Source organism: Arvicanthis niloticus, chromosome 7 (assembly GCF_011762505.2).
Source record: "Arvicanthis niloticus isolate mArvNil1 chromosome 7, mArvNil1.pat.X, whole genome shotgun sequence".
Taxonomy (NCBI): Eukaryota; Metazoa; Chordata; class Mammalia; order Rodentia; family Muridae; genus Arvicanthis; species Arvicanthis niloticus.
The window spans coordinates 76283185-76405103 of record NC_047664.1 but is presented as its reverse complement, the minus strand read 5'-3'; the positions used below and the strand labels follow the sequence as shown (position 1 = coordinate 76405103).

General features: G+C 44.6%; 1 protein-coding gene and 1 non-coding gene across 3 annotated transcripts; one reads left to right on the top strand and one right to left on the bottom strand.

Moving 5' to 3' along the window:
• Positions 1 to 6254: 6254 nt before the first annotated feature.
• Positions 6255 to 86585, bottom strand: Kit (KIT proto-oncogene, receptor tyrosine kinase). 2 transcript variants are annotated; one of them, XM_076938662.1, is made up of 21 exons: positions 86441 to 86585; positions 52035 to 52304; positions 49580 to 49861; positions 48194 to 48330; positions 43616 to 43790; positions 38617 to 38806; positions 36546 to 36661; positions 22115 to 22229; positions 20312 to 20505; positions 18956 to 19062; positions 18733 to 18859; positions 18369 to 18473; positions 18156 to 18266; positions 16595 to 16745; positions 14750 to 14838; positions 14077 to 14204; positions 12892 to 13014; positions 9899 to 10010; positions 9690 to 9789; positions 9164 to 9269; positions 6255 to 8105 (listed from the first exon to the last, which is right to left on the bottom strand). In XM_076938662.1, the coding sequence occupies exons 1-21, from the start codon at positions 86505 to 86507 to the stop codon at positions 7974 to 7976; spliced, it is 2937 nt and encodes a 978-aa protein (XP_076794777.1). In that variant the 5' UTR covers positions 86508 to 86585; the 3' UTR covers positions 6255 to 7973. The 2 variants fall into 2 exon arrangements, with proteins under 2 accessions (XP_076794777.1, XP_034365191.1); XM_034509300.2 differs by having other exon boundaries at positions 20324 to 20505.
• A 13963-nt stretch (positions 86586 to 100548) lies between these two features.
• LOC117713265 (U6 spliceosomal RNA) lies at positions 100549 to 100653 on the top strand. Its single transcript, XR_004607429.1, has one exon. It is a non-coding gene; the product is annotated as a U6 spliceosomal RNA (small nuclear RNA).
• Positions 100654 to 121919: the final 21266 nt, after the last annotated feature.

Sequence of the window (121919 nt, the reverse complement as noted above, 5' to 3'; positions counted from 1 at the left end):
GGTCTCTCCCCCAACCCTCTGAGAGTCCAGCACATTTATTCTCTCACGAGGCTCCAATGAACAAGACAGTTCTTTGAAACACAGGAAGAGAGGTTCCTGTAGGGCACGGGACAATCACGAGACACAGGAAGTAGAAATCCTAAGACTTCTCTATCCTGGGACCTCCCACATGTGAACATTCCAGATCAACTGCCTTCCCGCCGTCATCTTAGACGAGTTAGCAGGAGATAGCAAAGCAACCGTTCTGATTTCTTTACCACTTTTTATGCCTTTTAAGGTAAAATGAAATGGCATCATGGTCACTGACAGCTGAGAAGACAATAGAGGGCTTGCTTCTATGTTGGCTGGACAGAGGCTGCCAAAAGCCTTAGGATGAGCTAGGAGGGTAGCTTAGTGCTACAGTGCTTGCCTAGCATATGTAGGGGCCTGAGCCTAGCATGGCAAATAATGATAATAATTATTAAATAAATTAATAAATATTTTGGATTTAAGAGTAGAACACTGGAGAGTTCTTTCCAACTACATTACCACAGCTGTTGGGGTTATGGCAATACAGCAACGCCCTCAGAAACAGAATCTTTATATTTTTGAGATGAGCAGTACTTCTCTTCCAGGGTTGCTCAAGTGGGGAGAAGTGCAAAACATAATACAGATGACAGTGTACTGTAGGCACTATGTAAATGTCAGCATTGCTGATCAATAGATCTAGAAAGAGCCCAAAGACAATCTGGGAGTGAATCTGTGCAGTGAAAGCCAAAGGGGCGGCTTCATTTCAGAAAGCCGGAGCAACCGACAATTACCTGATTAAAATCACAATGCCTCCTAACTCGATCATGCAAAGTTTCGCCGCGGCAGTCATCTAAAATCCTGATCTAACCTGATCGCAGGGATTAAATGCACAACAAAGCCATCAAATATACACTTTCCACTGGCTTATTAGTTATGTCTCAATGAAAGAACTAAACACATTTTTCCAAAGGCCAGGAGCTGAAAGAGGGTTCAGGAAATAAGAATGGGAAATATGTTGTGAGCAGCATAGAACGTCAAGAAGAAAGTAAATGTGAAGAACAGAGCGGGCTCAGAGACTCGGCGCAGGATGAGAATATCTCAGATGCCACACCGTCCCAGAAGAAGAAAGGCAGGACGGGGCACAGACAAGATCAAAAGAACTGATAATTTGCCAGCACTGATTAAAAGTGAACAAGGCGCCAGGCGGTGGTGGTGCACGCCTTTAATCCCAGCACTTGGGAGGCAGAGACAGGCAGATTTCTGAGTTCGTGGCCGGCCTGGTCTACAGAGTGAGTTCCAGGACAGCCAGGGCTACACAGAGAAACCCTGTCTCAACCCCCCCCCCCAAAAAAAAAGTGAACAAGGCAAGTGCAGATAGATTCATAAAATCCATTACGTTAAAAAGGAAGCCAAGTTTGCATATATCATAATAAAATATTAAAATTCAAAGACAAAGAGAAACATTTAAATAAAGATGTAAGTAGCCTCAGACCAGACTAAGCTGACTTCCAAGCTTCTGTGTGTGTGTGTGGGGGGGGGGGGGAGGGAGTGCGGGGGGGGGGGGGTGCACACTCTTGTGCACACATGGGCAGGTGTGCATCATGTGTGAATGCATGAGTGTAGAGGCCCAAGGTTGATGTCAGTGTCTTTATATCAATTTCCACCTTGTTTTTTAATACAGTGTCTGTCATTGAACCTGGAGTTCACCAATTCAGCCATATTGGATAGCACCTGAGAGACCTTCCTGTCTCTGCCTCTCTAGTACTGAGATTACAGGCATACAGTGGCTCCTGTAGCTTTTATGCCAGTGCTGGGGATTGAACTCGGGTCTTCATGCTTGTGCTGCAAACACTTCTAACTTCAGAGTGGTCTCCTAACCTCACGAGCTGACTTCTCAACAGTAATGATGAAAACCGGAAGCGAGTGAAAGCAAACGCACGGTTATCTCCCTTCAGTTCAGCACCAACGTGAGAATGTCAAGATCTTACAGGTGAAGTCATTTAGCCTAAGAAGCTTTGCCGCCTGCGGGCCTTAGCTAAATAAAAATTAAAAAAATAATAATAAAAATTACTCCTCTGTATTTACCATAACGGAAACTCCTGTGTGCCACACCTTGAATGTTCAGTGGTTGACTGAATACCATACCCAAATCAAAATATAGAAACTCAACACCCAGACAAAGGGCTACCTGATTTAGCATACCAACTGAAGGGCACCAAGTTAAATGTGAATTTGAGATAAGCAATAAATGACTGAGAAAGATGATCTGAGATGACACTGGAATGCTGAAATAGTGTTCTTATATAAAGGGGGGGGGGAGAAAGAGAGGGGGGTAGGGATGGAGGGAGGGAGAGAGGCCAAGAATCACCAGTCCTCTGCTAGAAGATAGAAGAGAGCAGAGCAGACCCTGTCAGCTCCTGCCACACCCTGACCTGAACTTTCCTGCCTCCAGAATGCCACAGGCCTTTCCACCCTACCCTTACCACCCCTGCAAGTTCCCTCCTTCTCTGTGGAGCAGCTGATCAGGGCTCTGTAAGGGGTTCTTAGCATTCCCTCCTCCCTGCCTAAGGTGCAGTGAGGCCCCTTCTTAGGTCCTGTTCTAGCCAGCTTTGTCTTGTTTTTCCTGGGACCATTTCCTCCCAGGTAGTTCTCCTTCATTCCCAACTGATGGGATATTTAATTATTTATTTGAGAACTATTAACCATGTGTAGAGCAAGTGTTACTTCATACTACAGCCCTTGGGGGGGCGCTTTAAGTGGACCGATGCTACTTCAGGAGCATGTCTCAAGTTGCATGTAGCAACTTGTTGACTCTTTTGGGGCGTCGAGGCAGGCTGATCTCCCTCAGGCCAAAGCACGGGCTACCTGGATAAGGCTGGAATTCCCAAGGCACCATGGCTGGACCAAAGAAGGGCTGGGATGGATGTCTTTCCAGGACATGAAAGTGGGAGATGTCAGCATGGGAAAATCTTAAGTATTTGCCATGGCTAAAGATTCACATCTAGATACAGGTCATAGCTCCACAGACTGCGAAGGGAGACGTCTTCAGGAACTCAGAAGCTTTTGTGCTGGGATTTATTTTATTTTGTCAACCTGACACAAGCTAGAGTCATCTAAGAAGAGGCAACCTCAACTGAGAAAAATGTCCCCATTAGATTTGTCTGTAGCCACATCTGCAGAACACGGTTTTGGATAATGGTTGACCAGAAAGGCCCCAACCTCTAGTGGGCAGTACCACTTCCGGGCAGGTGAGCCTGGGGGGAGTGGCATATAAGAAAGCAAACTGAGCAAGCCAGGAAGAGAAAGGCACTGCACAGCATTCTTCCACGGTCTGGGATTTCATTCCTGCCTCCAGGTTCCCGACTAGACCTTTCATGATGGATAGACTTTCCTCCCTGGGTCATATTTTGGGCATGGTATTTTACCACAGCCATAGAAAACGATTCTAGAACCCATCTCCCAAGGACGGCATGCTTTGATACTAGGCAAGTACCTACCAGGGAGCGTGTGGGTATTCTGTTAATTGACTTTAAGACTAGATTAAGTGGAGAAGGGGAGAGATTAGAGCCAGAATAACTGTAATTCAAGGCAGAAGCAGTGGGAAGAGGCCCCAGAAGCATGGAATGTGGGAATTGAGAGGCAGCTTCCGACTGGGTGGTTTTTGTTGGTCTTGAGAGATGGGGGCTTAGAAAACAGGCGATACAAGGGATGAGACTGGCAGTGGAAAAGGAGAGGGGCATATTTCTAAACTAGTGAACATGGAAGAGAAGCCTGAACGACTGCCTAAAAGGTCGGAATTTTTCATAAGGATAGAAATCCCAACTGCAAAGTCACCTCATGCCAGGACAGTGGTCCTCAACCTGTGTGTCATAACCTTTCCGGGGGTCAAATGACCCTTTTACAGGGGCTACCCAAGACCATCAGAAACACACAGATATTTACAGTAGGATTCATTAACAGCTGTGAGATTACAGTTATGAAGTAGCAACAAAAATAATTTTATGGTTTGGGGTCACCACAATGTGAGGAATTGTACTGAAGGGTTGCAGCATTAGGAAGGCTGAGAACTGCTTCAGGAGGAAGGTACTACTTGGAGGTGATTGTTGAATCTCTATGACTTGAGCCATTCATCATTCTACAGCTTACTAGGCCTAACTCAGCAACACCACGCTGAATGTTGCCATTTCTGAGCTCTGTGTATGTTTAGGCATACGAGGGAGGTGGTATCAAAGATTTCCTATTAGTACATCATGGTACTTGGAGTCCTACAAAACCTACATTTCAAGAGCCAATCAGCTCAAATTCACACGGCAGTAAATGGTAAAGATGGGGCTACCATCAAGATTTGAACTCAAGTTGAGCTTGAATGAGAGCCTGGGGCAGTGGGGGAAATCATGGCGGGCTAACAGCATGAGCCCCTCAACTGCTTCCGACTCAAGATTTCAAACCAAAAAGGGCTAAAACGACAGTGGAAGCGTTCCGAAAGGCCTCTTGGTTCTGTGGTCAGTTAACATTCCTGTCTGTAACAAGGCAGTGAGTGGCCTTACTGAAACCTGGTTCTGTCTTCTGATTACTGCAGTTTGGAGACCTTCGTAGCCACAAAAGTCCCCTCCTGATTTGAAAGGACTCGTCTTCATCAAAGCTCAGATCCTAACCTTTTCCTTCTCCTTAGATACTTCAGTGGGTGTACATGCCTACACAGGGAGTCAACACTGCTGGTGTTTGGGCTTCTAACCCATTCTAGTGTGTCTGTGTAGGTTTGTGTATGCTGAGTGTGTTGGCACATGCATGTGCAGGTCAGAGGACAACCTCAGGTTACACCTTAGGCATGGTCCACTGTTTTTTTTTTTTTTTTTTTTTTTGGAGGCAACTTCTCTCACTGGCTAGGCTTTGACTACACGAGGCAAGACTGGCTGGCCAGCAAGCCCATAGCTCCTTCTCCACCACCTCAGCACTGGGATTACAGGCAAGTATCAGCTTTATAACTGATATGTGTGTTACTACATTAGGGTTTTTCCTCCTTCTTCCCTCCTTCCTTCCTGACTACATGGTATAGGGAGGTTCTTTTTCTCAGACAGTTCCAATGGTCTGGTTGGTGCCCTCTGGTGCCATGGGATGATCCAGCCACAGAACACTCCTCATATACCACAAATCTCCAAGTAAGAGCACTAAACTGTCCCAGAAGCTAGTAAGACCAGAACTATGTCATCAGAAGCCTGAGGGTGGGGCAAGAGCATTTACCTCACCTCATGTTGACGGCAGCTCACTTCAATTCCTACACCAACCAGAATATAAGCGGCTGTCTTCAGCTCCCGGTCTAACCTTGTTCCTTACTACTGAAGCTAATTTTTAGTCATTCTGTTTTGGGAGAGAACATGCTGTGTGCATCAGCTTGGACCACATGAGATTGCTGTTATTTACTGTTATTTCCCCAACAAATAGTCACCTCCCGTGAATCAACCTAATGTTAATCATAGCTATGCGGAAAACTCTCAAACTCTTTTCTACATTTCTCATCTTAAATAGAGACCCCTCTGGGTTGTGAGGATAAAATTTAAAAAAAAAAACAAAACACCAAAATAGCATGCACTAAAATTACTAATGTCTATTAAATTTTCAAGGATATAAACCCTAATGTGACAATGAGAATCCTGCATGTATTTTACACAAATTGTGCACAAAACTTTCTGATTGAGTGAATGAATGTACCTTAAAAAAAAGCAAACAGAAAAATTTATTTGATTTATATATTTACATTTTTATTAGAATTCTTCAGAACTGTCAACAGTTGGACAACATATCAGAAAAAACCCACATGGAACATGACGTGTTTAAACCTGCACAGCTTATTATTTACACATAAAGTTACTGTATATATAAAAAATATTTTCAGGGACTCACGGGGCTCAGGAATATTCAAAAGACATTATTGCTACATTTCAATATTTACAAAAAAAGCCACATAATAATTCCAAACATCAAGCAACTGAAAGAAACATCTGACATCTGATGTAAAAAAAAATTATAAAAATATAAACTTTCAAGAATATCCAAGACAAAATTCTCAATGGCGTGCCCCTGAAGTACCTGACATCCGTAACTAACAGCTACTCGCCTTACTCTAATTGAAGCCAATAGGAATACAAAGAAATGTTTCAGACAGAGCACGGTAAACGGTGACAGTCTCGTACGTGACGACACGACCTCCAAACCAGCTAACTTTGGAAAGGTGCAGGAGTGTAGCACTCCAGTGCAAACAATCACTTCCAGGTTAATGGCCACACATCTCTAAGTGTGGCCTAAAGGATAAAGGGCAGGAGGGGGTGGGGAAAACCGTGAAGGCAACATACCTGAATCCTGTAGGACAACACATGACCATGTACACACAGTGATCACGGGCAATGCGGGGGAGGGCAACCTCAAGGTAACCTCCGGGGCACAGTCTACAGGGTACACATTAAATGCTTTCCTGGAATGGCAGCATTACATAAGGTCTAAGGAATGGGTACAGTATGTTGAGTATAGATAAGAGTGTGGTTAAGTGCAGGAGGGTTCAAATAAATAGATCCTTCGGCACTCCACTCCGCCAAGCCTCTGTGGTGGCTTTGGGTAAACTCTTCTAGACATCGAGTGACATGCAGGAAAACGGAGAGAGACAGGAGCTGTGATGGAAGCTGTTTAACATCTTGGGTCCTGGAGAAGGACCCTCAGAGATTCAGGGCAAGAAGTTCCCCGACATAACTCATCCACACGCATGCACACACGCATGTACACACATACACGATTATATAGATACTGACTGGCCCGATGCCCGGGACGTGCCTATAAAAGGCTGAGTCTGTCTTTCACTTCCTGCTATGTGAGGATCCAAACCAGGACCGTACTGTTTTCTCGATCCTGTGGGAATCCTGGGTAAGATGGTGACCTTTTCAAACAGCCTCAGTTCTCCTGCCTGCAGAGCCACTCTGACATGGAAGGCTCGTTCTGCCTGGAGTATCTACAGAGCAAGTATGTCGGCTAAGAGGTCTCCCAAAGATTGTGCTTAGCATTTATACTTTTATTTAAAAAAAAAAAAAAAAAAAAAAAAAAAGACAACTAAAAAAAAAACCCATTAACTGTTAACTTCAAATTTGTATGGCTCTTAATCTATTCTTACACACAGCAGACCTAATGGCAAGGTTGTACACAGAAACTGAAGCGTGTGGGGAATCCTCCCGCTCTGAAGTATGAATGCATACAACGTATAGGTGAGTATATACAAATGCTGGCTAGGGAGGAAGCCTTGTCTCCAATTCTACTCCCTGACAGCAAACTATTTAAAAACCAGGTCAGTTGTACAAAAGCCCGTGCAGCAGCCCAGAGTAGAGCATCTTTGTTCACACTTCCAGGGCTCGTTCCTTCACAGCCTAGGTCTTCTCAGCGTGATCAGACTTCTTAAGCCCAGATGTTCTCACGTGTCCTCTGTTCTAATAATGGTCTACTTTCCGCACAAAGGGCTTGGGTTTCCCTTTCTAGTCTTGCTACATACATCTCCCCATCATTATGGAAAGGCTCCCTGGGCCAAATGGGACTACTTCTATTCTCCAAAATTAACTACTGGCCATACTTTTCAAACACACTCAAGAGGAGCACCGTGAAGAACTCTGGGCATCCCATTTCACCCCACCCTTCCTCCTCTAAAGCAGGAGTCCTCCTGTTTACAGTAAGAGCTACTTTGCTATTGGGAAAATATATACATACAGTTCGGACCTTGGAAGTGGGACGGTGGCTGATGGCAAGAAGCAAATGTCATCGGCCACTAAAGTGTGCTCATAAAGGCAGAATCACAGTGGGGGTGGGGGTGGGGGTGGGGGACCCACTACCCTGGAGTAGGATGCAAGTCAAATGAAAACCAAATAACCATCATAGAAACCAGAAGAATAGGGTTGGAGACAGCAGCAAAGCCTGTTGGACTTGGTCTCTGCTCAGGCATCTTCGTGCACGAGCAGAGGCTGCGTGGAAGAGGCGCTGCTGCCGACGGAGTTGACCCTCACAGAGTGGTCCACCACCACAGGGTTCTCTGGGTTGAGGTTGCAGTTTGCTAAGTTGGAGTAAATCTGTGGAAAAAGAGCCCAGAGTCAAATACAGCAGCTTTGTGACGAACCCAGTGAACAGGGCCGCTCATAGCTGTAGAATCCTCAAGACAGGGGCTTGGTAAGAAACAGTGGCCAAAACCAAGACTGGGCTTATACATCCGTGTCCCCCATGAACGTCATTTCATAAATGAAGTATAACACTGTTTGCAATGTTCTGATGGGGTGTGTCCGAAAGCAACTACTAGCTAGCCTGTGAAGGCGGCTTGAGGATCCCTAGAGCCAACTGCAACCCAATGGCTGCTGTAATTTGCAGCGACACCCATGACTCTTGCAGAGGTCGTTTGTCAGGAATCAAAGCACTTGGGTGGAAAATGGTGTTTCATTTGGAATGTGCTTTGATGCCCTGCAGAGCAAGCATTAACTCAAAAGGATCAGTGGTGTGCTATTAGAAACGATAGTTCCCAGCAGATGGCTCGGGGGAGGGGAAAAGCGGCTTAAATGAAGTCTGGTCCCGGTAAAGATGGCCAGTTCCTCCTCAGAAGCAAAAGAGGAAATAATGGATTTAGTTCATTCCACACTCCCACATCACTGGGAGGGATGTCCTAACTTCAAACAACCAACCCTTCTACACTGCTGCAGGTATCATAGCCGTTGCGCTGGCTGGCTGGCTGACTGTTTAAAGCTCACTTGACTGTGGTAACAAGCTATGAAAAGCCATGACTTTCATTCTAGCTCCCCCCAACCCATCCAGGGTGACTGACCCTGCCATGTGATGAGGAGACCAGACAGTCCCATGATCAACATTCCAGGACTGGGAGGAAGCACGGCCAGGCCTTATGACAACATCTACTTCTACATATCTGAAGACCAGCCCCTCTCCTGCCCCTTCCCCATCGAATATCTCTCTGGATTAGAACATGGGGGGGGGGGCGGCTTCCATTGTTTTATCTCCATCCTCAGAAGGAAGCCCAGCTTATAATTCAAGCCAGGGAGGTGGGAGAGATTGGTCCTTGTCCTCTGAAGCCTGAGATCTAGACCCTAGGATAAGGAGAGGATTCCAGGCCTGGCCTGTCACTCACATGCTTCGTGCTGTCTGAGATCTGCTTCTCAATGAGCTGAACAACCTGCTTGAATGTCGGCCTTTTCAGGGGATCAGCATCCCAGCAAGTCTTCATGACATCATACCTGCAGAAAGGGGGTGGGAAGGGGGCGGGGGGTGTTGTTTGTCACTCCCGGTGCCCGTAACCTGCTTTCTGCTGACCAGCACAACTTCAGCAACAAATCTGGGGCTCTGTGCCATCATGTGCGAAGTGACGACATACAGAGAATAACCCAGTGACATACAGAGAATAACCCAGTGACATACAGAGAATAACCCAGTGACATATAGAGAATAACCCCCCCCCCCATGTGTGTGTGAGATACTGTCAAAAGCTCCTGTGCTATCAGTGACAAGAGATTATGAAAAGAACCACAGCCATGACATTTGAGCGGGGTGGCAGAAGGAAGGAACCAAGTGACATTTCAAGCCGTGCTAGCAAAGACCGTCAACATTTCTGTCTTTCTAAAGGACATTATCGAAAGGAAAGGCTTGTGGTCCCTTACATTTCGGCAGGTGCGTGCTCTGGACTGAGCATCCGGAAGCCTTCCTTGATCATCTTGTAAAACTTGGAATCGACCGGCATCCCTGGGTAGGGGCTGCTTCCTGGGGTACAGAGAGGTGGCAAACCAATGTCAATCTGAGTGGACAGGATACCATAGAAACCCCCAGAAGTTTTGGACACTGAGGGCATCTTGGATAAGGAACATTTTACCTAAAGAGAATAGTTCCCAGAGGAAAATCCCATAGGACCAGACATCACTTTCAAATGTGTACACGCAGTTGAAAATGCTTTCCGGTGCCATCCACTTCACGGGCAGTCGTGCCTAGGAGGAAACACAGCAAATTCAACCAGTTAGTGAAGCGGTTAACAGGAAAAACTGCAGTCCTGCAGGAGCGGATCTGGCTGGAGGGCAGGGGTGAGTCCCACTTAACAAGACCCTGAGCCTCCAAGACCTCCAGCCACCTCTCCTACTTATAATTCACAATTCTAATATGTCCCTTTCAAATAGGGGTGTTGAGTCAGTATAGAACTCAATAAACTAAGAACAGAGAAGTCCACGGGTTCTAATCTTCCAATGATGGCCTTGAACAACCAAGAGACTTAGTGTGTCTTCCTTTTTTTGCTGACAATGTATATGGCCCCTCCCAACTAGAACTACATTTCCCAGCCTCCTTTGCAGAAAGCTATAGCCAAACCACTTAGTTTTAGCGGCTAAGATCTAAATTTTATGCAGTGGCATGAGAAAAGAAAAAAAACAAAAACTTAAAATACTGTGGTTTTATATACCAGGTCCTCTTTCTTGTGGCATCCTTTCACTCATCTGCCTTATACCATGATGGCTAGCTGTCAGTCCGGTCATCTTTGACCAGTATGAGGAAGGCTACATGTAGAAATGACAAAACAGAGAGGCAGAAGGATTCAGTGCTAGGTAGTGTTGTGGAATTCTCTGCCTGGTCTGCAATCCCTTCCCATTCACTCTCAGATTTCTGCCAAGTGCAACCCTCTCGACCCCTCGCACACCAACTAGAGAAGTCGCCATAAGCCAGGCTCAGAATCATCTTTTGCAAAAACCAAAAATAACTTCAAATACCAGGAGTTGTTTCATGGGACAAATGAGGTAATGGAGGAAAAAAAAATGCCTAACAATGTCCAACTCAGTAATATTTACTCAGACTAGCAGGCACTGGTGAGCTGTGGCTGTTCTGGGGGCAGAGGGAGGGGCACAGTCAGTGCTTACGTCATGAGACTTTCAGGCCCCTTCCACTCGGTCAGGCCAAGCTTACTAGGGCCATGCCTCTTACAGTCTATCAGGATTTCTGGATATTAATCTGTCACATGAAGCGAAATCAATCCTTTAAATCCGTTTATGACTGAACACTAGGAATAGAGCCCTTCTAGGGCTGAGGCTACTTTAGCGTGGGGGATGGGGTGAGGGAGAGAATGATTCACAAACTTTAAAACCCATCTACTATCTATCCCCAGATTTTATGCTGTTTTTTCAACAGGAGTGTTAAGCTAGGATCTATTAGTGCCTTGAATTCAAGGGGCCTGGGTACCTAAAAATTAACTTCTAAGTGAAATCTAGCATTTTCTAAAACTAGAAAAGGCAGTAAAAGAGGCTTGGTAACTTGTCCTCCACAGACAGACTTCACATCTGATCACAGTATTTACAGGAATTACAAAAGAAAACCTTCATTCACCGTCCCTTTGAAATCGCGACAGCTTTTATAATATGTTTCTCCCTGCAATAAAGAAGTGTGTGTGTCGTCTACCGTTACACTTGCTTTACAAAATTTGATGCAACCGTCATTCAACATAATCTGCTTTTCTTGGTTAAATATAAGTATTCCATTCGTCTGAAATGGTGTTCTGACAAGAGGCCCAATAGGCCCATAGACTTAGAGCCCAGCGTGGAAAATAATTTAGAATTCACAATTCTTTGAAAGAACTTTCAGAGAACAAAGGGACTTTACAATGACTACACTTAAAATTCCACGCAGAGCCACATCACATACATTTCCTCGTTCAAAACTTTCTCAAATAATTGGCCAGTTCAACGGCTTGACTTGTCAACTGCAGAATGAGCTACAAAGGTGCTGGGGCACCACCTCTGTCCGATGGTTTGGGTTTCAAAACACAAAGCAGAAGAATGGGCCTGGCCCTGTTCTGAGAACTCTGCCACGTAATGTAATAACTCCTCAGTACTGAGTCAGCCCCACCCCCTGTTACGGGACCAGGTCGGAACTCAGCCAGCCTGGGCCGAGGCACTGACTTCCTTATCTTGCTCCTTTATCCTGGAATACTGAGGCATTTCCCATCTTCCTCAAATATTAAGCCAGGAAGTTGATTTCATCAAATCTAGGGGAAAAAAAAAAATCTGACCTTGACAGCCTTTTCAGAACCGTATGATTGAGCCAGGATATAAAGCCAGCAATGCCCTTACAAAGCCAAGTCGTGCACAGCCTACCAACAGAGGAGCCGCGGTGATGAACGAGAAGGAATTGCATTTTCATGACAGACACAAAAACTGACCTCCAGGAATAAATATGGACTGTTCAAATGGGCTGGGGGTGGGGGGGAAATGCACCTAAGAATATATATCTAGGAGGTTATGGCTTTCCATACCCAGTGGCCCCTGCTGACTAGCTATCTCAGATATAAGTCACTAAAATATACTGGACCTTAGTTTCTCCTGCTATAAAATTTGGAAGACAATATGTTCTAAGGTACCAGGTTTGTTATGAGGTTACAAAAAAGGCTGGTGATGAAGGATAGCCCTTTGAAAAATTCACTGTGTACCACAAGCCAACCATTACTTATGAATCTACTTAATGGCCCTATATTGACTGAGCATCCAAGCATTGTATACAGCTAACTCTGACACCATCTTAGACAGTAGTCATTTCCACATAGTATTTCAACCGAAGTGGGGAGGGAGCCTACTGTGACCTTCAGGTCTGCATTTGTTAAACAAAAATCAAATTCATTGCTATTCTCAGGCTATCATGAAATTGTAAGGCTATTTTTGTTTCTTTCCCCCTAATAACACAAGTATAACTAAAAATCTCCATGAAAATTTCGCTAAAACAAATGATATCAAAAGGCAGGAGTTGGGGTAAGATGATCATAGAAAACAAATTTAGAATCAAAACTGGATACCAAAGCTCCGTGTGTAGACTCGTGAGACAGAGAAAGGCACTCACATTCCCTTTCACCACGTAATTCGAATCATTCCTGATGTCCCTGGCTAGACCAAAATCACAAATCTTGGTGATCCGCCCGTGAGTGAGGAGGATATTCCTGGCTGCCAAATCTCTGTGAATACACTGTTGGGGGAGAAAAAGAAAAATGACAACAGCCATTCATTTCAGCTCTCCAAGAGAAGACGATTTTAATACTACAGTGGTATTTACACAGGAAAAAAACAAACAAACTTTTGTTTTAAAGTATTTAGAACACCAAAAATAAAAATTATGCCGCAAATGATATTCACGTTTTGTGTTTCACAGGATTGGGACTCTAATGACTATAATTGCTTTCCAACCCAATTCTAATAAACGTCTTTCTCCCCTCCTTCCATTCATAGGAAAATAGATTATAAATAGTCAAATCCCATTTCTAAAATGAAAGTTCATTTTGTATGCATTTCTTTGAACACTCTCTCCTAAAGATGGTTCACAGACTCAACTTGAAGTCTTCTCCCAAGGACACAAGAAAGAGAGTCTTTTATTTCAGCCTGTCTTTAGTTTGGTAATTACCTGGGAATGTCACTAGAGGAGGCATTGTGACCTTGCTCTTGGCCACGCCTTCCTCCCTGGGAACAATCCCATCCCTTCCGGAATCAGTTCCACCCCTCTCTTTCCATCTCCATCCTTCCCCTAACTGCCCCTTGCTCTCTCTGACCTCTTCTTACTTCCTGAGACTCCATGAGTCACATACACAGTATGTGGGTCTCACCCGAGGGAACCTGGACATAGGCTTTTCCAGGCGTGGCAGCAGTGAGGCACACACCCCTGGCTCCCCCATTTTCTGATAAAACCATTATCCTTTTATTTTCTAGAAGGATGTAGATGCGTATCCTACATCTTAAAGCCAACGCTTTAAATGAATTCACTGCATATAAAAGAATATTCGTGGAGGCTCATTTAGACAGGGTTGCACTTTCAAGCTTATAAATTAGAACAGGAATTCCAAAGAGACAGCAGTTGGAACGTGAAGAAACGAAATTTCCTCTGCTTTTGGTTACCACATTTCAAAATGGCACTCTGAATTCTAACTAGGACTATGCAATGTTCAGGGCAAAAAAAAAAAAAAAAGAAAGAAGAAGAAGAAGAAGAAAAAAAAAGGACTCGGAGCCTCTCGTGAGACTCACTGCCACTGCCACTTACGTTCTTGGAGGCGAGGAACGCCATGCCCTTGGCCACCTGGTAGGAGAAGCTCAGCAAATCTTCCAGGTCCAAAGCCAGCTCGTCATCTTCCATGATGGCAGGAGTCACGTCTCTCTCTATATACGAGTCTATGAGGAAGGCAGCAAGCAAAAACAACCCAAAAAATACAAAACAAAAAACAAACAAACCCTTAGTGATAAGGAGAGGAGAGAAGCAGCTGCAATACCAGAAGCTGGCAGTGGGTGAGCAGTGTGAGCTCCTGAGCCAGTCACCTCCCCAGGGAGGGACAAAGGTAGACACTGAATCACAAAGCCAGTAGCTATCCGATAGTCCCCCACTGGGTTCCAGAAACCTTAGGATGATGGTGGGTCTGTCTTCAAAATCTCACAAATGTAACAGTGAGAGAGAGAGATAAAAACATGTGCTTTTGCCTGAACCATCTACTTGTGAACCTTAACTGCCAGCGGCCATTTGCTTTGCCTCAGTAGCTTCTTCCTGGGAGTACTGTAATCACTTCAGTTAGTGGGAAAGAGGCAAAGTCCCTGTCCCATGTTTCTTCAGAATCAGCACCTGACCCCTAACCCCTCTCCCTGAGATAAGAGAAAAATATGGAACAGGGTTTGATTACAACCCCTGGGTGTGGGGCTGCTTTGGCTTCTTGGCGGGTACCCACCTACTCTTGTGGATCTCCTTTTGTCTGTCTTGGTTGGCACGACATAGGAAACACCAGGTTTCATGTCCATATACTCATTTGAACTGTCACTGCAGGAGAGATGCAAGACCTGTGTCAGAACTGAAAAGATCAAACCAGCGAAGCAGGTGGTGGCATGGCACTGACGGAGCCACTAGGCTCCGGCTCCCACCCACTTCACCGTGCAGCAGACTGACTTCAGGGCAAGAAAAGTAATGCAAGCGTTGAATGAAGTTTCAAAATTGGGTTCTGTGAGTGAGATATGCGTATTTGGCATTCAATGTTAAGGTCCAATTCTCGGGGAATTAAATGTCGTTGTGTGTATGTGTGTGCGTGTGTGGGGATCTGGTTAGAAGAGTCCCATCTCAAGCTACAGTGAATTCAGTGGGGGAAAACAGAGCTAAAAAATGTTACCTCAGGTTACTTCACACTCTAAATTAGCCCCTACTCAGACAAGTAGAAAGTCAACAGGCACTTCCAAGACATGTGAGGGGGGAGATGGTGAACATAGCGATGAAGGGAAGAAGGTTTGAAAAAACCAAGTTTGGTTCAGATAAACACCAATAATTTGGATGATTTTCTAGACCATCTGGACCTCTTGAATCTGCAACATTTGGCTGGAGACTCTTCAAGATTTCTAGTACTTCCTGCCTCTGATTAGCATAGAAACACCATGACAACAACCTCCTTCAGAGCATGCTGGTGGCTCCAAACCCATATGGGATCGCAGAGCGCAAAGAACATCACACAAGATCGAGCCATTCAAGCCCTTATTTCAGAAAGTTAAAAAAAAAAAAAAAAAAAAAAAAAAAAAAAAAAAAAAACAAAAACCACCACAGGGTCCAGTCTCTTGCCTCCGTATGAAGAGTCTATGTTCAAGAACAACTAAGAAAAGGTGAGTTTTGTGGCATTTTAGTACCTCGTTAGACAACTCAAGTTTTTAGGACTAAAATGAAAATATGAAGCGTCACTTGGGACTTTCAACTTTAGTGGTGGGAAAGGCTATCTGAGGTAATCACCCATCAGTAATTACTGAGGTCTCCTTGGAAGCCTGGATTTAAGACTTCAGAAGACAAAATCCTGTCATTTAGAAACAGGGTACAGTTACTATGGCATTTCATGATTTCAGTTTCTGGTACTGGGATTTGAACCCAGGGTAAGCATGAAACAGAAGTAAGATCCACTACCCAGTGGAAGCAGTAAAAAATACAAGGGGATGATTATGATGTCCACTGGGCCTGAAGGATCTCAAGCACATGCAGGAAGAAAGGATGGACAAGCCACTGCAGAGATTTCTACTCTGGTTGTTCATCAAACTACGTTTCCCCCAAGGCACTTGAAACTGCATGTACATCATCCTTTGTGTCATCATCCGTGAGAACAATGTCCATGAGGTCCAGAACTCAAACAATGCTCTTTGATAGTGATGTCTTTATAATACAGTAAAATGATGGAGCAGGGGCGGGGGAGGGAAGGGGATACTCTATGCTCTTGGCCAGTCTGCAAAGTCTCCAGGACTTAGTGACCATGTGACAGCCTTTACCCTCTTCCCTGTGACACGTCTGGTTCCATAGGACTACCTAAGGCTTAGGGGAAGAACAGAGATACACATTTGCAAGAAGTCAGTGACAATCTCAATTTGAATCTTCAAGGGTACTATCTGAACTTCCGAAATAGTTAATCACATTTAAATAATTTAATAATTCTGATTTCACACCTAGGAGTACCTCTGCTCATTTTTTTTTGAAGAATCAGCCTTGATTGCAAACCCTTATGACCCCCTGAACTGCTTGTCAACAGCTGACTACTTATGCAAATCAGCCTTACCAGGAAGACTCCTTTGCATGTAGAAGGTTCTTATAAAGTGCCGTTTCTGCCTGCTCTTCTTGCTTTGAGAAAATAAAAGAATCGCGTTTTCTTCTCAAAAAATTCAAAAGATCACCATAGCAACAATATTCTGTAATGACCAGGGTGGGCCCTATGTGGATATAAGAAAACGTTAGGTACAAGCAGGATATATATAGATAGCTAATCCTGCCTCCCCTAGAAATACCCAAGGGTGACCACACTATTAACATTCAGCCTCGGCAGCTAAGCCTTCTTAGTCCCAACATAATTCTATCTATTATCATCACTTATCAAAAAAAGGGCAGCATTGTGTTGAGTGAAATAGAACAAGCAAGCCCCTTTCTACCTGGATGTCTAAGTGACACGAACATTAGGGGCCAGGCGTGACTGCTGGCTTGGCAGCCACAAGTGACTGCTTTCAAAGGTTCTGCTATGATCAAGCTTCCTACAGATCCTTTGATTCACTTCAGTATACGGCAGGCGGGGTTCTGCGTCCTCGCTATAATATTATTATGAAAATGAAGAACCCAAGCTGCAGTCTGGTAGGGAAGTAACCACGGAACAGCCAGCTAAGCCCACACTGGAAAGTGGGCGAAAAACCTGAAACGACCTGTTTTTTTTTTTTTCTTCTTCCTGATCGTTACTACTTGAAAACAGGAGCTGCTGCTCGGAATGTTGAAAAGCATTACGGGCTGTCTGGAGACACTGTCTAAAGCTGACGACTGTCCCGTGGTTCTCTCCAGACAGACAGCAAGAGCTCACTCTACACACCTCTGTTCCTGCAGAACAAGATGTCTTCTGGAAATGTCAAGACATCCTTGGTGGGATCACTGACTTAGAGGTTAGAACTACCTGGAAGCTTTTTTTTTTTTTAAGGAAGTGAAAAGCTTGCTCTACTTGGTGTGCATCTGAGAACTGGGAGGCTCGGGGCGGCTTTCAGTTATAGAAGGTAAGTCAACATTATCTCCCAAGTGGCTGATTATGGCCCAGCAATATACCAAGCTACCCCACCCCTCGAGATGCTACAACTAAAAGCTGTACCTCTACCTGTTTAAGCTGTTTGAGGGGGGACAGTATTATAATTCAATACACACACTGCAGTGTATAATGAGGAAAGGTGGGGGTATAAGTGGATCCCCATAAAGAGAAATCCTGTGTGCTCCCAAAAGTCTGTTGGAGTTTAAAATGTTGATCTACTGAGGGTAGAATAGAGGTCCTTAGGACTGTGGAGAGGGAGGGGAGAAATAAGAATCTGAGTAATGGGCTCCAAACACAGCTGTGGTGAGTAGTTCTAACACTCTACAACATAGCGAGACACGGACACGAGTCTGAAGGGACACAGAAATGATTTTAAAAAAATCTACATTCTTAGGAATACTGTGGAAAACCAAACCTAGCAAAATAGAACAAAATGCTAAGTTTAAAAAAAAAAAAAAAAAAAAAAAAAAAACCTCTCAAATAGGCTTATAACTAAGCATTGCCTACATCATCCTTTGATAACGGGACAGACAGCAACAGGTGCTATGGAGACAAGACTCACCGCCCACGGTGCATGCTCCGAGGAGGTTCACAATATTCATGTGATTGCCCAGGTAGCTCAGGACCTTCAGTTCTGACATCAGGGCCTCCCTTTCCGTGAGATGGGCGCTTGCTAAAAGGGAATACGGTGTATTTTAGCAAAACAAAGGTGGTGGGGAACCTGTTAGACAAACTGGCCAGTACAGGCAGTGAGCAGCGCCCCAGAAACACTTACGTTTGAGCATCTTCACGGCAACCGTCATGGCAGCATCCGACTTAATCAAGCCATATGCAGTGGCCTCAACGACCTTCCCGAAGGCACCAGCGCCCAACGTCTTTCCTTTAGGAAGGAAGAAGGCAGGGTCAGGTCAGCCGGAGGGCCAATAGTTCTCGAGGTTCCCAAATCAACAAGCCACGTGTCTGGAGTCAATTCTCCACAGGGTTCTTTTTGCTAACCCTGCCAACTTCTGTGCACTTTGACAGAAAGCACTTCTTGTTTCAGGTGAAACAAGACAAGGAAGCCACTGTGGGTTCCTTACCAAAAAAAAAAAAACACGTACACAAAAGGGCTGCGTGGAAAGCCCCTGCTTCATACTGACCAAAACTCAGCCTGTTTCTGGGAAACTCCCATTTGTGATCATAAGGAAGTTGTGTCGGGTCTATGTAAACATAATTGTTTCCATTTATCTCCTCGACAACCTTCCATTGTACTTCATACATGGGTTTCTAGAAGAGAAAAGAAAGAAAGGATGTGTCACGGGCTGAACAATCAGTGCCTCCTGTCAGTGTGGCGTCCCAGGCGGGGAACAATTCGGTGCTCACCTGCAAATATTTGTAGGCGAGAACCATCACAATGACCCCCATTACGCCAGCTGCGACCACAAAGCCAATGAGCAGCGGTGTGAACAGGGTGTGGGCCTGGATTTGCTCTGCAAGGGAAGAGAATTGTAATCGTGAGCCATCGGCGGGACAACAGCCTGGCCATCACCACCTGTCCCAAACTAAACCGTGCCCCTCATGGCACATGCAGGGAACACATCTTTCTCTTGGTATTCAAATACATCACCTCTCCCTCTCCTTCCTTTACTTATTCTTGGTGCTAGGGCTGGAGCCTGGGTATGTGTTCTGGCACAGCACAATACCCACAACCACACCCTTACAGGCTGCATAGGCACCTTTAAAGATGTAAGTTGAAACCAGAGTACAGAAAAAAACTAACATTTCTGAAGTAACACACATGATGTAATGCTGTTTTGAATGAAAAGCAACATCTGAATGGACTTCCTTTCCGGGTGGTTTACATTTGCTTCTTTCTGCTCTTGTACATTTCTAAATTTTCTACACTGAACCTTACTGTCTGCCACAGAGAAGAAAGACTTTTTTTTTTTGAAGCATCCTTATCATTGCTCTGTCTGGGGAAATTAACAGAGAGCAGAGTTATGATTCGGCCTCTCCTCATCCAAAAGCTGAGGGCACACAACTTTTCGGCATGAGTCCTATGGCCATGCTAAACACCACAGAAACTGGGCACTAAAAAAAAAAAAAAAAATTCTAGTGCCCAGTTTCCTTGTCTCAGATGTACCCATTCATCAATGCCTTCAAAGGTCATCTGGCCTGCTAGTCACTCAGTGGACAAGGAGCCTAGTTCACAGAGGCCAGCCACACAGCAGGCAGTGGACTCTGTGTGATTCTGACAGCGCAGATGGGCAAGTACATAAATACATACATACAAATAAATAAAATGGGAAAAAACTATTTGCTGATAAGATCACATAAAGAATACTATTAACATTTTTGATACAGATGGTTAGCAAAATATACCTCATCTTAAATAACTGAAATTTTAACTTGAATTTAACATATCCAATGTGTCCTAATTACACTGGTGTATAGGGAAGCTCCCCTACCCAATTATAACTGTATGTATGTTACTCATTGTCTAGAGGTTCATACAAATACACAGAGACTTGGGAAAGAAAAATGGTCAAGATTACGTCAGTAAATGCAAAACTTTTATCAGCAGGTTGGTACAGAATGAGTCTGTGAGTTTGATGGCAACATGGTGGTGTGATGTCAGTATTACCGGAGATGATATGGCCCATAATGAAATGGAAGTAAGATTATGGTATGGAAGACAGAGCCTAAGCACCCCTTAAATTGGATTAAAAGGAAATATACCTTTGTTGTTACCTTTAAATGCAAAGTTAAAGAAGGCGGAACTCTTGCCCACACCATTGGAGGCCTTACACTCCACTGTGCCATTGTGCCGGAAGACACTGGAGTCTATGGAACTCTGGACCGCCAGCTTTCCAAATGGCAACACAGATACATTCTGGATCTGTACATCCACTGGTGGGACAGGAACGGTACACCTGCAACAAGAGAACAACAGTGTGGGCTTATGCCAGGAAGCCAATAAAAGCCTGCGGCACCTTGATCTGGCACACTTGTGTGGCAAAGCTAGAAACTCAGGCTCCCTTTCGCAGCCCCCTGGCCAGGACAGCCTGAGGAGAAGAGAACCCCTGGGGGCCCTGTGAGTGTGGAAGGCACTGCAGAAGAACAGAAAGAGAAGTGATGGTTTAGGGCTGGACGTGGACTGCTGTCCTGACTCTTAGTGCCCTACCTGGTGACTTCTACCAGGTTCTGTGAATTCTCCAGGGCTAGGTTTCTAAGGCAATACCATCTCCAGAACTCAAAAATGGACTAGAAATGGCTGCCACCATCAGATCCTGCCACAACAGACTCTTAGAAAGAACTGTGGTAGCTGAAGCTGAAGAGATCAGAAGAGGAAATCAGAAGAAATCAACAAGAATGAAGACAAGAAAGACTCAAAAAGTTCCATAAGAAGGAGCCTGAGGTCCAGAGTTGGAAGCAGGTACCATCGTGTGGCAGTGGGCACTCTGGCTGCTGGATCTTCTCTTTGGGCGGCAGTCCTGGGACACCTTTTCCTATTGTCTTCTAAATACCTACACATGTTGGTTGTTTGTCCTGTCTGCTCTCTCTCCACCCATAAAACACAGTACACCAAGGCAGACACGTGGGCACAGCCTAGCGTGGTGTCTGCGACACTAGCATTTGGCACACAGTCAGCTTCCATTTAAACATTTTGCTGAGCAGAAGATATCTACTCAGGCCATGTCATAGAGGAGACTATGTTCAGAGTTTTTATGCCCTCTTTATTGTTCCCTCAAACAAAACGTTCTGCTAGAGCCCACACTAACAATAATTCGATACAATCAGTCCTGATATGTTGTCATAAAACATCTTCCATGAAAAATAAAATTTCCACTACCATTCTATTTATGAGGCCAAACTAAGCCTTTAAAGCTGGAGTATAACACAGTGGATTATGGGTAAAAACGGCAAAGTTGACCCCATTTTCATCTTCAGGTAATTCGAGAGGACAATTTAAGGCTTAAAGTGTGGACTTTGAGGGAGAAGTCACACAGTGGCAGATGCTCCTTGTGTCGGGGGCTGGGCACCTAATCAAGGAGAACACTTTTTGTAAGCCCACTGCTCACAAATGCCGTACGTATGCTGCAATTGTGCGATCATTACTTTTTGGTTACTTAGCAATTAACTTCTGAGGTAATTTTTTTTTTTCATGATAACTGCAGCCACATTTCCCACACACACTACCTCCTGTGTACAGAATGGAAATCTAATTACTCCGTCCTTGGAAATTGCTTTATCTACCTGCAGGCTAGAAATTGCACGATAAACCCAAAAAGATAACCACCAAAATAGAGAAGTCACTGGGTAATCACTTTTCAGCAAACAAAATTAATGTCGACCAGGAAAAATATAGCCATTATCCCCTTCTTAAGAAGCCTCACAGATATAGGCGGGAAAAGGAATAATCAAAAGATAGTCTTTTATTCTAAAAAAATAAATAGCAAGTCTGAAAACACATTTGAAATTCAAGTGAATAATAGTCCTTCCCTTCTACATTTTAACCAGTGCCAAAAATAATCCTCTCACCTTTGCTCTGCCCCTGTACAAAAATACCAATCTATCGTGGGCTCCGGGAATCCCTCTGCCACACACTGGAGCATGCCATTCATGAGCCTGTCATATGTCAGGATTACTGGTTTTGCTGCAGGAAGAGAAATAGCCACGTCAGTTGGCTGAACAAGCACGGCGTGATTTTTCTCAATTCTCTTTCTCATCCCATCCCTAGAACCTTCTGGAGGCAGCTGAGGAACCCGAGGGACTTGGGAGACATCCAGAGGTAGCATGAGGATTCAGTGGGTATCACAAAAATTCAGTGGGCATCACGAGGGTTCAGTGGTATGCTGTCCAGCGCTGCCTGGACCTTCCCCATCCCCAAGGTATAGGGACCCCGAGAAGCTCTGTAGACCAGGGCCTGCAAGACCAGCCTGGTTAGTTTCTGCTTTGGGTCAAAATCAGCTTTCTTAACTTGGACTCCTTGCCAATAGGGCATCAAGCCACTCTACCTGCTCCGACACTTTATGTCACTATAGGGACTGGAATAGATGCAATTAGAAGTTGTTGCAGAAAATAGAAGCTGTGCTTTCCTTTCAGGATGTACAAGAGGTGGTGTTGGTAAAGGCTGGACTGCCTTACTTACAGGAAATCTAGACCATGACAGTGAATGGCAGTGTGAGAGGCTAAGCCTTTATTTCATACAAAACGCACACAGAGAAGGAGGGAGAGATCAGCCCCAGAGTTTCCTTTATACATGTATCTACAGCCTGGGTATAATCAGCAAAAACATAAATTGTACCAGCGGGAAGACTCTAATTTGACAGTCCTGTGTAACTACAATAATCAATTTGATATTCGACAATTTCAAATTCCGGAAATTATTTCTAAAGTAAAAGCAAGGTGAACTTCTAGTGCACGGTTCTAGTGCCACTATAATCCTTGAAGGCCTCTGGTCCTTTGAGGATGAGTGTACTTAACAGACGACATCGTGCAGGCAGAGACGGCAAGCATGGCCCGGTGCATCGCAACAGAAAAGCCCAGGGCTGTAAGAACCAGCAAGGCAGGTGTGCAGTGGACATCCAACTGCTGATGAAGCTCCTGAGTCCCTCCTCTTATTTCTATTTCTTCATTTATAGATAGGGAACAACGACTCCCATCTTACAGGATGTTAGTTAAGTAACAGAATATGCAAAGAACTAAAGGAGGAGGGGTTGTTGAGCTGTCCCGGCAGGTAAAGATAATTGCCACCATCCTGACTAAGTGATTCCTGGGACCCACAGGGTGGGAGGAGAGAGAACTGACCCCCACTGGTTGCCCTCTAATCTCCATGTGCGTGTTTGTTGGCACACACTGCCCCCCATATACACAAATAAATAAATGCAATACAAAGTTTTTTTAAAAGAATCAAGAATGACTCAGATGACATATTCTTTATTATTATTATTGTTATTATTATTATTATTATTATTATTACTATTGCTGCTGCTACTGATTTGGTTATTTCCTATTAGAATACATACCAGGGAGTTAGCTACACATATTGCTCTGAAAATTGCTTCTTTAAGATAGTGTGACAGTGTGTGTGTGTGTGTGTGTGTTAACCTGGAGTGCTGGAATTCAACATCAATTATACACAGACTAATAAGAGCAATAGATGTGAGACAGAAAGGCTGACAGATCAGAGTTTACAGAGTTCATCTCCCCCCAAAGGAAGGTAATGATCAACAGCATCTCTGCAGAAGAACCACTCAGCACCTCACTCCCTCCGAGGCAAGATGAGTTGGCAGGGATCAGTGTCCACATGCATGACACACCCACCTGTCACTCAACCTGGTCCTGCTGATGGCAAGCCGTTTGGCAAACACACACAAAAGAGCCACTGCTCTACAAAGCTATCTCAAGGTAGGAGCATCCTTGAGGACTTGGATCTAACGCCAGCTTTCACAAATAGAGCAAGAAGATGAGCTATCGTCTTGCAAAAGCATCCATCTGGCAAGTTTCATTTAATTATCATGGGCAACTGTGGGATCAGGCTGAAAAGTAGGACACAAAAGAACAGTGGACTCATAGGAGCATGCAATTGTACTGGAGACTGCGGGAGCCATACGGTGGGTCTCTCTGGACTCGGTGCAAGAAGTCACTTCCTTTTCTAAGCAACCCCACTTCTCCCAAGCCAAGTTGGTTGGTCTCTATCCCTGTTCCTGGAGCCCTAAGGAACACTTGACTTTATTACTTAACTCATGCTTTTTTTTTGCCTCTTCCATCAGACTTTCAACGACAGCAGCTGCATGTTAGACTAATGGTCTGGTGGCAGCAGACACATAGTAAGAGCTGGTGAATAAATACAAGACCACCCAAGGGAACAAATGCTCAATGTCACAAAAAAGTAACTGTGAGAAAAATCTAATAGTGGCTTTCCTGGCCAGGAGACCTAGTTGCTTTATTCTTGCAGAGAAGCAAGAGACAGAAAATCTACATAAACTCCTAGACATGGGGAGTTTGTATATACTGACATTAACAATGATTAAGGGCCGGGCAGTGGTGGTGTGCATGCCTTTAATCCCAGCACTCAGGATGTAGAGGCAGGCAGATCTCTGTGAATTCCAGGCCAGCCAGGTCTACTGAATGAGTTCTAGGACAGCAAGGGATACACAGAGAAACCCGGTCTCAAACAAACAAAACAAAAAATGAATAGGGGAATCTATGTAGAGGCAGCACGTAGCAAGGAGATGGCAGGATTCAAACATCCTAAGTTCATTAGGTGGACCTGCTGACACTCTTAGCCCTCAGCCTTGCGTAGGTCCATCACATTCTAAGATGGGCTTTTATTGTTTTTTTTTTTTTTAATTGGGTTGACACAATAGAAAAATAATTCCTAAATGCTGAAAGAATGCCTTATGGCAATGGTTCTCAACCTGTGAGTCCTGACCTCTTTGGGGGTTACATATATGATATCCTACATATCAGGTAGTATTCACTGCAGTTATAAAGTAGCATTGAAATAATCTCATAGTGGGGGGGGGCACTGTAACACGAGGAACTGTGTTAAAGGGTTGCAGCATTCAGGAGGTTGAGAGCCACTGCTTTGTGGGGCATTAATAGTGCCGACTTCTGGCCAGCAGGCTCACAGACAGTATCTACTTTATTCTTCTCACCTTTTTTCCTTATCACACAGAGAATGTGGAGCCAAAAATGAACATACATATAAAACATTTTTAATTAAAAAATTGGAACAGCTCAAACTTGGGCCATCAATTACACTTTGCTTTTGTGACAAGTCCTCTCTAAGATCCAAGCCTTGGAGCACGACACCTGGGAGCAGTTACATAATGGCCAGTCCGAAACCAGAGATGCTGTGGTCTGGCTGGCCTACTTGCTCCTATGTCTTGGCTAATTAGGTGAGTTTGTTGGTTTTTTGTTTTTTGTTTTTTTTTAAAGTTGCTATCCCAGGTAGGACATAACCTGAGGCTAGTTGAATTGATTCTGTCCTGTTGAGCCTCAGAGAGTCCTAAACCTTAGCTATGTGAGAAGCTAAATGCAGATTGCTGCCCCAACCCCCAGCTTCTAACAGTGAAGGATCTGAGCCAGCCAGCTTTGGTTTTGTTGTTGTTTTTTTAAAAACAAAGCGCCTTAAAAATAAAAATAAAAAAACTAATAAAAGCCAGAACTAGAAGCATGCCAGGGAAGCAGCCCACGGGTGATGGATCAGAATCACCAACTCTTAAGGTACACGTGGCTACCTATGAGGACGTGCCTCCTACAGTTTTGTTCTCTTAATCTTAGTCCCAGCCCTGTCCTCAACACTGGTGGTGTGATGCCTCATTCTGAAAAGGCTAAGTCCTGCTGGCCCAGCGTAGGCCGTCCTCGGCAGGCCGTACTAGGAAAATGTTTAATGCATAAAGAATGAGCTAGGTAGAACTGATCCCCAAAATGAAAACCTGAGCTTATCTGCATTTTATAAGTGGCTCAATGCACCGTGTATGGCATTAAATATGCATTTCACTGCTAAAGATACAAAACTGCAATTCTCCAGGTTAAGTCAGAGCGTGGTTTCGTAGGCGTCCTGAAATAAGTAGTAATATCAAATGACACGTTCCCTAATTCCTCCCAAGTTGGGGTTTTTGATAAGCCCAAGAAATGTCTAAGTGATATGTTTCCTGGGCAGAATTTTTAAAAAATAGCCCTTTCCATTTGAAAAACACCATAGATTTAAGCCACCCCAGTGTCCCCAACATCACTGATTGGCTTGTAGGCAGTAACTGTGAGAATGTGTTGCTCCTGCAATTAAAATCCAAAACATCGATTTACCCGGCAGATTGGTGATTTTGAAAAATATCCTTCTCACCACCATCAGGTCCATGTGGAAAATAAGAACAAAATGAATTTTAGGATCACAGTACACAGAACAAGAGCTGGCAGCGAACCCTGCAAGGCTCCAGGCCACAGAAGCTGCAGGACTTGCCTTCCAGCCACCTCCTGCAGGCAAGTGGCTCTGAGAAGAGGTGTTCTCTGGCCCTGCCCACCTTAACCAGCTCCCATGCTGAATACAATTTGCCTGCACGCTATAATCAGCAGGCGAGGGAACACAGACTCGGGTCTCCAAATAATAAAAGGCCAAATGGAGAGTGGTTGGAAGGATGAGTTTCTGTTTTTATATCTCTGGGTTTGCTGGGGCAGAATGATGACACAGTGGGCATTCACAATTCGTCACCGTCCTGGTTGGGTCTGGATAGAAGCTACAGTTCTACAATATTGTTAGGATGAGAGGAAATGTCAACCAGCTCAAACAAGACTATAAACTAACTGTAACTGACAAAAAAAAAAAAAAACTAACTAAAAGAAAAATTATAGGCATTGTGTCACAGAAGTCCCCACGATAGACACTGTGGGGATTTATTGCATTGTATCCCTTCTTACAGATATTTCAGCCAGAGTCTCACATAGCTCAGGCTGACTTCAAACTCCATAAGTAGCCAAGAATGACCTTGAACTTTGAATCTTCCTGCCTCCAAAATTAGAGTGCAGAAATTACAGGAATACCCTACTAAGCTCATTTATGTCGGGGATGAAATCCAAGGCATCTCCTTGCATGTTAAGTAAACTTTACAAACTGATCTACACACACCATCAAACCTCAAACAGTCATTTCAAAACAGAAATTTGTCCAATAAACAAACAAAACAAACAAACAAAAAAACCCATCAACTATATATTTTAAATGCCAAGCCCATTTTAACAACAAAATGTCACTTTAATGCAGTGATATTCCCAACTAGATTATGAGTTTAAACTTGTATCTCAAAATCTCTGACCTTTAATTTTTTAAAAGACTTATTTACTTATTTTATGTACATGAGTGCCCTGTCTTCATAAACACCAGAAGAAGGCATCAGACTCCACTACAGATGGTTGTGAGCCACCATGTTGTTGCTGGGAATTGAACTCAGGATGTCTGGAAGAGCAACCAGTGCTCTAATTCCAGAACCATCTCTCTAGCTCCAATCTCTGAACTTTGTAACTACTTAATTTTTTTTTCTTAATTTGTTGGCTGCTCAAACCCAGAGGCCACCTATATAGTTTTCCAAATCCCTGTTCTAAAACACCATCGGAAAGAGCCCCTAGGGGCTGGGGAGCCGGATCAGTGGCAGTGCTTGCCAGACAAGAGTAAGGAACAAGTGACCAGAGTTGGGATCCCCAACACCTACTATATAAACTACAGACATGAGGAGGGAGGAATGACAACCCACCTATAATCTCAGTGCCTGAAAGTCAAGACCCAGCATCCCCAGAGCCAGATCGCTGCCCAGGTTTGCTGAGTCAGCAAGCTCAAGGTTCAAGTGAGAGGCCTCACTTTGATACATTGGTTCTCAACCTTCCTAATGCTGTGAGCCTTCTTCGTGTTGTGGTGACCCCCAACCGTGCTATTATTTCATTGCTACTCCCTAACTGTAATTTTGCTACCGTTATGAATCGTAATGTCGATATCTGATGTACAGGATATCTGATATGGCACCCCCCCAAAGGGGTTACCACCCACGGGTTGAGAACTACTGCTTTAATACATAAAGCAGAGTGAAATGGAGAAAGACATAAAACATCAACCTCTGGCCTCTATACAGACTTGTGCAGCAGTATGCCCATGTGCACACACATGGGAACACGCAAACACATATGCAGGCTACAACATACACAATCTAAAAACAACAACAAAAGGCAAAAACAACCTCCACTCAAGATGGAAATAATGTCTCTACCTGGAGAAAGCCTTTACTCAGTCTTACTAAACTCAACTTATAAGATCCTCAGTGCCGTGTGCATCCCAGACATGAACCTGACCGTCCATCACAGAGCAGCTAAGCAGGCTGCCAAGGTGCACGGGCACAGGCTGAAATGTTATTTTTCTACTCTGTAAAGTAGGTAATTCATTCTGCCACATAATTCAGAGGATATTGACATAATGCCCACAGAAAAAAATTATGTACCTATTCTTGGATTAATTTAAATTCCTGCTGAATTAGAGGCGACCCTGCATACATTTATAAACGAATGGGGCTAATTTGATGTAAAAACACATCTGGCTCAAATGCAAAGGAAATTTCCCCAGAACAGAAGGTCCACAGAATAAAACGGCTACTCGTGCTGTTGTCTGGAAGAGTCAGGAGGCGACTTCATCAAAGTTTACGTTTACACACTGAACTCACTCCTTTGCTTTTCTACCATTTAATTTTTAAAAAGAAAAAGGCTAACCATGCAAGCAACATAGGCAACAAAGGGCCCCATGACTGAGGCAGGTGACTGAATTCTCTAAGATGCCTGGCATTCAAATAGATACTCCAATTAATGGCACACCCCAAAGGGTGGATTATCTTATGAGACATGAAGGAGAGTGATAGTGACAACATGGGACCAGAGAAAGATGTTTACAGGTATTTATTTACTGCTGCCTTTTTCTTATTTTTTTTCAGAGTAAAAGAGATTCCAGTTCTATGCTAACAGCTGGTTTCCATATCTGTCTCCCTCCTATTTCAATATCTAAAGCCATTCTAATATCTAGAGATTCTATTTCTATGAAGAGATGTAATGCCACACACATTGAGGGCCCAGTGAGATGGCTCCATGGGGAAAGGCTCTTGTGTCCCTAAGCCCAGCAACCTGAGTTCAATCCCCAGGACTCAGATGGTGGAAGGAGAGAACTGACTCCCTTAAACTGTCTCCCAAACCTTCCCATTCACACTGTGGTATAGACAAACTCATGACTGACTCTGTATTCACACTGTGGCACGAATGATCGTGTGACTTTCTGTTCACACTGTGGCATGATGGACGTGTGAGTGTATGCACACAACATAAAACAACTGTTGAAAAAAAAGTCACACCAAAATAATACTCATTCTAAGGGGCTATAAAAATACTCAAGTCTGACCTGATCTCAAATTAATGTACAAAGTCTACAAATAGATTAATGTCAAAAGGCTGGCAACTGTTCCTACACAGAGTAACTACTATACTAAGACAACCTGAGAGCTATTCTTAACTCAGAATGGTCCTGAGAAATGACATTGTGTGGAAGACACAGAGCACGAGATACAGTGACAGATGGCGACTTTGTAACTTCCAGGCACTTAGGCAAGGTCACACATTTGAGATTAAACAAGATGATTATAAACTCCTGACAGGTTTCTTTTAAAACTCTGTCACATCATGTTAGAACCGTCTCACTCCTTAATGTCTCAAAAAATTGTACGCAGCGTGGGATTAAAGGGATTATGAAAGATCTGCACAAAGAGATAGCAGAGGGAGGCTGCAGAACAGTGCTCTATGACTGGAAAGACGTTCTCAGTACATCTGCACTCAGCACTAAAGAGTCGGGATATAAAATAACACAACCTCACTTTTGTTAAGATTTATTCACTTTATCTCATGTATATGACCGCTTTGCCTGCATGTATGTATGTGCACCAAATGTGTGCCTGTGCAGGGCATAAGATCCCCTGGAACTCAAAGTAATGGATGGTTGTGAGCTACCATGTAAATGCCAGAAACCATGCCTGAGTGTTCTGTAAGAGCATCCAGCTGATGGCCTCATAGAAACATGCATGTGCACGTATATAATATAAACATACATGCACACACACACGCATGTGTCTTGCGAGCAGTCTGGAAGAAGATACAAAATGAGGGATAATAGCAATGGGAAGCAATGAAATGGCAAAAAAAAAAACAAACAAAAAAAAAAAAAACAAAAAAACTTTTGGAGAGTAAATATAAAATTTTCTTTTCATTTTTGCTTTGACATTTTCCGAGTTTAACAAACCTCATTTCTGAAGTTAGGAAAAGCTGAATTCAAAAACACATAGATACGACCAACTGCATTGCAAAACAGCCTGTGTGTAGCCTGTTTGCCAACAGGGAAGGTAGACCTGTCAAGCCGACCATGTTGATCGCTTCAGACCATCTAGGCCTGATCACTCAGCCATCTGGATCGCCCACCTGGCTGGAATCTCAGGGTCCTTTACCAATGTGAGAAGAATGGCTGCCTGCCTTCAGGGACAGCTCAATTTGGGGACTTGGAGCGAGTCTGCCCTTGAAGATCCTCATGGAACAAGACAAAGTTGCAAGCATGGACTACTACATTCCAGCCTCTGTGGAAGCCCCACAGCTTCTGAGAAGCAAGTACATAGCAAGGCCTTCATGAAGTACAATTCTATATTGTTTCAGAATCCAAACTACTTCCTCCAGGACCAAGCCTCCAAGCAGGACTCGAAGGCAAAAACCTTTTCAAATAAAACCCCATAGAGAAATGCACTAGAGTTTTTCAAACATGACAATTTGGGCAAACAAACACTTGTTAGAAAAATCTTATATAGACACACACACCCATCCTTAATAGAAACGTCGGTGCTGGGAATGCAGATCAGATGCAGGAGGCATTGAGAGGCCTTGGAGTTCAATCCCAGCATCAACAATCAATCAATGAACGGGAGAAGGAAAGAAGACAGAAGTAGAAACCAAGTGGCTAGAAGGTTGGAAAATATCTCCAATTATGCAAAGATTTGCATATTTGGAGCTTTGTTCTCATTGTTCAGTGAGGGTCTTCAAGGACATACTCCCTTCCAAGCCACCAAACTTAGCAGCCCTTGAAGGCAGGCAGCCATTCCTAGTTTCACACTGGTAAAGGACCCTGAGATTCCAGCCAGGTGGACAACCCAGATGGCTGGCAGGCGGTCTGAAGCTGTCTACACGGCTGGCTTGACAGGTCCACCTCCACTGTTGGCAAGTGGACTTGCCATATGATTTACATGCAGGCTGCCCAGTGTATAGTGGCTTCTACCTAGCCAGGCTTTAGCCATCTGTAACCAGATCTATCTATCAGTTACCCAAACATATATCAAAAGCGGTCTGGACCTTGCAAATGTGGTCAAAGGAAAACTTCCTTTCTCGTCAAGAACCTTCATTTCGGGTGATTTATTACTTGGGCTGCTTTTGGTGTACTGTGGGGTCTATAAATAATCAAGTGAGCACCCAGCAGGATTTAATTATTTGATGCAATGATTTAGAAATAATCCATTATTGGGCATCTCCTTAAGTTGTTTCTGGTGTCCCATTAGCAACCTTCCATAAATAAAGAGAAGCTGGTGGCACTGATAGTCAACATAATGTGGCTCAAGCCATCACTGGGGACCCCAGTCTAGTGTAAGACAAGCCAGCCCTATGGAAGCCCTTCCTGTCCCCATGCCCATGGACCTCAGCAGCCATCCTCAATGGCTGAAGTCTGTCACTGAAGGTAATACCTTTAGGACTGGAGGAGGAGCTATTGATGGCCCTTCTACACCACATATTTAAATTCCTGAAGCTGATTTGCAAATGCTATCAGATGCTGTCTGAAGATTTAAGACAATTCAGAGGTTTAAAGATAACTAGTGTTAGACCAAGTATCATGTCCTCCAGTAATTATGCAAATAACTCCACGAGTCTCATGGATATTTGAGATTAAAAGTCAAAATAGATTTATACAGAGATTTACTTTGCTGATTGCCCTTTCAAATCCACTAGAAAGTCTGTCCTTTACCCCCAAAATACAGACTGGGATGAGAGGAAAAGCCCAAAAATTAAGTGAGAAAGTTCGTGGCCTTTGGTTGTAGATCTGGCGGACACATAACTGACCCGGGTAGTAAGCACAACCAGAGGCTCCCAATAAGCGCTGCAGGCAGATGAAATTTTTCTTCAATATCGAGAGAATTCTGGGAGAGACTCATGCCTCATGGAGAAAGCACATTCGATCAGTTTGGGGTTTTACAATTACACGCTTTCAGCAGTTTTCGCATGCCTCACCGTTTTCCCAAAGGGCACCGACTTTTCAGAACTAAGAACTCAACCGCTATGTACACCTTGAATAAGCACTCCCAGGAGGAATTACAGTAATGCAAATTCAACAGGGGAAAAAAAAAAATCGAGGCTTTGTTTTATTTTTATGAAATCTCCAAATCTCCTACATGAGGAATTAGCCCCCTACCCCACACTAACTACATTGAAATCTACATGAGATATTTTCAAAACAAATGGACTCTCGAAGCGTTTAGACCACTCCAAATCAAGGACTACGCATTAGCATTTCTTAGCACTGAATCTGGGAAGCAATTATGCATCATGTCACTAAGGAGCCTGAATTTCTGTGCTAACCCGGTGCATTTATTATCTTGACTTTTATTAATTCTAATTTTTGCAATACATAATTCCTTTCCCCCTGGAGGCTAAGCTTATTTACAGAATAAACCATGCATAGAATTACCCATAACTGTCACTGTTACTTGTGATGTCAACATGGACACAATGCATCCCAAGGTTCTGATTTTAAAACACTTTTGTTTGGTGGCTTGTTAGAGACAGGTTCAAACATGGTCAAACACAGCTCAGGCTAGCCTCACCACGTAGCTCAGAATGACCTTGAACTTCTGACCTTCCTACCTGAGACTATAAGCACATACCACCATGCTTAGGCTTGCTTTTGTGCAATGCTGGAGCATTGACAGGCAAGCATTTTACCAACTGAACCACGTCCCCAGCCCTTGACTTTAAGTCCAATGCAAACTAACTAAATAAAAGAAACCTAACCCATAATACTGTCGACTGTAACTGTACAGAGAGACAGGGACGTTCCTCACAAGAGGCGGACAGTTTAAACAAATATGCTTACTGTCAAAGCCATTTGTAAATCCAATGTGCCCTGTGAGTGAAATGAACAGCTTTTGTCAACTTAGCATTGGCAAGAAACTGACAGAAATGAAAAGCCTTCCTGAAAAGCTTAAGCTCAGAGGGCAGAGCGGATTGCCCTGTCCTCCTTCCTCCCAGAGTGATGAAGAAGGTATCCCATCAATGGCTGCAGGCTTGTCGGAGCACACAACTCTGGACTATAGAAGAGGCCTCTTTTGGCAGGGAGAGATCATTGTGGTAGGAAGCGGTGTCCCTAGCAGATGTGATCATAACTGACCCTGCTAGGTGGCAAGGCAACCTCAAAAATCGAATGACTGCAATTCTGCCCCCAGAAAAAAAAGTTAGAAGTGTACTGAGTCAGTGTCTCATGCCTAAGTGGCAGACAACACACTGGGAAAGGAGGCTCCAGAAGACCCAGGCAAAGAGTAACATGATGAGCTTCTCTGGGCCCTATGTAGTGCGCTCCTCTACGATCTGCTTGCTACTGGTGGCACTGAGAAGGAGCAATCTGAGTGTCCAACAAAGCCCGGCATGCTATCCACCTGTTTCTTTATCTTGCCTTTCTAGTAGCTGGCTCTCACTGTATTTTCTGGAGTACTGGTCTACCATGGATTAAGGGGTATTGGTACAGGTAGGTGAGAGAGGCCAGCTACACTCAGAATCAAGTTTTGCATGAACAGTTTTGCACATTATGCTTGCAAAGATACTGATTTGCCTACGGTCGTCTCTTAAATTAGTTGAATTATTACGGTTTTCAGAAGTAGGTAATTTTGCCTGTGTGTAATATATTAAGCTCCCTTGATTAACATCTGAATTAATCTAGAAATATTTGAATTGAGGGCCAATGAGATACCAAATAATCAAAACTGTTCTCAGGAACAGAAATATTAATTAACATTTCCTTTGGAAGAAGCTCCATGGTCTAGAGTCTGGGATCATCGGCTCCACCACCGCCACCACCTATACCCTTTAAGGGTGTGTAGGACACATAAACAGATAAAGGATTCCGGGAGAGTTTGCAACACTAAAATGCTTAATTATGGGTCTGTGACACTTCTCCCCCTTGACACTGACTAGACCAGACTGGACTTGAACTCCCAGAGATCCACCTACCTCCACCTCCCAGAATGCTGGGATCAAAGGCTTGTACCCTGACACCCAGCGCAAATGCATACTGATGTCCTCAGTGGTTAGTCTCAGTTGTCAACCTGACTGTTTCTGGAATCAACTAAAACCCAAGCAGCGGGTACTCCTGAGAAGGACTGTCTTGATCAGATTATTTATAGCAGGAAAACCCTCTCTCAATCTGGGTCTTCTTTAGGATTCCAATATAGAGCAAAGACCAGGGCTCTCCAGAAATCCTTCTGGCACTCAGTATCAGATTGGGACTCTTGGGACTCCTGAGACATTTAGCCTGGTGGACTGAATGAAACAGCCATTACCAGACTACACTGATGACATTCTGTAAGCCAATCTAATAATTCTGCGTGTATGTGCGTGCGTGGGTGCGCGCGCGCGCGCGCGCGTGTGTGTGTGTGTGTGTGTGTGTGTGTGTGTGTGTGTGTGTGTTAGCAGGTCTGTTCCTTCAGAGAACCCTGACTGATAGATCTTCATCAGGAAACACAATTCTAAAAATACTGATACAGTCAAGCAACTCTAGACTACAATAAAAAAAAGCCAACCAGAGGAGGGCTTTACTAGCTGATTCTTTTTCACTAACAAATGGATCTGAACATTCCCAAATGGCTATCACAGCAGGACAGGGACAAAGGGGATACCTGACAAAGGACAAAGAGGTACCTGAAACCTCTGCAGACATGCTGCTCTAGGGAGGGAAGGCACTCCCCCTGCCTCTGCCCACTTCGGCCATCTGCAACCCACTTAGAACCCAGTGTACTGCCCAGTCCCTAGGTTAGTTTTATAGGGAGTCATTCTGGTTTGATCTGACATATCCCCACAGGCTGGTTGATGCCCCTGGTTGGTAGTGTTTTGGAAGAGCATGGAACCTTCAGGGCAGCAGGCATGCCTAGCAGAGGAGGTGAGCATGGCAGGTTATAGCCTGGCTTCCAGCCTCAGTTCTCATGATTAGTCATGAGGTGAACGAGCTGTATGCTCCCACTGCCCAGACCAAACTCCAAAGTCATGCCCTCCTTACTAAGATGGCCTGTTCCCTGCAATCAAGAATCTAAACCCACTCTCCCCAGACTGCTTCTGCACCCTATCAGAGCAATAACTAACACAGGAACATTTCCTTTCCCCAGATCCACACTTGGGAGGGATAATTCTAACAGTTATTTATTGGACCATTTTCTGGAATATTCTAGTACATATAATGGTGTTTACCACTCCTTGACAATGCATGCTGGACCCAGAACAAAGCCAAGGAGAAGCCCTGCCCTTGGCAGAAGCCAAAGCAAGCATTGACTCCTGCTTACATGGCTTCCCCCGCTGCTAAGAAGCATAGCCGTGCAGGACACTTTGGTACTGAGGTTTTGAGGTTCCCATGACTACAGACAACTGCTGTCCTCCAAACCACCTGCTGCCTGCTTCCCCAGTCCTCCTAAAGTACTCAGGAGTGACCCATGGAGCTGGGTCAATAGCACATCGATCATAGTGGGAGAACAATCTTAAACACAAATGGTATATCACAGGCTGAAGAGAGAAAGCTCTGGTAAGAGAAAAATTCTTGTCAGGGCTTAACAGTATCTCTCTCTCCTTTCTCCCTCTCCTTTCTCCCTCTCCCTCTCCTTTCTCCCTCTCCCTCTCCTTTCTCCCTCTCCCTCTCCTTTCTCCCTCTCCCTCTCCCTCTCCCTCTCCCTCTCCCTCTCCCTCTCCCTCTCCCTCTCCCTCTCCCTCTCCCTCTCCCTCTCCCTCTCCCTCTCCCTCTCCCTCTCCCTCCCAATGGCAAATGCCAGCTCCATTCAACACCTGGCTCTCCAGTTTAACAATCAATAATAATACACTTTCTCTTAAACAATTTCTAAGCTCAGCCTCTCTGGCTCCTCTGTTGACTTCAAAGGCGGCCCTCAGAAATCCACAGCACTTCAACAAGGTCATGTGGCCAGTGAAATGTAGGACAGGGAACTGGTTTCTCTTCCAACCACCAAACCACGAGGTCTTTGTTAAGGTCAAAATTATCATGAAACATTATTTACATAGTACACAAGAAACGCAGCTCTGCAGCTGTTAGACCCACGGCTGCATCGGGCAATAACACAAAATAAAAAGATAAGGAGTCCAGCGATTTACTTACTGTTCACATAAACATTAAATGTCACGGAAGCACTGGCATCAGAGTTGGACACCAGAAAGGTGTAAGTGCCTCCTTCTGTGCCTTTCAGTCTGGTCAGGTGAAGCTTGTTCACATATCTACAAAGGAAGGGCAATAAATCAACTCCCTGTGGAGAGTCCATCCTGGAGTGCATGTCTGTCAGTTTCTACTTGGAAAAAGATGCCTATTTGGGGGAAATATCGATGAATTGGCATTACTCTCCTACACATATTACACACACACACACACACACACACACACTCACCACACTCACACCCATACATACCACACACACATACATATACCACACACACCACACACACATACACACACCACACACACCTCACATACTACTATTTGGGGAACAAAGGCCTGCATATAAAGATACAGAAATAGGCAAGCCAAGCCTCTGGGGCCACTGTCCCAGGCTACCTTCATGACCACTTCCTCCTCTGCCTACACTGTAGCAGTACCTCAATCTCTGTTCTGGGAACCCATAGCTCAGTAGTCTGCACACACCCTCGACTTTCATGTGAACACTTAGACCTTGGGGTCCACACAATCACAAACTCCTTCACCCACTGTCCCCTGCCTTGCTTCTGTCACGCTATCTTAAGTTTTCCTGTTACTTCCAGACGTCTTTCCCCAGAGTCCCTGGGTGTATTTGTTATTCAAGTATCTGCTCTACTCAGAAACCTACAGGATGATTGTGAAGAAGAAACACCATACAATCCTTGAGCTCAAGATGGATAGATTCCCCTGAGCAGGCCATGACTGACTGCGCATACTCAGTGCCTCACTCACTCTCCTCTCTCCATTGGTAGACAACCTGCTCAGGTTCAATCACCTGCTGCTAGATTCAATGTTCTCATCTCAGCTTCTCGTGCAGGTGCCTTGGTCCTGTGTGTGTCCTCGACGGGCCTATCCCCATGTCCCCACAGACCCTTGTTGTGGGTACAGCTCAGGATACTTTGCAACTGTCACCTTCAGCCAAGGGTGACCTTGAGTGGCCAGGTACAGATAGCTCAGTATAGAATTCTCCAAGGTTCTTTCTCAGCTGGTTTCCTGCCCCCTCAGAGTTCTCTCTCTGCATAAACCCCAACACCTGACACTTCCTGTCTCAGGCTCAGCTTCTAGGGAACTGAGCCTTTTTAGACAAAGGCATGCAAGATCCCAAGCTAAGGGTACCCCAATTCTTTCTTGTGTTCATCCAACAGTCAGTAGCTCCTGGATGGACTAACAGACTCTGCCTAGTTCCCAGCCTCTTATTAGTCATTTCATCTTGGTCAGATCACCTCAGCCTCCTGTGCCTCGGATTCCGCTTCCACAAACACTGGGGTCCTTAGAGTGTCACAGGTTCGGTGAGATGACAAAGGTGTTTTTGTCACAAGCATTTGAGTTTGATCCCTTAAATGTGTGTAAAGGTGGAAGGAGAGACCTGACACCCAAAGGTTGTCTTCTGGGGTGCACTGTGTCCATGCACCATTACATACCCACAGAACCTCAAGTTAAATTAAAAAAAAAAAAAAAAACCCAACAACAAGTGCTACATCTAAGATTTGTGCTGATGTGTGTATGGTATATATGATAGAAACAAATGAAAGCACACAAGGTATTATAACTGCTATTACTGTAATTACGATGTTTTGAAGATTTAATAAGAGATCTGAAAAAAAAAAATAATCAATCACCTGGCCCGAAGCATAATGATTCATAGTTGCTTCAGAGATTTAATAAAGTAATAACAATACTAACTTCCCTTTCTTTCTAAGGAGAATTATTGTGTCCTGAAAATATGCTAGTCACTGCTTTGGGTTACCTTTAAAACTAAGAGAAAAGTCACCCCCACATTCCAAATGAGATACTGAGTAGGCATATGTTCAAATACGTGTGGTGGAAACATTTTAAACCCGTAGTAAAATGGAACTGTTGGCAGAGGACACAGAGGATGCCCCAGATGTCCCTCCTCATGCGGCATCTTCCCACGCACTGCTGGGTCACCACATGGCCTGGGAAGGTTTCGGGGAGACACAGGCACAAGTCCCCTTCTTACCTGATGTTACTTTTGTTATCGGGTTTGACGAAATCCTCCCCTTTGTTGGTGGAGGTCCTGTTCATATATCTCCACTGCTGGTGCTTGGGTTTGGGGTAGGCCTCGTATTCAACAACCAGATCTACATTCTCTCCTTCGGTTACGAATACCGTAGTGTTCTTCACAGGGAGGATGTTGATGAATCCTTTTTCTAATCAGAACAGAATAAGACAGCAATCAGTATTCACAACTGACAAGAACCTGTGACCTCAACCTAGAATCACAAAAATGGTGGCAAATGGTGGCCTCCAGTGTTGACTGGCACCACGAGAGAAGAGGCATGTCAGCCGCCTTTGCTCTTCACCTTGTCCTGGACTAGGCGGGGCATGGACTAAGTCTGGGACGTGTACTGCTGCCTTGCTACCAGTTCCCCGAAAGGTTCTCTATATCCTCTTGCCTCCTCGATTGCGAGGCTCAAGCTCAAAATATTTTATTAAACAGCCCCCACCAAGGCCTAGAAGGATTACAAACATAGTAAAAAAGAAATAGTACCATTGAGTCAAAGCAAGAATGAGATCCAAAATGTGATTACAACGCTGCAAAAAATATCATTTCACATTTGAAGAAAGTGATCGCTGGCCCTTCCACACCGAGTGCTGTTCGTTATCACACCACTGGCCATCAGTCAGACAATGCTCTAACGGGAAAACTGGGCTTTTACTGCTTATAGGGGAGAGGGGTGGGTGCTTCTCAGAAGTGACAAAAGGAAAATATTGCAAAGGGCAAATTCGAATTAAGGTAATGGGAAAGAAGACATTAAACTATGGAAGAAGGACTGTTTAGCTAAACCAGCCATTAAAATACGGATGGCACTCTCCATTTATTAAAAATAGCAAAACTAATTTAAAATAAACCCAAGAATCTCGAGTGTGTTTCGAAGAGGCACAGGGAAGCGCACATGGCAAACTAGCGCACTACGTCTCAGAACCAGTTAGCAATCGAGAGTTTCTTTTTTTAAATTATCTATTTTTAAGTCTAAATCCTATAATTTCCATTTGAGAACTCTTCTTAAAATGGGTTGAGAGATGCACAAAGTACTGTTTGCACGGGTTTTGATAACTCTTGACATGACAGAACATTGGTGAAGTAAATAATGCAGCCTTAGAGATGGTTATGTAATAATCCAAGAGAGAGCTTGAAAAAGAGCAATAAGATAATTGCCAATATTATTTTTATAGCTACCATTTAGGGGATGGTGCTTACTATGTGCCAAGAGCTGCCTCGAGCATTTTTAGCACACATTTCATTTAATAATTATGACATTTATGCTTACAATCATTTCTGGAGCATAGAGCTGAAAAATAGGTTATGGGTTTTCTCTCTCTCTCTGTGTGTGTGTGTGTGTGTGTGTGTGTGTGTGTGTGTGTGTGTGTGTCTGTATCTATGGTACATGCACATTTAGAGTGGGGAGACTAGCCGGGTGGTGATGGCGCATGCCTTTAATCCCAACACTCCAGAGGCAGAGGCAGGCAGATCTCTGAGTTCGGGGCCAACCTGGTCTACAGAAGGAGTTCCAGAAGCCACACTTGGTTTCTTATATAAGTGCTGAGGATTTGAGCTCAGCTCCTCGTGGGGAGAGCAAGCGTTCCTAACCACTAAGCTATCTCCCAACCCCACAAAGACAACAAATTACAAGTATTGTCTATAAACTAGAGTGTTGATCACTCCAGTTTATAGGCAATACTTGCAATCTCTAATTTATAGATGAAATCGATGATTTATGTTTAGATCCAGAGCCATACAGGCAAAGTCTAGCTTTGAACATGGGTTTAAAAGAAGCCAAGAATGCCTGCTTTTTTTAGATTCTCTATTATACATTTTAAGTAAGAGAATAAGAATATGAATAAAATTGTATAATGAAAACTCAATATACAAAAATATAAGCAAAATACTCAAATCTTTAAGAAGTAGCTACATACAGTTAGAGTTTAAAGTTTATTTCATTTTTTTTTTCAAGTGCTTAAACTGTATTGTAAACTTTTACTAACTTTGCAGTTATCTATATATACAAAGAAGGTTGTCATTGTGGGGATTTCTTGTTTGTTTGGGGTATTTTTTTTTTAATGCTGTTTGGTTGCCTAAAGGTTCAAGGTCAAAACCACAGTCCTGTGTCCTTCCTCTCTCTACTGAACCAATTCGAACGGGATTATTTTTAGTAATTTTTTCATCCAAAATAAAAACTGGAGTTGGGGCTGGCTCTGTCCTAACACCTGGATCACAGATGACATAACCCCTGCCATTCTTTATGACCAAGGCTTTCTTGTTTGTTGAATCTTGCTATGTTAAAAGAATCAATGTTGCTCCACAAGGCTATATATTCAGAGACCCACACAATCAAAAAAGGTCAGATTACAGATAAAATGTGTAAGCAAGGCTAGAAGGATGGCTCAGTGGTTAAGTCCTCTGCTCTTCTAGAGGACACAGGTTCAACTCCCAGCATTCACATGGCAGCTCATACCTGTCTGTAAGTCCACAGTTCCAGGGTTTCTGACATACTCACACAGATATATATGCAGGCAAAACACCAATGAGTATAAAATAAAAATAAACTATGTATATTTTAAAAAAATATGTCAGTAGTCTTGAGGTTTCTGTAGTCTTACCTTGCCAATACAGGTGTTCTGATTTGACTATGAAGAATAACCCCCATGTTAGAGGTTTGGTTGCTAGTGAATGGACTTGTAGGAAGGGACTGGATCACCAGGGTTCTAAGTTCATCAATGATGTCCATTGTGGGGGTGCTATCTAAGGGAATGGGTCACTAGGGGTATGCCTATCCTGTGTCTGGCCCTTCCTGGCTGCCATAGATGAACATCTCTCTTCTGCCGCCTGCTCTTACCATGATGTTCCAGAACTGCCTCAAGTCCACAGACTTAGAACACGAGCCAAAGTGAACCTTCCCTCCTTTAAACCGTTAGCATGTCAGGTGTTTCGACATAAAACAGAAGGCTGACAACACAGGAGGGTTTATGTTACATAGTGGGACAAAGCCTTACATTTCTGTAATGTAAGAAGGATTAAGACTCTAAATACTGTAATAAAAAAAAAAAAAGGAACGCTAACAAAATTGTTATAACAAAGTTCTTTTTCAAGTGCTTCTGCATTAAAAAAAATAGAGGTACATTAGCTTTCAATCAGATTTTAAAACTCTATTGCCTGACACTCCCATAAAATCTGTCTCGTCCCCAATGTTGTGGCGGCTGGAGGTTGTTCTGTTGAAGAAATACAGAGAAAAGCTGGGGTACATTAGAAAGAGAAGTAGAAAAGCCCCTAACCTAAAACCAGGTCAGATTCTATCTGTTCTCTCTCTCACTCTCTCACTCTCTCTCTCTCTCTCACACACACACACACACAAGTGGTCCACAAGTCTCATTCTCTCACCTATGCCATGTTGGATCTGAACCCGACTCCTAGTCCCTACGGAATTGGCCTTTCTTTGTCTCTTCCTGCTCCTGTCCCACCACAACCCACTCTTGACCCACGACAGAACCAGATTCGGATTTCACAGCCACAGAGCTTTCCAGTCACACATTTCTAATTCTTGGAAACTGATGAATGGATTTTTAAAATCCGATTACATACAACAATGTGCTCCAAACATCCTTCCTAATTGCTTTCTGGAGCTGAAGAGGGTATATCAACATGCTCCCTAATCAACTTAGCAAATTAGTGCTTATGGAGTTTAATATTTTAAAAGCATAGCCTTCTATTCAAATTAATAAATGGCTCACGATCACAGTTGGGGACAGAGGAGCACACTTTGTGTGTGATGACTCTATAATTACAAGCGAAGTGTCTTCTCTGTGTTCATCTGTTGAGAGACTTTCCATTAGAACTTGGGCAGAAGCACCAAATTTTTATGATGTTACTACAGGAGAAAAAAAAAAAAAAAAAACATCACAGAGCTCTGTTCCATAAATTACTGGAATCCTGGGTGGACAGAAGAGCAGGGCGCAAGCAAACAGTGCATTGCTTTATCACCGCTTACAAAGATGAGCTTCACCACTCTGCATGGGTGTTATCAAAGGCAAGCACCAAGAAAATGGTTGCATTAAAAAGGCTTACATGTTAATTACAACAAAGACAGAAAGCAAAAACAAAAACAAAACAGAAAAAAAAAATTAGGTAAAATCAAACAACATCCAGAAGACAAAAACCAAACCAGCCAACCAAAAACCTATGAATGAAATGTTTTGGGGAAAACCATTATTGGTTTGGATAAATCAAAAATAACAGGAAGACTCTACACTCGGTTTCTCTTTAAGTAGCTGCCTCAAAAAATAAATACTTGTGGACTTTCTTGCATCCAGAAGACTAAAGCTACACCTACTACTATACAGAGCATATGTGGTAAACCTGGGGGCAGAGGAGACCCTGAGGACCCTTCTCTGAGGCTCAGTGTAGCTCTCCTGATGGTGAGAGCCCATTGAACTTGAGAGCTACAGAACAGAGATGAAGAAGAACAAACAGACTGGAGAACCCCAACTCAGCACAGCCCACAAAGGGACTAAAGCCAACAGCCGACAAACAACACGTTCCAGAAACAGAGAGGTAGCCCGGGCTCTGTGCTTTAGACATCTCTGAGGCCTGGCAAAGAAAAATCTCTGGTCATTGCAAAACTCAGACCATTGCAAAACTCGAACCTTTGTAAAGAGGGCTACAAAGTGAGGGAAAGTCAGTATATGCTCTGCTTGAGAGGGGAGGGGAAGGTGGGCACACAGAGTGACAAATCTGAACTTCAGTGACAGTTCTCTTCTGTCTTTGGGGTAAACTGGTAGGATCTGGTTTTGTGTTCTGCTGCCAAGAAGCTCTGGGGATAATATTCATTCATTCATTCATTCGGTGATAATAAATTCTAAGAATTGGTTCTTAGAATCCCATTTGCATAAAAAGGAAACTATCTAGTAATTTCTCCTTTCACTATTGCCCGTAATTTATACATTCCCATAGAGATATTTACCTACTACTTTCAAGGTTGTTGTGACATTTGCTGATCCAAAAGTATTATTGGCATAACACATGAACACTCCAGAATCGTTAACCCTTGCCGAGCTGATAGTCAGAGTCTCTTGGCGTTCGTAATTGAAGTCACCCACATGCCAGCTATTGTGCTTTACCTGGGCTTGGATCTGAGGCTTTCAGAAGGGGAGGAGAAAAAAAAATATCAAAGATTACCATATAATTTATATTCAGGATCTTTCCTAAATTAAAAATAGCAGCAATTAACTTCTCCATATTAGCATTCATTATACACTGCTGAGGGGGAATAATAAAGCGTCGTGACAAGCCTGTCACTGGGACCCTTCATATCACAGGATTATATTGAAAGATAGTCATTATGAATGATTGGAAAATACAGAAAATTCCATTCCAAGTTCTCTGCGGTATTAGATTTTCAGCATCACCACAGAAGAAATATTATAGAATACCGATATGTCATAATGAGTCAGCACATGTATGTCAAATTAACATTTCCTTTATGTTTCCTTTTCCCCTTTGAGATAAGATCTCCATGTAGACCAGGATTGCTTCTAATTCCCTATGTAGCCAAGAATGACCTTGAACCTCTGCCCCACCTGCCTCCCTCCACCTGAGTGCAGGGATCACAGGCTTATGTCCTCATCAAGCCCAGTTTATGATGTGCTGTGCTTTGGACCCAGGGTTTCATGCATGCCAGGCAAGCACTCTATCAACCAAGATACCCCAGCCTGACTACCCCCCTTTCCCCTTTTCCATGTGTGAATCTAACAACCGAAAGAAAACATACAACCTTTTTATTAGCATTTAGTATCTTAAAAAAAAAATAAAATTAGAAGCAGCATTATGTACAACTCACTTGACATTCACCACCATAGTTTTCAACCCAATAGAATTTTCTTAATGACTCGAGGGATAAGGCACAGGACGTCTACAAGACCACATCACAAAGTGTTTGAGCAGGCTCACCAGAAAGGACTGTAGCTCTGGCCTTAGGGAATTACTCTTGTGATCTGTCTGCAGACCAGACATGGAGAGATGCTTGTGCAAGAAGTACCATGGGAAAACTTTAATATCAGCAACTCCACTAAAGAGATTTGAAGAAGTCTTAACTCTGCATTCTGCATCTTCCAAATCTGATGTCATCTGCACACATTCCCATTACAATGGAGAAAACAACAGTATCAAATAAAGCAAGCAAGCAAGCAAGCAAGCAAGCAAGAGCTGATGCCTGGCAAAGACAACGGGTGATGGCTCACTATGGCTACATTGCCCCGGCAGTGTTAGGCCAGAGGTGAGCGCTGAAAGAGAAACACTGCCCGAAAGGAGCTTGGCAGGATGCTAAGGTCCTCAGATCACCTGTGTCTAAGGCTCACAACAAGACAAAAGTTCCCTGATACTGACTTCAGTGACACTTGGAATGACACAAATATCCATTGGTTAAATTCCACAGTAAAGGTTATGTCATGTCTGGGTAGGAAATAAGAGAAATGCTGACATCGCTTAAGACAGCTCACATCTATAATGCCAACACCTGGGAGCTGAGGCAAACAGATGGCTACAGGTTCAAGACCAGCTTGGGCTACAACAGTGGGAACCTATCAAAAGCAAAGCATCAGTCTTAAAGCTTCAGCCATGTGGTAATGCACGCACATGGGAAAAAGACAAGAGACTCGTGGAAAACGTGCGGGCTACCTGCCATTAATAAGGACTAGCCACTTGCGACCATGGAGTACTTCAAATGCTGCAGTTGTGATTCCACATAAAATATATTCTAGATTCTGAGTTAGAAGACGCAGAATACATTATTAATAACTCATGTAAATTTTAGTAGGAAATGATATTTCATATTACTGGGTCAAATATGACATTAAAAATCACTTATTTCTGGAATGTGCCTATCAGAAAATCTTCAATGGCCAGCGCAGCTCACATATTTCTATTATGTATACAGCATGGCCAGCTACAAACATAGACAATCCGTTTCTTTTTTTTTTTTTTTCCCCTCGTATAATTATAGCTTAAGAATTTTTCTTCAGGGCTGGGAACTGAAGGCCTCATGCAAGCAAAGCACTGGCCCTGTAATGAAGCTAATGTCACGTCCAGCCCACAGTATTTGGGATCCTGTTACATTAAAATTAGCATACATAAAAGTTGATGACCCAAGATTTATTAAAGAGAAGAAAATCTGTTTGGCTGGGAGAACTTGATCGAGTCAAAGACACACCTGCCCCTGGCCTTTGTTCCTAAAAGGTGTGACTAACAAAATAGGAATTTCCATGCCTTTCTAATATGGTTCTCAGCAGAGACCGAGCCATCCCTTCTAGGTGTTTCTAGTGATAGAAAGCTGCCATTTCAGTGGATAGGATCAGAATCACTATATCCTAGGATAAACCAAAATGAGTGATACCCTCATGCTGGCTTTTAGGCTGCTGTTTCTGCCTTCTGTGCCAAGGCCACGGTGATCAAGAACAGATGGAACACCACTCTTCCTAGGGTCAGAGAGTCTCCAAAAGGGTGCTAAGCACAAGGTCTGAGATGGTCAGTGCAGAACAAAATAGCTTGGTCAAAAATGATGTGCTAGCTAACACCCAAAGTCAAAGCTCTTAATTTAGCATACTGCCAAGCTCTGCATTGAAAGCCAATAGAAAGCTTAGTGTTCAGAAGCATTAGGAAAGCTGGCCAAGATGAACAAACACCGTATAAACCCCAAGACTTTTATGCCTGAACAAATAATCGCAACAACTCTGAACATCTCATTGCAGCCTCAATTCCTCATGAGCGAAGCTTCCTCTAAATGGTCAAGATCAAACATTATGGATTTTTTAAATAATCTGATAGTGCTAACAGCATTCCAAATTATACCAAAGGATCAATAAAAGATTCATGGTGAACCCTGGCAGAGGGCCAGGAGTCCCATCTGCAAGTCACACATCGCATGCTGTCTGCACATGATTTGGTTTTTCTTTAACCCTTGGAGGCACATACTGGGATCTCCCCAAAGAGCTCCTAACACTAAAGACTTAGCTACCCTTGCCAGTGGGTTAATTGGGAATGGCATGTGAGGCTCCTGGGAAACATGGCTCAGAACAAAACCGCCTGGGGCAAATTGAATTTCTCATCTTAAAAGGGCTAATTTTCAAGTATACACAGGCTCAAATACACACACACAGTCTAAATTGTTCTCTCATCTGAAATCAAGGATTATATAAAGCCAATTAATATGGGATTGTGCTCTGTAAGGTTAGCCCAAAATCCATACAGAAGCTATTATTTGTATTACATTAGATGGTCTGAAAACCAAATCTTGTTTCTCAGAGGTATTGGTTTGAAAGAACGAATCTCCAGTACGATACAATCTCCAGGCCAGTGGCAGGCTCTGTAGACGAAGCAAGTTATCATCCATCAAGATCTGTACAAATACCATCATTACTCGGATCACCATGGTTATGCGTTTCACACAGTACCCTGTATGCAGGCATGAAATTGCCAATGTTGAACACTGGCCAAGAGGAGAAGGAAGAGGTAAAATACATGTATTTCTTTTTTTCCGTTTCACATCCCTAACATGTAAAAGAAAGAGGAACTGCTGATGGCTAGGCAATTGTCTCACTAAAATTATATAAAAGTAGAAGAAAAACTCAGTCAGTAGGAATTTTAGTGGAAAATATTGGGAAAATTAAGAGTTTTAAAATCTTGTTATTGAATATTTGAAACCAAAAGGAATATCCAAATACAACTGTCTAAAATCAGTCAGGCAGTGTCCTTGCCTCACAGGCATAAGAAAGGCCTTTGGGTTCAAGCCTTCGCACTGAAAGAAAAAGAGATGGGGGAAGGAAGGCTTTGGCTAAAGTTTATTTAAGACATGTCCAGCAGTGTCTGATGTACAGTAGGCATTCAATACACATTTGTCAACTGAATGAGAACATAAACACGGCCAAGTGCTTCACATTAAAGATAACCATTTTATTAATACCAACAAAAGCAAACAGAAAGCCATTAGCAATTTAATCTCAGGTAACCAGCCTCAAAGGGGGAAATCCAAGCTGCACAAAGAGAACCCCATACCCCAGATGATGCGACCACTCTGTGGGTTCAGAAGAGCTTTGCGGGCCATTCGTGATGGCAGTTATTCTTCACTAGAAGAGGGGGGAACTGTGTTGATGACTCTTTCTGTCATCTGGCCAAAGCAGACAATAGTTTTACCTGAAGTATATATTATCTGAATAATATACAATTATTCATCTATTTTGTTTTGTTTACTTTCTTTACTAAAGTCATAAAAAAAAAAAAAAAAAAAAAACAGCAATAAGTAATGACCTAAGATGGATGCCCTTTCTTTTCTCAAAATATAGTAACAATGTAGCATTTATTTATCTATTGCTAATAATAAACATGTATACAATATACATATTTAGACAGCATGTGAACATACTCTCAGCCAGTTAGTTGCCAACAGCTATACCTACCAGCAGAGTCACCCCGGGCAAGTTTTGTAGAGAACCTGTAAAATCAGGCACACAGAGACCACAGCACATGATAAGAATTAAACAGAACTTACCTGAGGGGTCATCTTTATCCACATGGAGCTCACAGAAGTAGACACATCTTTTATGGTGCATATCACCGTAAATGTGTCCCCTTCTTTAAGGAGATGGCTTCTTTGGGGCACAGACACAACTGGGATAGCCTTGATGGCTAGAATAAAAAGAAATAAGACCCTGAAGTCAGACCTTCTATTATAGTGTGAATTTTAACTTGCCTTATTTTTTATGCACTTTTTTCTTTTTAAAAATTATTTTAGTTTTATCTATTAGTGTGTATCTTTGCATGTGTATGCCATGTGTGGGTGTCTGAGAAAGCCAAGCGGAGGGTGTAGAATACCCTGGGGCTGGAGTTATTGCCCGATACAGGCCACCCAAGGGCAGAGCTGGGATCTGAGCTGATCTGTTAAGAGCAAGCAGCGAGCACTCCTTAACTTCTGAGCCAACTCTCCAGACCCAACCTTGCTTTCTGTGCACAGCTTGTGTTATACATCCTTAAATAAAATACAAAGCACAATACTAACTGATCTGTAGCGTTTGCATATCTAAACATAGACCTATGAAGTCATTCATCCTAAGTAAGCTCATTCATGCTAAACAAAAAGGACAGGAGTGCCCAGTGGGAGAGCATAAGTACTTCTGGCTTTGCCCTCCAGTGGAAGTCTGATAAAGCAGACTTAATCTTTGCCCTTGATGATTTCTGGAGGACCTAGCCTACAGCTAATAATATTCCCTTAGCCAAATGCGTACCTTTCCCATAGATTATACAATCACACCTTGCTTACTTCGGAAAACTCCAGGTTTTAAATAATTTAAAATTTCCTTCCTTTTAATGAGTACCGTTTTTCAAAAGCAGATTAAAAATTCTCCTCATCAGTCGAATCCCAAAGTGATGCTGAATTAGATAACCTCATCTATAAAGCCTAGTTTATCTCTCCTGGCTACTAGAAGGTTCAGGGTGATGCCATGGTAACAAGTTCCATGGGTTGTAGGCACGTTCTTTCCCAGAGCTTGAATGGCTTGGGAACCAATCAGCTACAGTAAAAAATAAATAAATAAATAAATAAATAAAATAAAAATCAGGTAACATGTCCACCCAAATTAAAGCATAAACCCCTTGTAGACTAACATCCTCAAATTAAATCTTCTTATTGAGTAGGGACACTTGTGGCAAGGATGTCACTTTGGGATGCCCTAAACCAGCAGGTTTAATGACCATCTTAGCTAGCAACAGCCGTGGACCTGTCACTCTGGAAGAATTCACAAATGTCTGCCATTACCTGGAAAGTGGTGATCTTACTAGTAGCTGTGTCCTGATGCCCTAGGCTGAGTGGAAGAGAGAAATCAGCCCCATGAGTAGGGTCTCCATCGCCCACAGGATGTATGTAAGAAAGAAGCCATACCTGCCCTCACTTTGAGGGTGAACTTCTCAGACCGAATCCATACACCCTCACGCTGGGCAACACACCGGACACACAGCTTATGGTAGGCTCGCTTCACGTTTTTGATGGTGATGCCAGCCTTGGGGTTTGGGACAAATGTCAGGTCCGTAGGGAGAGATTTCCCATCACACTCAATGAGGGAATAACTGGACACCTGTGGGTCTGTCAGAGGGCAGCGGACCAGCGCGTCGCTGTCTTCTTTGCCAAACAAGGGAAGGCCAACCAGGAAAAGTACAGCAGGATCTGTGATGCAGAACAAAAAGCCATCTTGCTGGATGTGAAGACACTGAAAACACTTTGTTAGTTAGTTTGTTAGTTTAGACAGGGTCTCATTATGCCAGCCCTGGCTAGTCTGGAACTTGCTTGTAGACCAGGCTGGCCTCTAACTCAGAGATCCACCCTCCTCAGCTGTGATTAAAGGCATGCAACACCACAACCTGCTCCCTGAAAACATGTTTAAAAGACTTAAAAGATTACAAGGTTCAATAACAGTGGATTTCAAAGTTTGTTATTTTAATTTACACATATGAGTCTGTGCTAGCTTATCCATACATAGACCATGAGCGTGCGGACCTAAGACTGGAAGTGGGCGTCAGATCTCCTGGAGCTGGAGTTCTAAGTGGTTGTGAGCTGCCCAGTGTGGGTGCTGGGAACCAAACTGGGTCCTCTGTAAAAGCAGCAAGTGCTCTTAAAGGCTGAGCTTGCCCTAAAGGCTGAGCTTGCCCGATGGCTTCCAACACACTAGCTTTCTATGTGAGTACTGAGGCTCAAACGCAGGTCCTCATGCTTATAGGCAAGCACTCGCTTGACTGACAAGCTATCATCTCAGCCCTCTGAAATTCTGTTTTCAATTTATCCTCTCCACCTGGAAATCAAATGTTATACACACACAAACAGAATCTGTTACCACTGAAATATATTTGTTTTATCCTTTAATTTAAGAAAAAGACAAACAAACAAACAAAAAACCATCAGAAGCTGCAGTTGATTTTCTATCTATACTTTCTCAGTCACCAGGGTGTAGGAGCCTCCCGAAGGTATCACTTCTTTCCTCTCAGTGGCACATGCAAGTTAAGGGTCTAAATGTGAAGAAAGGGTGTGAGCTGACTGCCCTGGCTGATTCAGCAACCTCCTCAGACCTGCAAGAGTCTACTACACAGCTTACCCTGAAGCCGAAGGGTACTGTCATTACCGCCTGGAAATTACAAAATGTCTTCCCCAATGTCACCAGCGGCTTGCGGGTGGGCCCAACAGTCCCCGCAGCTGAACCCTGAAGCTAAACGTCTCCTCAGCTGCCCACTTACAGAAGGACAACTGATAAAGCAGGCAGAGGCACAGTCAATTTCACGGCGATCAGCTTTATTAACCCCTGTTTGAGCATGCTAAGATTTGTATAATTGTGTTTCCCTAACAATCCCCTGAGGGAGACTGCTCATCTTATCTGAGGACCACAATGAGAAGCGGAGGCCCTAGGCAGCACACCTCCCAGGAACAAGAAAACATCCACAGCAGACTCACAGAGCTGCCAGCATGCTATAAATGACAGACTCAGTCCCAATACAACTGGTGCTACAACCAGGATGGCCATTTCCTGTCTTCTCATTTGTCTCTTAGACTGACATTAGCTTTGTTTTACATCACCCAAAGGATACCGCCCTGCAGGTTCTTGACATGATAGCAAACACACATCTACAAATTGCTGAATGTGTCTAGAAAATGAGGTGTAGGATCCAACTGTCACATCTCTTTGTCTTTTGTTTTCTGAGAGGCTATAATTGCTGAAAAGAACCAACTCCGAACAAGCTTATGACTGACAAGGGATGCCTAGTTGTCTGAGTTGTTTTCTGGAATTTAGTCCCTAAGAGTGGGCCAAGTCTTTTGAAGTGCTAGTCTGTTCGGGCCTTTTGAGGCCTTGGGCTCCCTGAAGTGTTTTTACTAAGTGGGAATATTTAGTATCTCAAGGCATTTAAATATAGTTTCCCCAAAGGGCCTAATTTATTCTCAGGGTTGACTCTGAGGACCAGGACAAATGGGTTAACCAGATTGTAATCCAGCTCTGGCCTTGGAGACCCCCGGCTGGGGTCACACTCAAAGCCAAGGGGAAGCTGGCGAAGAAAAAAATGTATGTTAGGCCTCCTTAAATCAGCCAGCAAAATTCTGCCTTTTCGAGGCTGGAGAGATGGCTCAGAGGTTAAGAGCACTGCCTGCTCTTCGGAGGTCCTGAGTTCAATTCCCAGCAAACACATAGTGGATTACAATCATCTGTAATGGGATCTGATCTGAGGACAGCTAAATAGTTCTTGAAAAAAAAATCTGCCTGTGGTTTGGTCACCTCCGTGTCACTTAAAATGACACTTAAAAAGAACAGGGTATCGAACACTCTCCAGCACAGCTACATGGAAAACCAAGCATTTACCTCTAACAAACACGTAAATGGATCTCCTGAGGCCACTGCTGTTGATGCATGTGTATTTGCCTGTTTGAGTGGCCTCGGCTTTTTCCTGAACCCATTCATTGTGTTTACTCTCAATCACTTCATCGAAGATCTCGAAAGTCCATTTGACAAAGGCGGGATCAACGCATGTCAGCCTGAGGGTGTCGCCAGCCTCAACTATTAACTCTGATTGCGCTGGCTGGATGGATGGTGGAGATGGCTCCCCTGGACTCGCAGATGGCTGAGAAGTTCCTGCCAAGAAAAACAAGGACTGTGTTGAGTGTGAGCTGTCTTGGCGAAATAAAGCATTTCTTCTAATATTGAGTTCCATCTCAACTGTGTACGACGCTACAATAAAAATAGCCCTGCTATTTGTGGCTGCAAAGGGAATTCTGTCTAAAGTTTAAATTCATCTATAAAGTTATTTTCTGCAACCTTCAATTAGTCCTACGGGTCATACTTGGTGTACGAGCTGCCAAGCTGGACACATAGCTTTCTTTGGGTCAACCATGCCCAATGATGATAATCTGTCTTCGTGGTGTTGCTACAAAAATATTCACCTTAAAAAAAAATCACAGCAATGTCTTACACAGTGGAAACCAGAAACAAAAATGAGACAAATGATGTGTTCCTTAGTGGTGTAGCACTGGTAAGTCACCCTCGCTCAAGTAACCGAGTCCCAAACTCTACTCAGACAGGAGAGCAGTAGGCAGGATAGCAGTATATATACACACACATACATATGTGTGCGTGTGTGTGTGTGTATACATATATATTACACTATATACACTATATGCATACATCATATAAATTATATATGCATATACTATATAAATTATATACACTATATGCATACATTATATAATTTATATATGCATATGCTATATAAATTATATACACATATAAATTATATAAATTTATATGAACTATATAAATTATATATAACATATAAATTATATAAATTATATAAACTATATAAATTATATTATATATATTATATATAGTGTATATGTGTATATATGTATATAGCATATGTGTGTACATAACTGAAAAAGTACATTAAAAAGAATGTACATGACAGAAGATCTTTTTGATTTTCTTCAAGCTTTGGAATTCATCTATTTTCATACAATACTCCTTGTAGGACAATGTTCACAGATATAATATCTACATATCTCTAAATGTTATGGGGAAAAATGACGATGCTCCATTGAGATTAGACCCTGAGACTGTTTACCACATATGCTGGCTTCCAGTCTGACCAACCTAATGCCCGGAGAGTCCACATTGGTGTGACATACGTTCTTTACATATATTTCAGAGTTAAAGAAAGAATGCTCTGTGCCAGCAGCCAGGGTAAAAAGCACTGTCAGGCAAATCTGGCCGTCTGAACTGTAAGTCCAGCGAGAGAACCAACTCCTAAAAGTTACCCTCTGACCTCTGAAGATACATCTATGAACACAAGCACACGGCGATAATAAATAAAATGTTTGCAAAGACTCTGCTCAAGTACTACAGCTAGAAGTTTAGACTGAAGAAGGAGAGGTGGGCTGGACCTTGGTCTTGTCAGATGAGGGGGAGGACAAGACTGCCGAGAACTAGACAGCAAGAAAAACAGTCCCCCAGAAAGCTCGTGTGTGAGGCACCTGGCTGGAAAACAGTTCAGGGGACGCACGTTAGGTAAGGCAATGAACAAGGCAGACCATCCAGAGCCCCCACACCTCAGCATAAGTGTGGGCCAATTTGCAAAACGTTCACTGGTCAGGAATGACTTCAGGATGGACCTCCCCCAAAAACAAGGGTTCTACCAGCCAAAAGCAGGTAAGAAGCCATGAAGAGACTGATTTTGTTGTTGTTTTTAAATCACTGGAAGGGAGGGAGAAAGGGAGGGAGGAAGAAAGGGAGGGAGGGAGGGAGGGAGGGAGGGAGGGAGGGAGGGAGGGAGGGAGGGAAAAGCAAAGGAATGAGGCAAGACCACGCATTAGAAAGTTCCAGAAAGAAGGCAGGTAAAATTGAGGCAGATACCACACAGTGAGACGACAGACAAGAAACAAGTCCTCTAAGATGGTTACAGAAAGATTGGATCTGGCCAGGGCTAGTGGCACACACCTTTAATCCCAGCACTTAAGAGGTAGGGGCAGTCAGAGGTCTATGAATTTGAGACTAGTGGGACACTGTTTCAAACAACAACAACTCTCTCTCCACTCACACAAACACTCTCTCTCTCTCTCTCTCTCTCTCTCTCTCGCTCTCTCTCTCTCTCTCTCTCTCTCTCTCTCGCTCTCGCTCTCTCTCCCCCTCCTCCCTCCACCCCCCCTACACAGACACACAGACACACAGACACACACAGACACACACAGACACACAGACACACACACACACACACACACACACACAGACTCCTGGGAGTCTAAGGCACAATTTCACAGAGTGGAAACGTCTCCTTGTTCCAGAGCAGGCAGCTTCAAGTGTGGGGCCTCCTTACGGCAGGAGATGGAGGACAAAAAACCTACAAGCAAAGAAGGCCTCAAAGTAAGGCCTGCAGGGGAGCTCACGTGTGCAGACAGGAGGAGGAGGGCCCATAGACAGGAACAGAAGGAAGGCACTGTAAAGAAAGGCTCAAATTGTCTTCTGCAGGCCATGTATGCACAAACAGCTTCAATCCCTGTTTAAATCCAACCAACAGCTCACCTGGACTGCAACCACAGTCAAGGAAGGGTCACCCTAGAGCAGAAGACGCCACCCAAGACAATAATGGCAGGGATCATAGCCATCAAAGGTCACTAAGCACCAGCAACCAGGGAGATGCTGTAGGGTGACAGAGCCAGCCTGGGCTACCAGGCTCCACATCTCAGTGGCCTGTCCTGCTTTATGGACGTGGAGCAGAAAAGACTGTTTCCAGAGGCCTAGGAAGCATATAAAAGTAAAAATGGCAGTGCTACTGTCTCAGTTCCTTATATTCCAACAATGTAAACCCTCATTGAAAATCAGAGAGAAAGGATGGACAGATGGAAGGACAGACTAACTAGTTCCAATGAATACAGAATACTCTCGGGACGCTGACAGCAAACTTAATCTGACGCCTTCTGTCTTTTGGTGAAATTTAAAAATAATTGCCACTGGACATACTCAGGGTTTTTAGTTTCAAAAATGACTTACAAGCTCAATCTTCATACACACTATAAAATAAAAAGGTTTTATTAGGAATACCAGTGAAGGTAATATTTATTGTCTTGTTTCTAAACTATCTTCAATGTTGTTATCATGGCCTCACCAAATAATGGTGATGATGATGGTGATGATGATGGTGATGATGATGATGATGATGATGATGATGATGATGACGAGGACAAAGATTCAGGTTTAGACTGTCTCTCAGAAAGATACTCCAGGATTATAGGGATGTCAGGGATAGGGGGGCTTGTGGAACATGCCTGAGAGCCTAATAGTACCACATAAAAAGCCAAGCATGAAAGCATGCCGCTGTAACTCCAGCCTGGCAAGCAGAGACAGGCAGATGCCAGGTGCTCCCGCTCCGGCTGGCTGGCCTAGTCCAGACATCAGGCTCTAGGTCAGTGAAAGATCATGTCTCAGGAGAGAGGGGCGATAACCAGCAAAGGAAACACCTGAGGCCCTCCTCTGACCTGCATGCACAGGGCTGTATGTGCATATACACGCCCCACCCCCCACCTCCCCGACCCCACCTCCCCACCCCCAATCTCCCACCCACACAATTTCACTCCTCACTATTTCAGCTGAGCTATGAGACTTCTCTGAAATACACATTTTGATGTGCATACCTGATACTCATTTCAGCAAGCTTTCAAACATTAGTTTCTCTGGCTGTCTTTTGTCTCCACCAAGATTTTTGTATCGCTAAATGGACTTCCTTAGTTATGTGTGGCTATGGATAGTAGTTAAGATTTCTTTTCTTGTCCCTGAACATGTTAATTAATGAACCAAAAGAAAATGACATATGATAAAACTCAGCACCCTAGAGACAGAATCTAACGGGGAGGGAGGGTCAGATGGCAAACACAGCTGCTCTCCAGGAAGAACTTACAAGCCTTGCTGAGTGCGGGTTCTTGCTCGCCAAAACAAAACAAACAAAAACGACAGTCCCTTGACAGAGCAGGCACATAAGTAGACAACTATGAAAATCCCTAGCACCAGTGCAAAAGAAACGTCAACACATTCTCCGCTCAGAGCCTCTTCTCATACCCGTAGCGTCTTCCCTAGAATCCGTGTAAAATTTATCCAAGATCAGGTCAGCTCAAGGCAAGGACTCAAACATACCCCAGCAGCATTTTTTAAAAACATTATTCAATGGAGTCCAGAGGAAGAAAAAACACAAATGTCTACAGACAGAGGAAGAACACATGTTGGGTGTTAATGCAATGAAATATTAGTAAGCTGTAAAAAAAAAAAAAAAAAAAAGAATACAGTACTAACATGCTACAACACGAAAAGACACCAATAAATATATACAACCTTCCTTACGCGAAATACCTGGGGTGGGCAATTCAGAATCAGAAAGAAGCATGGCAGTTTAGGGGCTGGAGGTGGGGGAGAATAGAAGCCCATTTACACAGGGCAACTCTGGCAGGAGAAAGAGGTCCTGGAAATGAGAGGGGAAGGGGACTGTCCCACACTATGTACCCTCTTATCACTGCTGAACTAGATACTTTAGGTTAGCACATTCCATGTTGAGTATATTGTACCATCGTTAAATAAATAAATAAATAAATAAATAAACTAAGCTAAAATTAAGCCAGGCATGGTGGTGCACGCCTTTAATCCCAGCACTCAGGGGGCAAAGGCAGGCAGATCTCTGAGTGTGAGGCCAGCTTGGTCTACAGAATGAGTTTCAAGACAGCCAGGGCTACACAGAAAAACCCTGTTTCAAAGAAGCCAACAAACAACAAACAAAAAACCTAAAGTTAAAATAAAACAAACAAAAATCCTGGACAAGAACCACCTAAGCCTTCTCCAGCAGGCCCTGGCTTCACTCTTGTGTGGCCCCCAGTGTGGCTTAAATTGTGTCATTAAAAACAATGGGGGGGCAGAACTGAATTCCTCATTGTCTGAAGCAAACCATTGTTGAAAGAGCCCTTTTAACTCTAAGCTGAAGGACCTAGAAGCTCATGCTGACACCACAGGAGCTGGAGCTCCAGAAACCTGTATTCCAGAGTGACTTACTTCTCCCACTTCCAGAGTCATCTGACCGTATCCCCAAACCTGTCTAGGATGCATACAGATAGCATATCATATATCAGTTACATGTATGAGCTACGTGCTATGAAAACACACAGAGAGAAACAGCAGAAGGCAGCTCATGACTAACAATAACTGTAAGGGTGCCTCACCGGGAGATCTGCTGTTGGATTTAATGTGGGTGAAACATTTAGATTAGATTAAGATTAGAGGAGAGCTCCAATTTGCAGCCTGTATTCAGCATGTCTGAGGAGAACTTCTGGGGAAGAAACTGAATTATAATCCACAGAGCTTGCATTTGATGGATGGAGCCTGCACAGCAAGAATGGCTGCTCAGAATACCTCTGAGAACTTCTCTGAAACACAAAAGCAACCAAATCTCAAAGAAAAGAATTTGGCTCTCTATTGAAGATACAGTAGGTTGTATGGCAACTTGCCTTTAAAAAAAAAAAAAAAAAAAAAAAAAAAAAACTATCTATGACAATACCTGTGTTTGTTACAATGTATCAATTAACAAAACTGAGTCCCAACTAGAAATCCTTCCAGACTGGCTAGCTAAGCCTGCTGTTCCCCAGCCCCTGCAGTAGTGGTTGGCTTCTGTTAATTTTGACTTCCAGAGCCATATTTTTTCAAAAGGACCATCCCTGCAAAGCCTGGATTTTTTTTAACCCCTAGATGGAGTTAAAAGTAGGGAAGTCATTTCAAAGTCTTTCCTCCAGTTGGAGGTAAATATAAGGAACCAGATAAAGTAATGGCTGGGAAGGAAACTCACGTAGTCTAGTTTTAGAGAAGTAGGCCAAGAGAAGACAGAGCCTCCAGACCTTGTAGCTCAAATGTTCCTCAGTTCCTGTGCTTAGTTACAATTTATAGTAAAAAGAAAGTCTGATGGCCTGAGTGCCATTTTGTGCCTGACATACTTTTACAGTCCCATAGGAATAGAGCAGGTAAGAACCAAGATGGAAGGATCCTGGTAATTGCCCACAACACCCTGGAGACCTTCCAAAGAGGACACTGGGAATAGAACTAAGCTGGGGGCAGTGAGGAATGGCTCAGCGAATGTCATAAGGGCCCTCAAACCACTCCAGGGGTAGGAAGACTCTGGGCCACCCACACACTAAGGGAAGCCAGGTCACAGAGGGTCTAGAACTGTCTGCATGCTGCTATGCAGAAGCCAATCCCTTCAGCAAGATTCTATCCCATAACTAAAACATGGTGCTGCTGAGGTACCCGGAGCCTTGTACAGAAGACAGAAAACAGGAATGAAATAAAGACAGTGGAGGGAGGGAGCACTGCGTTGCACTAATGAAGGAAACAGCTATTGTGTTTCCCAGAAGGACCAAGAAAGGTTCCAGAGGAAAGGGTCATGATACCAGCGTCTGGGGAATCTGCCCATATGTTTGAGGAAGAGCCTCTTCTCAAAGTAGATGGTGTCAGGGAATCAGGGTAAACTACTCCTGTGAGGGGCTGGGCCTGTAGCATCCCTCGGCAGTGCACTCTCAAGTCTCCAGCATAGTCAGCATCTTAGAGACCGGGAATGCAGACTGTGCTCAATCAACGGCAGGGAGAGGTAGGGGATGAGAAGACACATCTCGGAGATGGGCCAGCAACTGAGAACACCATCCTACACCCCACCACAGAGAGTGTGTTTGCTATCCGTGGTGGCAAAGAATGTTATCCTTTCCTGTTGTTTTACATATTGTACACTAAAAGGTAAAATCAAATGTACTTAGGGTGACATGCTCTTTGAAATAAAGTAAACTACTTTATGCCCAAACTTCTAGGACTACCTGCCTTTTCAAAGTTTCTTCCTGGTCAGGTGTGAGCACACAACACTCTGAGATCTCCAAAGGACTTTCCGGGTAATATTTAATTCAGCAGTACAAAGATACAGTACTGGCAGAATTCATCACCAAGGTCACATAGGTCATTGTTCACATAGGTAAACAAACTCTGCTGTCTCCTAGGCCACAGGCCCTGCAAACAACCCCTTTGTTTAATGCAAATTTCTGTTTAGCATTTAGAGATGTGATATTTTGAGTTTGTGCATAGTCCGTTGGATTAATGAGCCAACTGGATGTTTCAAGCAATAGAAATGCAGCCGCTTGAAGTCGGTTTCAAAACTCACAAAACAACAAGGTATCTTTGTAGGGTGTTTTTAAAAGCATCTCCTATGGAGGTGTCTGTCAAGGTGGGCCTCAAGACCAGCCTGTTGGCAGAAGAGAGCCAAAGGAGAGGGAGAAAGTCACCGGAATAAAGTCGGCGTGTTGGTAATTGATACAACAAGTGTAAGCTGTGTCTCCACAGACCAACAGGACTTCAGCCCCTCCATTTAGCTCCAGGAGTGCCGAGGGCCAAGAGCACAAGACCCACAACCCACCCAGCAGGAGAGAGGCTCACAGCCAGACATCAATGAAGCCAGTACTGGCAAAGGGGCTATCTCTGGCTCTTCACCTTGGGAGCATGAAGAAGCAATCCTCACTGAAAACTGGGCTTGGAGTTTTAGGGCACTTTCTTACAAGGGCTCAGTTTGTTTGGCCTAATTGCGGGCTAACAGTTCTGAGTCTCAGGTTCAGCTAAGCTAGGATGTCTGACAGGATGAGCGTATTAATTAAATACATTTATTATAACTTATAAGGGTTGGGTTTTTTTTTTTTTTTTAATCAGCATTCCTACTGTTGTAACTTAAGGAATATCTACATTAAAGTGAGCTGATCTGAGAAACGGATGGAGTGTCGGCAGAGATCAGAAAGGGGGTCCTGGGGTTCAGAGGTCAAGTTGGACAAAGCGTATGGCCAGGCTGTGGGTGGGATGAGAATAGAAGCCCCAGAAGAACAGCAGTGAGTGTCAGCTGGAGGTTAGTTAGGATGGGGCCAGCCCAGGGCCAGCTTCTCCACAGGAGGGAGCCTGCCCTGAGAGAGCAGGACTAGAACAAAGTCAGCTGAGAAACAAGGAAGAGCCTAGCCTGCTAAAGGCTGGTGAGAGATGAGCAGTCTGTAGGACAGCCACCTGAGATGTGTAATTTGAAGTGCATAAGGGGACTCCAGGCGAGCTGGCCCTGGACAGTAAAGAAACAAGGCAACACTCGTGTTTTAGGCCTCTGTGATGGGACATTGCAGATGCCAAGTGATTAGAAGGAAAATAGACTTAGAGACATTTGGACCAGTGTGTTGGCTAGGTCCTAGAGATCAGAGGACAGAAGTGAGGGCCAGGGACACACTCATATTCTTACTAGCCCAATGTGGTGGTACTTGGGGTATCTGTGAAATCACTGGGGGTGCAGGGTGGTAGATTACAAAGACCAGAGCTATCAAGGACAAGGTCACTGAAGGAGGAAGGAGACTGAAGATCTTCCACATTTCTTATGGATGGAGGTGACAAACCAGGAGCAGCTAGGAGTGGCTCCCAGATGCTGCATGTGGTCCAGGAGGACAGGAGCCCATACTGGCTCAAGAACACCGAAGTCAGGGTGACACTCTATGTTAAGCCTCTCATATTTTGGAACCAGTCTTTTGAGAACAATATATCTGTGGCAGAAGGGAGATGAGGCTCTCTGCTTGGCCCGACAGAGGAGTCCAAATGGAGAAATACCAGCAGGGAATGAGGCCTGGCTGATTTGCCCAGGTTTCATAGAAGTTATGAGGACAAGTCTGCGGTCAGTTGCACTGTGTAAGAGGCAGGGATGAGGGGAATCTCAGGGATCTTGGAAGAAGCATGGCTCCCCAGTGCCAGAGAAGAAAGCCCCCAAGCAAACAGGGGTGCCCAAGCAAGCCAGGGGTGGGAGGCTACCCTCTCCATCCCCCTCCTACCTGCTCTCCTGCATGGGGACTTCAGCCAGCTGTACCCACCTGCACCTTGAGCCCTTCCTGCCTCTGCTGCTGGGAGCAGGAACTCAGTGCTTCTGCAGTTTCTGCTTTAACCAACTGGACAGGCCCAGGGCTAATAAATCATCTCCACGGGTCACACCTTTCCTGTAGCGTGTGCTTCTGCTTCTCTGCTTTGGGGGGTTTGTTACTCATTGTTTTAATCTTTTAGATAAAATCTTGCTATGTTGCTCAGGCTGATCTCCAATGCTTGAGCTGAGGTGATCTCCCACCTCTGTCTCTTGAGCAACAGCACTAAGGAGGGCCAGGCTGCACCCAGCTCCTGGCTTTTGTGCCCCACCCCCATACCCCTGGACAACCTCACTCTGCTGTTAAAAACTTCTCTCAGAGTCCTTGTAGGAGCCCCTCAGAGCTCTCTCGTCTTAGTGGGGTGCGCCCCACCCCCCACCCCAAAATCTTAAACATGCTGTCTGGTGGCAAAGAAGATGCCCCCAGGCTGCCTGTGCCTTTTGAAAAGCATACCCAAGATCAAAGAGATGTCATGTTCTGCCTCTGCTAAGGGACTGAAAAGGACTCGGAGGGCTTTACAATCTGGCTGTCAAGCACAGCTATACGTGCTGATTGAAGGACGGGGAGAAAATGTGAAAAGTTTGGTTTGACTGTGATTTAATATTTGTACATTTTAAATAAAACCCATAACTGCCTGTATTTGTTTTTACAGCAATTAGCAAAGGCGGGGGAGGGGGGGGCTGCACCAGGTGGAGACAGACACACAGATGGTCTGAATTCTACAGACAAAAGTCTCCTCACTCAAGAATTAAAGCCCAAAAGTTCCAAGGGATGTGAGAGTTCAGGACCTGCTGGGGATGTAGATCAGTGGTTAGAGTCTACTTCGGACACCAAAGGCCCTGGCTTCAACTCCGGAGTACCTCCTATACTGCGGTGGGGTACCTGGGCCTGTAATCCCAGGCCCTCTTGTTTTGTTTTGTTTTAAAAAAAAAAAGCCTGACTAGTGTCAGGAATTCAAGGTCATCCCTGAACCTCAACAAACTCCTGGCTCAGCTGGGCTAGTTGAGAGCTCATCTCTAAGCTTTCACCACTACAGGAAACTTAGATCACTGCTCTTATGGTGCCTGCCTAAACTGCCAGGGGCTAGCAAGTCTGCCCAGCAGCTAAGGCATTTTGTGGCAAGCCTGATCTGAATTCAGTCCTGGGATCCACAAGAGAGAAGGAAATAACCGACTCTTTAAAGTTAGCCTCTGACCTTCATACACATGTGTCATGGCCCTTACACATACATACACGCCCTTACACATACATACAAAGGAAATAAATATATAAAAATTAAAGATAAATATGATATAATCTAAACATTTTTGAAAAGTCCAGGACCCATAATAAAATACTTAGAACATAAGGGGTAAAGATAAAGGGTTCTCCTTAAAGATTTGAGGCTGGACACAGAAGGTCCTCAAATCCCTGTGGCATAACTAGATGCTATCAGGTCAGTAATTCCTGGTCCAACATGCCCAATGAGGATTCTTCTTAACTAATTGCTTTTCAGAACTTCTTCCAGACACAATTACCAGAAGTACAGGTTTTCCCAGAAAAATATTTCCTTTAAAATAGTCCCTGCTCACTCATCCTAAGAAAAATCCAACTGAGTGTCTGAGGAAACAACTACCCCTGACCCTGGCTCAAAGATGCCCAATGAGAGGAAGCTCTCCCAGCCATAATAAACCTGGCCTTTGGGGAATGAGGCAAGCCCTGGGTTTGACATGGACAATATATGTGGCTCCATCACAGAGCTGAGGGGAGGAACTTTCTCATTTCCACTGGGTTTTCCCCCATCATCCAGCACAGCTCCTGCTGTAAATATGTAGCTTTCCGTGTTTTGATTTCTGAAAAGCACTTACTGAAATGTGAACCAGATAAGAAACACTAAGGAATGGTCTCTAATAAACACCAGAACAAGGACCCAGCCACCATTGTGCGGCCATTGGCTGGGACAGTGTTAGGGGCTGTCTGCCCACTCCTTTCAACATTAACTTCCTCAACTTAAAGAACACCGAGAACAAAGCAGGAGACAGGTCAAGAAGAGAGGCAAGGGTCAGCTCAGCCACACTACAGAGCAGGACAGTCAGACTCCAGGGCACAGACAACTCAGCATATCCCTGCTCCCAGCAGCCTCCCTGGCTGCACAGCGTACACAGGGCCTGCAGGGATATAAGAAGGTGCCGGCCACAGATCCGGTCAGGAGTGTCTTTACTGTGTCAGGCATAGCCTGTGGGTGTGGATATGGTGTTCCCTCCCAGCATGCCATGTTCTCTCAGGAGTCTTAGAATTCTGCTAAATGCCACTTCTGCAGGCCCAGGAGGGGATGTGAGGTGGTAATGGTGACAGCCAAAAAAAAAAAAAGGAAAAAAAAAAAAAAAAAGGCTGCAAATAAAGCTTTGGAGACCCTAGGCTTTCCTACAGCATCAAGTTCTAATGGTGTCGAATGAGACATTAGGTAAGAAATGATTAACATTTTCACACATTCATGTGTGTGTGTGCACACATACGCATACATATGTACACGCATATGGCAATTGGGGCATTTCAGAAATGTATTAGATAAAATGTGCGTAATATTTAATTACCACTTTAACCATTTGTAAGTATGCAGCTGAGAGGTATAGTAAGTGCATTCACGAGGCTGTGCAGTGGGCAGTTATCATCACGGGTCATGTCCACAGGGTTCTGTCTTCCCCGCCCACCTACACTCCTGTCTCCCGAGACCGTTTGCTATCTCTTCCAATTTGGCATTCTAGGTACCTTGAGTAAGAGTTCAAATACACTATTTGTCCTTGGGTGACTTACACGTTTCCCTTGGAGTGTCACAGAGACCCGTTTTACGCTGTATCGAGTCAGAACCCCATCCCTATTCAAGGCTGACTAATGCTCCAGTGTACGTTTGGGCCATGCTTTTTTTTTTTTTTTTCCTACTTATGCTGACATTTGGATGGTTTCCCTGAGGCATTTTCAACTGTGATCAACACTTTGGAGAGAGGCCTCTCTGACTTTCTAGTTTTGAAAGATGCTTCGCATTAATTATACTTGACTAAGCTAGATGAATATGCTAATTTTCTTCATAATGGGTAAGTCAATACATTTTACTCAGAAATATACTCTAAAGTCTACTTTTAAGGAACCTGTCAAATAAGGAAAATTGTACCTTCCCTTTTCCCACACAACTTGCAAACAGGAAAATTCCCTTCTGTTTCTACTGTCAAGATGTCATCTTACAGAAGTGGGGACTAAAGCAGTCATGTTTCCCACAAGAAATCTGATCTGAGGCAGTTGCTAGAGGAAAGGACAGAGGCAGTTGTTAACTGTTCTACCACAGAGACTTCTATTCCAGGGCGACAGAGCACTGGCGCCCTGGATAACAGGCCCGGGTGAATCCCCGAAGAGCCATTTGGTGAGCCCATCTCTGCTCCTTCCTGTTACCTTGCCAAAGAGGAGAATCTGTTTTGTAGGTGCTGGAGATTTCTAGGAAGACAGTGAGCCTGTGTAGAAATTGCAGAATTTAAGGGGCTCCCTGAGGAATTCAAAGCACCCTTCTTGGTGGAAGGCCTTACCAGAAGGAAGGAAAATAGTCTCTGGTCAAGGGCAGAGGCTCAGCCTGGGTGGCCTGCATGTGCTTATCCCCAGGAGAAGGAAAAAAAAAAAAAAAAAAAAGCAAGGATCAGGGCTGAGGGCTGGAGAGATGGCTCAGCGGTTAAGAGCACTGACTGTTCTTCCAGAGGTCCTGAGTTTAAACCCCAGCAACCACATGGTGGCTCACAACCATCTATAATGGGATCTGATGCCCTCTTCTGGTATGTCTGAAGACAGCTACAGTGTTCTCATATAAATAAAAAAATAAATAAATCTTAAAAAAAAAAAAAAAAAAAAAAAAAAAAAAGGAAAGTTAGCAGTTGTAGCCTGAAGTTCTCAGGATTGGGAGGTGGGGGTGGAAGGGTAGGGTTGGGGGTGGAAGGGTAGGGGTGGGAGTAGAAGGGTAAGAGTGGGGGTGGAAGGGCAGGAGTGGGGGTGGAAGGGTAGGGGTGGGGGTGGAAGGGTAGGGGTGGGGGTGGAAGGGTAGGGGTGGGGGTGGAAGGGTAGGAGTGGGGGTGGAAGGGTAGGAGTGGGGGTGGAAGGGTAGGGGTGGGGGTGGAAGGGTAGGAGTGGGGGTGGAAGGGTAGGGGTGGGGGTGGAAGGGTAGGAGTGGGGGTGGAAGGGTAGGAGTGGGGGTGGAAGGGTAGGAGTGGGGGTGGAAGGGTAGGAGTGGGGGTGGAAGGGTAGGAGTGGGGGTGGAAAGGTAGGGGTGGGGGTGGAAGGGTAGGGGTGGGGGTGGAAGGGTAGGGGTGGGGGTGGAAGGGTAGGGGTGGGGGTGGAAGGGTAGGGGTGGGGGTGGAAGGGGAGGGGTGGGGGTGGAAGGGTAGGGGTGGGGGTGGAAGGGTAGGGGTGGGGGTGGAAGGGTAGGGGTGGGGGTGGAAGGGTAGGGGTGGGGGTGGAAGGGTAGGAGTGGGGGTGGAAGGGTAGGAGTGGGGGTGGAAGGGTAGGGGTGGGGGTGGAAGGGTAGGGGTGGGGGTGGAAGGGTAGGGGTGGGGGTGGAAGGGTAGGGGTGGGGGTGGAAGGGTAGGGGTGGGGGTGGAAGGGTAGGGGTGGGGAGCTGTCCACCTTTGTAACTTTATACACTTTTTAGTGTCTAGACCAGAAGCCAGACCAGAGGGTATAAGTGACAGATGCTGCCCTGAGCTTGGGTAAACAGGTGACATCATAGGAATCTAGGGACACCAGAGTAGGTTTTGGAGTCACCCAGGGGTCCATACCAAAGCAGTAAAGCTTTGGGGAAGCCAACTGGCCTCTCCAGGCCTCAGTGGGGATGTCTGTAAGCCATGCGTGGAGTTGGTCAGATCCTTGCACCATCTTTAATTCCTTTCAGAACCTATACGTTGCTGCTGGTGATGTCACAGCAAGAAGATAAGGACCTGGTGGCACCTGAAGTAGCAGAGAAAGTACCAAGAAAATACTCCCTGAGCCTGGAAGAAGTAGGAAGGCAAGAGGAGGGAAAGATGATACAGAATTCCCTGAAGTCAGGAGGAACATGGTACTTGATGAAGACACTAAAACAATGGACATGGGAACAAGATCACATCCCTCTGGGGCACCAACAGCCCCAGTCAGCTCCGCACACGATATCTCACGCGCCTCCTAAAAACTTACAGCTTTTGTTCCTAAAGTTACTGTTTTACTAATTTACTAAACCAAGGCAGAATCGTACCACGGGTGTAAGATGTTGAGGTGTCTGCGATGTGTAGCTCAGCGGCAGAGAGCTTGGAGACCAGACACAAGGCCCTCGCGGGTTCAATCCCTAGCGTTAGAAAATCAGTATGTGTACACACGCGCAATGACTTCAGATAGTCAACAGATTACTAGTTTCTCTACTCAAAGCAAGATTCCCAGAAGCACGTGGGCACCTTTACTCTCTAGGTCTTGAAATACCATCTAAAACAAACAAACAAAACCATTTCTTAAGGCTATGCTGTTTTTATAAATGATGTGCAAGGATGTTACTGCCAACTCCTCTCATAAAGACCAGTGAGGCTGAGTCTCTTATTTTAGACAAATGTCTCCATCTATGGCTGCAGCTGCTGCTGAGATGGAGTTCCTAAGCTGTCGCCTTCTAGAAAGGGAATACAAAGCTTTAGCCAGGGCAAAACCAATTAACAGGTCACTGGGTACTTCTTTCTTCTTTACATTTTTATTGGTGTGTGCCTATGTGTGTCTATGTGTGTGCATGTGTGTCTGTCTGCCTGCATGCCTATGTGTGTGTATGTATGTATGTGTGTGTATGTATGTGTGTGTATGTATGCATGTGTCTGTGTATATGTGTGTCTGTGTGTGTATCTGTCTGTCTGCGTGCATGTGTGTGTATGTATGTATGTATGTATGTGTCTGTGTGTCTGCATGTGTCTGTGTATATGTGTGTCTGTGTGTGTATGTGTGTATGTGTGTGTATGTATGTGTATGTCTGTGTGTATGCATGTGTCTGTGTATATGTGTGTCTGTGTATCTGTCTGTCTGTATGTATGTGTGTGTATGTATGTGTGTTTGTGTGTATGCATCTGTCTGTGTATATGTGTGTCTGTATGTATGTGTGTGTGTGTGTGTGTATGCATGTGTCTGTGTATATGTGTCTGTGTATATGTGTGTCTGTGTGTGTATCTGTCTTGTCATCTGTGTGTAAACACCCTCAGGATCCAGAAGAAGACGCTGGGCCCCTGAAGCTAAGGTGGTTGTGAGTACCAGAGCCGGTTGCTGGACCCTGACTGACTTTTAACCATTAAGCCATCTCTCTAACCCTGCATCTCTCTTCTGTTACTGTGTGAGGAGAACAGAATACCCCCAACACTGTGTTTCTGGGCACAAAGTGAGCAGCAGTGCTCGGAAGCCCTGGGAGAGACAAGACAGCACTTGTTTTCATGAAAACGTTCCCAGCACCTTTCCAATGCAGACTGCTGGCCTCTGACCCTGCATCACGACATCTCCAAGATCTCCAAGTGCAGGTTCTCCTTCTGCTATCTCCCTGGAAGACTCACCCTCAAGAACCTGCTCTCTCCGGCACCCCATAGCCAGAACTGAGCTTAAAACCAAGCAAGAAGATGCTACAGCAACAGCATCAGCTGCCAGTGAAGCTAGAGCGGCCTTCCTAAAACTCAGCAAAATTGGATCGCTATCACAGAGCCTTAAGCTCAGGTGTCCTTGAAATAAGGGTAAAGACTAGACCTTACCTCCATCCCCATCACCCAAAAATACCACACTGAAGTCTTGCTGTGTGCTGGGCCCTTAGAGTAATGGTATATAAGACCTCCCTGTGACCACGTGGGCGGTTTATCTTTCACTCTTACTTAGTTGGGCAATAAACCAGTAATTATACATTTCTATAATCTTTTCTCTGTGAAAAGTGTGAAGAACCAGGGGGCACAAGGGAGCTGGCCTGACCCACCCTAGGGGTGAAAGAAGATTGCAAGGGGAGATGCAGGACCTGAAAATTGGGGTGCACCAGGAAGTCAGGAAGAAGCCCCGTGCCCTGTGTGCCCCAGGCAGTAAGCCACATACCTTTATGGAACCCAAGGCAGCTATAAGTGCAAAGCAGGAGGCAAGTGTGTGGCAGTAGGAACCAGGCCCCCCAAGGGATATCTGTATACCCCCACACACATGAGCAATAATACTGGGTGGGTAATCTCTGATATGTGGCAGTAGGAACAAGGCCCCCCAAGGGATATCTGTATACCCCCACACACGTGAGCAATACTGGGTGGGTAGTCTCTGAAAGGCTGGAATCAAGGCAGGTGCTAATCCTGTTTACTTTAAAAAATGTCACCTGCAGCAAGGCCTTTACTTCACCTCCCTCATTGCACACGCATGCTTCTGGAAACCTCTGCACAGCCCCTCAGTACTGTAGCTGTCCATTTTCCTGTCTGGACTAACTGAAACTCCTGTCTACCTTTCTCAGGATGTCAGAAGGAGAACTGAGAACTGTACCCTGTCTGAACTTCAAGGGACTCAAGAGGCCCTAAGCCTTGTGCTGGGATGAAGTGCAGCCATTCTGACCCTGTCAGCTGGTGGTTCTCAACCTTCAGCCTGCAGCAGCTTCCCCTGAGGGCCTTGTTAAATGAAGAAACTGGAAACCCATGCTCCCATTATTCTCAATGATGCAGTTTTGGGGGGAAAGAGGGTGCTGGCATCTTTACCTGGTGCCAGGCGTGCCTGGTTCTGACAAAGAACTGGTATGGTAGGCCCCTGACCTACACAGTAGTCAGTCAGCTAGCAGGGGAAAACAAAAAACAAAAACAAGAAACCCCTCAGACTCAGGGCATTAGCCATTAATGTAGCAAGAAACCGTACGGGGATCTCTATCTTGGAACTCAGGGAGAACCTGCAGAAACAGATTTTCTTGAGTGAGCAAATCTGCCTGGCTTTTACACCTAGAAATCGGCCTCGCGCTGGGTCCCCCTGACAAGCCTTGGCAGCCAGGCGTGCACAGATTTCTCAGATCCCTGAGCTTTCAAGTGGGAAATGTTGCAGAATGCACCAGTCACAGCTACAGGACTCCAGAACAGTGACACTGGTGGTGAAGACAACTTCTGCAAGTGCATCAGACCTCAATCTGGCTCAGTGACTCAGAGGGCCTGGCACTCAGTCTTCCCATGCTCTTGCTCTGGGAATCTCCTAGCCCACTCTGGTGCAATAAGGAACACAGGAGTCTGCTTACGCAGGGGCCCCTTACATGGGCCATGGTTGAACAGGACTGTTCCTTCTCTCAAATAGAAATAAATGCTGCCTCAGAGAACTCTGAAAAGCGACCTGGCTGCCCCAACTGCTCAATCTTTATGCTGTCTGTGACATTGGGGCCTGAACTCTCCTCAGAGCACTCTCCAAGCTGTTGTCTGTCTGTCTGTCTGTCTGTAGCATTAATAACCCTTCTCATAAACGTCTGGCTCCCAACAGTCTGTTTTAGGGTCTCCTCAGAACCCTGTGCCAAAGACCTTCTGTTGCCTACCAAGCTTTTCTTGGTGAGTGGTCAGATATGAGTGACCGTTTTCTCCTCAATTGCTAATCAGATAATCTGCCCTGCAACAGTTAATTCTGTAGCCATTCCACATTCAAATACACGAAATTGAAAATAATTAGACCCAAACAATTGCCCTGGTGTAAAAGCACACTAATGGACAAGATTGGTGTATTCAGATTTGATTCAACATTCATCAGGACGCTTGCTGGTCAATTTGCTTAATGAGTGTTCACTTTTCTCTTCATTTTTCTGGGGTGACATCCACTCAGAGCCACACATTAAGCCTGCTTCCCTTTTGCAAGGAATTCTTCCTAAGCAGCCCCTGGTGTAAAATGACCTCAGTGCCTAGAGGGAACAAGAGAAAAATGCCTGAAACTGATCTCACTGTTCTCTAGAACTGAGAAAAACAACCATAAAAACAACCCATCCAGTATGTCCACTGAGAAAGTTACAGTTCTTCCTACACAGCTTCAGAATATGGCCATCCCCTCAGGGTGGAGAAGGGAAGCCCATTCTAGAATAGTGTCTGTTGTTTGAGACAGAGCCTAGTTGGTCCTGGCATTTCCTATTAGAGCAGGTTGGTCTCTGACTCACAGGGATCCTCCTGCCTCTGCCTCCCAGGTGCTGGTGTTAAAGGCTTATAAGGTGCTCACCTCCACACCTGGCTAGGAATCTTTTAGCATAATTGAAATCAAGACCAAGTGAAAGGGACTCAAGTTGGAAAATCTGAGATTGATTTCTAGAAATTTAAATTAATATGTCAATCCCAGGTAGCATTTTTTTTCAAATGATTATAATTAGAAATATGCAAATTTTTCCACTGGGGGTAAGAGAAGGGGTGGGAATGTATCCAATTAGGTAGCAATGATACCTTTATTATATGATATTAAAAGTGTAGATGTGGCATTAACGCTTTCAAAACTAAAAAAAAAAAAAAAAAAAAAAAAAAAAATGTCTCCTTCAGAAGTCAAGAATCTTTTACCAGGCAGACAATAGCAAAGAATGTTGGTTCTTACAAGTGTTCCTCAAAGACAACTCCCTAACGAGCAGGAAGCTCGCCAGGCATTTCTGCCATAATACTTTGTTATAAACAATAGCTCAGACAGCTGATGTCAGAGGGGCAGGAAGTGTTTGTTTTCACACTGATCTGTTTTCAGATAGTTTACAAACACAACTCTTGTCTCCAGCCACAAGTGTTTTTAAATTGTATTTTAAAAGAAGATTGTATTTTCAAAGGCGTCAGCCAGCCATTTAATATTTCACATTGGTCCAGGCTTGGCAAATCCATAAATTAACAAAAACCATACAGTAAAAAGTGACTTTAAAGAGGCTGGAGGCTGCTTTAGCTTCAGGAGTGTTACTCCTGTGCAACTGATGAACCGTAATCCCAAAACTGGGCAAGCAGCAGAATGCAATGCTTCACATGACTCATGGCCCGGCATGACTTAGTGTGCGTGCAGGGCGGATGGCATCACAGCCTCACAGCCCCGTGTGACTCCAAGTGGGAGCTGCCCCGAGTATGACATCACAGCCAGTGTGAACCAATGACCAGAGAGCCCAGAGTATGACATCACAGGCCTGTGGGGGTCTACTTTATGTCGCCGAAAGAGTTGGGACAAACTACCAGCAGCAAACATGGCTCATCACAGAGTTTATTCTGAGAAAAACCACAGAGACAGGGAGTACAGAGGAGACTGTGACACATGTACATTCAGTGTGCTGGAGTGAGAAAGGTTGATCCCTAAGAACTAACCACCCCAGGTGAAGCCCCACAAGGGGAGACAGAACCGGGGATGGGATCTAAGGACAGAATAGGGGCAAGGAGAAGAAGGAAGGCCTAGAGAGAGGGACTGGGGAGAGGCACAAAGACAGAGTAAGAAAAACAAGAGCAGAGAGCTCTGGCCTGCCATACTTAGGAGACAGTATTTGGCCTGCCCACCCCAAAGTACAACAGAGCTGCTACTGAGTTATTTAAGAAAAACTAAAAAGCGGGGTGACATTTCTAATGTAGAAAGTAAAATTTTTCGGCTGGTGGCACAACCCTGTAATTCCAGGGCACAGGAAGTAATGAAAGGAGAATTAAGAGTTGAAAGTCAACTGCAACTACATCGTGGGTTCAAGGCCAGCCTGGCATACATGAAACCTACCTCAAAAAAAGAAAAAAAAAAAATCAAAGATTGGCATAGTGGATCATGGTTTTAATCCTAGAACTGAGGAAGTACAGGTGGGGTTCTGGTCTACATAGTGAGTTCCAGGCCAGCTAGGGATACATGGTGAGACCCTGTCTCAAAAAGTAAAAACCAAAACCACCAAAGGGATACCAAGAAGGCTTATTTGATAAAGACCCAAGAAGTGAGAGAACCAACTCGTAAAAGTTGTCCTCAGGCCAGACAGTGGGTGGGGCACGCCTTTAATCCCAGCACTTGGGAGGCAGAGGCAGGCGGATTTATGAGTTTGAGGCCAGCCTGGTCTACAGAGTGAGTTCCAGAACAGCCAGTGCTACACAGAGAAACCCTGTCTAGAAAAACCAAAAAAAAAGTAAGTTGTCCTCAGACCTCCGCATACATGCTGAGGAACCCAGGCACACAAAATATATATACTTGATAAGAGATCAACAAAAATAAAACAAGCGTCAGAAGAATACAGAGTGAGATTACAAAATACTATTTCAAAGTTACCACACACACATATAAAATTGAGCGAATAAAATAAGCCACACAGAGCAGTATAATGAGAACATTAGAGCTCCGGGGGCTGAGCTCACTGGTTAAGAATACTTGCTATGTAGTCATGAGGAGGGGAGCTCAGATCCCAACACCCATGTGACCAGGTTTTCCTGCCGCTCCCAGGTATATCGGACAGGAGTGGATTTACTTCAAATTACTCATTATGCTTGCTGGTATGATTAAATGTTGAAACTATCCTTTATATGCATCTAGGATAAAGCATGTGTTTGCCATGTGCTTGTCCTTGTGATTGGATACAGCTTGAACTCATGAGAATTTACCCATGTGACTTTCTTAACCCTCAGTAGCCAGAGGTCTGCCTCATGTATCGGCTCCATTCTCTCCACTGCCTCTAGAGAGGTAACAATAGTTGGCATCTCACACACCTGTAATCCCAGATCCGAGGGGCCATGGGAGGAGACAGCATCCCTGAGGCTTACTGGCTTCTAGTCTAGTGGAGAAAACCCAAGCTGTAGATTCAAGGAGAGGAACCCTGCCTCAGAGAAATAGGTGGAGAACAATACGGAGCACCCAGTGCCTTCTTCTGATCTCATTCGTACATACAAAAGCATACATGTGCACATACGTGTGTGTGTGTGTGTGCATATACTCATAGACACATACAAGTAAATAATCTTAAAACTTGGAAGCGTATTGAGGAAAAAAAAAAAAAAAACGGAGATTTTAAGTGATGGTGAGAACTAAAAAACACCCAAAAATACAGAACAGAAGAACAAATACAAGAGGGTATCTCAGAGTGCAATGACCCTTCCTGTAATCCCAGAATTTGGGAGGCTGAGGCATCAGATCCAGAATTTGAGGCCAGCTGGGACTATACAGAAGAACCCTGCGGGTACTAGAAAATTTGACTCTAAACAAATGATAAAGGAACTAAAAGGACTTCCAAGAAAATGACAGGTCTAGAAGACAGACAAAGAAGATCCAACATACACTGCTGGTGGCTCTGAAGCCACTGGAGAACAGAACTAATAAAAACTTCTCGTCTTCAACAACTCTTTAGTGAGGGGAAATGAAAGCCATGCTTGGAATTGTGTCAAAGCTGAGATCTCTTCTCCGGAAAGACTAGCTCAAACAACCAACACTTAAAAATGACCATCCTGCAAAGAGTAAAGAAGCATTCCTATGGGTATCTAGGTAAATGTGTGGCCAAATCAGAGGCAAAGAAAAATCAGATTAGCGTGCCTGATTTTGACAGCACTTTACGGCAAAAGACAATAACAGAAAAAATATTAAAGATACCTGAACAAAGGCAGGATGGCTGAGACTTTCTATCAGACATATGACCTTTCAAACAAAGACTACAGATGAGCTGTCATGAGCACATCACTGAGATGCCTCCCAGGGCATCCCTTCAGAAAGAGGCACATGACCAGACATCTCCCCCAACACTGGATGCAGGCTGACTTTTTTTTTGCACTAAAAAGAAGTGATGGTGGAGGGTGGGTGAATCCCTGTCACAGACAGAATTGACTGGAAAACCTAAGAGAGCAAGTTCTGCAAACAGGTAATTAGCTGGGGGGGTCCGGGGGGTGGGGGGCAGATGGATACTTACTCCTTCAAATCCCCAGCTCCTGGCACAAAAGGGACATCGAGCAGACTAGTGGCTAATTTAAATGTCACTCTTGGTAGGAAACCAATAGAAAACAGCTCTCAGAAAAGGCAGCCGGGAGTGAGTGCTTCTAAAGGTATCTTAAGGCACCTATTAGAAGAACATGGCTGTCATCCCAAATACTCAACGGTACTTGAAGGAACACAATGTCTAGCATTCTCCTTGAAAACAAAATGTGACCATGATCAACCACTCCATCAACAGTTTACAGGAAACGCAGAGACTGAAGCATGCTAGTTGCTGGAGGAACACAATCGGCAGAATTTGCCCTGAAGTGAAAGGGCAAACTCGGCCTCTGCCACAGGACAAGGGCTGAATGGAACCTACCAAGAAGCAATGACAAGGAGAGCCTCCAAACGGAGGCTAGCTCTTAGCTTCACTCAAACACTTACAAACGTGTTTATATTTTTATATTACTTATTTTCAACAGGGGAAAGGTGAGTACTGAATACTCCACATCAGGGTAGAGCGATGATTTGTTTTCCTACTTGAATAAAGTCACCCCTTCCCCGTGTGGTGGATGGCTCAGGGGCCAGTGCAGTGATCAGATGCGACACTGCGACTGTTTACAAAAGGAAATTGGTATTTTAGAGCTACATATTGAAAATATTTATAGATGAAAATCAAGCTTCATAGGAATGAGACGGTGAACTGGGAAGGAGCGAGGCTCAAAGACTGGCCTCATGGATCTGAGAGCTCACTATGTTGTTCTTGAAATGTCACTGTGATAAACACATGTTGGCCAGGTGTAGTGACACACACCCGTAATATTGGCTTTTGAGAAGTGGGGGCAGGAAGACTAGGAGTTTGAAGTATCCTCAACCACATACTGAGTTTGGAGCCAGCCTGAGCTACATAAAACAATGTCTTTAAAAAAAAAAAAAAAAAAAAAAAAAAAAAACACCAGAAACAATGCAACTATAAAGATAAATGTTCCTTGATGTTGAAATAAAAACGGCTGCCAAAGTTTTCAAACAGGCCAGGGAACGACAGAAATCAGAAGCTACCTGATGCTTTTCAAAATGGGTTTACTCTTTCTTAGTCAGGTGATGGTAAATTTAAACATAGTTATACTGACAAGTTTTTATTATCAACTTGGCATAACCTAGGGTCACCTGGGGAGAGGAAACCTAGACAGAGGAATTGTCTTGATCCAATTGACCTGTGGATATCCCTGTAACACTTTTTCTATTTGCTGACTGCTATAGGAGGGCCCAGGCCACTGTGAATGGTGCCATTCCTAGGCAGGGGGGTATGAGCTGTGTAAGAAAGCAGGCTAGTCAAGCCAGGTGGGAGAAAGGCAAGAAGCAGTTCCCCTCCTTTCGTCAGCTCCTGTCTCCAGGTTCCTGCCTTGACTTCCCCGGGGGGGGGGGGGGGGGTGGGGTTCAACTGCTAACCTGTAGGGTGGGATAAATACTCTTTCCTCTCCCAAGTTGCTTTAGTCATGGTGTGTATCACAGCAATAGAAAACAAGAAAAAGGTCTAGTTAAACACAGGCCCTAAAATTCTCACCCCAAACAGTAGGTCCTAACAATGACGATTACCCTGGATCAGAACAAGCTGTCAAATGGAGCGAATACTTCAAACAATGATTTTGTAGACCAGTAAAAACCCGCATGTGCGTGTCCAGAGTCTGTGACTTCATCAACAGTACTTGAAGCCACATGTCAAGCACCTCTGGCTTCCTCCTAAAACCTTCAACTAGGTCTGTCAATCAACTTAGGGATGTCCTTCCCAGTTTCAGCTGAGAAGGGACCATGATCTGTCCCTAGATCCCTCTACGAGGATCAGATGTCCACCATCCAAGGACAGATGATAAAAACTTCTAGTCCTAATTCCCCAGTCTCAATTCTCAGTTCAGTAAATCCCATTTTTAAAACTGAAGAGCTCAGAGCTTAACACATTCTGGATACTCGAAAGGCCATTCTAAAGGCTAAGATGCAAAAAATAAATAAATAAAGCTCACTGTGTTCCCCCCTGTGCTCTCTCCCTGCTGGTACTTCATCCTGACCAGACATGGCAACAGGAGTGGGACTTAGGGGCTGTCAGCATCTAAGCTGCACTTCGCCTAAGTGCAGTCTTGTAGGCTTTAATATGGTCACGACCAGCTTCTTAGTAAAAAGATGAAAGGATGTTTTAACTGTGGTACAGAACTAGCCTCACTCTCCACCCTCCTATAGATCCAAAGAGTATCTGAAACATCTCCCTCAGCTATGAAAGAACATTATGGTATGTTCTAGAACAAAGGGTTCCAAATCTTCAGACTGACAAGACACCCTGGCACACTAAAGATACCCCAAAATCCTAAAGGTGGGGGATATCCCAGTGTTTCAATTCTGATTTGGTCCCTATCATATATGACAAAGACTCAAATGGCAATCCATTGGGTCAACAACCAATGGTCAGCCCTTCCTGGGAAGGCAGTGGCCCCAAATCACCCAAAATTCCCACTGACCACCACTCCATCCTTGCAAGCCCAGCTCCTGTCCCTGGCCTCCTAGTTTGACCTCTTAGGCCTTTCTCTGCTTGTCCCTTCACGGACCAGACACCGCTGGCCATTGTCTAAATTCAGCAGATTTTTGTAGACAGGCCTTCACATTTCTTTCTTTACTCTTCTTCCCTTCCCTGCTTTTCTGGGCTCTTGAGAGGAAAGAATTCACTAGAACATAAGCCCCAAGACTAGGATATTCAGTGTTATACCCCCACCCAACTGTAATAGCTACTCATATAGGTTCTGTTTAAGAACAGCCCAACAGAAGGCTCTGTGCTGGTCAGCAGCTGATACTGCTGCTGTCTCTTACACTTCCTATGTCAGGAGATGCTCCTTGCCCGCTGGCACTCGCTCTCCTAGCCCCTTATGGAGACAGCGGTTCTAAACTGGATGATAATTTTAAGTAAAATGTCCCTTAAAAATGCTGGAAATGTAAATTAGGCAACACATTCAGATCTGAAGAAGAAACTCACAACCCCTTCTACATATGCTAGCTTATTTTAAAAACTGGGGCGGTGGGCCCTCTTCTATCAGAGTGATGCTTTCTGGTTCTGGTACAACTGAAAACTACCTACTATTTCCCTGCATTAAGCATATGTATTATGTGAAAATAAATACAAAAACATTCAAGAACGAATTTGCTCCTAGCTATTCTAATGCCTTCATATTAAGAGAACCAAAGCTGGTTGTGTAGCATGTATTTATAATCCCAGCACTTGGGACAATGAACAGAAAGATCAAAGGATTGAGGTCCACCTGGGCAGCATAATGTGCACCAGGCTAGCCTGAGCTACATAGTGAGACCTTGTGGAAAAACGAAACAAAACAAAACAAAACAAAACAAAACAAAAAACCACAATCCACATGGTATCTACCATTCAATCAAATATCACCCATTTATTAAATTGAAAATCTTTCCAACAACAATGAAGGATATCTACACTGTGATAATTAGGATGGAAGTGGAAACACATTTAAAATAATTCTACCACCTAATAATTACCTCTAAAATACCTGTCTAGTTTCTCTGAGAGAGTATTGGCTTTTAATATATAATTCTATTCCCCCTTTTAAGCATACACTAACCTTACAGACTGGTAGCCAATGAACATTTCTAATATCCACAGTACATCTCACCCCCTAAATCTGCACTGGATTCCTTTTCTTTGAATTCTTCCACCCAATAGAGGCACAGTCACTGCCGAAGTCCATTGTGGCCAACCTCTCCTTTGTTCTCAGGCACAGAGCAATCTCTCTACTTAAGAGTAGACTATTATATACAAATTACAGGTAGTTTCAGAAAGTTCCTAATCCTTTGAAACACCCCAAGTCACCTGAGGCAAGCTGGATATTCTGCCTCACAGTTTAAAGACACAGGAGAAGGAGACAAGAGGACCTCCTCATTTTATTTTTTTTTAGTGACCTTTTCCCCCACTAGGTCAAGGGTAAGGTATTATTCCCAGGCAAGTGTCAAGGACCTGAACTCCAAACAAAGTCCTGTCCATATACCCAGAAATGAGCTTATTCCTGGATATATGGACTACCTATGACTTACCAATACTGTTTAGAGAGGGGCCCCAGCAGTATACTTAAGAGCCTTCTAACACAGGAGTGGCCATGGAATCAGGTAAGAACCTGTGTGTGGCAGCCCCAGCAAAGACCTTACATAAGGTCTTGCTCATCCCTTGTTTTGCTAGATCGAAAGAATTCGTATTTTTTTTAAAGGCTTTTAAAACCTGTTACGTACCCCATTTCTCATTTCACTAGAGATTTAACTTATCAATAATCGAAGAATGGGAAGTCATCTCTTCGCCCCTGTCAGGTGTTCAGATACCTGTAATCATGGCTAGGAGTAGCTTGGGGGGGGGGGGTGGTAGGGAGGAACGAGGAGTGGTGTAATTAGCCATGGACTCAAAAACAACTCAGTTCAAACCCGAACTGGATTTGCATGATACATACACAGACATAATCACATGCACAAGTGAGATGCATACTTTTCCATTTTTTAAAAGTTATTTCTCTGAATAGGCAATTACTTGACCAGATTTCATTTACAAAAAATCTCATCACATATGGCACTGTGGGAACTGCTTCAAGTTCTGAAGGATTCTGAAAAAACCCAGGTGCCCTAAAGATTAGCCCCTGTCACCTTGCACCTCATCCTCCAGAGCCTCTTTCTATGGGAGACTCTGGGCTCGCTCAACACTTTTGCTGTTCAGACACTGAATGAATGAATGGCAGCCCACTTTTCACGATTTATTTCAGGTTCCCGGATTGCCTCTGAACCCACCATTCTCCTCAAGGAGTGAAGCCTTGTTTTCTAACCCAACTGCAAGACATATGACCAGACTGTCAACAAAATTTGCTGACACATGACATTCCAGTGGGTCTGCCCAGCATGGATGTCCCTAGAGCCAGGAACCTCACTTTACACATATCACCGTTCATTCTTACACGATGTTTCTGACCAGAAGCTAGTGAGCGAGCGAGACTGAGGTTTCTACCACTTTACCCCAGATCCCTGGCTGATCTACTGTGTGCCTTTGAACCGTGACTGTGAAATGACCAAAGGGAAAGAGGATATGGGAAGAAGAGTCGTGGGTAAGCCACAGAACGAGCAATGCACCTGAGCAATCAACAGAAAAGGAGGGTGGTGCTGCACCCTGCATCCTATCGTGAGCATCCTGCATCCAGCTGAGCTTTCTGCCTAGCCACAGTGCAGGGTGATTCCATCACACATGAGACCCTGCTGCATACCGCCACCCTTAGGTGAGGATGGATCTCTCTAGACCTCAGACTTCCTCAGTTTTCTTATCTCGACACTCCATTCACTACAGGGCACAATTCACTCTGTGGTTAGATGACCTACCCCAACAGATCAATACCCTATTTTTAGGCTGTGGCTTCTTCACTGGCTGTTTTCCATGGAGCCAAAAACCTATGAGTCTTCACACTACATCTGAGAAATACCCCACAGCCAACCAAGGGAGGAAACAAATACGGCCAGCTATTTTCCCCGTTTCCAAATTACATAACAAGGATTGCAGACCATAAAGGGGACATCAAGCCAAACTGAGTTAGGCGGGATGGGACCATATCAAAATGACATTTGGCTTTCCTCCTATCTCCTACAGAGATCCATTAGCCAACCATGGTAGTCTTTTTCAGCCCACAATTTAAAAAATTAAAAAAAAAAAAAAAATCCCAGTTTCCTTCTGAAACAATGTATGCCACTGTCAGCTTGTACCATTCTAGTCAGAGACTATACATACTTGAAGACTGACAGCCACTAAACCAACCTCCCTCCCCTTACCATCCCAAGGTTTAATAAACCCAATTTCTTTACGTTGTCTTCAAAGACCTTGCTTCCCAAACTGCTCATCAGCTCTGTGTCCGAGTCTACACTCAAAACATCCGTTTTCCTCACGCCTCCACTGGACAGTTCCTTTCAAGACTTCTCTCTTTCTATCATATGACTGGTACACACTCAACACAGAGTTCTTCACAATCCCCCAAATCCTCTCATAATAGTGCTGAACCGGAGCTTGAGACTTTGGGGTTTCATTTATTTCTTACATGGACTTGACCGGAAAAAGAATTTCATTGATATTGAGCTTTGTGTCTGTGAAATTGAGTCTGAGGTAAATGCAACCCAAGCCCAGTAGAGCCCAGTACCATGATCTCTTCTACAAAGAGCCTCTTCCCACTCTCAGCCTGTCCAGTGAATCCCCCTCCCCCCACCACCCACCATTACTCCCAGGGACCTACACCAGCTGAACCCCAGTCATCTTTCCTTTCTAGGTGCCTGGAAGGTGGTACCAACCGGATGCTGTCTTTATCCCCCTTGGGTCTCTCAGGTTTTCTCCCCCATTTCCAGGATATACCTAACCACAGGGCTTCCCATCCATCTCTTCCTCCGGTACCACTAACCTTGTAAATGAATTGTCCTTCTGTGCTGTTTCCCACTAACACACGGTGAGACGTCATTTTTATAATAGCCCTTCAAAGGGTCTCCTTGAAAAGATCATTCACAATTCCCAGAAGGTAGAAGCAATCCAAGTGCCCACCAACTGTGAATGGAGAAACAACTCGCGGAACATACATTCAATAGAATGAAAACTATTCAGCCTTAAAAGGAGGGAATCCTGGCCAGGTATGGTGACACGTGCATGTCCTCCTGGCACTAAAGAGACAGAAGCAGGAATGTTAGGAGAAAAGAAGCTTGTTTGATCAACATGGCAAGACCTGTCTCAAAAAAAAAAAAAAATACAAACAAACATGAAATTCTGGCCTTATACACACAGAAGACCCCTGAAAACATTTGAGTACTAAAATAAGCCAACCACAAGAAGGTAGCCATTGTGGGGTCTACTTAGACCAGACACACAGAACAGTCATTCCAGTGACAGTAATAGCCAGGGGATGTGAGTGAGTCCTCCGATGGGTCCAGAGTTTCAGTTTTGCAAGATGAAGTATTAAGGTTAATTTCATAACAATGTGAAAGTACTTAGTACCCTGAGCTGTGCATTCCAAAATATTAAAGGGGTCAATTTTAGGATAAACGCATTTTAATTAAAAAACCCAAACCCAAACCAAAAACACAACAAACAAAACACCTCTCCCTTCATCTTGACCGCCTACAGTAAATAAGGATACCCCATATTTTGGGGCAGGACATGGCACTGTTTTTTCCATGCTGTGCTTAATTGGACAGAAGGCAAAGCAGGTGGCCCCAACTGGTGACCTTGTTCCCAGTCAAGTCCACCTTGGCCTGGCCTTCAAGGCCTTCTTCACAATCTGGACCAAGCTCAACACTAAGTAAACTGCCTCCCTCCCTCCCTCCGGGTTCCTTGAGGCTAATCTAATCTGGGGCCACATTTCTACCTTCTTATTCTCCTCCATCTCCTTATCCTCAGCCATCTGACCAGACCAAAGACTGGATGTTCCTCAAGTAAGATCTGAACATCTTGCTCCATCCACGTCTCCCTTAACTCTTCCAATTATCGAAGCTGCAGATGTTCTGCCCCGCTTCTGTGAGGTGCGTGCTGGCTTATCTCAAAGTAAGATCTCCTGCATGGCTGTCTACTGGTCCCTAGTCTCTGCTAATACCGCCAGACCAGACTTGAAAATGCTGCCCATCCACCAACCCGAATATGCACCCCTAGCTTCACTCTGAGGGCGGGCGTCCCTCCCACCGTCCCTCCCACTGGAGCTCCTATCTGCTGTCCCTGTGAGGACCCAGCAGGGGATTGATAAACTTCGTTAAACTGATCCACAGTGTCCGCTAGCCTGGCCTGTGTTTGAAGCGTGGTCCAGTGAGTGGCAGAGCCGTTAAAGCAGTGGTTTCCAGCCTGCTGTGGGTCGGAACCCAGCCAAGGGCACGTTCACGAGGGCCCTTACTCCCAGGGAAGTAGTCTAGGAAAACCCCTCCAATTCAGTGTTTGGTTACCTTACATAGAGTAGACTAAAGGACCCCTGGGACCAGAGGAGGGGTTTACCTGGATTCTTGCTCCCCAAACTTTTATCCCAAACTCTAGCTGCCCTTTGGTGGAAAGTCAAATAAGAGGCAGGGAAAGAAACATGCATCACCACCAGCAGCAGATTCTTTAAAAACCTAGTCACTCAAGACATAAATTTCATATTATTACAAAAAAAAAAAAAAAAAAATCCTAAAAAGTACAACACACAGCATAATCTGGTTTTAGACCAGTTGCATTTTTTCCCACTAAGAGACAAAGCTGAAAGAGGATGATAAAATCCTAGCACACTGGCGACCACCCACTTCCTCTGAGGGGCTCCACACTAAGCACACTTCTACAGAACCTCCAGCAATCAACCCTCAGCCTCTGCGGCGTAACCCCCATTACCCCTTTCCCCTTATACAGATGTGGAAAGCAAACCTCAGGAGGTTTAAACATCTGGTCCCTGATCACACAGCAGGTAAGTGGCATTCTGGGATTAGAACCCACGATGTTAATTCCAGAAACCAAGCTCTTAACTCTGATGCCACCTGCCCTAAAGAATAATGGGACTTAAACAGTACATTCTGTAGCCCTGCTGGAAACCTAGCGGTCAAGGTGTGCATGGGAACATGTGCCAGGGCCAGAATGGAACCTGAAGCACAGGCTAGGTGGAGAAATGACCAGGTTGGTTGGACCATTTAGTGGGAACTGTCTCCCGTGTTTTCTAAAAGCATCTAGTCAGTCAATTAAGCATGCCCAGGAGCTGGCTACTGGCTTCAAACTACTCTTTGTATCAGAGACTGAAGTCAGAAGATGACTCACACCACCATGCCCCCAAACAGCCAGCAATCCGAGCCAGGGGGCCAGCCTTGCTCCCAGGTCTCTCCTACTTTTTCAACAGGAGCCTTGCTGGATTCATTAGCCCTCCACTCGAATGTCTCCTTCCCACCACAGCTCCTGCCAAGCTCTGCTTGCCCCGTGAAAACACTGACTGGTGCTGCTGGAGCTGCGTATGAAATTCTGCATATTTGGATGCCTATAAATGTCTTTTAATCCCACTTTTGGAAAAGTTACCACACATGACTACAGCACTTTCCACACCCCAGCCCTGCCAACTCTTGAACCTAATTCATTCTGGAGAAACGAGACGGTGGCCTTGCCACCTAGATCCAGCTAAGAATTGCTCTGGACACCATGCCTGGTTTGGTTCATTTCCTCCTACCCTTCTTTACTCAGCTAGAGGATCCTGGAGGAAATGACTCAAAACTCCTAGGAGTAACTTCTAAGGACTGTCAACAACAGTGGCAAAAACCCATGACCAAAACAACATCTGCCACTTCAGTGAGCGACAGGGAGACCCACAAAATACTTGGCAGATTCCTGATGAGAATTTCTTCTGGGAGGGCGGTGACTGGTCACTATATTTCACCGTACTTGGTCACATGGTAAACAGTCACTGAGATCAGCCACTTATCAGACAAATATATAATGCTGTCGTCGTTTTTTTATTTGAGGGGGCTAGGAATGATTTTCAACTTCACTTTTGAGATAACTTATCTTCCTTTCTCATCTCAGACGCTCCTCCCCAAGCCACACAACAGTGAAGCCTCGTGGCAAATTAACCCACTCAAATTGAGAAGACCAAAATATCCTAAGACGGGTAACATGAAGCCCTCTTACCCAAATCAGCAGTCCTGGGCCCCCAGAACCTCCAACAGGGCTGGGCTTATAGTAACCACTCAGTAAATACTTGTGTAAGTGTCTTACTTTATAACAGATTCTGGTGAACTGTGCGCAGTTGGGCATACAGAGCTGAGCCCAGGCTCCTTCACTGGCTGTTTGGGCAAGTGACTTATTCTCCAGCTGGAAAACAGTGGAGGAGCAGACACTGTAGTGGTCCAACCTCCCGGGTCCCCTGAGTACCGAAATGGCAGGCAAAGGCCTCAGTATGGAGCCTGGCAGACGTTTGCTGACTGTGAAGCCCACATCTGCACAAAGCACATCTATGCTATGATATTTAACGCATACTAGAAAGTGTGTTGCAAAAGCATGGCATACATGATGTATAACGTCCTAAGAAGAAAGAATGTGTGGATGGGTGGGGAAAGCCCAGAATAGGGGAAGACTTGAACTCACTGACGACCTCATCACAGAGCTATCACATTATTTCCAGCAGGATCACAAGCCAGAATGCCAGGTGCGTGAGTGACTAGGGCCTTGCACCTGCAGGAACAGGGGGAAGGTCTGATTCACTGTTCTAGGACCATCCTGTTGAGCTGTAAATGCTGTGAATGCCCCGGAAGGAGCAGGCACTTGTTAGCCCTCCAAAGGCTATAACATAAACAGAAACACAAAACTGCTTCCTGCTAAGCCAGGAGTAAAACAGTAACACACACACACACACACACACACACACACACACTCACACACACACACACACACACACACACACACACACACTCCAAATGGCCCTTAGAATGAAAGCAGCTGAACTCCCCTGATCCTTCATGATGCAAATGTCTCCAAGTACCCTCAAGGAAACCGAAACAGCCCCCCCCACCCCCACCCCTACCCTCCCAATTTAAATGACCGCCCAAGGGCACATAACCAAGGAGGCAGTATGGCTGAAAAGGAAGCCTGAAACAGGAGGAGCAAAGTAGAGAATTCCAACACGCCGTGTGCCAGGAATCAGACCTTCAAATTCCCTTTGCCAAAAAGTTACTAGCCAGGGCACGCTAACCAGGGGGGAAATGCACACCATTGACTCGTTTCTGTTTTTAAGAGGGAACTATGATCTCTGTGGTGTTCCACCTTGGTCTAAAACAGAACAAGGTGGAACACATAAAGCTCACTGGGGTCCTTTTCAGTTAAGCGGTCAAATATGCCTAGGAATCTGAACACTCATTTGTGACCCCTGGTGACCCCTCCTCTGGCGCAGAGGTCCAGATGCAAGGCTTCCCCAACAAGAAAGCCCTCTCCGGGCCTTTCAAAAGCATCTAGGGAGTAAGATCAGGAAAACGCAGCCAGTGGTGGGTGGGCTCAAAACAGGTCACAGAGATACTGTCCATCCGACGCTTTATTCCAGCGCGCAGACTGTCTCTACCCTATAGCATCAGGGTAACCTTAAAGGGTTTCTGGTTTTTATTTTGAAAATGACCTGGGAAGAGAGCAAGGCTTCAGGGACTAACCAGGGAACCTGCATAGGCAGTGCACCAGCGACACCTGGCAAAAAGGGGCAGGGCTGAGGAGCTCCAGGATCCTGAAGGTCTTGAGCCCCAAGTTACCTTGCAGAGGTAACATGATTTTCCGAACAGCTTGAAGAAACATGCTATTTGCAGAAGCTTACCCCTTCTCCCCCACCCCCTAGCCTCCCTAGGCAGCCCTGAGTATGGCTATCACGTGGGAGAGGGTGTCTAATCTCGAGATTCCCCCCCCCAAAAAAAAAACGGCCACCTGCGATTACAAGTCGCACACACTGAAACCAGAGGTTTCCAAAGCTGGGGCGGGCTGACTCGGTCCTGGTAGAGCGCGCACGAGGTGGCAAGAACAGCTGCGTCCCCGCACGGCAGTCCTTGCTTCCCAGAAGCTGGCGGCCGACGTAGGATACAGCAGCTCCCCGGCGCGTGGCAGCAATGAACACCGTGCGCCTGCAGAGAGGGGCGAGCCTCTAGCACGAGATTTACAAAAGGAAAAAGTCTGCAACCTAGCGGCTGCTCGCCACACGCACGGCTCAAGTTGTCCCCATAGCCGCAACCTACAGGCTCGCGGGGTCCCGCCCCAGGGCCTCACGCCTCGTGCTCCCCGTGCAAAAAAAAAATATAAAAAAAAATAAAAAAAATGGGGGGGGGGGGGGGGTCAAGCAAGCCCGAGATTCGTCTCCACGGGTGGCGCCGCGCACGACCAGAGCGGCTGCGGTTGAGTCCCCAGCACTGTGCACAAAGAGCGCCCGAGGTGGGGAAGCAGCGGCCGCAAGAAAAGGTTCTCCAACTTTGCCCGGCGTGCGTCCGGGGCCCCGTGGGCTGGTCCTCCCGGGCGCCGGTCACCCACGCGCAACTTTTAACAAAAAGGAAGCCGTGGCCGCACCTCGCTCGGAGAGAGGACGCTCTCCCTGCGAAGCCCGAAGCCGCCCGCCACTGCCACCCGCTCGCAATCGGCACAAAAGCATCACCAAACTCGCCGGTAGCCTGCAGCCCGCTGCCCTGGCTCCCAGAAGACCCTCGGTCCCGGGTCTCCACCGCTCGGGCTGCGGTCTCCCAGCGCAGGTGAGCGAGGCGGGCCACCAGAGTCCCGCGGCCGCCTAACACCTTCGTGATGGCTGTAACACCAAGGCATGGGAAAAGCCAACAGCTACCACTCCGGACGCACCCAGGTGGCACCCCTCCCGGACCCGGGCTGCGCCCACAGGGGGTGCAGTCCTCTTGTCTGCCGCTCTTTCCCACCTGTCTGGCCACGGAGCAGGACCACCAGGACGCAGAGAAGATCCCAGGCGCCGCGAGCGCCTCTCATCGCGGTGGCTGCGCTAGACTCTCAGCTCCTCTCTCTGCTACAGCTCTCGCCCAAGTGCACTGAGCGCGGCAAAGCCGAGCCCCCAGAGCCACTAGCGGCGCGCGACAGCCCCTCCTCCAGCCCTCCTCCCAGCGCGTGGCCACGCCCCTCCCTTCTCCCGCCCGGGTCGCGCTCCCTCCCGCTGCCTGGTGCCGGGGCTCTCGGGCTGGAATATGTTGATCCCGGGGGGCGCTGTGCCCTCTAAGACCCGGAGCCCCCATAGGCCTTCCACTCTGGATCCTCTTCCTCCCAGCACTCTCCCTCCATTGGTGGTCCCTCAGCACCGGGCGGCTGGCTGGCCACGCAGGTGCTGCCCGCGCTTTGTGAAGCCCAGCGCCACGCGCGTATTAGGCACGGGCCAGCCACCTGGCAGGTGCTCCCTAGACAATAAAGGACAACCACTGGTCCCTCCAGCACGCTCCGGAGCGGGGAGAATATACTCGGCCAATGGTGGAGGTGCTAATAGTCCGGATTGTGGGGCGAAGGGATTAGGAAACTGGGTCCCCAACATTTATTTCCGTTCCCGTTAGTAGAGGAGGACGGATCGTGGCGCCCCTGGCCTCGGTGAAAGACCGAGTCCACGTTTAAGTAATTTTTCATGCTCATTTTCTCCACCTGCTGCGAAACCTGTAAGAATACAGCTGACTTCTATTGGTCAGCGTGGACCTGCGCCCAACCAAGCTCCTGCTGAGACTTGTGAAAACTGGGCCAGTGGAGTAAGGAGAGGCTCCCTGTGAAGTAGTTAGCTTTGAAACGCAGTTTTAAAAGCCCATTTGCATTTGGGTGCCTTTTCTCTTGTGTTATTATTATTTTTAATTCACCTTCAACCACCCTCCGCCCTGCGTGCCTCTTCCCCCACCTCGCTTCGATTCTGGTCCGCCTTAGGAGCAAGATAAAAGTAAAATAATTTCCTTTTAAAGCTTTTTAAAAATGTGTGTGAGCGTTTTACTTACATGAATATGTGTGTGCCGCGTGTGTGACTAGTGCCCAGAGAGGTCAGAAGAAGGATGTCAGATCCCTGGAGTTACAGATGTTTGTTGATCACCTTATGGGTGCCTGGAGCCCAACTACTCTTAACTTTCTTGTTCTTAAGTATTGACCCATCTCTCCAACTCCTAAAGTAATTCTCTTAAGAGTACTTCTACCTAGGAACATTTTACAGTCCCTGTGGCTATCTGTGGGTGGACAGTAACAATCTGCCCCATAGAGAGTTTTTATAGTTTTGTATCTCATTATCCGAGTTTACAGTTAATTTTATGAAGTAGAGAGAATAAACGTGTATTTTTGTGGTTCTTTAAGTGCCCCAAGATTGCACACCTAATAACACCTAATAGTGTTTGAGTATGAGGCCTTATTCCAAGATTTTTTCTGGTTAATATACGTTTCCCCTACATATTCTTTATAATTTCTCTTTGTTTATTGATTTGTTATTTATTTATTGAAGGTAGTTAGAGAGAGAGAGAGAGAGAGAGAGAGAGAACAACTTTCAAAAGTGTGTTCTTTCTTTTCACTATATGGGTCCTGAGAGTCAAGCTCAAGACTTCTAGTTTGGTGGCAAGTGCCCTGGATGGTCTCAGTGAGTGGTCTCACTGGTATCCTGACCAATGGATTAAACAGTCTTACAGAGAGCTTAGGAGTGTAAAGTAGGGCAGACACACGATCCAAAAATGTAACAGATCAATAGATAGATAGATAGATAGATAGATAGATAATACATACAACATTATTTTAAGAATGGAAAAATAAAAGAGGAGATAATCACCGGAAAAACATAACGATTTAAATACATGTGGCCTCTGTGAGTATCATCAAGAATAATATATCACTTCCCAGCTTTCTGACATCATTTAATATTGAAGCTGTCCTTTTGGATATTGACAAGCTTAAGAAAATTCATTCTCAAAACTATTCATTTAAAACATATCAGTCCTAGAGAATGATCAAATGAACCAGGTATACAGCTACCTCTCCTGACACCATTAGATGTGTCCATTCCTTCAAAGCACACTTTAGAGCACCTTCAAGGCAGCAGGAAGAGCTAGGCACTGTTAGTAGGTGTGGCCTCATGCTCACAATCATTGAGATCTGAGATGAGAGCCCATGCCCAACAGCCTAATAAATACTTCTGGTCATGCAATTGCAGAGAGGCATTGAGCTACACTTCACTCTTGGGTTGACCGAGGTAAGTGATACCACTCAATAATCCTAAACTTCTGGGATCTTGATTTACTTCTAAAATCCATCTTGTGTTAAGAAAAAAAAAAAAAAAAGCCACTATGAGTTAAAATATCAACATTATGCCTGAGAGGAGAAAAATTACAATTTTCATCTTCAATCAACTGACATTAGAGAAGATAACATCTTCAGAAGTGTGGTAAAAAGAAACCATATTGCAATTTAATTCCAGGCAAGAAATTTCTGTTCGGAAAAATAAAAGCCGAGTGGGGAATTACACAGTTCTAAATTGTCATCCGTATTTACCACTCAACAAACATTATTGAATGCCCAGGACTTGCCAGTAGGCACCAAGGCCTATACACAAATTAATAAGACAAAAAAAAAAAAAAATCCCTGCCTGTAAGAATTCACTGTGCAACAGGGGGGAAAATAGCTGTCCTGATAAGAAGCAAGAACATCTGAGGACAGAGCTCATGCTGAGTCAGGACACTCCACAAGGCCATATTGGCTGGTAGAATATTGAAATCTTATTGTAGTGATTTCTTTTTAAAAGCAATCCCCTAAGCACATCCTAAGTGCTCCCTGTTCCAACCCACTCCTGAGACACCCACCTCACATCTCCTTAGAGCCAGCAATTACTGGTTGAACACTGAGCACAGCAGAGAGCCTCCAGGACCTGTGCTTTTAGGGTTGTTAGATATTTTCAATAGGACCCCCTGCCTGCTTCGTACTGCAAGAAGACAAGCACAAGGTGATGCAGGGCTATGAGAATGAACCGAGTTATAGATGAGCACTGTCCAACTGAACATTTTCAAAGATGGAACTGTTTTCTCTCTCAGAGAGAATGGATGGGTCAGTTCTATACTATATTTTGTGATAACCCTAGATACCGCCGTGATTGTGTTTTATGTATTTTTCTGTCTTTGTCATTATTTTAGTGAGGGGCTGTTGACTGCCAATTGTGGGAATATATTGCAAACTGATTTAAACAAGCAAACAAAGAAATAGCATTTTTTTGGGTGCTTACCTCTGAAAGGCTCAGGGATGCTTTCATTACATATTCTCTTGCATCCGTGAACTCAAAGCTGTCAGGATTTGAATGGGGATGGTGGTGGTGGTAGTAGTGGTATGCACGTGTGTTGGATGTGAATGGATTTTCCCCTCCGTCTCCATCCTTCATGGACACTTGCCTTGTACTGCTCTGTCGGTGTTATGTGTACACAAGCACCGAGGCTTACAGCTTCCTACTGCCAACTGAGGCACAGCTCTTCTGCCCCGTCTGCCTCTTCTATAAAACTAGTGACTAAGCCTCGCTTGCTGGTCTTAAGTCACTTGCTCATAGTAGAAGACTCGGATTGCAGCTGGATGTGGTGGCAGCACTTGGGAGGCAGAGTTCAAGTCCAGCCTGTTTTATGATTTTATGAGGGGAGTTTCAGATCAGCTAGGACGATATAGAACTGTGTTTAAAAAAAAAAAAAGAAAACAATGATTGGCTAAGTGTGTTTCATATACCCATCCCCCAAAGGAGCTGGGTTCAGAGGTCTATTTCACCTATATTCTGTAATCCAAAATAGAGAAGGATATGTGTTCAAAAAAAATGTAAGTTTTTCACTAGAAAGACAAATAATGCTTCACAGATAGATTTGAACCCAGCATGATAGCACATACCTTTAATCCCAGAACACTGAAGGCAGAGGCAGGCCAATCTGTGAGTTTGAGGCCAGCCTGGAGATATAGGATAGCCAGGGCTACAAAGTAAGAATCTTTTGTTGTCATTGTTTTAACTATAGTCTCACACAACCAAAATTTCTAAGTTGACTTCACTCTGGAGCCGAAGATGGCTTTGAACTCCTGATCCTTTTATCTCTGCCTCACAAGCGCTTGTACTACAGGCATGTGCCATGGCCAGCTTTTTGCTTTTAATAGTTTGGATTCTAAAACTAAGGGCATTTATTGTAGCTGATTTAGGAAATACCAACGATCAGAAAGAACAAAATGAAAATCAATCAAGTTGTCAACATCAGACAGCTCATTTTAATGCCCCCCACCTTTTCTCTGAACCTGGGTGAGGGTTTTTTCCCCTTTGTATGATTTAAGATTGTACTACACTTGTTTATTTTCAAGCCATGTTTTACGTAATATAAATGTTGTTCCGAATCACTCAGGACTCTAGGAAACAACCTACAATGGCAGAGCATTGTACAATTCTATGGACGTACCGCAATTCTGAACACTCTAATATTTCTGTATTTTTTAAATAAAATTTATTTTATGTCCATGGGTCTTTTGCCTGTTTCTTGCTTGTATGCATAGTGTACCTGGAGGCCAGGGGAGGGCGGTGGATTCCTCTGGAACTGGAGTTACAGACTGTTGGGAACTGCTATGTGGGTGCTGGGAATTGAACCCTGCGTCTCTGGAAGTGCAGCTCATCCATGCTACTTCTCATTACTGAGCTATCTCTCCAGTCCTCATTTCTGCATTTTTCTCAGTGTTTTTTAACCACCATGAAATATATGCTCATAAACATCCTGGTGAAGATTGCTTGCCTCTGAGTATTTATTTAGGTTGATTCCTAGAAGTGAAGGGGTTATGTTACCAGAAAGTTTGAGAGAATCCCCTTGTAGTCACCTGATGATAACAGGAAACGTGGGCTGTCTTCTAGGGGTTCTAAGTTTTATTGATAAAATAATAAAAAAGAGCAGGCTCAAAGGGAAGCTTCAAAACACTTTTATTAGAATTTAAAAGAACCCCCGCCTGACTCCTCCTATCCCACACAACCAGCCCCCACCCCACCCCCAATACCAGAGAGGCCAGCGGTAAAATCTCAACAGCTGTCAAAATGAGAAGGGGAAGAAAAAAGTTTTGCTGTTTGAGTTAGGTAAATGTAAGATCAGCACATGGCCGCAGGGTAGGGAGTGGGTCCTGAGAGAGCATGAAGCCCAAAGAGTTAGGGAAAGCATTCTTAGGACTGAGGTAGAAACAAGAAAAAGAAAACTTGATGCTTTTCTGGCAGACTTATGAAGCTACCGATCAGTTATCCGGTACAGACTGAGTTAGAGAATTCTGGGAAGGAAAAGTACATTACCTTACTAAAAGGGATAATTAGTCTGCTTATCTCTTTAGCATGGCTTAAGGCAAACTCGTTTTCCTAGGGGCGGTCCCACCTTCCTGTGTGTTGGCCCCTTAGCTAGATCATTAACCCTGCCCAACTGGAGAGGCCAGAGGTTTTTGTCTTGCAGACCGGAAGTGTTCCCTAAACAGACCTTTAATGCTGCCGCGCCACTTCCGCCACCAGTATAAGCCTTTCCAACTTTGTTGTTCAATAGTCCTTGCTTTGTCAATAGTCATCTGAAAATAATCTATCCGTGAAGTTAAAGACATGCATATACGATCAACACTGTGAGATACCCTGCTCACAAAAAAGGCGCCTCGTGGCTTGTGAGAAAGGTCGTGGCTACAGCTTTCACTTGGAATGTCTTGAACGCCTTTGGTGTACCAGACGTAGTGTACGAGGTCCATAGAACATGAAGTTAAAGGAAATATGGCTGCCGCTGCCCTTATGGAGCTCCCAGTGAAAGAAGAAAACAACGTGGGAGTGGCAAGGACCACACTGAAATGTTTTCTAATAGTTACTCACTGCATGATGAAGCCACTGTCCTCAAAGAGGTGGCCGTTAGATTCTGCAGGACCAAGAAGATGACAGGGGGAAAAAGAGGAAGGAGACAGACTGGGCAAACAGTGAGAAAGAAGTGCCCACTCCCACCCCCCTCAGAGGGCTTGAGACAGGAAACGGCTTGCAGAATGGGAAGAACAAGAGAGACAGTACAGGTAGAGGGAAATGGAGTCTGCAGATAAAGACAAAAGTCTTTATAAGCAAAGCATTATGACCATCATCCTCTGGAGGACAAAGCCGCTAACAGAGTCTGAAGGAGCCAGATGGGGTAAGATTTTGAAAATAGTGAGGAAGGATGAGTTAAAAGATGAGAAAGCTTAGTAGGAAGGAAAAGTAGGGCGATAAGTGTAATGTATCCAGCCAAACACGCAGGCCTGGAGCCCCGCACTAGAACAGTCACAGAGAGGAAGGTTGCAGCCTGGATCTGGCTGAGCTCACTCCATTGAGAGTGTATGACAAGGAAAGCAGAGGGCAAATGTTGTCTCCTTAGGGAGTTGCCCACATGGAAAGAACAGGCATATTAAATGAAAATTACAGGAAGCCATTGTTTTGGACCAGATCCGACAGACGAGACTAAAAAATCAATATGGAGTCACTCATGCTAAAATCCAACATTACCAGACTGAAGCTAGGCTGTTTGGTGACCCTTCTCCGAAAAATCTTGGAGTGATTGCAGTCTGGTTTCCCATACCGGTTGTTTCAGCCAGACACAGATAACAGATAACAGAGTCTCCTCTGCTCAGATCTTACAAAGATAACCACCAGGTTTTCTCCTGGACTGACTTCCTGTCCTTACATTGCAAGGACAGTAACACTGTCAAGCCTGGTTCTTCTTTTTTTGTTTGGGTTTCTGTTTTGTTTTGTTTTGTTTTGTTTTGTTTTTTCCAGACAGGGCTTCTCTGTGTAGCCCTGGCTGTCCTGGAACTCACTCTGTAGACCAGGCTGGCCTCGAACTCAGAAATCTGCCTGCCTCTGCCTCCCAAGTGCTGGGATTAAAGGTGTGCGCCACAACTGCCCCGCACAAGCCTGGTTCTTATTTTTAACTTTTGTCAGTCATTTTCTGTCTATAAAACAACCCTCCTTGGCTTAGCTCTTTGGAACCTTTTTTTTTTTTTTTTTTTTTTTTTTGATTTTATGGACTTCTGGGTTGCCCCCATTCTGGCATCAAAAAGAGAGCCAATCAAAATCTATATACCTTCACAAAACCTCCTTTGGATCCCCAGCCACAAATAACAATAAAAACAGGGACAGCAAGATGCCTTAGTGGGCACAGCATTTTCACAGCACTCTGGCAAGCAGACTTCAATCCACGTGAAAAGGTTGGAAGAAGTGAGTGCATCTGTAACCCCAGGACTCCTAAAGTGAGAAGAAAGTGGAGGCAGGAGAATGACCCAGATGCCCATGGATCAAATATCTGGAAGATGAGCCTCAGCAGAAACAAAGAGACCTTGCCTCAAAGATGCGGGGAGAGAATTGACTTTCTAAAGTTGCCCTCTGACCACCCCATGTACTTTATGGCTTATGCACTCCTGCATATTCTCTCTCTCTCTCTCTCTCTCTCTCTCTCTCTCTCTCTCTCTCTCCACCCCCCATCCTACACGCACACACATACATCATACACTCTCCCACATGCAAACATACTAAAATAAAAGTAACTCTTAAATACATTGTTGTAATTCTGTCCTTTAACAAGAAGAAAAGGAGAATGCTCGAAAGTAGCCCTGAAAGCAGGAAATGGTCAGAAAGGCAAAAATGCTGTATGTAGCAGGTGACCCCCCCACACACACACCATGAGCATAGGGTGTCAACTGTATTGTACCTCTTAGAGGTGTCAAACAAGACAAAACCAGTCCCTGCCACCTCTCTTAATTTCATCTTGTGCATTAATTTGTTTAAACTTCCAAGGTAGGTTCTCTTGTTCTCCTGATGTTGCAGAGGAGGAAAACGAGGCATGAGGTAACCTAACAACCTGGAGAAATGTGAAACAGAATTGGACCCCTGGAAAGACTCACTTCATACCCTTGTGCTCAGTTACTGTAATCCTGGGCAAACAGGCTTGTTGGGGCACGGGGTGTTTTAACTGCTAAGCCTCCTGCCTCAGCTTCTTGGTGTTCATTTAAGCAGTTATGATCAGCAGTGCCTGTTTTTATGCCCTGATGAGTGGGATCAAACCCCCAAAGACTTCGTGTGTGCCAGACAATCACTCTACCACCCTAGTAATCCCCCAGCCCAACGTGGAGGTTTGAGGTGAACACACATGCCTGACTCACATGCCACACTGAGCTTATGGGGACAGAATTTCTACCACAGGGGATTGAACTCTAGGGCAAAAATTGAAAAGGGAGGACTAAGAATCTCGCACGAGCAAGGCCCTAACTTTTGTCCTTAGCACTGACTCCCACCAGACACCCAATATCACAAAGCCTAGAATACCCCATGTCCAGGCTGAGGGGAACATGTCTCTAACACCATGCTCAAAAGGTTTGAGGCAAGAGGATTGTGAATTTTAAGCAAACCTGTATTACTTAGTAAGACTCTGTCTCTGGAAAATACAAAAAAAAAAAAAAAAAAAAAAAAAAAAAAAAAGAAGAAGAAGAAGAAGAAGAAGAAGAAGAAAATGCAAACCCTGTAGTCAGTCAGTCTCTCTCTCTCTGTCTCTCTCTCTCTCTCTCTCTCTCTCTCTCTCTCTCTCTCTCACACACACACACACACACACACACACACACACAGAGTGTCATGATAATGAGAAGTTGATCATTCCTGAGAGCTGCCAATATTTACTTATTATTTATTTGTTTGGTTTTGAGATAAGGCCTTACTGTGTGACCCTGACTGACTTAGAACTCCTTAAGAAGACACTGGCCTTGAACTCACAGAGGTCTGCCTCCCTAATGCTGAGATTAAAGGGACTCAGCACTGAATCCCTATACTGCTCAGAAAGTCCTTCCCTTCTTTCCTTTCTTCCTTCCTTCCTTCTTTCCTCCCTCCCTCCCTCTACCCCTTCCTCCTTCCCTTCCCTTCCCTCCCTTCCTTCCTTCCTTCCTTCCTTCCTTCCTTCCTTCCTTCCTTCCTTCCTTCCTTCCTTCCTTCCTTTCTTTTTTTTCAAAAGCTAGACCTGGTAGTGGAAGCCTGTGATTCCAGCTACTTAGGAAGCTGAGGCAAGATGTCCACAAAATTAAGGATGGTCTGTCTTACAGCCTGAATAATTTAGTAAACTGCTGCTGTCTTAAATATTTTTTTTGAAGGTTAAAAACAAGGCTAGGGCCTTATTTCGGTGGTGGTGCTTCTTGCCTGCAGTGAGCAGTGGCCTGAATTTGATCCCTAGCACTGGAGAAAAGTAAATAAACTACAGTAGCATCTCTTATCTAAACCTATGTTGCCTCCTGCAAAGAGAAGAGACATTCAGAGTTCATAAATCCCCTCAGAACACGGTTGGGATGCCTCTTAAGTCATACATTTTTCTTTGGCTTGCATGACAATTATCTGTAACCTTGTCATGGTCTCTCCACTAAATAATAATTCATTGAGGAAACAGCATTGTAATTCAACTGTGGCTCTCAGGAGAAGGCTTGCTCAAACAAAACCTGTGCACCTAATAGGCACCCCATATTTGCAAAACTGAATTATTGACAATGTGTCTCAGTGCATTTTCTTTTGAGTTTTAAAATTTTCATCAGGATTTGCTTTGTTCCCAGGAAATCTAACGTCGTTACCGTCATTATTATTGTGATAAATGTATACAATCAAAGTCTACGTTAATTACACAATAAACATCATGACCTCCTCATCATTTTCTATTTTCCTTCTTACCCAATAAAGAAGTCATGCAGTGGCTACAGGGGTTAGGAACACTTTATGCCAACACGTCTGGCATGGCTGAGTGAATACAAGAAGTAAATAAGTATCTGAGAGTCTGGATCAACCAGGTTTCCTGATTAGTGGGAGCCAGAAAGACACAGTTGCCTGCAGACTTTGAGCAGTTCCTAAACCTTGCAAGTGAACAGTTCCCATTAGGTTCTATCTTTTATTCTTAATAAGTAGACACTATTTCTACCAAGGAAAAGATTGTGTGCTGTAGCATAGACCATCCCCAGACGCAGGCACCCAGACGCTCAGCTCATGGCTTGTCCCCAGGCTTCCAGAGGTTGAAGTGACTGGGGATGGGGTTATATATGGCTTTGGGGAAGGGAAGCAAGAGAGTGGAGGTAAGTGGGGGAAGGATGAGTAAACTTTGTGCTCTTTAAAACAGGCCTGATTGGGTATGCAGAGTTTATCGCCCATCCTAGGACGTTTCTGGTGGCGTTCCCACCACGGATGCCTCTGCTGTTACTGTTGCTATGAGGATTGTTTATCTATTCTCTTATATCTTGACACAGGATCTTACTAGTCATCTTGAACTCACTTTGCAGCCCAGGCTGGTTTACAGCTAAAGATCCCCCTGCCTCAGCCTTCACCTAGAGTTCTTTACCAAGCATTGGCTCTCTTCTGAGAACTGAGCCCCCTGTGGGAATAAAAACAACTGAGAACTGGCTAAGTGCTTCTGACCTCTGCCTCAAATTGGAGGCAGAGGAAGAAAAAGTGCCCAGAGCTCCCTCCAGGCTGTACAGAGACACCAATAGTATTAACTCAGGAAAAGCAGTTTCGAAACCTGAGGGATGCCTCAGCAGCTCAACTGCTCCCAAAACCTGGCAACCCGGAAGTTGATCCTTTGAACTTGTACAAAGGTGAGAAGAGAAAACCAACTCCGTAAAGTTGTCCTCTGACCTCCACACGCCCTCTCCTGCATACTGTATATCACTTACAAACACATGTGCACACAATTTTAAAAATTTTTTTTACATGCACACAGTTTTAAAACTTTGATAGAGGCAATTCCATCTCCGTCAGGAGAGTGCTTGACCGTCATGTGTAAAACACTTGATTTGATGCCCGTCATGGCATAAACATGGCACGGACCATAGGCATGCAGGCACAGTCTTGCATTCCTAAGCATTAGAGAGATGACATAAAGAAAGGGAGAATCAGAAGTTCAAGTCCTCCTCTGCTAACAAATTCAAGGCCATCAGTGGATACATGAAACTCTGTCCAAAGGAAAAACAAAGAAAGGGAAATTCCTGGCTAAGTACAATATAGAATGTCTGTAATCCCAGCCCTGAGGAAGTGTCACTGGGGAAATCAGGGCTACCTCTTGGGTTCTTAGTCTTATTAATAAAAGAACTTTAAAATGAATTCAAGTGGAAGGTCAAGGACAATCTTATTTGAGCTTAGAAGAAAACAAAACAAAACAACAAACAAACAAAACCACCCCAGGGTAAGCAAGCCGTAATCTCAGCGGTCACCCAGAAGAGGAAAATGGAGAGGAGAAATTAGACAGGCTAGGAAGTCAGTCACACAGCAGAAGCGCATCCATAACATAGGGAGAAGAGCAATGGCGAAAGAGTGAGATCCCAAGTGTTATGGGAGAAGCGTGATCAGAAAAGAGAGAAAGAAGGGACGTCTTCCCTTCGTGGGCACTTACTGCTATGTCAGCAGAATTGTTGAATGTTCAAAGCCAGCCTGGAATACATAGCAAATACCAGGCCATCCTGAACTTCATAGGAAAAAAAAACCAACCAACCAACCAACCAACCAACCAACCAAACAAACAAACAAACAAAAAAAAACAAGAAAGCAATTCCTGGCTCAAATCATCACCATTATAATAATAACATATAATCATGGTTCTGTGTAATTCTTTGTGACAGAATCACCAGAGAGGATCACCTATTACGCTCACCTGCAGGGCTTATTACCATAATAAGTGGTTATTAACATAGCCACTTCGGCCTATAGCCCTGCTGGTGTTTCCTGAGTAATTATGAAGTTCCATGTTCGGATCCAAGCACCTGTACTAGGAGAGTGCTCTTACAGGCAGCTCTGTTGTTAGCCCCATGGTCAGTTTCCCCCTCCCCAAGGCGAGGAAGTCACTCATTTACCTGTGGTCATGTGGTTAGGAAGTGGCAGAGCAGGCTTGGGACCCTGACAGCCTAAATAGCCTGTGTGGGCTTGCCCAACTCAGTACCGTGGTGCACTATGGCACTATGGTTTTATCCAGCGTAAGCTGGATCCAGCTTCATACGTAACTGTTTGGAGTCTGTCAAAGGCAGACTCCTTTAGAGCACCGTGTCTGTATTCTCCACAGCACCATATTTGCTTACTACAAAACAATTGTTTTTTAAAATCTGTGGCAAATGAAACAATCTAAACCTTGAAAGCATGTTTAATGATGTGTGTCTTAGTTAGGGTTTTACTGCTGTGAACAGACACCATGACCAAGGGAAGTCTTATAAAGGACAACATGTAATTGGGGCTGGCTTACAGGTTCAGAGGTTCCGTCCTGTATCATCAAGGCGGGAACATGGCAGCATCCAGGCAGGCATGGTGCAGGAGGAGCTGAGAGTTCTACCTCTTCATCTGAAGGCTGCTAACAGAATACTGGCTTCCAGGCAGCTAGGAGTAGAGTATTAAAGCCCACACTTACAGTGACACACCTGCTCCTACAAGGCCACACCTGCTCCTACAAGGCCACACCTCCAAATAGTGCCACTCCCTGGGCCAAGCATATAAAAACCATCACAATTTGTAAGTAAAGGTGTTTTTAATTTGTGTGTTCATTTGTTTGTTTGGAGATAGGGTATTGTTACGTTGCTGTGGCTGTTCTGGAATTTTATGTATAGCATAGGCTGTCTTCAAACTCACACAGATCCACCTCCCTCTACCTCCCAGTGCTGAGGTGTGGGCCACCTCAGACCCAACTCTTTTTGTTTATTTATTTATTTTTGGCTTTAGATTATTTTATGTGTATGAGTGGCTTTGTCTATGCACTGCATGTGTGCCCGATGCCTGTGGAAGTCAGGACAGGATATCAGAGGCCCTGCAATTGAAGTTACACAAGGCTATGACCCCGTACCCCATGCATATACTGGGGGGGATTAGTCTGCTCCAAGAGTAGCAAATGTTTTTAATCCCTGAGCCACCTCTCCAGCCTCCAAAACTGTTATTATTATTGTTGTTGTTATTATTATTATTTAGTATATTACATTAGAGACAGAATCAGCATACAGGAGAAAGGGTCAATTTTGGCTCACAGTTTGAAGGTGCAGCCCATCATAGCCGGAAAGTCAATGCAGAAGGACCTGAGAAGGTCGATCACACTCACACATCAGTTAAGAAGCAAAGAGATACGGAGGCTGGTGTTTGGTTTATTTTCTCTGTTTTATTCAGTCCAGGACCCCAGCCCACGTCAGTTAAATCTCCCTAGAAATACCTTAATATACCTGCCTAGGGATTTGTCTCCTAGGTGATTTTTAAATCCTGTCAAATTTAGAATCAAGTTTAGCTATCCTCATGTGATAATAACCTGGTACTGACATGAAAATCAGAGGCCTTCCAGGGCTTTTCTGTTTGGTTAGGTTTGGTTTTATGAGATAAGGTTTCTCTGTACCCTAGATGCCCTGGAACTTGAACTGTAGATCAGGCTGGTCTCAAACTCATGGAGATCTGTCTGCTTCTGCCTCCTGAGTACTGGCATCAAAGGTGTGTGCCACCACACCCAGCCCATGACAAAGTGTTTTGATGCCAAAGAATCACTTAAATTTTTCTAGTGGAAGGGAGAATGGAGAAGTAGGTGAGGGATGGGAGGAACATAGACGGAATGAGACTGACCAAGTGGTTGTTGAAGCTGTATGTGAGACCCGAGGAGACACTATATTACTGTGCGTGTTTACCTTTACCCAAAATAAATGGTTTTGGTTTTTTTTTTTTTTTTTTTTTTAAGTTGTGGATATTGACCAAATGGAGAAAACCATGGAGACAACCAGATGTGGGCAGCTAAATCTATGCTTGACACTAAAGCCTCCTTGGATCCTCCGAGCCCAGAGTCATCCCGACTAAAATTGAGACATTTGCCCTTGACACTCTTGGAGGTTACATCCAGCTCTGAGATTTTATTAGTCTTTGTCTAGGAGAAAATAGTTTAAAGGGAGAAGTGTTCACTAACTGTGTACTGACCAACTCTTAAAAGGAGTTTCAGACTTATCCAGGAAAAAAGGAAGGAAGGAAGGAAGGAAGGAAGGAAGGAAGGAAGGAAGGAAGGAAAGAAGGAAAATGACCATGTTTTCTTCAGCAGCATATGTACTACAGTTGGAACAATACAAAGAAAATTAGCCTGGTCCATGAGCAAGCATGGCATGCAAATTTATCATGTTCCATATTTTAAAAATATCTCTTTCCTGTCTGTACTTAGTGACCTCGGTAATAGATCACATGGACCAGTCATTAAAATAAAGCAAGCCTTTGTCTGCTCAGAAAAAGAAAAGAAACAACTATGGCAGAGTTGAAAATAAAGCAGTAATTAATTTTACCCCCTCCTCCCGTGAGTCACGCATCGGCTTGAGTTGTGTGCTCCCTTGTCATCTAATGTCACCCTTGCCTGGTCTTCTTTCTAAATGCTATAATATACCGTCTTTTCAGCTTGTTTATATACAAACATATACACATTAGAGTGGAGGATTCACACATGAGGAGACTGTGTTTCTTTTCTTCTGAGTTCCTGGGTAGCCTCACATTCTAAAAGCTAACCATTTTCCTGCAGATTTTATTTTTCTTTCCAGCTGAATAATACCCCATTTTGTATATGTACCATATCTTCATTATCTGTTCATCTGTTGATAGACATTGAGTTTGGCTCCGTTTTCCTGTTGTCATCAATAAACAGGGATATGCAAAGATCTCTATGGGCAGATATGGAGTTCTCTGATATATGCCCAGGAGCAAAAGAACTGGGTTCATATGGTAGGCTTTTTCTTTTCCTTCCTTCCTTCTTTCCCTTCCCTCCCTCCCACCCACTCTCCCTCCTTCCTTCCCTTCCTTCCTCCCTCCCTCCCTCCCTCCCTCTTTCCCTTCCCTTCCTCCCTCCCTCCCTCCCTCCCTCCCTCCCTCCCTCCCTTCCTTCCTTCCTTCCTTCCTTCCTTCCTTCCTTCTGTGTATGTTGAATAACTCCATAAAAATGGAATTGAGAGTGAATATGTAAAACCCCCTAAAAGCTCTGCGGCTTCAGAACGGCCACTCTAACTACACAGGAGGTCACCGAGAGGCACAGAGCTAGGGACTGAATATGTGTTTGAGCGGCTACCTTAGTCTAGCTGCCTGGTGCTTTTATTTGTGAGTTTGTTATAAGAAAGTGATTTTGAAAGAGAAGAAGAGCTGTGGAAACCACACTTTCCTCCATCCATCCCTCCTCATGCCTGGACCACTGCTTGTCATTGCTTTGCTTCTATAGCACAGACCATTGGACCTTATTTAACTCCCTGCTGCCCCTCAGTTTGCTCCTCTGTAAAATGGGGTGAGCATAGGGTATTAACTACCTCCTAAGGCTATGATGACAATCACATGAATAAATAATTCACACAGAGTGCAGAGAGCTAGCTGTGTCCGGCATATACTAAGCACCCAGTCTGTGGCAGATACATCTTTTCCTAACTCCATTAAATAACCCTGAAAACTAATTGTGGTTCAGTGAGGGTAAGTGGTTTGGCCAAAGTCTATCTGTTTTCATAAACAGCTGTGCAGACATTTAAACGCAAGTTTCTGACCATAAATCCAGCCCTGTTTCTACCCCAACTGTCCGCTGAGGGCATTGTTATGAAAAGCAGTAAAGGTTGACAGATAGTGTTAGGCAGTGATCTAGGGGCGTCTGGTAGCACCCAAAGAGTCCAACACCACCAAAAAAATAAGTTAATGTTTGTTATTAACACAAAAAACTTAGTCTGCACTGCAGACTGCAGCCCCAGGGTCATGGAGCCAGCCAGCCTCTCTCCCAGACAGCCTGGAGCCCGGCACCGAGCAGTTGGGGAGCACTGGGTAACTAGGAGGTAAATTACAGCAGTCAGCAAGAGCTAGCCCAGCTCAGGGACAGGGACTAGGGTGTTCTTTTGTTTGCACACCGAGAAGCTTTGTAACTGGGCACACTGGCTCCTTGGAACAGTATCTTTCTTATAAATACAATAGTGACCTCAGGTGAGCAGGTTTGGGGTTTGTTTTTGGTTTTTCTGTTCTGTTCTGTTTTGTTTTTAATGTAACTTGTGGTAAGCAACTTTCTCCCCATCTCCATCATGGCCAGAATCTCCTCTTCTCTGTAGCCTTCATCCATTCCCTCGAGATTCATCTTATTAATATGTTTACAGGTTGTCTGTGCCTGGTAAATAAGAATGAGGGTGGCTAAGTCTAGTAGTTCTCAACCTGTGGGTCGCGACCCCTGCAAGGGGCTCATCAGATATTTACATTATGATTCATGACCAGTAGAAAATTTACGGTTATGAAGTAACAACAGAATAATTTATGGTGGAGGGTCATCCCAACATGAGGAACTGTATTAAAGGGTCGTAGCATTAGGAGGATGGAGAACCACGGGTCTCTGTGAAGATGTGTTGTTAAAGGCAAAAGGGAGCTCACACGTGTGGGGTGATTTAAAGGGGTCAGATGTTAAGCTGAACGATGGATGATTCAACGGGCTTTGACTGCGGGTAGGAGGAATCCCACAATTCTACATGGTCATCAAAAGGAAAGGCATCAAACGCCATTGCTCCTCTTCGGCTGAGACAGTGGGACTGGGGAACGGAGAATGCATGGGGACGTTCCTTCCTAGTGTGCACCTTGCCTTGACTTTACTCTGTAAGTTACCAGGATCAACTGCAGTTCTTTGTCTTCATGCCTCAGTTTCCTGAGTGCTAGGTTTACAGGTGTGCATCTCATTTGATTTTTTTTTGGGGGGGGGGGGGCGGTTCGAGACAGGGTTTCTCTGTGTAGCCCTGGCTGTCCTGGAACTCACTCTGTAGACCAGGCTGGCCTCGAACTCAGAAATCCGCCTGCCTCTGCCTCCCAAGTGCTGGGATTAAAGGCCTGCGCCACCACCGCCTGGCTCTCATTTGATTTTTAAACACAGGGAACTGTCTTAGTTGAGGTTTCTATTGCTGCAATAAGTACCATGGTCATAAGTAACTTGGGAAGCAAAGAGTTTGTTTTACTTCAGAGATTATAGTCTATCTTCAAGCAAAGTCAGGGCAGGAACTCAAGGAGGAACCCAGAGGCAGAAACTGAAATAGACGTCATAAGAATCCCTGCTTACTGCGACTGTTCAGCTTGTGTGTGTGTGTGTGTACACATGTATATGTATGTATGAATATATATACATATACCACCCAGAACTATGTGTCTAGTGGTGGCTTCACCCACAGTGGGCTGGGCCTCCCACATTAGTCATCCATCAAAGCCAATCTGATGGAGGCAGTTCCTCCATTGTGATTCCTTCTTCCCAGACAGGTGGAGATTTGTGTCAAGTTGACACAAAAACTAACCAGCCCAAAAATATTGCTGAGCCCTAAAGACAGGGTTAGGAGCTTCCAGGACCTGTTTGATGAATATGCTTTTGACTCATTTGGTCTGCCCATCTCCTGCTTTCCCAACAAGAAGAGAATAAATTCTGTGCTGCATTGTGAATGTGCACTGTGACCTCCTTTCTGTAACAGGGCCATTACAATAGGAGTTCATCAGAGCTCATCACTCTCTGTTAAATGAATGAAAGCATGCACGCATGGGGGAGGGCCTGGTTCTTCATGATACGTGCCCTGGTTAGAGCCACGACAGGGCAGAGCTTTACAGATGTACTCGTGTAACGGTTCAAGGGCAGTGCGCTGAAAGCAAATCAGAAACTTCTTCATGTTTTGTTCAAAGCCCACGAACACTTGGACATGTATTAAATGTTAATAAGCAGCTATCTGGGTCAGTGGGTTAAGTAATAACTGTGGAGGGAGGTGAGAGGTGAGGAAATACACGGAAATTACAGTCGAGGACGGCTTGGCTCACCAGAGCGAAACTCGTATAATAGCATGCCAGTGATTTAGTCAGGCTATCTCCTTCTTCCTCATGCAGCCAGCCCGGCACAGTGACGACCTTTTCTTTACAGGCAGCTGCTGAACCTGGTAAAATTTGGGAAATATTGAGAAGCATCCAAGAGGTTGCATATAGGGTCACTGTTTTCTCCTTGCAGACAAAAGAAGAGAAAAATCACTGTGTTTAGAGAAAATGTTTGGGAGCTGACTGTACTTTTTGGACAATTCTTTCTCTCCCTCTTGTATTTGACCTTTTTAATATTTTTTTCCTCATGCTTTTATGAAGTCCAACAAAAGGAACAAGGATTTTTGTGAGCACAAAATTGCTGCTCCTGAAAGCAATACCGATGATGATGGTGATGGTGGTGGTGATAGTTACAGCTAATCTTCTTTGATTTAGATCAATTCTTAAACGTTAGAGGTTTGGGGGGTGGGCGTTGTTAACCAGGAGACATTTGGCAAATACATCTGGAGCATTTTGAATTGTCAGGAGGAAGAGAGAAGAGAACTGGGAGCTGATGCAAGCATTGAGTGGGTGAGTCACAGACACTTCCCCAAAGCATGGGACAGCCACCTATATAGCAAATCCCCAAAAATGTCATTTTCAAAGGTGATGAAGCCTGTTGTTGATGAACTGTCTTATCTCTATCTGCCTCAATCTCTCTCTCTCTCACACACACACACAGGCACACCACACATGCACACTCATACCACGCATACACATATATACACATGCACACCCCCACACATGCACACATACACATATGCACACTTATACGTGCTTCAAAGACTATTGCTTTCATTTGTAGATATAGAAACTGAGGTATAAGGTCAGTAACTTACTCTGAACCTCACAGCGGCAGAGTAATTCCCAGTCCAAACCTATCTGACGTCAGAGGCCTTACCCTAGGGGTGGACTCTGAGGGGACAGACACAAGCTGGTAATCTCTGACCAAGCCTTTGTTTTTCACATTAAATAACAGACTTGCTCGCAAACAATCCTCATGTCCACCAATATCCCCTTTTAGAAACTTGTAAGCAGATGACCCTGCTTTTTTTTTTTTGCTCAAAATACAGGTTAATTTTTTTACCCCTGCAAAAATAAATAAATAAATAAATAAATAAAAATTAGACTTTAAAATTAAAATATCAACTTTGTGTCACCTTTTTCCAACTAAAACATTCTGACACTGGATTATTTTTATTACGATAATATTGATCTATAATTAAGAATAGTAATATTTAATAAAAAATATTCATAAAGGAGTTTGCGAGCAGTTCAACATAATAAAAGTATTAGCAAGATAATGAAATGTCAAGTGCAGCTTTCCTTTGCTGTGGATGGCTGTCCTGTGTCTTGGGAAAAGTTTAGCAGTACCCATGGACCCTGACCCGTTCACTAGATGCCTGTATCACTTCTTTATGCCCCTTCTCTCCAAGCCCTGACGACTCAAAATGTCCCAGAGCATTGTCAAACGCTGCTGCTTTTGCTTCAGCTATTTGCACTGGTGGCAGAATGTGTCCCAGGCTATGTGAAATTCACGACACCCCCATGTCCCCTTTCGGCTGTCATCTTCCATAGTCATAGGGACTAGACAGTTAAATAATGTCTCTGACACAGCAGCATACTGACCCCAAACCCAGCAAAAAAGATACTTCATACAGTTATAATTTTATTTTCAACAGAGGAGCTTGCTTTTCCCTCTAAAAGCCCCCAAAGGACAGTCATTGGTAGATATTACCCCAAATCTCTGTTTTCTGCCAGGCTGAGACAGGTTCCATATATAACGAACCAAGGTGAGCACACTCTGTAGCTGTCTCAGTGGGTCACGCATCATCTCCTTTCCGGCAGACTGTCACTGGGCGTCTGCTTAGTGCTACGTTTCACATTTTACTTCATTTCCCATTCCACACCCAAGAGGCAGAGGCTGGTGCATCTCTGTGAGTTTGAGGTCAGCCTGGTCTACAGCAGCAGTTCCCAGGACAGCCAGGGCTGGTCTTAAAACAAAAGGAAGGAAGGAAGGGAAGGAAGGAAGGGAAGGAAGGAAGGAAGGAAGGAAGGAAGGAAGGAAGGAAGGAAGGAAGGAGGAAAAGGAAGAGGGAGAAAAGAGAAGAAAGGAAAAAAGAAAGAAAAAAGTACTTTCCATTCAGCCCCAGCTAGGTCTGGAAGACCCATGTCTGTCCATCACCTGACTGGAAAACTAGTAAGTACTGCACTAGTACAGAAGACAAAGCCAGGAAAGGCCCAAGAAATTCAAACATCCAAGGAAAGGGTCTATAAATTCATGATATCAGGGTGATCCTTAAACAAATGAGGTTAATTTTGACATATGGTTAAATGACGAAGTCTACTGGAGAAAAATAATACATGCTTTCTTCTTTCCTCCCCCTCCCCCTCCCTCCCTCCTTCCCTCTGTCTCTCTCTCCAGGATCCATCAACCGAGGTGCCTTTGAACATCTTGTGTAGCTGTGAGTGCTCTCGCATAGCCTTTTCCTGGTTTTGAGACAAGATCTCACTACGCAGCCCTAGAGGACCTCAAACTCAAAGCAGTCCCAGGTGCTGAGATCAAAGGCCGCAGCATACCTTAAACTTCTCACCTGCTGGAATTTACTCCCCAGTAACTGGTAGAATTACAGATGGACACCGCCACATCTCGTTTTACACAGTGCTGGTGACAGAATCCAGGGCTTCATGCATGGAGGAGAGGCAAATCTAACCCAACTGACCCACATCCCAGCCTTAGAAATTCTACTGGGAAATCATCATCATCATCATCATCATCATCATCATCATCATCATCATCATCTGAGGATTGACATTACAGCAGAGTGGCTAAGCACTATCTAGCATGACCCAGGCCCCAAGTTCAATTCCCAGTACATGGCACGCAGTCACCCACCCCCCCACACACACACATAGACTGTCTACCCCTCAATAAAAGAGGAAAGAAAAAAATCACTTTATTGGGGGGATTATCATTCAAGACTAGCCCTAAATTAACATTCAAGAGATGCCATTAAACAAAATATAAGTTAATCAGTATTTTGCATTTTATAAGATCAAAGATAATGACAAACCCAAGTGATAACCCTCAAAATAACTGATTCTTCCCCTTGTCTCCCTTTCCCAGTTATACTCTAGTGATTGCTGGACACTGTGGTGGCAGTTTTATGACTAAAATAAAAGCGTGGTCATTCTGATGGCTCACGCAAAAGCCCTAAACAGTTCACTCTTATCTAAAGTTAATGTCTGACTGCCTGGGGCTCTTGGCACTTGGGACTTTTCTGATTTGGCTGTAGCATCGCTTTCTAGCCTCATAACTTGCCAGTTCTTGCTTCTTTTAATTTCTCTCATTTCCTATGATGCTTTAGCTCCAGTCTCAACAGACCTGGATCATGTGTCACTAATTGGAGACTCTCTTGCATAAATACGGTTTACACTTTCACCCCTCAACTACATCCCCTTTCCAGGGCCAGTCACACTGATATCACACCCCATTTCCACAGCACATTGATTATCTCTCAACAATAGTCTACTTGAAAACATCCAGCTGAGGTCCAGGGGACAGTTCAGTGGATAAATCTACTAATACATCAAGTCTGACTACCTGAATTTGACTCCTGGAACCTAAAAAAAAAAAAAGAGCTGGATCCAGCGGTGCACATCTGTAATCACAGCACTTCTACAGAGAGATGGGAAGTGGAGATGGGAGAGTCACCTGGAAGCTCATAGAGCAACTGGGTTGAAAAGCAGAGCACAGCAGCTGAAGAGAGAGAGAGAGAGAGAGAGAGAGAGAGAGAGAGAGAGAGAGAGAGAGAGAGAAAGAGAGAAGAGAGAAACCTTGCCTCAACACAGAAGTGCGAACTAGCCAGAAAGTTGTCTTCTGACTTCACACACATGTAGTATGCTTGCAGCTCTGCACACACACACACACACACACACACACACTACATTTAAAAGTACAGTGGATATTTTCCTTACACAGATATTTAAATATCCTTTGCTGTTTCACAGGCTCAAGTTTTATCTCCCTTTTAAACATAGAATTATGGATCAGGAGAGACGGATCAGAAGTTAAGAACATTTGCTGTTCTCCCAGAGAACCAGAGTTTAGTTCCCAGCTCCCAAACCAAGCAGCTCATAACTTCCCATGCCTCCAGCTCCAGGCCCCCTTCAGGCTTCCATGGACACCTACACACATGTACCATACATATATACACAAGCCACCTATACATAAATATAAAGAACTCTTTTTAAAAATTAGAAGCTAGAGAAATAGGTTGGTGGTCAAGCATATAAACTGCTCCTCCAGAGGAGCTGGGTTCAAATCCCAGCTCCACACATTACCACACCAGTTACAGCAACTGTAATCTCAGTTCCAGGGGATCCAATGCCTTCTTCTGGCCTCCATGACTACCAGGCACACAAGTGACATACAGACAGATATGCAGACAAACACCCATACACATAAAATAGAATAAGAATGTAAAAAATATATATAACAGCATGCCTTAGTTAGGGTTTTACTGCTGTGAACAGATACCATGACCAAGGCAACTCTTATAAGGACAACATTTAATTGGGGCTGGCTTACAGGTTCAGAGGTTCAGTCTATTATCATCAAGGCAGGAATCATGGCAGCATCCAGGCAGGCACAGTGCAGGAGGAGCTGAGAGTTCTACATCTTCATCTGAAGGCTGCTAGCAGAATACTGACTTTCAGGCAGCTAGGATGAGAGACTTATAAACCACACCCACAGTAACACACCTACTCCAATAGGGCCCCACCTTCTAATCCTGCCATTCCCTTGGCCAAGCATATACAAACCATCACACATTATCTCCACGAATGTAGGTCCCAGCATTTTGGGTTGACTTAGTGATCATAGGAAACATGCTTCTGACACACTAACCTTGGGAAGCTTAGACAATGTCTGCACTGGGCACTCTTGGCATGTTGAGTATCTTGAAGGAAGTAGAGTCCAGTGGTATGATAAATCCAATCTTTCTTGGTCAGTGTTCTGGCCAGTCTTAACTGTTAACTTGACACAACCTAGAGTCATCGGAGAGAAGACATTTCAATTGAGGAGTTGTCTAGATCAGGTTAGTCTATGGACATGTCTAGGAGGGATCGTCTTGATTGATAATTAATATAAGAAGGCCTATGGGTACCACTATTTCATGGGCAAGTAGTCCTGAGTTGTATAAGAAAAGTAGTTAAGCAGAAGCCAGTGAATGACCCAGGAAGCAAGCCAGTGAGTAACATCCCACCACATTTCCGGCTTCCATGTTCCTGTCTTGACTTCCTACCCTGACTTTCTTCAACAATGGATGTATACGCCAGATAAAACCTTTCCTCCTCAAGTTGCTTTAGGCCACAGTGTTTTATCACAGAATGTAACTAAGACCATCCTCCTGATGCCAGGGAGACTAGACTCATTCACAAACAATTTTCTCAGTTCTAAAGTACTCAGAACTCTAATTCCTCACCCCTTGGCCGCCCCATCCCCAGGCTTACGATGCTTCTGAAGCCTGCTTTTTACTTTTTGTTTTACCTGAACAGACACTTGTTTTCAGTACCCCTAGTCACACAGTAATTATTATATTGGTACAAAGATGTTGGACTCAGTGCTGTATAATTTTCGTTATAACTTGCACAAACCTGTAATTTAGTCATGTGATTATTCTTGCTGGAATCAGTGGAACAATGATGACCCACTATTGCATGAGGGATTTGTAAACACTGGGATTTCAATGTTCTGTGTCCTTTCTGAAGAAGCAGCAGACACTACACCCCTTCAGCTGTCCACCCCAGCAGAGCTGGCTTTCCTGAACAAAGATTAAGCGGGAACTAGAGCCACAGAGGGAGCTCGGCTCATATCAGCTTAGCTAACGAGATCTCAGCTCTCTACACAACCCAGAGAACCAAGAAATGCTAGCCCTGCAAATGACCTTGAGACCAGAGTCAACAGCTCCAACAACTTCAGACACCAAGCAGGAAACATGAATGCATGAACAAGCTTGTGGACACCGGGATTTAAGAACCTCACTCAGGATCCTTTTTAAAGGGGTGAATGCTGCTCTCCCCAAGCAACAGTCACTGGTAAGAACGAGGGGACAAGCATTGGCAAAAATTTACAACTTCCCAAAAGAAGATAAAACATCTGGATTTTCAAAAGTGAAATATCCCTACCTTGAACCTAATTGGCATTCGTGTTCAAACAATATACAAATCCAGGTAAAAGCAGTTAGCAGGTTGGCTGGGACCTGGGATCTGAGGTCACCAGTTTGAAATCCTTGTTTTATGGCCAGTTTATTAGTCTTATCTCCTTCATTTTATGGATGCAGTATCATGATGAAACTGACTTCACTCGTCCAGTTACAAAAAGGTACCTGGATCTTAAACCTTGTAATAGCCAGTGCCTCTGGGTAATACACATCCTAGGTTAGGCACAGAGTCTGAGATGATTGGGACAAAAGGACCAGATCAGCCTGGTCCTGGTGGTGGTGGTGGTGGTGGTGGTGGTGGTGGTGGTGGTGGTGGTGGTGGTGATATTGTCAGGGTATTCATAGATTCTAGTCTTTCTTGAGTATGCAAACAAGAGGATGGATTATGGGTAGATATCATGTGTTGAAATTCTCAGGAATTAGACAATTGGTTGCCTAAGTTTACTGATCATCAGATGTACCCGAGGAGCCTTACAAAATATGGATGCTTAGAATCCAAATGAGAACCAAGTAATTGGAAACACCAAAGACATCAATAGTTTTAGTGAATACCTGTCAGCCCAACTTGGTGGGAATACCTGTAGTTCCAGCTCCAGCCCAGCAATTCAGTTTAGGAAACATAGCAAGATCCTGTTTCAAAATAAATAAATAAGCAAATTCCTTCACGCCACCCTGAAACTGCTCCAGGCTGGGGAGAAAATGTGGACTGGAGACCAAGACTACCCCCTTATCCAAGCTGTGCTCCTGTCCCACTTATTAAGTTTTTGATATTTTAGGATGATTATTTTCCACAGGCTGGGGATGTAGCTCAGTTGGTACTGGGCTCGCTTAGTACTCGGGGAAGGCCTGGGTTGGATCCCTAACACCACATGAGCCTGGCAGTGATGTATGCCTGTAATCCTAGCACTTGAGAGGTGAAATAGTTCAAAGTCATCCTGGGTCACATAACAAATTTAAGGCCAATCTGGGAATCATGAGATCCACACCTGGTGGTTCATGCCTTTAATCTCAGCACTTGGAAGGCAGAGGCAGTTGGATCCCTGAATGTTTGAAAGTAGCCTGGTCTACATACTAAGTTCCAGGTCAGCCAGCCAGAGCGCTGTAGTGTGAACCTACCTTTAAAACAATAGCAACAGGGTGCTGGAGAGACGGCTCAGTGGTTAAGAACACTGGCTGCTCTTCCAGAGGACCCATGTTTGAGTCCCAGCAACCACATGGAGGCTCACACCATCTGTAATGGAATCCGATGCCCTTTTCTGGTGTGTCTGAAGACAGTGACAGTGTACACATATATATTATATAAGTACTATTTTTTTTTAAAAAAATGTAAAGAACAACAACAGCAAAAAAAAAAAAAAAAAAAAAAAAAAAAACCCAACATCACAACACAAAACAAAAAAGTGTTAAAAAAAAAAAAAAAAAAAGGAAAAGGAAGAAAAGGAAAAAATTAACATTTCCAATTTTCCATATTTTTCTTTGCTCATACTTTTAAGGGGAAAAAAAATGGACCAGTGAGATGGCTTGGTGGGTAAAGGCACCTGCTGCCAAGCCTGACTACCTGAGTTCAAGGCCCAAGATCCACAAGGTGAAGAAGGGAACTGACTCCTGCAAGCTGTCCTCTGGCCTCAGTATGTGTACATGTACACATAGCAACAGGGTGCTGGAGAGACGGCTCAGTGGTTAAGAACACTGGCTGCTCTTCCAGAGGACCCATGTTTGAGTCCCAGCAACCACATGGAGGCTCACACCATCTGTAATGGAATCCCCTTTCACACATAAAGAAAATGTAATAAAAAATAAGAGTACATGTTATAAGAGTACAAGGAGCAAACACTGCTGTGACGGAACTTCTGGTTTCCAGAGCCGAGAATGTGATGTTTTTATTCAGGCTTGAACCTGAACAGCTGCAAAGAGCTACATAATTAAATCATGAATGACAAATTCTTCATAAATTATACTCAAACATTTTATAATTTTGATAGTTCTTGCTTTTTTTTTTTTACTATAATCTGTAAACATTTAAGTGGAAGCTATGAATTAGATTTCAAAATAGATGAGTAATTTTAGACTGTGACGCCCGGTTTCACAGCATTCCAGTTTATTTTAAGGGACAATTAGCATTCATAAAAATGTATCTAATTGCTAGGCTAAATCAAACTCGGGAGGACTGGATGTTTTGCCCTCAAAGGGTCTATTTTTTTTTCTCACAGTGACCAAAACAACTGAATAGAGGCAAAAAGCAAAAATCTTACAATAAACTTAATTATCAATTTTGAAATTGATGCAGATTTACTTGGGAGTAAACCATTTCTTCGGATTTGCCCCCTGTTACCCACAGAGCGAGAGTATTCTCTGATCAAATGTGACTCAGACCCTTGTAGAGCAAGCAGAAACATGTTGCTCTTATGTTGGAAGGGTGCTTTCTGTATTAAAAACTCGAATTTCCACGATGACCTGGAGATGATGATGGTGATGGAGATGGTGGTGATGGAGACGCTACTGCTGCTGATGGTAGGAACAATGGGGAATGGTGAGGAGGTTGAGGGAGATTATAAGAAGATGACGTGGTTGAGCAGGGCAGTGGTGGCGGCACTCAACTTTGATCCCAGCACTTGGGAGACAGAGGCAGGCAAATCTGTCTCTGGGAGTTCCCAGATAGCCCAGGGCTATATAGCAACCCCCCCCCCGCCCCGTCTCAAAACAAACAAACAAATAAACAAATAAACAAACAAACAGACTTTCCCACTAAGATCTTATGGTGACTGCTGCAGAATGGGGGTGTTATTCCAACACTATGTGTTAGTAAATCGAAGCCGGGATGTAGCCCAGTGGTGGAGCACTTGCTTGGGATGCACGAAGTCCTGAGTTTGGTCTCCAGCGTCAAAATAAAGTAAAAGAAATAAAGAGGAAGGAAAGAGAGGAGGGAGAGAGGAAGGGAGGGGGAGGGAGAAAGGGAGGGAGGGAGGAAGAAAAGGAGGAAGGGAGGGTGTAACAGAGGAAGGGAAGGAAGGAGAGAGGGAGAGAGGGAAGAAATTCATAATCATATAATAAAGTGGCCTTGGCCAGTTAGAACTCCTGACTTCTCAAGAAAACTAGACACTGGAATTTTTATATGGACCCTTTAAGCTTCAAATACAGGAAACTGGCTCAAGATAAGTTATACTGGGGGCTAAACAACCCACTTCTGTGAGACCCTTGGAACGGACAGCCTGAGAGCGAGGAACTTCACACTCTGTAGAACCTACACTGTGGGTTTGCAGTCATATCACTAAGTCACTCCAGAAAGCTCTACCTGGGAAGCTTGTGCGTAGCAGCCAACACACAGTACCCTGTGCTGTGTGCCGAGCACTGTAGAGATGCTGAAGACACAGCAGTAATGGAACAGGTGAGACGAGCTCACGTTTATTTGTGAAATTCATAAAGCAGAAGACAGCAAATTATGAGGAACTGACTCCCCACCCCCCCACCCCCAGTGGATCTAAAGAACTGGATGATGAAAAAAAAAAACAAAAAAAAAAACCAACAACAAATAAATCTGAAAGTAGATGTCGTGTCATCTACAGTTTAGTAAACTTACATTTGTCATATACGGTTTAATGTAGTTAATTGTCATATACGGGTTAATGTAGTTAAAACTTGAGGGCTGATGGGATGCCTCAGTAGGTAAAGGTGCAGGTCACCAAACCTGGTGACCTGAATCTGAGCTCCAAAATCCATACAGTGGAAAAGGAGAACTGATCTCTGCACATGTACCATAGCATACGTACACACACACACACACACACACACACACACACACACACACACATGCACACACACACACACAGAGAGAGAGACAGAGAGAGAGAGAGACAGAGACAGACAGAGACAGACAGAGACAGAGACAGAAAGTAAATAAACTTTTAAAAAATAAATTAATTAAAATGTGAAAGCCAGGCATGATTTGATGCCATCACTTGGTATCACTTGGGAAGTGGAGGCAGGAGGATTAGGAATTCAAGGTCATCCTAGGCAGGAGGGTCCAGAGTCCAAGCTCATCTTTGGCTGCATAAAGGTCATCATGTGGTCATTATGAACTACGAGAGACCTGGGGAGGGGGAGAGGGAGGGAGGGAGGGAGGACACTAAAGTAGAGATGAATGACAAGAGGAAGCGTCTGGCTAAAGACCTTCCTGGGCTACATAGCAAGACTCTGTTTCAAAAACAAAAGTCCTGTTTAAGTAGGGTGGCCAGGGAAATGACCCAAAAGGAAGTGATGTTTACTCTGACAGAGGAGAGTCACTGGAAACTGACATGGGCAGAGAGAGTTTCTTAGGAGATCAGAATATGATAAAGTGTTCACACAGGCCGGAAACCCAGTGAGACCAGGGGATGAAACCCATGAACCTCTAGGACCATGGGTGAGCCTGGAGGAACAAGTGGGAACTGAGAGGGAAGAATGAAGCGTAGAGGAAGCTGCCAAAGGATACTACTGAAGGGAGCCATGCTCTCATCTAGACACTGGGAATCATCTTGGCTGCCGTGTGTACAAATGTACATAGGACCAAGGCCAGCCCTGACCAAGGCAGGAGGGTCAGGCAGTCACTGTGAGCAGGAACCTCCACAGAAAGTGACAGTTGACTACCCCAGGATGACACTTCGCAGGTGGTTAAGAAGGATGGAGATTTTAGCCCCCCCCCCCCCCCCCCCGTGCTTTTGGGGTTTCTCCTCAAGTCCCACGACTCTGCTCCTTCTTCTTAAGTTTTCTCCAGGAAATAAAAATCACAGGGTGAAGGTCATCTGTACCTCCTGATAGGAAAGTCTGGGCTGGAAGTGGACATTAGATTCCAGCAACAGCTCTCTGTGGACCGACTTTAATTGAGTGTAAGTCCACAGAGAAGGTGAAGGGCATGATCCTGTCTGCTAAATATCTCCCTCAATGCCAAGTGCTTGAGTCACCAAGAGTTCTTTGGCTTTTGAGAGCTATAAGCATGTCTTATCAAAACACTCGGTATATTTGCTCAGTTGCTTGCTTGCAAAATGGTGTCAGAAAAAAATCCTGACACTATAGTTAAACAAGTTTTACTGTGACCCTTAACCCAAAATAAACAAATGAGGGGCTAGACCTGAAGAACGTTTAAATGAATCCAAAAAACTGTCTGGCCTGGTGACTTGGGATGGCTGAGTACTGTTTATTTGTTTTCTCTCTGCATTATAAAAGACACCACTAAAGCCAGCCTGGCTCAGTTGAGTCGTGTCTCCAACAAGCTGGGCCTGGAGATGACGTTAATTTGAAAAGTAAATCAAACAGAACTTGAGATGGTTCTTGAACTTGACCCGGGAGAGAGAACAAGATGGAGGAGAAAGGAGGCTGGGGCAGAGCGCTCTTGGCCTGGAGCCTGAGCCCTGTGTGGGGAGTATTCTCAATACTGGGCACAAAGTAGATTCCCAGCTTTGTTTTATCGTTGTGTCTTCTGTGACACTTTCTAGCCCTGGATCAACACTGGAATAGACAGAAGGGGACACAAGAGACCCCCTAGGAAAGGGCAGCACATAGATCTGTAAGGATTGGGGTGTTTGGCATCTCCTCGTTTTAACTGTCTGTCAAAGAGAATTACAAAAAGATGATGTGATGCCTGAAACAAACGTTCAGTTGGAAGAGAGGCTTGATGGCATATGCCAATAACACCAGCACCCAAGAGGCGGAGGCAGGAGGATCAGGAGTCCCGGTCATCTCTGCTACACAGTAAGCTTGAAGTTAATCTAGATTCCACGCCTTCTGGCTCAAACAAAACAATACAATACAAAACAAACCATTCTCCAAAAACCAAAAGTGGGTTTGGTGATGGCTTAGTGGATAGAGGTATTTGTCAATAGACTGACAACCTAAATTCAACACTTAGAATCTGCATGTTTGGAAACAAAGAACAAACTCCTGTAAGTGACCTCCGAATACACACATAAGTAAGTGTGATAACATTTTATTTAAAACATACAAGCAAAACAGTTCAGCTAGGTATTTGCCTCAACCCTGGGAGGTCCTGGACTCTGTCCTTAGTACTACAAACAACAATACACAAAAGACTCACAGGTTTGGTGGGATCAGTGCTCAGTCACTAGGCCACAATGTTCTGGGTCCCGCTGGCCAGGCAGCATACTTGTGGGGAAGGAGTCCATTCACCTCAGAGCAAATGCAAATAGAGAAAGAGACCAGTGTCTCCCAGTGTCTTGAAGGACATGTCCCAATGACCTAAAACCTCTTACTGGGTTTCATAGCTTAAGATTTCCAAGACCCATGCCAGGCAGTGGTGGCGCAGGCCTTTAATCCCAGCACTTGGGAGGCAGAGGCAGGCAGATTTCTGAGTTCGAGGCTGGCCTGGTCTACAGAGTGAGTTCCAGGACAGCCAGGGCTACACAGAGAAACCCTGTCTCGGAGAAACAAAAACAGACAAACAAACCAAACAAACAAAACAAAAAAAGATTTCCAAGACCCCCCACTAGAGCGACTATAGGGACTGAGCTGGGGAAGCAGGGCCTTTTGTGGATGGCCCAGACTCCTGCCTCCGGGAAACCCCTGCTGCACCTCTGGGAGCCACTCATGGATGCTGCCTGTGCTGCTGATGGCTGGATCCCATCCTACTTCCTGAGACCAAGGAGGTGCCCTGTAGGAACTTTACATCTATAGAGAGGGACATCAGAGTCAGTCACGACATCCTCACTCCCTTGGATGTCAAGGACCTTGATTCCTACTCTGATGTAGCTGCGGTTGGATTTCATTATGTTTGGGATCAAGATGGGAAGAGAAGCGACCCAGAGCTGCCAGGATGGGAAAGCATGTATCCAGTCCCCATTTCATGTCTGTGGGATCCCTGCTATTTGTCTGCTTGTCTTTCAAGAAAAGGTCTGTCCTACCTCGGACTTTCTGCTTTGCCTCTGGCCATGAAATGAACTGTTTATTTCTGACATGTTCCCGCATGGTGTCTGCCTGGCCAACAGCCCAGGAAATATGAGGATGATCGAATGTAAACCCAAGCCTTCCAAACTAGGAGCCGATGTGTTTTCTGGTACCCAGTACTGAACCCAGAACCTCCCACATCCCAGACCAGACCACTGGGCTATACCTCAGTTCTTCTTTTACTTTGTTTAATTTTTCAAATACTTTTTAATTAAAAAGATCCCCATTTTATTATGTGATGAGTGCTCACATGTATGTAAGTGAGGTCAGAGTTCTGGATCCACTGAAACCAATGTGTGGGTGCTGGGGACTGAACTTGGGTCCTCTGTAAGAGCAACAGGTAACCTTAACCACAGAACCATCTAACTCCAATTTTTAATTAGTTAAAGCAAGGTCTCATTTAGTTGTTCAGGCTGACCTTGAACTTCTAGTCCTCCTGCCTGTGCCTCCAGTACAATAGGCTGGGATTATGTGTGTACAGAACGACATCTAGCTGAACTCTTTGTTTGTTTGTTTGTTTGGCAGGAAATCTTGTAGCCCAGGGGAGCCTTGAACTCACTATGTATCTGAGGATGACCTTGACAAATTCATGACCCTCTAGCCTTTCCTCTTAAGTGGGTCTCACCACACCACCAACAAAAAATAATGCTCTGTTTTAGTTTCGGTTTTGTTTTGTTTTATTTTGTTTTCTGTTGCTGTAATAAACATTCTGGCCCAATGAAACTTAAGGGAGGAAAGAATTCATTTGGCTTATCCTTCCAATCATGGTCCACCCCTGAGGGATGTCAGATTAGAAACTTAAGCAGGACCTTGAAGCATTAAACCGTAGAAGAATGATGCTTGCTGGTTTGTTCTCTGACTCACGCTCAACTGGCTTCTCTATACAGGCCAGGCCACCTGTGTAGGGATGGGGCCGCCCATAGTTGACTGAGACCTCGTACATCAACCATCAATGATGGCGATCTCTCTAAGTCAAGGGAGAGAGTTAATCTGATCTGAGGAATGTCCCAGCTGAGGTTTCCTCTTCCCAGGTGACTATACTTTGTGTCAAGTTGAGAATGACAACTCATTAGCCAGGCAGGGCCCTGACATGTGACAAAGAGGTAATGGGGGGCAGAGGTGACATTTAAACCTAGTCTGTCCCACACTGCAATGGATTATGCTCTTTTTCTATGCTCTTTTAATTTACTTTATTTTATTTTGTTGTTTCGAGACAGGGTTTCTCTGTGTAGTCCTGGCTGTCCTGGAACTCACTCTGTAGACCAGGCTGGCCTCGAACTGAGAAATCCGCCTGCCTCTGCCTCCCAAGTGCTGGGATTAAAGGCATGCACTGCTGCATTCAGCTAGGGTTTAGGGTTTTGAGGAGGTGAATGATTGAGGAGGAGTCTCAATAAATAGACCGGATTAGCCTTGAACTCATAATCTCCCTTTCTTGGCCCCCTGAATGCTGAGATTGCAAGTATGAGAATACAAGTGTGGACTAGTGTCTTCCCCGTGCCAGATCACAGTCATACAGTGTGGCAATGCTGTCTGTTAAACTATGTTTTCCCCTGCCATGGTCCCAGCATCTTTCTTGTTCCACAACCAGAACTGTGTGGGAAAAGGAAGTTAGACAGAAACAAAGCAGTATTTGGTGATTGAAATATAATAATAGGGTCTTAAAAAAGGAAAGGCCTGAAGAGGAGCATCATTAAGAGTGAGAAGGAGAGAGAAAGAGAGAGAGAGAGAAAGAGAGAGAGAGACAGAGACAGAGACACAGAGAGACAGAATGAGAAAGAGAGACAGAGAGACAGAGACACAATGAGAGACAGACAGAGACACACAAAGAGAGACAGAGAGACAGAGAATGAGAGAGAGAAAGAGAGACAGAGAGACAGAGACAGAATGAGAGAGAGACAGAGACACACACTCACAGAGACAGAGAGACAGAGAATGAGAGAGAGACAGAGAGACAGAGACAGAATGAGAGAGAGACAGACAGAGACACACACTCACAGAGACAGAGAGACAGAGAATGAGAGAGAGAGAGAGAGAGAGAGAGAGAGAGAGAGAGAGAGAGAGAGAAACATCAAAAAGGGATGGCTGGAGGAGAGCATCCTTTTCAGAAAGAAGCCTTTAGAACACTTCCCTGAGCAAATTCCCCCAGGAGTCTCTAGATAAATCTCCAGGACAACATGGTGTGGGTAGCAAGAGCACAGAGGAGCCAGGGCATGTAAACGAAGAGCTGTCAAGTCACAGACAGACAGACAGACAGACAGACAGACAGACAGTTTCTGAAGTCTCTGTCCTAAAGAGAACTACAGGAAGTCATTTCCTGATTTCTTTCTTCATGCTATGGGATCTGGGAATCTGGCCTTTTAAAATGACCCCTGTCTTTTAGGGAAAAGACCGTATCCTAACAGGGCCCAGCCATTCAATATAGAAGCCTTGGAAGGATACCTAAGAGCTAAGCCATGAAGGATGCTCAGTGGTCACGACCTTCGTTTTCTATTGATGATAATTCCCGATCATTAAGACATAACCACAACCTAACTGAGGAACATCTGCGGTAATCTGGTCTGAGACATCCCAGAGTACCAGGCTGACCTCTGCCACGGCATAGCTGTGTGACCCTACTGCCTCCAACTTTCTTAATATCTCTGTGCCTTAGTGGTGAAGTGGAAATAACAGTGCTAACGTCGTAAGGTCAGAATTCAATGCTCTGATATGTGCAACTGCAAATGACTCAACCAGCATTAGCTATAAATTACTCCATTCAAATGTTCCACACACTCTAACAGAACAGAATCACAAAATGGTTTCCATACTGGCTCGAGAGGAAACTAGACACACAGGGGAGGCCATTAAGGCAGCGAGGAGGGCAACTCTGAAAATGAAGGAAGAGGTCCTGCACCATGGCCCTGACTCCTGGCCTTGAGGCTTTGGGGATTTACTGACCTGGGCTGTGTTTCCCCGTCTCCATGTTTAAAATGGGGGTAGGGTGTGTGTGTGTGTGTGTGTGTGTGTGTGTGTGTACAGATCAGAGGACAACTTTGTGGAGTGGATTTTCTTTTTTCTACCCATCTGGGTGTGGGTTCTAGAGATCAAATCCCAGGGTTTCAGAGCAAGCACCTTCACCTGCCAGCTTCCATTTTATATAGGTTAACAAAAAAGGGGGCGGGGAGAGACCATAAACAATTTGGGCAATTCTCCTTCAGTCCATTTATTTATTAAACATGCAGAATCACTTAGTGTGTCTCAAGCTTTACATTTACAACATGTTTTGTAAGCACTGTGTGATTTAATCAATTAATATGTATTACTCAAAATAGCCCAGGGAAAGTTATCTGAAGTTCCGTGTACTTGAGATAAGTATTATAAAGTCAAGGTCACACGAGGAGTTGATGGAAGCTTTAGAAAAGGAATTTGCAGCCCCTGAGCTTTGGTCTCTACTGTCTGTTCTCGCCTACTTATCACCATCAAAAACAAACACTGTTTGTTTATTTGGTACTAAGGCAGCTGGACTGTACCACGTTGTATGGTGCTGCACGAGCAGAAACTGCCCTGCTCGCTGGCTTACATCCTTGGTAAGAGGAAACTCAGCAGCAGGTGCGGGGGGGGGGGGGGGGGGGGAAGAACATAAGGTCAGGAGCCAGGAAAACACTAGGAAAACACCAGGAGCAAGCATTTCTGAAAACCCCTTAAAGAAAGCATAAGACAGGCAGGAGGGCCCTTTAAGAAAGGTCGTGCTGGAGTTGGGCTCACAGCCCACACCTGCCAAGAGACAATCAGCAGGAGAGTTAACCACAGGCAAAATTCTGAGGCTCCAGGAGGGAAAAGAAGAGTTATTCGCCTCTCACCTAGGGGTACAGAGGTCAGCCTCTAGTTCCCCACCGCACCCCACTGGGGTCATGAACTGACTCCAGGGGGCTGCCCAGCAAGCAGTGGGTCGCTGCTCAGGCACAGGCATAGTGAGCAAGAAGGAGTTCCTTTTATAACCTGGAATCCTGCCCACCTTGCCAGACAAATGAGCCCAAGTCCTCCTTCTTAATAAACGCCCCACGATCTAGGACACTTTGAATAAAATAGTTCTGAGTCAGAAAAACTGAAAGCAAAAGCCAGTGTTAGCGGAATTGCTGAGAGCACGTGGTGGGTGGCAACGTGGAAGCACCAACCAGGTCCTCTTACACAGAACAGGGAGACTTGCTCATCCAAAGACCACCCTGCTAGGGCTGGTGGTGGTGGTGGTGGCGTAGCATTTAAAAAGATGAACTTTCTACGTCTTGTATGTTGTACCCAAGCGTGATTTAACCTACAAGCAAGCAGCTTTCTGAAAAGACACTATTTCTGAGTTGATTGTTGCTAAACTGTATCGACTGCTAAAAGCTCTCCTGATCCTTGCCCTCTGACCTCAGCATGGGGCCTCCTGAACCTGGCCACAGGGGATTTTCTCAT

Excerpts from the sequence above, each read along its gene's own strand:
- Kit (XM_076938662.1), bottom strand. The coding sequence starts at position 86,507 with ATGAGAGGCGCTCGCGGCGCCTGGGATCTTCTCTGCGTCCTGGTGGTC. Across the intron at positions 16,746-18,155 it reads CGGAGCATGCACCGTGGGCG|GGCCCACCCTGGTCATTACA; the intron begins GTGAGTCTTGTC and ends ATATCCACATAG. Across the intron at positions 8,106-9,163 it reads TCTCAGACAGCACGAAGCAT|ATTTACTCCAACTTAGCAAA; the intron begins GTGAGTGACAGG and ends CTTTTTCCACAG.